Source organism: Canis lupus, chromosome 2, assembly GCF_011100685.1.
Source record: "Canis lupus familiaris isolate Mischka breed German Shepherd chromosome 2, alternate assembly UU_Cfam_GSD_1.0, whole genome shotgun sequence".
NCBI lineage: Eukaryota > Metazoa > Chordata > Mammalia > Carnivora > Canidae > Canis > Canis lupus.
This window is the reverse complement of record NC_049223.1, coordinates 41,426,448-41,570,626: the sequence shown is the minus strand read 5'-3', so window position 1 is coordinate 41,570,626 and position 144,179 is coordinate 41,426,448. Positions and strand designations below refer to the sequence as shown.

Here is a 144,179-nt window from a genome sequence, read left to right as displayed (position 1 = left end):
GTATAATAACTTACACAAGAGGAAGTGCTTCTCAATTGTGTAAAGACCAGGTGACTACCTCTGATTTACATATATCCTTTTTCCAAGCAGTGGTGAAGAGACCCAGTCTCCTTTTATTTTGGGCTTTCTTATATGGCTTAAATTTGCTATGCTCATTTGCATCAAGGTAGTAGGAGAAAGAAAAATATTGTGGGGCACCTGGATGGCTCGGTTAGTTAAGTGTCCAACTCTTGTTTTCGACTCAGGTCATGATATCAGGGTGATGAGATAGAGCCCCATGTTGGGCTCCATGCAGTCTCTTTGAAATTCTCTCTCCCTCTGGACTCCCACTCATTCTCTCTCTCTCTGTCTAAAATAAATAATAAAAATCTTTTTAAAATAAAAGAAAAATATTGTGAAGGGTTCACACGTGATTCTTCACCAACTTGGCTTTAAAGTGAAACATCAATCATCGCTGAGAACTAGTCACATGATTACACTTAAATCCAAGAGGGGTAGAAAAACCAATTTCCTTGTTGAGCTTTCCCTTCCCGGCAATGGTTCTATATTCTATCAGTGGAGTATGAATTTTGTAGATAATTAGTCCCAATGGCTACCAGATAACCATGCATACCTGTTTTCCCACTCTTAGGGCATACACACTTGACTTCTCATAAGAGGCATTCTAAAGTGTTGTCCAATCATTGCAACCAGCAAAAAGTCCTGATTTCTGAGAGGAGCTCTTTATGGAGACCTATACATTGTAAGGTATGCTGCAAGGCCTATCTCCTCTCCTATACTAACACATAATGGAGCTTGAACCGGGTCACCACAATTCAGGCCCCTATTCAGAACACAAGAGTGATGAGATTCACATGCCTCTCATGGCACAGAGCACTGCCCAAATCTGCTTACCTGGACTAGTGAAGTCTCCTGGCCTGGTAGTGGGGCACAGTCTTTGACAACACTCTGATTTTATTACCTAAAGAAATGCCCTCTTCCCTAGTTCTTGGCAGTTTTTGTCTCTGCCCTCTGTTAAGGATCTTATTTGCCTTTCCCCCATCAAGAACCAATCTAAGCCAGGGATGCTTGTATGGCTCAGCTGTTGAGCGACTGCCTTCAGCTCAGGTTGTGATCCCTTGTTTTTGGGATGGAGTCCCACATTGGGTTCACTGTGGGGGGCCTGCTTCTTCCTCTGCCTACGTCTCTGCCTCTCTCTCTGTGTCTCTCATGAATAAATAAATAAAATCTTAAAAAAAAAAAAAGACCAATCTAAGCTAGAGTTTGGAAACACATTTACCCCTGGGGCTACACTACTCTCAAACGTACTTCTCCATGGTCAAGTTCAGAGGCTTAAAGTTTCTTTAAGGGAAGTGATTCTTTTATCTTGGCTTATAGTTTCTCTGGCAATTCAATTTGAAAAAAAGAAAAAAATAGTTTCTTTAGCAATACAAATACTCAAAATTTGGAAGTTTCCTGAACTAATTCCTTTTACTTATTTCCATTTTGGGGAGTACGTTCAAAGTCCTTTACTATAACTGAGGCCTACTTTATGCCTTTTCTTTCTTAATCTCCAGTCTTCAGCTCTAAGTTTAAGGGAGGATAGTTTGTGTCCATCTGAAATAATGAGCTTAGGTGGGAAAGTCTTATCTTTAATATGATCGTGGCAACAAACCTAAATGACTTTTTCAATGGAGAAAATGCACATGGCTTTTGTTACTAAGGGGCTTTCTCAGTCTATTTCTTACCATGAGAGGTCTAGAAACAAAAAGCTTCTTAATTTCCTTGGAAGCCTCACATTTCTGGGTGTTTTATCTGTGCCCTTTAATTTTTACTAGTAAGCCTCCAAATACTTTTCTCAACTCAAGTCTTTCTTATCATATGTTAAAATAAGAAAATAAAAACCGGGGGGCTCCTGAGTGGCTCAGTCAGTTAAGCATCCAACTCTTGGTTTTGTCTGAGGTCATGAACATGCAGCCCCTCATCAGGCTCTGTGTTCAGCACAGGATCTGCCTGAGATTCTCTCTCTCTCCCTCTGCCCCTCTCCCTGCCCATGCTCTCTCTTTCTCTCAAATTATAAATAAATAAAATCTTAAAAAAAAAATCAGAATACACTCTCACTGTGACTCTTTCTGATCCTCTTCCCCAGAATTACAGGCTGAGGAGGCATATGGGGTTGCTCTTGATCCATCATGGTGTGGCAGTGGTAAAACCCAGTCTCAAAGTTGTTCACATTCTTCCCATCAAGCAGTAAGGTCCATAGCCTGTATCCTTCAGCCTGGGCAAGTTTGGGAGTTTGTCAGTCACTAGAGTATGCCAGAAGTGAGGCTGTGCAAGCTCTGAGGATAGGTCATATAAGTCACCACAATGTGTACCTGGCTGTCTTGGAATGCTTAGTCTTGGGATGTTCCTCGTTGGCGTGCACGTTGAATAGATTTGAAGTGTGCCTTTTGTTCAATAAAGTGTTAGGCAAAATGATGCATAAAGAGCCCCCAAAATTAAGGGGCACTTGGGTGATTCAGTTGATTAAGCATCTGCCTTTGACTCAGGTCATGATCCCAGGGTCTGGCATTGAGCCCCATTTTGGGCTCCCTGCTCAGCTGGGAGCCTGCTTCTCTCTGCCCCTCCCTCTGCTCATGTGCTCTCTCTCTCTTTTTCTCTCAGAAAATTAAATAAATCTAAAAAAAAAATAACCCAAAACCTTTTTGATGACATTGAACAACCCTAGACTGAAGGAGACAGGAAGAAATGAAGAGGTCATGTTTTGTGTAATATGGTATAAAACATCAATGGGCAAGAGGCAGCCTCTGAAAACTACTCATCTTTAAACACAGGCCTTTTTTTTGTGGGGTGTGTGTTTTTGATGGGTAAGGGCGAGAAGGTAACACAGAATGAATAACCAAGAGACCAGAGGACAGGACTGAAAACAGAGAATTACTCCCAGGTAGCAGTGTGGGTCTTTATCAAAAACTAGCAACTTGTGCCCAATTAGTGGAGATCTATAATGAAGAAGTGGCACGGTAAAAATTATATTTAGACCAAAAGATTCTGGCTGAGTGCACTGTGCTGATGTGTAATGTTGAATGTTGAATGCATGTGAAAGAGTGGAAGCAGGGATAGTAATTAGAAGATTATTGTAATAATTCAAAAGAAATAAGACAGTGGCTACACTGAGGAATTAACAGGGTGGTGATGAAAAGTGGTTAGCTTTGGGGTATATTTTGAAGATGGAGCCAAAAGACTTTGCTGACGGATCAGATGCTGGGTGTGAGAAAAAGAGTGCAGTCAAGGATGATTATAAGGTTTTTGGCTTAACGACTGGAAAAACTGGAGTTACCATTTTATGAGCTGGTGAGCAATGAGGAAGAAACAATTGTGGAGGGACAGAATGTCAGGAGCTTGGTTTGGGACATGATAATTTTGAGATTTTGATTGGATATTCAAGTAATAGTGCTGAATGGGCTGTGGGATACAAGACTCTGGATTTTGGGGAAGAAGTACAAATTGGGGTACAATCTGCTAGTGGGTGAGATCGCTAAGAGAATAAATATGGGTAAAATCCAGAATGGGTCCAAAGGCTGAGAAGCTGCCATTGCCACTCGAGGAAGGAAATCAGAGAAGCTGAGATGGAGCATCTTGGAAGTGTGATGGGGGAAAAATGTCCTTCCTAGAGGAAGAAGAGTTTAATTGCATGAAATGTTGTTGATATGTCCACGGAAGTGAGGATTAATCAATAATGGAACATTATTCAGTCCTAAAAAGGAAGGAAATCTTGCCATTTCCAATAACACATTATCGATATCATTCTTCATATTGGTCATTCATGTCCTCTCTCTTTTTGTTTTCAGTCAGGTGGACTAGAATTTTCTCAGTTTTATTAATCTTCTCAAAGAACTAGCTTTTGATTTTGTTGCTTTTTCTGTACTGATTTTGTTTTTTTACTTCATTACTTGAAAGTGGAATTTTCAGGAGCAGGAAAGGAGAAGATTTTCAGGAGCAGGAAACATATTCACCACAGGCATGGGGGAGGCACCATCTGCAGGTTGATGGTAGTGAAAGGCTAGCGTGGGTCTTTCAGGATTGCTTCTATTTTCTCAAAGAGGAAGTTCCTGAGAGTGAGGATGTTGAATGAGACACACGTAGTGCTTTCCGACTTGATTTCAGCTTTGTTTAACATTGACCTTGATGACCTCCACTTTATTTCCTTTTCCCCATTTGATGGTTATAGTTTTGACATACTTTGTATTTTTAATTTTTCATTACATCTTTATATTGCTTTTGTAATGTGACTTTTTAACAGTTTTCCTTTTTTTGTACAAGGAAAGATTCTAGTTCTATATTTATTGCAATGATTCCTCTTTTAATTATTTCTAACATCTTAACTATTTGCATTTTGAAAAAATCAGATTTGGTGCATTTTGAAAAAATCAGATTTGGTGCTCTGGTTGTCACAGACAAATGAACTGAGTTTGAATATTTCAGATAGGAGTTGTAGCTGAGACAAAGACTACATTTCAGAACACAAGGATACTTGTGAAAATGTGAGAAAAGTAGAACTGCTGCAATTTTGTCTATTTCTCTATAAAATAAAGTATTCTTATGCACTCACCTTTCTTTATGTATGTCAGTCAAAAAAGCACACACATACACACACACACAAAACCACAGGAAATAAGTGCTGGTGAGGATGTGGAGAAAAAGGAATGGTTGTGCATTGTTGATAGAAATGCAGACTGGTACAGCCACTGTGGAAAACAGTATGGAGTTTCCTCAAAAAAACCCCAAAAAACTAAAAAATAGAACTACCCTATAATACAATAATCATACTACTGGGTATTTACCCCCAAATTGCAAAAACGCTAATTCAAAAGGATACATGCAACCCTATGTTTATTATAGCATTATTTACAAACTACAGAAGCAACCCAAGTGTCCATCAATAGATGAATGGATAAGGAAGATGTGGTATATAGTTACAATGAATATTATTCAGCCATAAAAAAATGAAATTTTGCCATTTGCAACAACGTGAATGGAGCCCGAGAGTATAATGCTAAGTAAAATAAGTCAGTCAGAGAAAAACAAATACCATTTGTTTCACTCATATGTGGAATTTAAAAAACAAAACAAATGAGCAAAGCAAAAAAGAGAGAGACAAACCAAGAAACAGACTCTTAGCTAAAGACAAACGATTGATGGTTACCAGAGGGCAGGTGGGTGGGGGTTGGGTGAAATAGGTGATGAGGATTAAAGAGTACACTTACCATGATAAAAAAAATTAAATTAAAAAGTCTCATTCATTGAGTTGTCTCATTTTGAATCTCAAAATTCTGTGAGATACTCATCAACAGGTAAGGTATTATCTTATTTTACCTATGATATAACCATGTGCAATAACTGACTATCAAGGTTGTAAATAGCTTGATGATAGATACTAAGCATCTAGTATTTCCTAGAATCAGCCCAAAGGGCACTACATTGACACAATATCAGTTTGCAGAATTCTTATGTGGTAGACAAAAATATGTAGTCCCTTAACAAATGTGTTACGAAGATGTATAGATGCTCCCAGGAAGGGTATGATGATTCTCTCCCTTACTCAGGAGTTATTCTGTAAGTGTGAACTCTGCAGAGCTTCACCGAAAAAAAGACACAAAACTTCTGCTTGACTCATTAGGATGCAACCCTGCAATATAGGACTTTTCCTCTCCTAAAACTTAGTCACAATGCTAACAAGTCATAATTTCCCATGGAATGCTGATGTAGGAGGAGGTTGAGTAAATGTATAATCATTGGAGCTAAGTTATTATTACACACACATATGAAAGTCTTGCTTTGATATTATATTCATCTTTCCTTAAGAATAGTCTTCTGAGTCCCTCTCTCAATGCCAGAAACTGGCAAAAGGAAATTGAGCAAGGCCCTGACCACAGCAATGTACACATTCCATTCTTATTTTGGGTCACACGGGTATTTCAACAAAAAAAAGAAAAATTAAGAAGAACTGTTTAGTCATGTCAATGTATAAATACCTTCTATTTGATAGTCCTAGTGGCTCCTAAGATATATTATATCAAAAACTAAATTCCTCTTGATTGCTACTGAATCTGCATCTTTTCCATGTCTTCTTATTTGATTAATAGTATTATGGATGAGGGATAATCTCAGACTTTTATTTGATTTATACCTCTACCTTGTCTTTATATCTGAACATTATTCAGTCACTAAGATGGCATCTTCTTCCTTAGTAATATTTCTAAGAAGGAGGAATCATAAACCATGAAGTTGGCAAAGATCTGATTTCAAAGATCCAATAGTAATCATATAGATGGTGAATATGTCACACAGTGCAGAAAATTCTGAATATATGAGTACTCTATAACTTTTAAATCAATTCCAAATATTTAGTTGCTTTTCCCACTTTCCAATCATTCCTTGATAATTATTTCTGTCATTTTCCGAATCCTGCTAGTAAGGGCACGATCTACTTACAAGCAAGTTTGAGAAAAGTTGAAATCTTCAAAATATAAAGCTGAAATTCTCCATCTACCAAAGGACCGGATAATCTGAGGAAGTTCCTCCTTCCTACTCCTGTTTTTATGCAATTGCCACTGTGATGATGGGAGATGAAACAAGGCAATCTAAGAATGCTTTGCTCCATCTTAGTTTAAAAAATACTGTGAAAATGTTTTAGAACCAAACATCATATTAGCATTTATGACTTCAATGGTGTGGTACAGCTCAGGTGGCTAATTCTTTATTCATTTGTTGAATAAGCACCTACATTATGCCAAGCACTAGACTGGGGATAGGAAATGTAACAATAAACACCGATATGCAATGTCTCCTGCTCCCCTGAAGCTCATGGTCTAGTTATGGAAAAAGAGGTTAGTAAAATTATCCTCGTGATATGTGTTTAATTTTCTGAAATACAGACATTTAGCAGTATGAAAGGTCCAATAAACAGGTCAGATTTAGTTTGGGACTCAGGAAAAACATTCAGAAAGAGAAGGAAGTCTGAGAAAAAGCTTCCTATCTCACACGGGTCCTCCTTTTCCTCCCCATAGCTACAAGCAAAAATACTGTAATCTCCTCTTTTACTTCCCAGATCTAGCTTCCATCCTATAGTTATTTCTTCTGGGAGTTGGACTGTGACTCACACATTTCTGCTTCCTCTGGATACTACCCAAAGGACAATATCAACCCCAGTTTAGCAGCAGGCCCTAAGAGATCCTTCTCCCTCCCAGCTCCTCCTTGAGAGCCTGCCTCTTAGGTGCTATTTTGGGATTGGAAGAATTGGATACCTACAGAATCTGTTCTCTTCAGGTCACTGATCAAACTCTGTTTTGCCTCAAGTGGCACAGTTGCATGCTTATAGAAGATCAATATAATTCCTAAGGGCTGAGAAACATTTTAGTTCTATAAAGCTTGCACCTAGGTACAATTTTCCTGCAAACTCTGTAAGGGCAGTCATTAAACCTTTGCTTGAGTATTCTTAAGACAGGGACTGGACTCCTTTTCAGGGAAGCCCATTCCACTGTTAGATAACACAATTAGACAAATCCTCCTTAATTTTAATTGAGACCTGCCTTCCTGATGATTCAGTTATCCTAATTTCCACCTTGAAGCCACACAGATCACAGTGTGTCTTTCTGTTCCTTCATAGGCTCTTTCCCTCTCTTCCCCTTTCCTTCCTCCTTTCTTCATTCTTTGTTTCGTTCTTTTCTAAACTTATTTCATGCTCTATATAAATATTCTTCTCTACAGGCTAACTATCTGCAGTTTTGCCTTTTATTTTATTTTTAATTTAAAAAAATTTTTAAGACTTTGTTTTTTAAAGTAATCTCTACACACAGCATGGGGCTGGAACTTACAACCCAGAGATCAGAAGTCACATGCTCTACCTACCAAGCCAGCCAGGTGCCCCTGCAGTTTTGCCTTTTAAAAATGGAATATTTTCTAGTACTTTCATTATTTTGATCAAATTTTTCTATACTATTTCCAAATGTTCTGTTTTTCATAAAGTTTCATACCTATGTGTATATACATACAAATATATGTAATATTCCTATATATATAATCTGATATATATTATGAAATATGTAATATTCCAGAAGCTACTTCATCAAAATAGAACTTATCACAGCTATTGGTTTCCTCAGTTCTATTTTGATGAAATAGAAACTGGGGTTGTGAGATGGATCCCCACCTTCAAGCTGCGAGCTGAGCATGGAGCCTGCTTGAGATTCTCTCATCACCCTCTCCCTCTAACCTTCCACCACCACCACCACCCCCATTTGTGTGTGTATGTGTGCGTGCGCACGCGTGCTCGCAAGATCTCTTTCTTTCTCTAAAAAAAAAAAGAAAAAGTCATAAGAAATTAACTTGACTTCTTTGTCTTCTGTCCTGTGAATTATTGCCCTACCTATCATAACCACAACTACTCGGAGCAGAATTTTATTACAGTTTGGGCTCTAATAGTCCTCAGGAAGGACCTCTTTCCAACCATCACAACACCAAATAACCTAGAATTTTTGTAATAACTAAGGATAAATTCATTCTTCAACTTGCTCTCATTCATCATTAATTTGGAAGAATATGTATTTTTAAAATTTTTAAATTCTAATTAATTAACATATAGTGTTATATTAGTTTCAGGTGTACAATACAGAGCTTGAACAATTCCTTACATCACCTGGTGCTCATTGAAATAAAAACCCTCCTTAATCCTCATCAACTGTTAACCCATCCCCCACACCCCTCTCCTCTGGTAATGGTTACCAGTTTGTTCTCCACAGTTAAGAGTTAGTTTCTTAATTTGTCTCCTCCTCTCTCTTTTTTAACCCTTTGCTTGTTTTGTTTCTTAAACTCCACATATAAGTGAAATCATATGGTATTTGTCTTTTTCTGACTTATTTTGCTTAGCATTATACTCTCTAGCTCATCTATGTTGTTGCAAACAGCAAGATTCCATTCTTTCTGATGGCTGAGTAACATTCCATTGAATATATGTACAATATTTTCTTTATCCATTGATCAATCGATGGACACTTAGGCAGCTTCCACAGTTTGGCTATTGTAAACTATGCTGCTATAAACATAGGGGTCCATGTATCCCCTTGAATTAGTGTTTTTGTTTTCTTTGGGTAAATCCTAGTAGTGTAATAGTAAAAAAAAAAGCATGAAGCATAAATAAAAATAAGGTAAGCTATGTAATATTAAAATTAATATTAATCAAAATTTTAGAATATTAGTAAACTAGTAAAACTAGTAAAGTAAAAGAGAAAATATTTCCAACATACATATCCAACAAGTGGCTCACAGAAATACATGAAGAACTCCTACAGATGTTAAGAAAAATACAACTGCCCAATGGAAAACATGTGCAAAATAAAGGAAGAAGTTATCAAAAAACTAATAAATTATGCATCATCTCCATTATCCTTTACATTTCAGTTGTTTACCACTAGTTTTTAAAAAATTTTTTATTGGAGTTCAATTTGCCAACATATAGCATAACACCCAGTGCTCATCCCTCCAAGTGCCCCCCTCAGTGCCCATCACCCAGTCACCCAACCCCCTGCCCACCTCCCCTTCCACCACCCCTTGTTCATTTCCAGAGTTAGGTGTGTCTCATGTTTTGTCACCCTCACTGATATTTTCACTCATTTTCTCTCCTTTCCCTTTATTTCCTTTCACTAATTTTTATATTCTCCAAATGAATGAGACCATATAATATTTGTCCTTTTCCGATTAACTTACTTCACTCAGCATAATACCCTCCAGGTCCCTCCACGTCAAAGCAAATGGTAGGTATTTGTTGTTTCTGATGGCTGAGTAATATTCCATCGTACAGAGAGACCACATCTTCTTTATCTGTTCATCTTTCAATGGACACTGAGGCTCCTTCCACAGATTGGCTATTGTGGACATTGCTGCTAGAAACATTGGGGTGCAGGTGTCGGCGTTTCACTGCATCTGTATCTTTGGGGTAAATCCCCAGCAGTGCAATTGCTGGGTCATAGGGCAGATCTTTTTTTAACTCTTTGAGGAACCTCCACACAGTTTTCCAGAGTGGCTGCACCAGTTCACATTCCCACCAACAGTGCAAGAGGGTTCCCCTTTCTCCACATCCTCTCCAACATTTGTTGTTTCCTGTCTTGTTAATTTTCCCCATTTTCACTGGTGTGAGGTGGCATCTCATTGTACCACTAGTTTTTGATCTAATGTTATAATAAATCCTGTTCTTTTGCTAAGGTGAAGCGCTTAAGAAAAAAATAAATCGGTTCCTTGGATTATATTTACTTTCAAACAGTCTTCATCCTGTTTCTTTCATATAACACGTTGCTCTCCTAAATTTTTTGGCTATTTTAGAGACTAGCATACATTTCAGTTTTCCTATTTTAATTTCAAACTCAAAATGTACAGTTCTAGCCGTACTTCTCTTTGATCTGACATAGAATCAATTTCCCCTAATCATCTGCATACTGTTATTTGCAAGTTTATTGTCTTGCTGTTTGATCTATATATTAAGGGCTTATTTTGTTTCTCTATTCTTTTTTTCTGTGGTGTGAAGTTTGGGATTAAATGGGGATTGCACACATTTAGAATAGAATTTCTTTTTCTATGGCATATTGACCTGCCTATTCATTACTTCTCAATTCAAAAGTAGCATGTGTAGTATGATCCCGTTTTTAGTTCTATCACACTTTTTTAAAAAAGATTTTATTTATTTGACAGAGAGAGAGAGAGAGAGCACAAATAGGCAGAATTGGCAGGCAGAAGAGAGGGAGAAGCAGACAGCCTGATGCAGGCTGAATGTGGAGCTGTCTCCCAGGACCCTGGGATCCCAACCTGAGCCTAAGGGAGCTGCTTAACCAACTGAGCCATCCAGGTGCCCCAGTTCTATCACACTCTTAACCTACATATTTAGTCATTAAGAGAGAAAGAGGAAGTGTTGGAAAGATTTGCATCTAAAATTCAAGACAGTACATATTGGCTGTAATGTTTTGTTTGGTTTTACTTTTTTAAATTAAAATTTCCTCTTCTGTATTTCTGAATTCTTCTTGAAGAGTATATATTACTATTTCAAAGCAAAATCATTTTAAAATACAAATTTAACACTTAAATTAAGGAAAGTGAACCATGGTGTAAGTTGGTCTTGTGGTTTGCATGGTATTTCAATGAACCTCTTTGGCTGCCTACACATACCAGAACTCTCAAGTAATTCCTAATTTGTGTATATATACAAAATATGTATCAGCCATCAGAAAGAATGAAATCTTGCCATTTGCAACAACATAGGTAGAGCTAGAGTGTATAATGATGGATGATCAATTTTTAGTCAAGTCTGTCTCTTTGAGTTGATTAGCTTTCTTTGGGTCAGGAAAAAATGAACTCTGCAGAATTATATGAGTAATATTTAGTCTGTAAGGTAGAAACATTTACCAACTCTCTTATCCAATATGAGACCTGAATAAGAGCTCCGCATGCACTATGTTAGGAGATTTCACCGTCTTGGGGAAGAAAATAGATAAATAACATCAGGAATTGCTGAAATCTCTCTTCACCCCAAACTGTTTCCCTTAAATAGATTCAGAAACAGGAATTCCTATGTAAGGAGTGAAGGAGAGCTCTCTTGCTCCTTCATAAGGCTTTGTTTGCATTTGCTACTCACCTGGACATCCCTATTTAAACTTATCCGGAACGTCACTTCTCCTCAAAATCAGCAGTGTGCTGTTATTTTCATCATTTGAAATGATGAGAAATCTGTAGCTCCTGGAGCGTTAGCAACTTGCCCAAATCACATTGTTGCTATGCGATGAGCGGGCCAAAAAGGCTACGTTATTGGTTTAACCGGCAGTATTTTACTGCCACCTTCTGGGAAAGTAGAGTATGTTACAAGTCCTACAAGAGTTCATGAATGAGGTCAGGCCTTTTAGGCTGTGCTTGCGGCAGATGAAGTAAATGTCTTACAAGTCATGCTAGGATATATGTTTGTATATAACACACAAAAGATAATGGTTTTTAAACAGGTCATGTTTAAAAATGATTTATAGAATTGTCATGTTTATAAATGATTATAGAATAGAGGCAGGATTATGGTTGAGAGACTAGAATGGAAGTAATAGTTAAGAAGAATATAAAAATAACCCACCAAAACATGATGAAGACTTGCATTAAATAAATATTCATGGGTCTAATTTATATCTAGGATGAAATGAGAAATTATATAAAAATTGCATATTGAAATTGAGTTTGAGTGAGAAAAGAGAGACATTGACTTTCATTAAATCAAAACGCATGGAGAAGTCCATTTAGAAAGAAAAATAGGACTTATATTAGCTATATCATTAAAGATTCTAGAAGCCCATGAGATTAAGATGTGTAGTATCTGATACTAAGTCTATGGGTACAGTCTCATTGTGTGAACACTTGAGTTATAAGTATGCAGACAATAGAGCAATTATAGATGTAAGTGGGATTATGAAGCAGAGAAAGATGGGGAAAGAGAAGTTGGCAATGACAGAAGCTTAGGACAGATCAACAATTAGATCATATAGAATAAAGGGATTGTGACAGAGGGAGTTCAAAATTCAAAACAGCTGCTAGACAGAATAAGAGAGCGAGCACAGGCAGTGGCTGCCAGAGTGAGGAATTCTAGGGGCAAAAGTTCTTTTATGTTGGCAGTGAGAGGATATATGCAGCCAAGGTCAGCTCTTAGAGGATGCACTGAAAGGAGGGAAGTCTTACACTTAGATAAACATGCTGCCCTCCTTTCTTTCTTTGGAAATGTCTACTGTCAAATGACAGAAAAATACTATTATTAAAGTCCTTTTTACTGTTGTGAATGGCACCTTTAAGTAAATGCTTTATTATCCACTACAAATTTTTGTATTATTACAGAATGCAAGTCTTATCTTTTGGAAATCTTTTTAAAATATTGATTGAGTTATTTTAGAGAGAGTATGTGCATACACATGAGTGCAAGGAGAGGGAGGAGCAGATGGAGAGGAGAGGCAGAAAGAGTGAGAAAATTTTCTAGCAGATTCCCCACTGCATGTGGAGCCCTATGTGGATCTCAGGTCCTGAGATCATGACCTGAACAAAATCAAGAGTCAGACACTTAACTGACTGAGCCATCCAGATGCTCCAAGAATTCTTTTAAAAAGTAGAATAACAACTACTGAATACATTGACAAAAGTACTCCAGACTTCAGAATATAGTATCAGAGGAAAATCTAAATAAAATGATAAATCTTTCATGATAAAATGACAATAAATAAAATGATTTATCTTTCATGTTTCTAACTTTTTATTAAAACTATATTCTGGATGTCAAGAAAGTTAGAAACATGAAAGATAAATCAAGCTTGTAGAGACAAAAATTAAAATGTTTGAGATGAAAAAAATCTCCTGTATAACATTCATGGCAGTTTAATCATTACAGAAGAAAAAATTCGGAAACATGAACTCAAGGCAAAGTGTTAGAAAACAATCCTCCTTGGAGTCCTGTGTGTTTCTGCGTGGCCCAGGACTCAGAATAGTGGAAAGAGACCTGCTATAAAGATAGAGAATATTTCATTTCCTCAGGGCAATTTGCTTTTCATATTCTAAAGATGATAGACCAATATTATTTTTCCCTTTTTTACTGGAGCCATGTGTCTGCTTAGTAGTTAAGGTCAAAGAACTAATGGAACAGATGAAAACTCTGACCATAGTTTCACAAGAATATTCAGAGGCAGAAGAGATGCTCTTCCCAAGCTAGCAGAGAGCAAGCTGGCTGAAAGGAGAGAGCATATTAGAGTATATTAGCGTGTATATTATTCCATATTAGGAATGCATAGGAATATAGGAAAAATATATATATATAAAACAAGGATGATAGATAAAATAATTTTAAATATAAAACAAGGAAGAAGAAGAATGTCCTGATAGATTTCAGAGGTTAAAATGTGTCAAGAGAATAAAAAAAAAAACAGTGGGATATTCATGGACACTACTGACATAGGCCTCCTATGGAGAAGAGTGGGGCTTGTGGGTTGGGTGTGTGTAAGTGCCAGAGGTGTGTAAATGCCTCTGTCTGAATGCTGAGTCTAAAAGTGAGGTTGTTCAACAGAGAGGTTTGCAGTAAGTGGGCGACACAAATGGCTGGGAAGAGCATGATGCTCCTTAGTTCCTAATAACTGTTTTTTAAGAAATGCCATAGGAATATAGAAGAAATTTCTCTTGTGTTCCTTGGAAAACAACTTGGAGCATTTGTACCATAGATTACTACACTGTTCCCAGTATCAAGAGGCTGATGAATCCCAATATTAGTCTTTGACTTTTGGCTCAAATGTTCATTTTGTTCTACTTTTGAGAATTGAGACACAGATTCTTGGACCAAGGATAAATCAGGCTTTCAGAAAAGTTTGTTTATTAGGGAGGGAAGAGGTCTAAGGAACCTTCAGTTATCTGATACAAGTTCAGCAGGGGCAGGTCTCTGTCACTATCACATGTTAGGAGGGATGAATTGCAAGAGAAGGATTGTCATGATGGAAAGAAAAAAATACTCTCTGGCATCCAAGTCCACTCAGCATTTTCCATCATTTTGAAACCTAATTTTCCCATGAGACTTCCTAAAGGAAAGAATCAGAATCAACATTTCATGAATAAAATGTCAGAACTACAAAAACTCTTTAAAATTATTTTATCTATCATCCTTGTTTTATATTTAAGGAAACTAAGAACCAGAGCATGAAGGAAAGGACGACAAATAAAAGCCAGGCTATTGGATTTCCTGCCCGGTTACCCTTCAATGATTCTAAGATGCTATGGAAGATATTGTGACCTATGCTACAATCTCTTTGAAAATAAATTTTTCAATCAGGTCTGAGAGTGTAATCTATAAGACCCATCAATCCTCATCTTATTCTGTTAACACTCTCATGCTTTGGCCCAATTCCTCATGACTGGGGATGATGTGGGGTTTACACATTCCTGTCATTGCTCCTTTTACAAAATTACAAAATGATTGTTGGGTTGAGGGCTCCAGTCTGATGCCAAGAGGAGAATTTTACTCCCTGTGAGCTGTACTGGCTTACACAGAGATCAATCTGAAGCCATAGTTTTGTGAGATCTCAGTGTCTAATCACTGGTAATCATGTCCTATATGTCCAAAAACCTAAACACCGATTCTTAGCAAAAGGATCCAAACCTGCAGTCACCTCATCCTAGCTCAGTTTCAGGCACATAAGAGATTGAAGGTATCTGGGAGAAGGCAAGCCAGAAGGACCTGAAACAGCACAGAGAACAGGGAGTCTGCTTTCCACCCCAGTGGGCTTTCTATTATTACCACATGCTTCTCTGAGTGGAGACTGATTAGCATCTGTACAAACTAAAACAAATTCCTGGCTTTGAGGCTGATGCACTTGGTAGAAGAGCTACATAGTAACTGCTGTGGACTAAGCTTGTCTTTGTTCTCTTCTTTCTCCCCCAAACAGTACTCACATGCTCTCAATACAGAAGATGCAGGGGTTTTCATAGGTTACAAAATTAGTGCCACAGATGGGTTGATATAAATCAGGGCAGGGGTTCGCTGTTCCAGTGAACCAACTCAAGTCTACTTTCTTATATGGACATTTCACCTGAAATTCAGTTGAAAAAAATAATAATGGTTACAATTGCCCTCACAGACAGGTAGATAACCGCTGGACTTGATTAGGAAAATCTAAACACAGTCAGGATCTTATCACTATCACACAAAGCTCTTACAGCTGCCCCTCCACAAACCAGTGGAGGAAGAACAATTGATGTTCTTCCAACTGACAACCACGATGCCCTTATTGTGAGGACTTCCTGAAAGTAACTGGGCACAGAGGGCTGCTACCCTATGGTGGGAGAAAGAAGAGTGGATAAACAGCATATATTGGGGAATATAGCTTCTTTCTCAATCTCCTTTATTTCCAGAATATTAGACATGGGAATAGTCTTAGGGATTTTCTGTGCCAACTGGGCAAAAAGCCCTGAAAGCCCATAATTGGAAAAGGGGCTTCTCTGAAATCCATATGCTTTGATTTAAAATACTTACCATGTTTTATCCATTTTCAAAATCCCCAAGTCAATTCTTTTCTCAAAGTTGTGAAATGTGAAAGCAGTTAGCATAATGCCTTGACTTTGTAGAGAAAACGAAAAACAAAGAGACATGTCTCATCGGGGACGGGAACCCCTGTCGGCTCATGATGCTGGTGTCAATGGCAGCTTGCAGCAGTGACTCAGGCTTGCTGGAACTTGAGGAGTTCTGGGGGCTCTATGAGTATCTGAGACAGATTGATAACATGCCTCTGATACAAGCTGGGAGGGAGTTTTGGCTGAATGTGTAGAGAAAGAGGGGATCATATTTGAGCTTAGAAACTCTTCTCTTTCTTTCCATATGCAACACCACCAGCATGGCCAGGCCCCATCATCTACCTCTTGTATATCTGTCACCTAATTAATCCCCCCACTTCCTCTGTTCTCCTGGCAATTGTTGGTGCTCAAAAATATATCCTAGGCAGTAGGGAGGGTTCTCTGGTTGTCAAATGATCAAATCTTGGTGTGGTTCTCAGTTTGGACACTCTACTCGGGGCTCTTGTACCTGCAGTGTACCTGCCCGTTCATGTGAGTGGACTCTGTAGAATGCCCCAGATGCCATTCCTGAAATAAGGTTATAACACAGTAATTCTAAAGAAAACTCAGATTAGACTGTCAATCCTGAGAAATAGAGTGGAAGAGTACCTTAACAGTTCCATGTGGTGGCCACCAGTTTCGACGGCCTGAAACTAAGACATAATTGAAAATAGTTGCAGAGTATAATATCTGGTGAATCCTAGCTTGATCTGTTGGCAGAATTAAAGAATTCTAATTTATTACCAAGGAAGCTTGCAATATGAAAACATGGTTTTATCTATACATGCATTCATTTCCTCCCCCGCAAAAATGTGGAATAACTCTTCTACTCCTGATTGGTAATCAGTAAGCAATCACTGCTCTCATAAATGTTGCCAGTCCAGTATACCAAATACGTTTTTGATTAATAGTAGCTAGCTTGGGCTTGAGAGGATTCAGGACCAGTAGTCAAAATGTAAAAAAAAGATTAAGAAATGCTGGAACTTTAAAGAGATCATTAGCCCAATCTCTGTATTTTACAGAGGGAAAAGACTCTTGCTAATGCCCAGGAATTTCTGGTAATACGTGAAAATTCGAGCTCTTCAGTTCTTAAGGCTAGGTATCTTTAAAACTCCCTATAGGACTCTTCTCTAAAAGAGGACAAAAAAGGTAACACCAATTCAAATTCATGGCAAAGTATTTTTAAAAGTTTTGAGTCTTTGAGATGTGCTGTGGACATATTACCAATCACTTTAACATCATACCTCACTGAAGCCCCCAAGCCCTCTGGTCCCCATGAGTTAAGTTTTATAATCTGTACTAATAGATGGGAAACAAAGGCCCTTACACTTAGCTCAGAGTCTTTTCTTGGGACCACACTCCATTGGCTTTCTCTCTATAGATACAGATACATATAGTAAAATGATACTCTTACATAAATAAATAGAAAATAATTCTAAAGCATTCTTTTGGATTACAATATCAATCTTACAAATCAGCCATACATAACTCCCAAAACCAGTCAAATTACTCACCAGAAGATAATGCCCAATGTATCAAGATGAAGAACAAAAGTGAGCAGAATACTGGAAGATACTTGGCCATTTTTCCTCCTGGTGTGTGTATCCTTAGAATGATGCTTTGAGATATTGCCTCAGGATGTTTCCCTCTAGAACAATCACTAGAGCAAAGTAATCAAGATATAAAGATGATCTGTGAAGTGAATATCCACCTTTAGCCTTCCCACTGTAGCCACTGTATACCACGCCTGGAAAGCCTATCATTTCACCCTTCCCCAAGAAGAAATGTTCAGAAAAGCTTAACTTGGTTAGTCATAAATAAAAATATAGAACTCAATGATCGATCTGTGACTACTTAGAAGACAGAAGTAAATCAGAGGTTACTCTTTGGACAGAATTATATTATTTTAGTGTGGAGGTGTTTTAAGTGTCTTGAAAAGGTGACCCCTTACCTGAAGATTCACCCCAATTTTCTCCTTTAAGGAGATACGAAGAAAATGATAAGGCCATTAGAGGCTTCTAGATAGTAAGACTTTCTCAACAGAGGAAGCAGGTCTGTACTAGCTCATGAAGCAGAGACTACCCCTTTGCAGTAGGACAAAGATAATATTTTAGGCATAAGTGGCTGTGCTGAGAATCTTCTGACATGGAATGCTTATCTTTTTTGGAGCACTCTGACAGAGTACATAGGGAGAAATGCTGTTCCATCTCATGGGGGCCCCAAAGTTATTTTCATCTAGACATCCAGCAAGGGAGAAGTCAGTGAGCAAGTTGTCCTGTGGGATCGCCTTCCCTTGTAGCAGACTTTCCAATCCTAGAGAATGGTATAGGACAGTTCTAGGCCTGACCAAGGGACCACCTTGAACTCCCCTATTTCCTAATCCTACAAAAGTGACCTGGTCCTCCCTATGTGCTCTGGTGGACTTTATCGCTGCGCTGTAGCATATATAAATAGGCATCTGACATAAACTCTTTCCCAGAGACTACGGTGTGATCTGTGATATCTGAGACACAATAAAGTCTCCAGGGTATTCTACTTCCCAAGGTGGTTGGAGGTTCTTGGCACAGGCTCTGGAGCTATCCTGCATGCTCCTGGGACAATCTAGGACATGTTTTTGCTAAGCATACACATCTCTTCCTGACATCGTTCCTGGATTCCTGCAGGAACGGAGCAGCAATAGTGGACGATCTAGCTGTACTACAGCAGGATGCCAGATGCCTGCTTCCCTGCACATATATCCCCTTTGACCCACCTCAGAAAGAAGAGAAAAGGAAGAGAGATGTAACATGTTCTTTTGTGGCTCGTGCCTCTTTTGAGAAGCAGGTAGGAGGGCTTCAGGAGTGGGTAGGGTAGCTATGTAGGAGAGAGAAAGCACTGAGGCATTGTGTGCTGGGAGGAGCAGGCCCCGGAGGCCCAATATTCAGGGTAAATCAGAGTCAAACCTCAGCAGGAGTCATTGGGAAAGGAAGCACAGAGCTGCCTAGAAGCCTTGGGGGTAGGAATGGATCACTGGACACTGGACAGGGCAGCCCTTGACAGGCAATCCAAACAGGCAATGGCATGAGGAAAGAGCATAGCAGAAAAAGCAGAGTATGTTCCACAATAAGAATGATACCTGTGACCAGCGTGAAAAATACAGAAATAGCTGCATAAGAAAGGAGGCTGGTGATGCATGAGGGCTCTGGACGCCATTTGCATTTGGTCCAGCCTTTCTCTTGAATTGATCCAGAGCCTTTGCAACTTTGTAACCTGGAAGATTTGTGGTCATGGCTGAGTTTCCTCTTGCTGTCTGAACTTCCTGCCTCCATCTTCCTTCCTGTAAAGAATAGTTGTTCTTATACCAAGGAAATAAGTGAACTTGAGAAAACTGGAAAAATGGGAATTAAAAAAAAGAAATAAAAAGACGTGAAATCTCAAAACCCAGAGATAACTGTTAAACATGTATTGGATATTATGGTTCCATTTTTAAAAAATCAAAATTTTGTAGTACTGTATATTGTTTTCTGCCTTTTCCACTTAGAAATGTACTGTGACATTTTCTTGATTTTTAAGTGTAGTCATACAGTATATGAATTTAGGTGCCTGGTGCCATATGCTGTCACATATATGGGTTTTTATATATTAATATTCTCCCATTGTTGCTCAATTAGATTGATTCCAGTTTTCATTATTATTAGCATTGCTAGAATAAATAAATTTTTATTTACTTCGGTTAATTTATTTCTTATTAACTTTAATAAATGTGCTTAAAAACAAACTGACTGGAAAATTCCAGAAAGGACCTGACTAACCTAGAATATGAAAGAGGTGTTTTTCACCCAATCTGTGGACTCCATGCTTATAATCTAATGTGGAGCATTTTGAAAATACAATGCCACCTTACTAAGTGAATCATCTGTCATCCAGTTCAGAGAGAGAGAGGGACTCCATTGCATAAAAAACATTACAGAAGAAAAAGTAAAACATCAAAGGAAAGGAATGAGGCTAAAATATCTATAGCTTTTCCAAACTCCCACAAATTCCAGTTGAATAATATTGGGTGAGGAGAATATATAAGATTAAGGAATCACATCTCTCTCAGAGAATCCTTAGTCTATGACTTCCTCATCATCTATTATACCCAGGGCTTAATTCTAAAAGCTATAACGTGGAGCTTTTTCCTGGGTGGCAGTCTCCTCTTCCTAGCTATGAAATGATTTGATTTGTGGTCATGGTTGAGTTTCCTCCTGTTACCTGAACTTTCCGCCTCCATCTTTCTTTTCATTTTCAAAAACCCACACCTTACTGTACAATCCAAAGCAGGTGCTTATTACCTTTCAAGGATACCAAAATCTTCTACAGGATTTAACATACAGCTCCAGTGTTCTCTGCAGAAAGGAAAGTTTTAGCTCCACTGCTCAAATTACAGAGCTTTCTTGTCTAGCCCATTCTGTTAACCAATTATCTTACTACCAGAGCACTGAGCTGCTTTCCTGTACGTCCCAATAGCTGTCCTTCCCTCACAGAATAGCCACCACACAAATGTCAGTCCAGGCTATAGGATAAAGCCTTTTTCTTCTCAAGGATTTTTTGGAAGCCATAGGACAGCATTAGCCAGACTCACATAATCTCCTGCTCTGGTCTTGAGCATTGATTTGGGTAACAGAATTCCTGACCTGTTCTTTTGGCCTCAATAACCGTCACATTCCTCTCACCCTAACAAACATTTAGACAGGCTTCTAACTGATCATTTACTTTAGAAATCTTATCGTTATAAATTCTTTCTCTGGTGCCTCGAGATGTAATTCTTTTTGGAAGCCCCTGGCCAGTTTTACAACCCAGAAAGGTCTTTCTTGAGGACCCAGGAAGGATCCCTTTGAAATGCAGCCATCACGAAAGACTGCAGATTCTCTCCTAGTTTCCCTGAAAGGGCAGAACCTAACTTCTTGTGGACACTTTGCTCTAAGTTGCAAAAGCTATTTCTGTCATAAAGATATGAGAAGTTTATATTTCCTTCAGATAAAGCCAATGAGCTAACATAGCATGCCTATGATTTTCCTCTGATCTCTTGTGTTGCTTTCTCACTAACTCACCCAGACCTTAAGAATCCTCCTCCTTTTTTTTTTTTTTTTTTTTCCCTCCAACAGCACTAAGCTCATTCTGAGCTCAGGCTTCTCTTACCTATTCCAACAGCACTAGACATGCCTTCCTTACCTATTTAATTTTGTCTGATGCAATCTTCATTTTAACAGGAGCATCCCACATGCCCAATAAGTCAAATTTTCTTGTCTCTTTTCTTTGGACTGAATCACTGTTTTGTTGCAATATCCTAGATTTCTTTTTAAGACCAATTCTCAACCTCATATACAAGTGTCAGCCTTCCTATCTTGCGTACCTGCAATTCTAGCATAAAACGGAAGCACTTACTTCTCATTAGTCTTACTTCTTTCTTTCATTGCCCATTTGTTTGCTTTTTAGCATTCAGAGGTCCTCCCTGAACTACCCACTCACTGGCCTGCTGTTCCCTGTTGGTAACTTCTGATTGCTACTGCCTGTCCCCTAGGATTAACCAAGAAGTGGAATTGAGACAGGTCAAGGTTCCCTTTTATTGTCTGCATCCTTTGTTCTCCCTAAAACTCCCACCCTTGGCTATACAGATATACATGAATTTGTGTTCGAAAAGGATGGAGAAAAGAAAATCTTTGAAGGGAATTACCGAGAAGGGGAGAGAAGGTAAAAAGCTTGTAAGATAGAGATGAGTTTCTTCAAAGAGGAGAAGGAAAATGAGAAATCCTTAAGGCGAGGCTCTGATGGTGAGCTCACCTAGTGTCTGATCTGATTCCTCTTCCCTTAGGCTTCTATTTCTTTTCAAAGACTGATTTGCTTTTCTTCATTTCATTTTGGGGCAGCAAATCCTCTCCACAATCTCTTATGGGAAGTCTGGAGGAGAGGCTCTGGCCATCTAAATTGTGAGGGCCCAGCTTAAGTGTGGGCACTTTGAGTCAACTCTTTGCGGTGTTCTGATCAGTGTGAGTTGAAGACATCCCACTTTCTTTTCAGGGTTGTTCCTGAGAAACACACATAGACAGACACACACTCACACTTCTGCTTGCCAAAATTAAACATTAATCCTCAGATGGTACAAGTTTTCAAATTATATATTGTGACCCTTCAGTGGGTTGTGAAATTTATTTTGTTACCACCACTATTTTAAAATAAAATATAGTAAAATGGAATGAATAGAGTAGAATAACATACAAATTACAATGTAACTTCAACAGTGTGTTTGTTTTTCTAGGTGGTGAAGTAGATTATATTTTTTCCCCTGTGAGTCACATTCAATAAAGTTTAAAAACCCCAAGAATAAATCTACAAGGAAATAAAAATTTGCTATCTGAAAGCTCTGTACCTTTGTACCTCTGTATCTGCTATCTGTGTCTCTTATAAGAAGAAAATAAGGGTGTGTTGGTTTTGTTTTTTTTTTACGTTTCCTGCCAAAAGCCAGATAGAGTGCTTTGTTCTTAGCAATTCAACAAGCATTTCTATGTCCCTACTTGAAACCCTTCTGTCTTCCCCTTCATAGTTACTAGAACATCAGAGGCACTTAATAAGCTTGTTTCTTGAATGACTTAATGAAAACTTCCTCCAGTTGCAACATACCATACTATCCCCAAGAATCAAACTAACTGTACCAGCATTTGGGAAAAGCAAAGTGTTGTGGTAAGTGTTTCAAATGACACATTGATGTTATGAAAAGTCTAAGCCCTCAGGTGTTGTATAGTCTAAGGGGGTTGGCATAGAGGAAAAAAGCAGATGAGAAATTGTAATTCAAAATGTACCATGAAAATAGGTTTTCAAATCAAGTAGTAGCATTATTAATGCTGGATAAATGTGGATATATATTTGTTTTAAGGCATAGGATGTGCTCTATCTTAATAATTTTCCCCTAATATTGATATACAGTAATATACATTTTACAAGAAGCACTGCATTGAGAGGATTCCACAAATTATAGTACTCTTGTTTCTTTTCATTTAGCTCAAAATACTTTTAGTTTCTCATTTGATTTCTTCTTTGACTGAGGGTTTATTTATTGCTGTGATATATACTTTCCAAATATTGAGGATTTTCCAGAGATTTTTTCTTTTCTTTTTTTTTTTTTAATTTTTTATTTATTTGTGATAGTCACACACAGAGAGAGAGAGAGGCAGAGACACAGGCAGAGGGAGAAGCAGGCTCCATTCACCTGGAGCCCGACGTGGGATTCGATCCCAGGTCTCCAGGATCGCGCCCTGGGCCAAAGGCAGGCGCCAAACCACTGCGCCACCCAGGGATCCCAGAGATTTTTTTTTCTTATTCAATATGGTTGTGGTCAGAGGACATATGCCATATGACTTGAATTCTTTTAAATTTATTGATATTTGTTTTATGGCCAAGAAAGTGGTCTATCTTAGTAAATATTTCATGTGTACTTAAGAAAAATGTTTACACTGCTGTTGTTGAGAGGAGTGTTCTCAGGTCATGTGGTTGATATTATTGTTCAATTCTGCTACACGATTGTTAATACTCTTATTAATTTTTGAGAGATGGATATTGAAATAACTGGCATGATCATGGATTTGTTTATTTTTCCTTGCACTTAGATTCATTTTTTTATTTGCAAATCTTGAAGTTCTGAAGTTCTGTATTGAGGTTCATAAACATTTAAGATTTTTATATCTCTTTACTTGACAACTTTATCATTATAAAATTTACTTCTCATCCTTTGAATTATTCTTTGGTCTAAAATTTATTTTGCTCATATTAACATTGCCATTCCCGCTTTCTTTTGGCTAATATTAACATGGTAAACCTTATCTTTTTTTTTTTTAATTTTTATTTATTTTTGATAGTCAGAGAGAGAGAGAGGCAGAGACATAGGCAGAGGGAGAAGCAGGCTCCATGTACCGGGAGCCCGACGTGGGATTCGATCCCCGGTCTCCAGGATCGCGCCCTGGGCCAAAGGCAGGCACTAAACTGCTGCGCCACCCAGGGATCCCCTGGTAAACCTTATCTTATCCTTTTATTTGTATCCTATTTGTGCTTTTAATTTATTGATTAATTAATTTATAAGGATTTTGTCTGAAAGTAATCGCTACACCCAACATGGGGTTTGAACTCACAACCCTGAGATGAAGAGTTGTGTGCTCTATTGACTGAGCCAGCTGGGCACCCCTGTACCTTTTTTTAAAAGTGTATTTCTTGTAAACACACTTGCTTTTTTTTTTAAATCTAGCCTTGCTTTTTAAAAAATTCTGTCTAGCAATCTCTTCCTTTAATTGGAATGTTTAGACCATTCATATTTAATATGATGACTGATATACTTAATGTCAGGGTTAATTTTATATGTCAACTTGGCTTGTGCCCAGACATTTGGTCAGACACAAGCTGAGATGTTACTATGAAGATATTTTTCGGATACAGTCAACATTTAAATTAGTAGATCTCGTTATTATTGTTTGTAATTAAATTATTTATTACTTAAGGTCAACATCCATGTACCCACCATTCTAGTGATGAGTTGGAATGGCTATCATCCTAAAAGGCTCCCCCATGTTATTGCCTGCTATACACTGAATATTTGTGTCCCCATCTAATTCTTATGTTGAAGCCTAGTTGCCAATGTGTTGGTATTATGAGGTAGGACTTTTGGGTGGTGATTAGGTCATGAAGGCAGAGTCCAGAGAGCTCCCTTTCCCCTTCTGCCATGTGAGGACACAGCAAGAAGACAGTTCTCACCAGACACTGAATCTTCTGGTACCTTGATCTTGGACTTGCCAGACTCTAGAACTACGAGAAATAAATGTTTGCTCTTTAAGCCTCCCAGTTAATGGTATTTTTGTTACAACAGCCCAAATAGACTAAGGCACTGCCTTAGTCACAGACTCTATTCTGATTTATATGTTAATCGCTCACATGAATATTTAATAGTTTTACTACCTATAAATGTCTCCTTAAAAAAGATATTTTAGCTTTTAGGATTTCCTTTTTGGGACTGAAAATTCTGCTTCTTGACTGCCTTCAGACTTGAGCGGCAACATCAATACTCCCCTCAGTCTCCAGCCTGCTGAACTACTTACCAGGTTCCATAATCACATGAGCCAATTAAAGTAAATCTTTTCCTTTTTCTCTTTTCTCTGTCTCTTTCTCTCTCTACATCCACATGCACATGCACACAAAACACATAATTTGGTTTTCCTGAAGAACCCTAACTAACACAATGATGTTGAGTCTACCATTTTGCCACTTGCTTTTTTATCTTTCCAATCTGTTTTTCCCCTCAACCTCCTTTCTTTGTCTTCTTGTGCACACATGAATATAAGTAGCTTCTCATAGTGTACCTTTAAGTAATATTATACCATTTAACTAAGCACAGAATCTTAGAATATTTTCATTTGTCTCTTCTATTGTCACATTGTCATGCATTTTATTTTCACATATGAAAAATAAAAATAAAGTTCTGGCAATTTAGCTACTATGGATGAAATTATGTCCCCTCCAAATATGAATGTGAAAACACTAACCCCCATTGTGACTGTTTTTGGAGATAGGGCTTTAGGCAGCAATTTAGGTTAAATGAGATCATAAGATTCAGGTCTTCCTTCAGTTCTTATTGTACCTTTAACAATTCTTGATTTTATAGTCTTTTATATTGTATAGTAATCAACTCTTCAAAAGAGTGTCTCTGACTAGTCTACAAACTCCTTAATGGCATGGATTCTTTGCCCATTTGCATTGCCTTTTTCTACACAACACATTGCTTGACCTATAGTGATCTTTCTATGTGTGTTGTTAGAAAAGACACACAACTCTCTACAAAATAGCAGGCAAGCATTTGGCCAATCTTTACTAAAAAAGCATCATGCTTAGAGAACCTGGATGGCTCAGTCAGTTAAGCATCCAACTCTTGATTTTGGCTCAGGTCATGATCTTCAGATCTTGAGATTGAGCCCTGCATTGGGCTCTGTGCTCAGCAGGGAGTCTGCTTGAGGTTCTCCCTGTCTCCCCGCGCCCCCCCCCCCCCCCCGCATGCATGCTGTCTCTCTCCCTCTCAAATGAACAATAAATCTTTAAAAAAAAAAAGAGCATTGTGCTTTGGACAGATGAACTTATAGGGCATAACTTTGTTCCTATTTAAAGACTTAGTGTTAGAAAATTCTCTTTACCAAGGAAAAATATCTCTCTTTGAATGTTACATTAATGACATGACTCTCCCTATGGAACACCAGAAATGAGAAAGCTCTGATCTCTATCTTATGATAATCCTGCATATGCCCTCATCTTTCCTAGCTACCTTGAACTTTCCTTGGGCATTTTAGTGACTTCAACAATTTAATCAGATTATATGGTTCTTAATATCTCCCCAACGTGATCAACAAAATGCCTTCCTTTGTGGTTGCCATTTGTGACTGAGTCCTCTTTAAATAGATATCTAATGTCTAAATACATTCCTAGTTGATAGTATTATGGATTCTTACTCTTTCTCCAAAGCTGAATTATACACTTTTTTATTATTGTTGCTAAAGGTACTAATATAAGACTTGTGGTCAGATCCATCCCTTGACCCATGTTTGCTTAAAAATCATGAGATTTTTTTTTTTTTAAATGGGATTCTAAGAGTAGATTCTTCTCTCACCAGTGTGCATACAATCTTCCAGTTCTCAAACTGAGTAAAAATAGAGGAAATCTTTCTGTGTAACCCACTGAGGGAAATGACCATAGACATTCTGCTTAACAGACAGTCACATCCAGAGACAAACTTGAAAGATTTCTGCTAAGAATCTTTTATTGAAGAATCAAATCCACATATTTGCCCCCATAACCATTTAAAGAGATTGGTTCTCTACATGGAATCTGCCAAAGGGAACTTGGGATCCAAATCTCAGCACTCTCCATGCTTGGCCAAAAAGATTGTACCACGACTCTTCCTACAAGAAAAATCATTTTTTTTTTTAAAAGGAAAGTTTTAGAGATCTTAAACTTAAATTGAAATTTTAATATTCTTAGATCAAGCCAGCCAAATGAGCACAGAGCATGAAAGGTGAATAATTATTAGCTGAACTCCAGCATGGTGGAAAAAGGAATTTAATGTAGTCAAATCCAGTATCAGAACCCCCCAAAAAATCTATAAATATCTCTGTTACCTGCCATTTAATAATATTATGATGTTGATCAAGTCTCCTTTTCCAGCTTCAGTTCCTTTCTACCACTTTCTTTCTCTTGCCCTCTCTCTCTCTTTCTCACTTTTTACTTCTTTTTGTAAAATATTATAATTATCGGGCAGCCTGGGTGGCTCAGCAGTTTAGTGCCACCTTCAGCCCAGGGCCTGATCCTGGAGACCCAGGATTGAGTCCTGTGTCGGGCTCCCTGCATGGAGCTTGCTTCTCCCTCTGCCTCTCTCTCTCTCTCTCTCTCTCTCTGTGTGTGTGTGTCTCTCATGAATAAATAAATAAAATCTTAAAAAATATTATAATTATCAGTGAACCATGTGACTGTTAACACTTTGTAGGAGCATCTCACTTAATTAGGTAGCTATGATGGTTTCTGGCTCTGCAGGAAAGGCTGTTTTTGCAAATAGTACATTAAATTCAGAACTTACACAACAGCATTGCAAAACGAACATTTGTTGGAATAGTTTTTTCCATCAGATCCACAGAGAGGTCTGTAATCCATGGTACACATATCAGAATATTCGGTGCACTCAATATCCTTCAGTCCAAAAAAAAAAAAAAAGGAAAAAAAGAAAGAACAATCTCAGATTATTAAATCATAGAAAATAAACTGTTTTAAGGCCTATGAGAAGTCACTTAGCCCTCAATCCCATATGCAAAAAGACATATCTTCTTTAATTTCCAAAATCTGACCCAGTAATGGTGACAATCTTGTCACAGTAAGAGATAGCTTAGCTTGAGGTTAGGGCTTCCCTCCCAACTCATTCTCCACAGGGAACTGGTAAATAGAGTACATCCAGTGGATTTTATCTTGTACTTAATTTCCAAACCAGTCCTCTCCTTGTCACACTGTTATCCACTTTATTTAGGCCCTCCTATGTCTTGCCTGCATAGTTGCAGATGTCCGCCAGTTTGCTGCCCAGTGTCTATGCTTAGCTAAGATTTCAGTCACCTGCCACATTGATGTCAGAGTGATTCTTTAAAAACCAATTTGTTGTTTATTATCAGATCTTGTTTTTTGATTAGTTAATTAATTCCCCATCTACAGAACATCCCCTCATAAGCTGTGCTTACCTCTCTCATCTGCTTGACCTGTAACTCCAACTAAATTTGAATTCTCAGAGTGTTTCCTGCTCTCCTAAACATCCCTGTGCCTTCGCTTAGGCTGTTTTTCTGTCTCACCTGACCTTACCCACTGTGTCCAACACAACAACTCCTAAGACTCCTAGTCCTCCTTAGAAGTCAGTTTAACTCTTTTTATAACAGTTTCTTGACAACATTTATCTCTCTTACCCATCAAATTGAGTCAGATGTCACTCCTTAAAATGAACTGTCTTTAGTACCACAGCACCATATTTTTATTTCTCTTGTCACATTTCAAACTGTATTAAAATTATTGACATCCACTCACATAGTTCTTTACTCCTGAATTGTCTTTATAGTTGTTCTTGAAATTTTTTTTCTGTTTTTTAAAAAATAACTTCCTTTATTGTTATGAGAGTGTCCTTAAGTCCCTAGTGTCCTCTTCTTAATCTGCTAATTAGCTGCAGCATTAGAAAACAACCACATCTATACCAAACTGCCCCAGTTAAGGGGCTATGAGTAAAATTTGTGGAGTCTTCTTCTGGAGAAGTAAGTTAACTATGCTCATGTCTTTTGTTTGGCTGGCCTTATAACTTATCTATGACTATACATACTCATAGATAATTTCTAGAATGTCTATTTTAAAACTTTCATAAAGTGAGGAATTATTGTAACCCTTCATATTAGGAATAAATGAAACTTCCTTGTATACTTACACATGCAGTATCCTGAAGTTTCCTGACTTCAAATTTTTTGTTTCTGAAAGAAGATTTTATTAAATAGGTAATTCATTACTTGGCATTTTACAATCTACAGAGTAAAATACAATCATATGTCATTTTGTGTTGCCTGTTTTGTACTGAGAATGAGGCGCTCTGGTTAATATTCTACCCGGGTTGATGAATATTGACCATTAACACCTTCATGTATGATCATTTTGTAAACAAATAAAAATATAAGAAAGTAAGATCAACTCTAAGAGGAGATTGGGCATTTAAAAAATTAGTTCATAAATATTCAGATGAAAATTAAAGGCATAGTATAGTGTGAAAACATTTTTGCAGTTAAGAAAAAAATATATTCAAATTCATCTCTGGCACTTATAGTCTGTGTAATTTTGTTACAGTCACTTCTAAGATTTCTGTCTTCTAAAAGGAGGCTATGAGATGATAAAATCAGTAAGCTCTCATCAGTCTTTAGTCTCTTGCATTTTTATTAGTACCCGAGTTTGCATATCCTGAGAGACTTTATTCTGAATAACACTTGTTGTTACACTTGACTATAAATTTTCAGAAGGGTTAGAAAAGAAGGAGAAAATGATGAGAAGGAAGAAGAGCTCATTTCTGTAAATATTCAGTCTGTATTAGCTGTATAGCTAAGATTTGATGTGTTTTATTACAGTGAATCCTAAACACTATTAAATTTCTATATTATAGATGAGGATACTGAAGCATGTAGCAAATTGGTTTTTCTTTTTTGCCTAGTGTCATACAACCTCTAAGTGTAATCTGGATTCTAGACCAGATACGTGACAACAAAGCCCATGATTTTGATGTTACACATACAGTCATAAAGTAATGAATTCAAATTCCTGGAATGGCTGGTAATAACTATTCTTTCATTTTCCTAGAAGCTGAGATGTTTACAGTTAGCAACTCATAATTTGTGGGGCTGCTGGTGGTAGGGGTCTCAACTATCCATTTGTACTCTCAATCTCCTCCCTAGAATTTTCCAGATAATTGTAAGAAGCAACATGGATTTTCTCTGGGGTATGAAAGATAATCAAAGTCTTGTAAAGTACCTGTGGCAATTATTCAATAGGAAAGACACAACAGAAAATTATGGAATTTTGACCAAGATACATTTTCTGCCTGAGACTCAGCTTCCTCAAATGTAATGTGAGAATAAAAATGTCTATAGGTAACGCTAATGGCTGAGGAACAGTACATAATGTGAATGAGAATTTGGCTGGATAGCAAAGAAATATCTAGCTAAATTAATTAATTAATTAATTTTTAACAAAGTAATGTCCAAAGGGTATTGGAAGAGCATGACAAAAGGTAGGATTTATCAAACCACCTTGTTGGAAACCAAGCAGGTTTTGGCCAATGTGGACTTTGTGATCTTAAAAAAAAAAAGAAAAGAGGGGATACAAACTGAGTATGATACTTACAGAGTTAGCGCGCAAAACATGCATTCATTACTGTAAGTCTTATGATCTGTGCCACATATTGGTTGCAGGTGCCTTGGGCATGCAATCTGAGAGCCTTTTCCTTTGTAGTTGGAGCAGTCCACCTATAATTGGAACAAAAAACAATGGCCCACATTGTCTTCCTTCCATTCTATAGTCTTTCTCGTATCAAGTTGGTCAGAGAGAAAAGAGTGGAAAGAGTACTAGCTTCTTCAACTTTTTAGCAAACAACTAGAAGACCTTACATGGATCAGATGCTGTGCTACACAACTAGATCAGACATGAAACATTAGAGGTAGCTGTTTAAGAAGAAAATGTTAGTCTCTCCTTTTCGAGTTACAGTGAAAATACAATGGAATACTGAAAGTGAAAAATACTCAGAAAAGTTTAAAATGCCACCTAAAGGTAACAGTTTACTTTATCTGCTGTTCACCTTTTGCAAAGAGATTCCTTTGCGACCTTCAAAGAAAGAAACACCACCAGGAAAAGTGGAGTAGCAACGGTTTTACCTCCCTAGGAATTATTTCCATTCACAGTGAGCCAGTTTATCTCCTTTCACAGCTCCATTTACACATCAGCTCTGGTATCATTTTTACCAAGACCCCACAGAGAAGTTTACACTCACCTCTCTTCCTATTGCTTGATCATCAAAAGAGAGTGGCATGCGGTGCATTTGAATAGAAGGAATCAGAGAAAGAACAAATTTCATAGTTAGAGGTGCAAGATTGAATTCATTGTTCACAGTGACTAAAACCTATTTCTGACATCCTTTGCCCAGGCCAGACCTAAGAGAGTTCACTTCTTTAGTCAGGACCAATTCAGGATGAAGCCAGAAATGTATGTGACTCTGATTAAAACAAAACAAAACAAAAACAAAACACAAAAACACAACACAACACCAGGGAAATTCCTGGTCTTTGGAGAAAGGGCTGTCATAGGTATCCAGGAATTTCTGTGAGCATGTCCAGGATAGGGTTGGGTTAAGGTCTCAAAGCTGCATAAGTTCTTTCTGAAAGGCAAGTCATAAGCCTGATGTCTTGATCAGGAACTGAGCAGGTTTCCCACAGTTCTTTTATTCTTTCTTTTTTATTATTATTAACTATAGCCAAGGCAGTATGTTACATTAGTTTCAGGTGAACAACATAGTGATTTGACAAGTCTACACTACTGACTATATTCCCTATGCTGTACCTTTTATTCCCATGACAATCTTTTTATTCTTCTTCTCAGTCTCTCTTCCTCTTCTACGAGGTCTGACTACCACCCTCTCTTTGCTAATCAGGCCAATTCAGTTAATTTCTCAATTTTCTTCTGACTTTAACATTCTATTATTATTGAAGATTGAACAAACTGCAGTTAACATAAAGTCATTATCATTGAAAGGAATCCTAACTTACCAGGTGGAGGGCCAGCCCATGCGGTGGCTACAAGAGCAAAGATGGCAAAAACAGTGAGACTCTTCATAGTGATGATAAGTGAAGGTGGCAGGGACATGCTGCTCTGAGGCACACATACACGTATATATACATATATGCACAATGGGAGGGTCTCATCTTCATCAAGACTGACCTGTACAATGATGACTGGTTGTTAATCCAAGCTAGAGTGTTAATTTCATTCGTCAAGGAAAGCTTCCTTATTTCCTTGATTTATGGGCAGCTGAAATAGTTGTACCCTGAACTCACCTACCAGAACTGTCTTGCATAATAATCCTCTGGTTTCTTAGCAAATACAACAGCATGTCTATATTTGAGAACCAGTAAAATCATAGGTGGGGTAAAGAGACATTATATGAAATGCACAAAAGTTGAAATAGAAAATAGGAGCAATGAGAACATTTCATGAAAATGCACAGTAGTACACAATATGAATACTAAGTACTGTAATACCTTTTCTGGAGTTTGAAGATAATTTATAGTGTTTTATGAAGGCTTGTTGAGTGACTAAAAGAAACTTGTGAAATATGCAGACCAGTATTATTGCTACTTAGCAGATGGGACAACAAACACAGAAAGTTTAAGAGTTTTCTATTTAGTCAGAGTTAACAGTTGGAAAAGCCAGTTCTCCAGAATCCTAGACCTATACTTCTCTCATAATTTTTTTTTTTTACTGAGATAGGCTACATTCAGTAACAACAACCAATATTTATACTTAAAATCCAATTTTTAGCATAGTGTCTCATGCTTCTTAAGATCATAACCATGATATTTTCTGTTTAACACATTCTCCTGTGCCCATATCTATATATGTACGTACGTCCACCCCACCCACATAACTGACATTTTTTCAATAATGCAGGCCTGGCCTAATGATTTCTAATTACTTAGCACTTTCATCTCCATTACCTCATGTGAAGACATCAGCTCTCCAGAAGATAGAGTTAATGTGGATTTAAGATACAGTTAATTCCCAAAGGTCTAACTCAAAGATTGGAGGAGTTAAGCAAATTGCCCAAAGCAGACAGCAAGTAAGTGATAGAATCTTGACCCAAACCAGATTTTCCAATTTCAGAACTTATGACCTTCCAGTAACTGGTTGTATTTGTTTCTAATTTTTTAAGTTGTGTCCCTCTCATTCATACTTTCCATTCTCCAATACCACCTCTTTTTCTCAGAAATAATTCTATAATTTTGGTTTATGCTATTGTGAAATTTGAATACTTCTACTGTATCCATATTTCAGTGCTTCTTCAGCATTTGAAATATGTATACTACAATGAGATGTGCTCCAGAAACTTTTCTTAATGAGATAAATGATCTTCTTCCCAAGTCATAGTGGAGCACCTGCTTAGAGAGATCAAATTCTGAGTAGATAACAGAAATGAGAAAAATGGCTCAGTCATGGTAAAGCTGGAAATGTCAGGAGCAAGCACCTGGGTCTGTGCCTTTCAAACTTTTCATTATTGTTATTTAATTAAGAAATGGAACTTTCCCCCCTTCCTGAATGTAATTTTGTGAGGCAAGCAAGAAATGAAACAATCTTTTAAAAAGGCAGAAACTAAATAGAAACAAGACAGAATTAAAGAGTCCCTACGTTTCCACCAGACAAATCCATGCAAATCTATTTGGAAACTGATCTAGAACACACACACGACAGGAAGTGAGGCCCTGGGAGGGAGAGTATCTTGTCCACTCAATGGACACTCAGTGAAACAGATCCCCAGACCACTCAGTGAAACAGATCCCCAGATTCTAGTACAAGATTTGCTCTGTTATGCCATATCTTCTCACACCATTACACCGCCTTATGTCAACATGGGATTTCTGCTCCTACTTGCTTTCCCAGAGAACATGAGGAACAATCTGCCACCTGGGTCCTAGACTCCATTCTCTACTGCTTACTAGATATCCTCTTCCTGATATCCCATACCATAGGATCTTCCAGTTCAACATGTTCCTAGAAGGCCTTGTTGCTAAATCTCATTTTTAATGGTTCTCTCCAGTTTCACTTTGTTAATATCTATCAGTAGCAACTCAATCCAGGAAAATTTCGGAATCTTCATTTCATCTCTGATTTTCACACTCACATCCAATCTCTAACCAACTAAGTTTTAATTTGTATCTGTATCTTCCTCTCCAGGAAGAATATAAGTGTTTTTTCTTAGTTTGTTTGCTTTATTATTATTTTTTAAATTCAGAGTTCAAGAATAATAGCTTATAAATCTACCTCCAAAAAAAAAAATCTACCTCTCACGTTTCTTCCTTTTGGGATGACTGAAAAATTAACCCTGTCAACAAATTCTAAGAAGACTGCATTTTTCTTTCCTCCTTTTGCTACCTTACTCAATAACTATCTAAGGACAATGCTCAACATCACTCAGCATCAGGGAAATACAAATCAAAACCACAATGAGATACCACCTCACACAGGTCAGAATGGCTAAATTTTACAACAGGAACAACAGATGTTGGCAAGGATGTGGAGAATGAGGAACCCATTTACACTGTTGGTGGGAATGCAAACTTGTAGCCGCTCTGGAAAATAGTATGAAGATTCTTCAAAAAGTTAAAAATTGAACTACCCTATGACCCAGCAATTTCATTACTAGATTTTTATCCAAAGGATACAAACATAGTGATTCAAAGGGGCACATGCACCCTAAAGTTTATAGCAGCAATGTGCACAACAGCCAAACTATGGAAAAAGCCCAGATGTCCATCAACAGATGAATGGATAAAGATGTGAGATATATATATACTATATATGTATATATAAATATACATACATATATGTATGTATACATATACATATACATATATATAATAGAGTGTTACTCAGTCATCAAAAAGGAATGAAATCTTGCCATTTGCAACAATGTGGATGGAACTAGAGAGTATCGTGCCAAGTGAAAGAAGTCAGAGAAAGACAAATACCATATGATTTCACTCATATGTGAAATATAAGAAACAAAACAGATGAACATCATAGGGGAAAGGAAGGAAAAATAAAAAAAAAACAGAGAGGGAGACAAATAATAAGAGACTCTTAACTATAGGAAACAAACAGAGTTGTTGTAGGGGAGGCAGGTTGGGGCATGGGGTAACTGGGTGATGGGCATTAAGAAGGGCATTTGATGGAATAAGCACTGGGTGTTATATGCAACTGATGAATCACTAAATTCTACCTCTGAAACTAATAATACACTATATAGTAATTAAATTGAATTCAAATAAAAATAAATTTAAAAAATGTGTAGGATTATGTAAACTCAATACCATCACAACACATTGTCCAGATCAAAAGTTACTTTAAAGTGACTTCAAATCCATTCCTATTTCCAGTTCCTTAACAGGTTTAAGGTTTTATTTCAGAAAAAGCGTTGGTTGTGATTCTAGGGTAGCCAGTCCTAGGGGTGGATGTGCTCTGTGCATGAATTCTTAACAATCTCCAATATGATCTGACGCCTAGTAGGGATGAGTTTTGATCAATAAATGTAGATATAAAAAAAATAAATAAATAAATGTAGATATACAACATTATCTATTTCCTCTTTTTCTCTAAAATTATGTCTAATTCCAAATCTTCTGTTCTGTCAGGTTTTGGGGACATTTGGTCTCATTCATTATTGAGATTGGTGAGGATCTGAGATGGTTACACAGTGCACAAGAACATGAGGAGAGACCCTCTAATCTCTGGACAGTCATGGCTGCTGCCTGCATCCTGATGGTCCAAGCCAGATATAAATGGTTCCCGTCCCTGAGGGAGTTCCCTGATTCTGTGCCACCTATGGGAGGGGGTGATTTTTGGTTGAGATTGAGAACTCTTGAATCCAGGGTTCAGCAGATACCTTTTATAGTCATACACTCAAGTCTTCTGCCTTTTGAGGATGCTACCAAGCAGCAGTGTTGGTCAGTGTTAGAACTTTGTCCCTTTCATTTCTCTTGAAAATTTTATTGCTTCTACTTTGGTTACTTTCCAAAGCACACAAGCCATTAAGAATAATTTCTTGCCTATTATTTATGCTTTTGTCAGTTTTACTCAGATATCCTCTAAGGCAAAAGTACACACTGTTTTCTTTTAGCTTTGTGTTAAGGGGGAAGGAAAGATACAGGGAAAACTAGTTAATAGCTTTTTAACCATTACTTTTATTGTTGATGTGTTATTATTTCTTGTTTGACATATTGACATTAAAATGACTATCAACATTCCATTCCTCTTTAGAATATTATTCTTGTGCTTTTAAGTAAATGCTAATCTGGGGTCATGCAGCTCCACTAGCAATCCTCCAGTGGGCACTTATAATTGGAACTCCTTCAATTGTCTACTCCTCTTTTGAGTGCATAGGAACAGCCCCTGGGTAGAGAACGATGTGGCATTTCCTGCATGATTTAGCCATGCCTGTCCTGTGACCAAAGGTTGGGACTTAAGCAAATATCCTCTGTGAACACAACTTGTCCATAACTCATTTTTAGAGACCTTGGCAACAGGAGTTCTGGCAACTTTGTCACTTAAAATTCTAGGAGCAAAATGGATCCAGAGCTAAGAATATGATAGTTGAAAACTTTTCACTTTATTACTGCTCCTAAGACTTCTTTCATGTTTCATGTTTAAGTCAAGCCATTGGAATTCACTTTTCATTATTAATCCCATTTCTATATGTTAAAAAAATCAGCATGCGTACTTTCTTCTGCCACATGTTCCATAGATCTGGAATTGAATTATTCCACAAATAAACAGAAGTGACCGTTTCTGTAGATAATGAGCAATTTTCTGGATCACTAGACGCAAAATCTATTTCTCTGTCTGAAAACATATCGGATAGATAATATTTTATGAAGATGGAACTGGGGTTCATGAAGCCAGAGGGAATGGTGTAAGGAACACAAGATTAAAAAACACTTGAATTTGTATTTCTGATTTAGACCCACTTGGGTAAGCTCAGAAAATCACTTTCCCTCTCCAAGCTTCAGATTTCCATCTATGAAACATGCTGGATAAATCATATCTAATTTTTCTCTAGCTCTGTCAATTTGGGATATTATCAACCTGAAATAAAATGATCTTTTCCTGATTGCAATCTTATCAGGACATGTTACATATTTAGCTGATAAAAATCAATTAATTAGCTGAAAGTACAATGTCAATCACAACAGTCCACTTCACAGTGTATTTTTCTGGGGTCATGCTACTCCTTGCATTTCTCTTTAGCTGCAGCTTTTGCTAGTTTCTGAGAAAAGACCTCATGAATTTAGCCTTCTAGGCCGGGAGGAGAAGGGGAGATACATCTTATAAGATCATATTTTCATATAACTTGTTTGTTTACAGCTATTAGTGTCAGAAATATTTTATTTGTACCAGGAAGGGAATGCAGTTCCTTCTCTTAAGTTCCTCGAAAAATAATGGTCCTCTTCTATTCTTGTAGGCTTTATGCCATTGACCAGAACTGAGAGTTTCCATCCAATATTCCCTTTTAAAATTCTTATCTTAAGGGTCTGGTTTTACTCAACAACTTTTAATAAGCAATTGCTCCATGCCAGGCATTGATTGTACTAGGCACTGGGGATATAAACATGGACATTAAATGGTGTCTTCTCTTTAAAAAGTCAGTCTAGTGAGAGAGATGGACTTCTAAATAAGCAAGTACACAACAGTGACAGTAGGCCATGCAGGTATGAGGACAGGATGTTATGGGAGCATATCAAAAGAATAACTAATTTTTATTCTTTTATTTAAAATATTTATTTTCAGAGAAAGAGAGAGAGAGAGTATGCACAAGTAGGGGTGGGAGGGAGGAGCAGAGGCAGAGGGAAAGAGAAAAACTTAAGCAGGCTCCACAGCCAGCAGATCATGACCTAGGCCGAAATCAAGAGTCAGATGCTTTACCGGCTTTACCGATGGAGCCACCCAGGTGCTCCTAACTAATTTGTATTCTAAGGGGAAAGGGGTCATGTAAGGTTTCCAGAAAAAAGCTGTACCTTCAATGAGCAATAGCAAATTAGAATTTGGAGGGATGGACCTTGTGAGTTGGAAGGAAAACTGGGAGAAGGACCAGGGGTGGATAAAAAGAAGATGTTAGGAAGGGACATTTAGGAGAAGTTCAAGAAAATTATTCAAGGTAGAAGGGAGAGAGGACAATGTAAGAGTGGAGGCTAGAGAGATGAACGGAGGCCTTGTATGTTAGAAAGAGTGTGGAGTTCACCTTGGGACACCTTGGGAGCTAGAGAAACCACTTACAGGTTTTAAAAATAATGCCATCAGATCTGGACTTCAGAGCATTATTCTGCCCACAATAAAGAATGCAGTGGAAGGGAGAAGACAGAGGCAAGAAGATCATTTATAACGGTGCTGTGTTCAATCATCAAGTGATGATGATGGCTTGAACCAGACTTATCCATGGTGACTGACTCTATGGGGGATAAAAAGGGTGGGGATAGACAGAAGCCAATGCCTAGACAGGTTTGTCTCACTTTGCTTTCTTCTAGTACAGTGTGGTTACTTAGTAGGAGTGTTCAAAAATTCAAACTGGGGAATTAAATATATCAGTGTTTTGAAGAGGTCATTTGAAGTTTTTTTTAAAAATAGAGAGCTGTAAAGGATGGAGACAAGTCTGTTCAGAGGTCATTAGAAAAGTCCATTAGAGAGAAAAAGAGCGTCTAAAATTCAAAGCGTCAAATATTACAAGTACTGTAATAGATTAGAATGGTAAAAGCACACTTTATTTTCTGATAGCTTTGTGACAGAGGGCAAGGAAAAATACAAGGAAAACTAGTTAGTAGCAAAGAATCATCTAGAGGAAGACAGCACATCATCCCTCAAAATAATATGGAAGGAGCTCTATGGTCATATGAATTTCCATCAAGGATGACAAATATTTATTTTGACTTTTTTCCTGGGACTAATCCTCATTTGACAAAGTCTTCCTCTCTGTTCTCTCCTCATGCTCAAAGAATGAGTTATAGTCACAGGTTATTTAGATAGAACTTTCATTTCAATGCTGGAAAGAAAAAGGCACCTGTGTGCCATAATGGCATCAGAGAAAGAACAAGAATATCTTGCTATGTCTTTTTTCCAGGAGGTAAACAGATAGCAGTCATCACTGTAAAGGCCTCAGGACATATCCACTTCATTTACCATCATCTCTCTGTATAACACATGAGACTGGCCTTGATCAAAGTCAACCAAGAAGGCCACAAAGAATATTGGATTGGGGTACAAATCTGAGTCTTACTGTGTGCCTTGTTCAGCTTCAAGCACATATTAAATGTTTAGAAATGTCCATATTTATTATTTTCTATTATTCTATTTTCTTCTAGTTCTATTTTTTTTATTTTTTATTTTTATTTATGATAGGCACACAGTGAGAGAGAGAGAGGCAGAGACACAGGCAGAGGGAGAAGCAGGCTCCATGTACCGGGAGCCCGACGTGGGATTCGATCCCGGATCTCCAGGATCACGCCCTGGGCCAAAGGCAGGCGCCAAACCGCTGCGCCACCCAGGGATCCCTCTATTTTTATTCTCTATTATCATGGAGTGAGAAATGTGTTTGGTGCTTAACAGCATAAAAGAGGGCCAAGAGACCAGTAAGTTACAAAGAAGGACAAGAGACAGATTCTTACCCACTACTGAGTTAGAGCCCACAGGTCAAACCTGGCCCACCACCTGTTTTTATAAATATACTTCTACTGGACCACAGCCATGTATATTTATTTACATAATTTAAATTCATTATTTATGCAACAGCATCATTGAGTGGTTTGTGACAGAGGTCTTATATCCCACAAAGCCTATGATATTTATACTTTGGCTGTTTACAGAGAAAGTTTGCCTACCTGTAGCCTAGACAAGTGCTCTCCTGGGGTGTTTCTGAAGCCTTGAGAGAGGAAAATTTCAGGGGAGTTCCTTACATGAGAAAATAAGGAGTTTGATACTGTTAGATCTCTGAAAACCCATATTCTGAATATAGAATCTGAAACAGCATCAGTTATAGAGAAATGTGTAAGTCTGTGATTGTAACCAATAAAATGTGTTAAAGTTTTGCCTTTTCACTTCTAACTCAGGATCATTTATCACTTCCAGGGCTAGAATTTTAGGGCTGGTTTGTGACGTAGGTCTGGTTTTCATTTGCCTCCCATCCACTGAACCAATAACTCAAGAAGCAAGTAAAAAATTAGTTCACTTGAAAAAAAATTAGTTTACTTGATATTTAATGCAGCTTTTTTGTTGTGACCATTTTGACACAGATGACATTTTATATTCACCTCTACTTTAGGTGAAATAAACTTCCACATTCACATTCAACTCCAATCCTTGTACCCCCATTCCAGCATCTAGTTTTCTTGGTCCCCATCCCATTCCTGATGTCTGCACCTCCCCACTCTTCCCCTGAGCATCCCTGAGTCACTGGGTCTTTCTCCATCCCCATGTCTCATCCCATTCCAGACCATCCTATCCTCTACCTCACCCTATTCCTAACCCACACTTTCTCTGGTGCTCAGAATGATTATCAAGGATTGTTTAAGTCTTAAGTGTGAGATAACAAAAATCTTCTGTGCATATTACCTAATAATCATAACCATCATAAAAATACTAATGAAAGAATGTAAAGGGTTTGTTTATAACTCAGTAAAATGTTCAAAATGACACGAAAAAGCAACTACTTATCAAAAAATAGTAGGTCTTAGCCATGATAACAGAGTTTCTGGATTTCCTAGAACTACCCAGGAAGGAGATACAATCTCATGTTGCAGATTCTCTAAACCCTTCCCTTACATCCTGGAATTGCCAAAGAAAATAGCAACAATGTTTTCTCACTTTTTTTTTTTTTCGGAAATGACAGTATTTTCATGCTTGAAAAATGATTTACAAGACTTCTTTTTTTCTGTTTTTTTTTTTTAAGGATAACATAGAGAAAAACCCAGTGTAGAATTGATTTTTCAGTTACAAAGGACAAAGATCACAAAATCCTACTATAATTACCCTAGAGACAACTTCTCTAAAAGAAAAGGGCAGAAGTAAAAAATACAAAATCAACTTCCCAAATCCAAGTAGACCTGTCATTCTGGGTATAGTTCTTCTATAGCTGAGAACAACTTTAACTGTGATAGAATCTATATAGATTTCTCCTGCTAGGATGTGTTCAGCACCAACTCAATATCTGTAAGTGAACAACGTAACTGGGTATGGTCATAGGAGGCCAATATCAAGATGCTGAGTGTGACAGAGTTTCAGCCCTGAGGCAGGGGCTTACAAGCCATCCCACCCTATCCCTACCTGCTGCTTGTATTCCCTGGCTGATTTCTCATGTGCATGAGCTCACTGTCTGGTTTAGTGGCCTCTAGCTATATGTAGATAGGTATTAAGCAGTTGAAATGCAGTTGGTCAAAACAGATATGCTGTAAATATAAAATACATATACTAATATATCAAAGACCTGGTTAAAAGAAAAGTTTATATTGATTCTATTTTGAAATGATAATAGTTTTGAGATATTGAGCTACATACAATTTTTATTAAAGTTGATTTTACCCATTTTCTTTTGTATCTACTAGAAAATAGGAGGTGACACGTGATTTGAATTCTATTTCTCATGGACAGTACTGCTCTAGAGACAATTGACACACTGGTAATTCTCATTTCCTTTGTCTTGCCCCAGACCATGGGTCCAAGGCCCTGTTAGAGGAGATAGTCAAGAGGCAACATGATTGAATATGAGAAACTACTGGTTTGTGTCTTTGGATTGTATCTGCAGCAGTAGTTACTCTCTGTGGAAGTACACAAGCTGGACAGGAGAGCTGGTAAGGTGACAGATACTGAAGGTGATTCATAGCTGGTTTGACCTTAAACAGCTCTTGAATACTGGGGAGCCCATACCTCCCTCTTCTAGACACTTCTTCCCAACTATGACAGCAAATTGAATCTGAAAAAAAAAGTGAGCATTCTGTGTCCACCAATAGCTTAGCAAGACAAAAGGGTAGAGTTTTTTGGCTTCTGTAAAAAACAAAAATAAAACAAAACAAAAAACGAAAAACCCCACAACATTCCTATTATCCAGGCAGTGAGAAGGAATCCCAGAAATGGTGTTCTGCTGGGTTTACGTTTATTGAACAAGTAGTTGAACAGACAGCATTGTGATCAGGAGATTTTCACGCACAGACAGATGGAGATGTCTCTATGCCCTCAGATCACAGAATCTAGGAGGAAAGAGGATGGGAAAGACTGCAAGTCAGTGAGTTCATTCCCCCAACAGCTTTGTATTATTTTCTATAGTAAATAAGACAAGCTCTGAAGAATTCTTTGTCTATACAGATGGTGAGGGTTAGGCGAGTCAGAATTGGGCATATATTTTCCCTCATGGCTTTCACCAATTCTTCTATCATTTGTCCTAGAAGAGAAGATGGATAGGTTAGGTGCTAGAAACTGAATATTACAGAAATGTGGGCTACATATTTATAGGTATACTGTAATCAAAGAAATCCATAGATCCCTGCAGTCTGCCAAGAACTCACCACTTACCATCACTTTCACATTTTATTCAATTGATTCAATGAGTCCTGAGCAACTAGTATACATTACCTGTGGAGGGAGATACAAATACTAACTCTGCCTTTGATCATGTGTGATCCTCATGGTAATGAAAAGATGTAGGTGTCAGTAACATACCACAGAGGAGGGAACAGAGCTCCAGAGAAGGTCAGTGGCTTGCCAAGGTCTCACACTGGGTCAGAACTTAAATCTAATTCCTCCAACACTAATGCTTTACTACTATAGTTTGTTTTAGGCCATTAGAATTTAATCATCTACCTTCCTTGCCTGAATCATCCAATATTCATACACTCTTGAAAATCAACATCTAAAGTTTTTTTTTAGGGATCCCTGGGTGGCGCAGCGGTTTGGCGCCTGCCTTTGGCCCAGGGTGCGATCCTGGAGACCCGGGATCGAATCCCACGTTGGGCTCCCAGTGCATGGAGCCTGCTTCTCCCTCTGCCTGTGTCTCTGCCTCTCTCTCTCTCTCTCTCTCTCTCTCTGTATGACTATCATAGATAAATTAAAAAATTAAAAAAATAAAAAATAAAAATAAAGTTTTTTTTAAAAAGAAGGTAAGGGCCTCGGGAAGTTTTTATCCATATAACTGCACATTGTCAGCCAGTACAACTGGAGCATCAGTAGCACTATCATTCCAAACTCAGACTTCCATTTAGTTCTTACTTCCACCCTAGGAGATTTCCTTTGATTTGAGATTCACAATCTATGGTCTTGTTATATCTCTGAAAATCTTTGTCACGGAATTGAGAATAGTCATTTATTATTTCACAGAATGATATTGGTATTTTCCTTAACATAGAAATTTCCTTAAAAAATAAAGATAAAAAATAAAAATAAATTTCCTTTCATGCTAGCTAATTTTTATTTAATTGAGATATATACTCCCTCTTCTAGAGTCCCTGGTTTTCAGAACTTCCTGACAACTCAGGGATGGTGGCAGAGCATAAGCTTGAAGCCAGAAGATCTGCACCAGACCCAAAACATAAGGTTGAATAATTTTGATAATTGCAGGATCTCCCACAGGCTGATTTTCTGTGAAATGAGAAAGATAATAATCCTTGTCCTAATCACAGGTCTACATGAGGGTGCACACAGGAAAGAGCACATAAAATTCTGAGTTACATCAATCTTAGCAGTACTGAGTAATAGAAAATACTTCTTAGATACTAAGCATCATTACGCCATTCTAGGATCTTCAGTCTATTTTTCCAGGAAAGTTGTGACTGTCTGGCCTTTTTTAAAATTCATTCTTCAGATTCCAGACTCTCTTAGAGAACATTTCAATACAGAAGCAAAGTTCAGGCAATTGGTTTCAACCTCAAGGATATGCATGCATAATAGTCATTAGAGCAATGCTGGGCCATGACCCACTTGGACCACCTTGGTGTATCGAAGATCATACCACTGAATCATACAGAGGGAACTGAACCCATGCTAAGGACACCTTTTGTTCTAATGATTTATTCCATCATCTAATACCATAAATAAGTCCTGTCTGCTACATCATTCTAGTGAAAAGAAAACATCCAAAAATGAAAAGAAGAATGAAACCCTTTTACAAAATCTTTTATGCTTAGCCCTGTCAAGATTCTTCTTTATTTTAATTAATACATCTTATCAGTATTATCCTATGACAAATTTCTCATAAAGTAGTTTTTGTCAAGTTGTCTACATGGGATTACAGCAAGATGTAGTCTAAAGTGTGATCTTTAGGATTCACATAAAGGTTATTTTCAGTCCTGAGTTATATGTAATCAGGTATATTTGTGAGATGGGAGAGATACTATATTCTGTTAATAAAATAAGGAACAAACCACTAAGATTTTATATGGTCTTCTGCTTTCACCCCCATACTCTGCTTACTTCACCTGGCCTTTTAGCAGCTAATGTAAAACCAAAAACACTTAGTTTACATCTCTTGTTTTTCCAGTTTCCCATATCAAGACTCACTGAGTAGTTCTTTTGAATGTGGCTCATCTAGTATTGCTTAGGAGCCCTAAATCTGGCAATTCCCTTATTGCCAGAGCTTTTTGTAGCAGTGGAATGGAATGAAACCAGTTGTGAATAATAATAAATATTTACTTAGTAAATGTACTCTATTACAATATTTTATTTTTATTGAATATAAATATATTTTAACATCAAATATAAAGTTATTAAGCTATAACTCACTATAATTATTAAAAATACATAAGCACTGTGCCAGGTCTGTTTCTCTAAGTTTACACTATGGACTCTTCTTTTTGTCTAAGTTCATACTTTGGTCTCTTTGGCATAAGAATAATAGTGATAATAATAACAAATGCCATTAGTTTGTAGACACTGTGTCAAATGCTTAAAAGTTAATATTTATTGAGGATTTTCAATAACTTAGTGAGACCTTTGGTCTAGATCTTTGATTTGCCGAAGGTCTCATATATGAGGAATATACAAAACTGGAATTTAAACCCATATTTACCTGGAAACAAATATTTTCTCTTGTTTGAAAATGCCTATATTTCTCCCCAAGTTATATACCATCTTGCCTGGGGAAGAGCATCCTCAAATGTAATCAAGAGGGAGAATGGCAAACCTGATAATATTTGTCAAAACATCCTTCTGGGATTTAAATGAAAAGGCCAGATTTTCATGTTGGGAAACAGTTGAATGCAGTGTGAAGCGCAAGAATATGGGAGTTACACAGAAATAGTTGAAATTCGGTTCTGTCACTCTGTGACCTCTTGCAATCTTTTCTTATCTTTTTATGGTAAATCACATACTTTGCCAAAGTGTTATGTTAGGAACATTGCTCATAAACAATCTATTAATGATCCCAGTTAACAGTAAACATTTAAAAATATTAACTATTACAATTTTATTCCCACATATTGCAGTGATTACTTATCTTCACAATGAAGGATGTGACCAATTCTGGGGTTACCTGACCCAGTATCACTTCCCTAGCCAGAGAAATGTCCATCATTTGGTGGCAGACACAGAAACAGAACCAACTCACTCTGGCAGTATCATCATAAATGCAGTGTACTTACAGATGCTGGAACAGGGAGCGATGTTGTTTCTGGAATGTTCTCTTCACACTTCCCTTCACTGCGTATGTGTGTATTAGTTTGACGTATTCTGAAACAGAACAGAGGAAATTAAAAAGATGGGAAAATTCACAGTTACAATGAGAAAAAACAAACAAACAAGGATCAACGTGGGTGAAATCTGGGCATTAAATCAGAACTGAAATGAAAGGTAAGACCCAGGATCTGAATTCAACTACTTTCCAGTAGGGATCACCCAGGTTTTGTCTCTCTCTTCATATTCAGTTCCAGATTCTTTCCTCAGTGCTGGATTCATTCCATCACATTTTATTCACCTCTATACTCATGAAATCGTTCAATGTTAGAAAAAACTTGGGGACCATCTATTCCAAAAGCCATCATTTTACAAATAGAAAAACTGGATCCCTTTGAGAAGCTTCACTGTACTGATATCGATAATGTGGGATTACAAAATACAATACATATGTATAATAAAATATATAAAATATATATAGAATATGGATTATATAAAATACAATAAAACATCATCATATGGTATGAATTTTATAGCTGGAAAAAGTCTTAAAAGGTATGCATTTTTTAAAGATTTTATTTATTCATGAGAGACACAGAGAGAAAAAGGGACCTAGGCAGAGAGAGAAGCAGGCTCCTTGAGGGGAGCTCAATGTGAGACTCAATCCCAGGACCCTGGGATCACACCCTGAGCTGAAGGTAGATGCTCAACCACTGAGCCACCAAGGCATCCCAAAAAGTATGCATTTTAATGCTTCTCTCTTAAGAAATATTGCATATCAAACATCTGCTTGTTTGCTTCTGGTATTGGGAAACTCACTGTCTATCAAGGTAGTTTGACTTGTCTTTGGACACTGCTCGAGTTGAAATGACTTCCCTCAAAGACCACAGAAATCAATACTATTTCCCCTTGCCAGGGATAGTCTGGATTTCCCCACCATAAAATATACTACCAGTTCCTTTAGCTAAAAAATCCGTCCTGAGGCATGATTTATTAATATTTTTGCCATTGAAGTTTCTGACTCTAAAGTTCCCTTGACTAGAGTATCACTTGATATGGGTTTCCACAGTTAATGGAATGCTTAAAGAACACTGGATGGATAATTTAGGCCCTGACACTTACAATAAAGGGAAGTTGGAGAATTTCTGGGCTGAAGATAAGGCATATATAGTAACAAATTCCTGAATGGTTCCATACATATACTAAATGGAGATTTCTTAATTTTTAAAACTCTTAAGATCCATGGATGGATTTAAAGAGGTTTGTGTGCCCATAAATATTATGCGCACAAATTGTTAATGTTGCTTCATTTTCTTTTCTTTTTCTTTCTTTTTTCTTTTCTTTTCTTTTCTTCTTTTCTTTTCTTTTCTTTTCTTTTCTTTTCTTTTTTCTTTTCTTTTCTTTTCTTTTCTTTTCTTTTCTTTTCTTTTCTTTTCTTCTTTTCTTTTCTTTTCTTTTTTTTTCTTTTCTGGAAAGAGGTAGCTTTCTCCATACCATCAAAGAAATTTTAAGCCCTCAAATGTTTAAACAACTACTGTCTTGGATATAAGAGTAGTGCAGTGGAGAGAAAAGAGAACTGTAGTTAGATCCCATCTGATCTACTTTCTAGCTCTGTGACTTTAAACAAATTACTTGGACTCTCTGAGGCTCAGATTAGTTCTCTGTACAATGAAAATAATACCATGTCAAGAGAATTCAGTGAGAGGGAACGTGCAAGTGTCTTAACTACAGATGTCAGAACACACAGGGCACTCATATTTAGATGTTATTCTAAGTATATGAACTGTAGAGTGTTCCATCCTCATATCCTGGGCTTTGCTTATGGTGTCCTCAGAAGCCAAGAACGGCATGGACTATAATGTAAATCTGGGTGGGGTGGAGTGGGGTGGAGGTGGGATGGAAAAGTCAAGATTTGTCACCACGCTTTCACTTGAAGCTGGTCAAACATAAGGCATGTCAATGGAGGTGAGGGTAAGACAGTATGTAAACAGAAAAGTACCAACCAAAGCTAAAACCTATAATGATAGTATTAAAACAAATCCCTTATATTTAATCTCCAATAAAAATGGCAATTCTTCTCAAAAACCCAGTGAAGTCAGCTGGCCCAGAGAATGGTCTGTACTTGTCCAATGGAAAAAATGAATCTGAGAATGATGAAATAATATGCCCACAGATGCACAGACAATAATAAATCTGAGCACCCACTCCAAGTCCACCATTTGTTCCAGGATGCTTTATCTTGAATGATACTACTTCTGCTTCAAGAAGAAGACTTGGAGAGGATGGGAAATTTGTGACTATCAGGTAGTCATAAGGCCCACTAGAAATTATAGGCTGGGCTGACTCAACATAGCAATGATTCTCAACTTTTTTTCTCTTTCTTTCTTTCTTTCTTTCTTTCTTTCTTTCTTTCTTTCTTTCTTTCTTTCTTCTTTCTTCTTCTTTCTTTCTTCATGAGACACACAGAGAGAGAGAGAGAGAGAGGCAGAGACACAGGCAGAGGGAGAAGCAGGCTCCATGCAGGGAGCCCGACACAGGACTCGATCCCAGGTCTCCAGGATCACACCCTGGGCTGAAGGCGGTGCTAAACTGCTGAGCCACCCAGGCTGCCCCTTTTTTCTTTTTACATCATGAATGGACAATGTTCACATTCACGTGAGTGTATATGGGCTAATAGACACTTTCTCTAATTGTTTTAACCTCACCATTTTCTTTTCCACTCAGTAAAGTATATAAGCAATTTAATCAAAAGGATAATCTCTCTATTTTATATTTGAATAAGATCATCCACAAAATTTGAATTTTTAGCTGCTAGGATTAGTAAATTGGTGCAACACACCTCAAATCGATATGAGTGTAGATCTGTGGGGCATCGCCATAGTCAAGAACTCTACACTTGAAGATATAATAGTGCAACTTATATACTTACAGGTTTTCATGACAGAGCATGCAGGGATTGTTGTATGTCTGGCCATCATCACCACAGACAGGCTGTAAATTTTTTGGGCAAAGATAACCCATCTTTGGCAATACTCGGTAGTGTTTGCACATCTCAGAATCCTGAAGAAGTAAAACATAAATCAGATTTATTCAATGGCACTCAAGAGAGATGGGCTTGGAAAAAATCTTTTGATTTCCTCAATCACATCTGAAACATTAGTAAGAGAACTGTAGCACAGATCATAGAAACTCACTATTTAAAAATCAACAACACACATAAATAATTCATGACTCAAAGTGATCATAATGGAATGTAGAAAGGTTTTAAATTGAATGGTAATGAAAATATAAACTATCAAATCACAGCAGCTAATGCAGTGATTTGAGGGAAAGTTATAACTAAATACATAATTGGCAAAGAAGAAAGTTTTCAGATCAATGATCTAAACTTCCATGTCAAGAAGCTAGTAAATAATAAACAAATTAAGCTCAAAGAAAACAGAAGACAATAATAATACAGAATAGAAATTTTTGAAATAGAAAACAGAACAAAGCCAAACACTGGTTGTTTAAAAAGATTAATAAACTTATAAGCCATTTGCAAAACTGATTGAAAGGCAAGAAATATACATTACCAATATGAAAAATAAAAAGAGGGTTTCACTATATGGAGACCATTAAAATGATAATGTGGAAATGTTATAGCTATATGCCAATAAACTTGGTAACTTAGATGAAATTTAAAAATTCCTTGAGGGGCACCTGGGTGGCTCAGTGGTTGAGCATCTGCCTTTGGTTCAGGTTGTGATCCCGGGGTCCTGGGGTCAAGTCCCACATCAGGTTCCCCACAGGGAGCCTGCTTCTCCCTCTTCCTATGTCTCTACCTCTCTGCATCTCTCATGAATAAATAAGAATCTTTAAAAAAATTTTTTTACATTCCTTGAAAATCACTTTTTTGAAACAGAAGAAATAGAAAATTTAATAGTACCATATCTGTAGGCATTCATTCCAGAGGCATAAAGAAGTACCTGTTTGCTAGTTTATTTGTTTTGATAAATAATTCAAACATCCAGGGGTGCCTGGGTGGCTCAGTTCATTGAGTGGCTGACTATTGCTTTCTGCTCAGGTCAGGATCTCAGGGTCATGAGATGGATCCCCACTTTAGGCTCCACGCTCAGTGTGGAGTCTGCTTGTCCCTATTCTTCCCCTTCTACCCCGTCCCCATTATTTCTCTTATGAGAGAGAGAGAGGGGGAGAGAGACAGAGAGAGAGAGAGAGAGAGAGAGAGAGATTGAGCACATGCACTTATGCACATGCATGCAATTGGGGACAGGAGCAGAGGGGGAGAGCGAGGGACTTTGACAGGTGGATAGATCCAGGGTCTGCTCTGAAGGTGGAGTCAACCATAAATGGTTCAGAGTTGGTATATTACATAAGAAAATACTAAAGATCCCCCTCTCTCTAAAATAAAATAGATAACATCTTAAAAAAATAATTCAAACATCCAATGGAGTGCTTTAGATTATGGTGAGTTCCATACTGATAGATATTCAGGGAGAATTTAGACAAACACCTTTTATGCATCGCTGGCAAAGGTAGGACTAAACCAGATATATCCTTAATATTATTTCAGGTATATGCTGCTACAAGGTTCAAAACTACATTACAAAGAAGCAACAACAACAGGCTACTTCTCCTTTTTTCTTACACGGTACAACAACTCTGAAACAATTATGGTTGATTCCACCTTCAGAGCAGACTCAGGATCCAACCACCTCTCATTACTTCTACCATTACTACCATGTATAAACTGGCATCATCTCTCCATTGATTATTGCTATGACTAACTCACTGTCCAGATTTTGCTCTTGCCTCCCTGTAGTGTATTTTCAACATACCAGGCAGAGTTATTCTTTTTAAAAATAAATCAGATCACATCACTCCTCTTCTTAAAATCTTCATTCAGAATAAAAAGTCAGTATCTTTAATAAAGTCTACAAAATCCTGTATAATATGGCCTTCTGTTACTCTAATGACTTCCTCTTCTATGGCTCTCTCTGAGGTCACTCTAGTTAAACTACACTGGATTCCTTGATGTCCTTTGACTCCTTCCTTGGGGCTCTGCTATTCTTTTCTTGGAATCCTGTCCTCTTACTTAACACATATGGCATCAATCCCTTTAGACCTTGGTATAAATGTTGCCTCAGAGTGCTTTTCTACATAGACTACTTAAAATTGTAGCCCCCTCACCCTGATCCTAGTATTTATTATATCATTATTTTATTTCATTTTCACCTTGGAGTTATATCTTATTTGTTCACACATTATCTAGTATCAATATTCTTCAAATACAAACTCCATGAATGTAGAGAGTTCTGTTTGCTTTGCTTCTGTTCTCATACACATGAATAATGCTTGGAAAACAGTAGGTGTTCAATAAACATTCATAGCATGAATGAATGGATGACAAAATGAATAATGAATATGGTTCTCTTCTTCAAGAGAAAGCTCAGCTCAAAAGCAGATGGTACATTAGGAAGAACCTTGAGGCCTCTGGTCTGCTGGCAGTATCTTATTTCTTGACCTAGGTGCTAATAACACAAGTGTGGGCACTTTGTGATATTGCATTTAGCCTCATGATATTGCATTTACACTCATGATAAGCATACTTCTTCTATATGACTATTATACTTCAGTAGAATGTTTTTTTAAAGATGAACAGATTTTATTATTTCTAATAGTCAAGATATGGAAACGACCTAAATGCCCATCACTGGATAAGTGGATAAAGAATATATGTCACCTTCCCCCCTCACCCATACACACACACAGACACTCCACTGAAATATTATTCAACGAGAATAATTATTCTTTCACTGAATATTATTCAATGAGAAAGATGGAAACCCTGTCATTTATAACAATTTAGATGAATCTTTAGGACATTATGCTAAATGAGGTAAGTCAGAGAAAGACAAATACTGTATGATACCTCTTACATGTGGAATCTAAAAATGCAAAGTATAGAATGGTGGTTACCAGGGAATGGGATTTGGGGAAATGGGAGATGTTGGTCAAAGGGTACAAACTTTCACTTACTAGATGAATAAGTTCTGGGGTGTAATACATGGTGATTATAACTAATGATACTGTATTATATCCTTAAAAGTGGTAAGTCTTAATATCAAATGTTCTCACCACATACACAAAAATGATAATTATGTAAGGTGATGGCACTGTTCACTAACACTACAGTGGTATCATTTTGCAACATAAAAGTGTACTAAATTGGGGCACCTGGGTGGTTCAATAGGTTAAGCATCTACATTCAACTCAGGTCATGATTCCAGAGTCCTAGGATCAAGCCCTACATTGGGCTCCCTGCTCACCAGGGAGTCTGCTTCTCCCTTTCCCATTGCCTCTCTCCACCAACTTGTGTGAACTCTCTCTCGCTCTCAAATAAATAAATAAAATCTTTTTTTAAAAAAGTGTACTAAATCAACACACTGTACATTTTAAATTTATACAATGTTATATTTCAATTATGTCTCAATAAAGCTAGAGGAAAAAAAGAACAGATTTTGTGAATATTTTCTCTTCATGTTTATGGGACTCCTAGGGTAGCATCTAATTTTCTAGAAATATGTAATTAATATGTAGTTCACTAGTGCAACTCATCTACTATCCTGCTTAAATTGGGCAAATAATAAGATAAAATTTATGTTTGACACTTTTCTTTCTCTTTTTTCTGGGTCATCAGACTAGCTGCTAAAGTTTTACTTTTAGAGGCCAATTTGATATTGTACTTTATGAATATTCCTCATGCTCTCCTATTCCCTTTCTTTCTTCTATTCCTGACCTTGGCAAAGCTCTAAAAAAGCAAACCTGTTAGGCTAATTTACACTAAGGTGTATGTTACTGATGGCCATGAGCTTGCATTTTGAATAAATGAGCTTTAACCACTGTGAATTGCTGATTGGTGGAATTTCACCAGTGTGAACATGCCCCACACACCCCTCTAGGCTATGGGGAAGAGGGTTGGTTTGGGGAGAGGGAGAGAGAGGGGGCTGAGTGAAGAGTTTTTTTGGCCTGATGAAATTCACAATCGAGGCTCCTAACTATTAATATGACCATATGTGCAATAAATCACATTCATGACACACCTATATTTTAAATTTTCAATAATGTACTATATTGGCTTGGAACAGGGCTAATAACCTAAAAGAGCACAGAATAATGCACTGATGAGTAATCCCAGAACTCTCACTGAGCATGAAATACATAAAAAGGGTTTGGAGCTATACTGTATTACTCTTTCCTTTTTTTTTCTTTATAAAAAGATTTTATTTATTTATGAAACACACAGAGAGAGAGAGAGAGAGAGAGAGAGGCAGAGACATAGGCAGAGGGAGAAGCAGACTCCATGCAGGAAGCCTGATGTGGGACTCGATCCCTGGACTCCAGGATCATGCCCTGAGCCAAAGGCAGACGCTCAACCACTGAGCCACCCAAGAGTCCCTGTATTATACTTTCCAAAGACTTTCTATGGAAATGAAGCTCATGGAAGGCGAGTGGCAATAGACTCCAAACATAAATGCATTAATAACTGGCTTTTCAGGAGTAGTCATTCTTACCAGAGAAGAACTGGAGGAAGTTGGGCTGTTTTCCTCCATAAATCTAACGTGGGACGGCTTTTCTCTATATCTTGCCCTTTCCAAAGCTTCTTTTTGACTACAGAAGAAGATAAAAAGTAATTTAAAGTTATAGCCACAAAGACTATCACCTACAACTTCCAGTGGGAAGCTAAGCAATCCTAAATAAAGTATGATAGAAACCAGAACATCAACCAGAGGACAATGATGTAAAGAAAAGTACACAATGGGGAACTGCTTTAGGGCACTCATCACTTAATAGATCTATGACTTTGAACAGGTTGCTTAAATTCCTTGAGCTTAGCTTTTCTGGAACATAAAATGAAGGTAGTATTGGTAATTGCTGTTTCTAGGAACATACTACAAAGAGCTAAAAAAATACTGATGATTTTGATTGTGTTTACAGTGTTTTCATAACCACCATCATCAGTATCTATCATGTCCATTGGTCCCCAAATATGGTTATTTATCAAAGTAACTTAGAAACCCCTTCTAAACAACAAATTCCTTAGCCTCGAATTTTATGCCAAATACATTTTTGATGTAAGAATTTGTATCTCTGAAAAAGACTTCCCTGTTGAGTCTGATCTAGTTATGAAACAAAGATTTGGAAGAATTTCTTGTAGCTATGATCCTGAGAGTTGAAAAAAAATTTTTTTCCGGTGACACAGCTAGTAAATATCTGGGTTAGAATTCATATCTGGATTTCCTGTCTCCTATATCAGGTGTTCTCAACTTAAGGGCCTTGAATCTAAAGGTTTATTTTAAGGATACCATGGATTCATGAGCATACACGTTAATCCGCAGCTCCTAAAGATGCAGTTCCCATGGGTCCTGTTCCCATGCTTTAATGAAAACAACCTTTACACCGAAAAATAAAAATTGAAAAATTAAAAAAATAACAATGCAATTCCCCCACTAGCTGGAGGGGTAACAGAGTCCTCTTACTCACATGACAGCTCTGCACATGTGGCACTTGTTTTTGTATACTTCTCCATCAGCACCACTCACGGGGTCATTCTCTCGAGTGCATATGAGCTGGCCATTCCTCACGTACTGCCGAAAGTTACTGCACTTGTCCTAGAAAATGAGAAAGGGAAAGTGAACAGGATTCTTCCCCTCTCTCTAAAAAAAAAAAAAGAAACCCATAGTTTTAGAAAGTCCTTTCTTAGCTCTGAGTTCAGCATCATTGCACTTATCTTGGCAGTGGAGGCCAAGGAATGCCCAGATTTTAAACTTTCCATTCCCCACTTCATTCCAAACCTCTCTGCCTGGGTCCTGGAAATGCAGAGGGGAACACTCGATGGAGCTTGTGTCCTTCCTCCTTTCCTTCCTTGCTTCCTTTCCCTCATTTTCCACATGAGCTGTACTCTTGACCAAAGGACAGTATTATAGGAATCTAATGCTACAAATATGATTATCACTGCAAAGTACTGAATGAAGATGTCTTCTTTGCAGCCTTGAAAAGTAAATAGAAAAGGCAAATCACGCATGCACATTATCAACTGGTTGATGCTAAGAAAACTATCTGGAGGAAATAGAAAAGACATCAAGGAGAGAAGCTAAAGGGAAGGATTTGAAATTAGCTTATATTACCTGAATTGTAAAAATCAGTGTCAACCAGCTACCTGAAGCCTCATTACACATTTCGTGTCAGAGGAAAACACGCAATTGGGTGGTAAGGAATTTTGCACACTATTTTTCTTTTTTTTTTTAAAGAAGATTTTATTTATTCATGAGAGACACACACACACACACACACACAGACACACACACACACACAGAGACAGAGAGAGAGACAGAGACAGAGACGCAGGCAGAGGGAGAAGCAGGCTCCACACAGGGAGCCCGACGTAGGACTCGATCCCGGGTCTCCAGGATCAGGCCCTGGGCTGAAAGTGGCGCTAAACCGCTGAGCCACCCGGGCTGTCCTACACACTATTTTTCAATCTGTATTTCTCCCAAAGAGAGAATAGAGCAACAATTGACACACAGTGTGGGCAAATCCTCTACAAAACTGAGAAAAATATTAAACCTTAAAGCCAGATAAAAATGTTGTTATAACCAAAATGAAATACTAGCAAAGTCTATTTTCTTTGAAGCAAAACATTGGTATTTTTATTATCCAAAAACTGGAGGAGAATGTCAGATTCTGAGGATGAAAGGGAAGGCAGTTATCTTCGCATCTTTTAAGAAATGACCTTTGCATCGTCTGAGGGCTTGGCACTTGATTTTTCTTCGTCATTCTTTTTTCTTTCGCTCGCTTCTCGCTGGCTAAAGAATTAAAAAGGATAGGATTTTTTTTAATAGGGTTCTTACTGAATTTTTTTTTTTTACTGAGCTTTTTAAATGAAGTATTTCTTCAATTCTAAACCTTAGCAAATCTAACACTGTTTTCTCATATCTCAAAAAAATATATCTGAAATATTTTTTTTAAACTAGTGATTCTTAATTCTTGAAATTTTCATAGTGCATTTATGGCAATGCTATCAACTTTCATAAATTCAGCTACCACACTGTCATCCAGAATCTTATGCTCCTAGAAGGCCATTGCATTTTTTTCCTTAATAAAATATTTGTATGGTTCTCATACAGAGTTGCTTCATCTCTCCTTTCTCTTTTTCATATTAAATTAAAACTGAACTCTCCAATATTTTCTTTATGTAGTTATATTGCTTTAAAGTTTATAAATGTTAAAAAATATAATCTTCTTAAATCCTTGAGAAAAGTCTATTATGTAGAAATTGTTTCCTATACATACAAGAGGAAGTGAGGTACTGCAAAGCGAACTGGCATGTCTCCCATTAGTCACCTGATGTACTTCCTCTTTGAAAGCCAGGGACTTTGACACTATACAATAGCTATCTCCCTGTCTCAGATATTCCAGGTATGATTATGCTTCCTATCATAATAATAAAAATTTCTTGTGAGATTGTTTTGGAAGCTCACTATCCTCTTCTAAAGTGAAGGCCTCGTATGTTTTTAATGTGCAATGACCAGGGCCTAAAGTTTCAAATTAAAAAGATCTGTCTCTTCACAAATAAGCACAAAATATCAAACTGATTGATAAGCCTCTTCACGTACAAGATGCTCTGACACATAGCACACTTGTTGACGTGCATCTTGCCATCTGGACCTCGAACAGGGTTATTTTCTCTGGTGCAGATAAGCTTCCCCTCTCTCACCATACTCCGGAATTCGTGGCACTGATCCTGCCAAGAGGAACAGAAAAAAGATGTTGCCATGATAGTTTGATCTCTAAAACTTAGAACATAATTTGTAAGATGTAAACTCATAATATTTGAGGAGGGAAATAAAATCTAGAGAAAACAAAATTTTAGAGATGGAGTGTATGTCAAGGCATTTTATTCAATATCTGCTTAGGAAGTTAGAATCTTCTCAAAAGCATCCCCCTCAAATAATTACCCTGTCCCAGTGGAATTTCACTACTGCCTCAGGCAGCCTGTACTGTGGAAATACAATTCTTAGCAGGCTGAGCCCCAAACCTGTCTCCCTGAAGCTGTATTCATTACTCCACGCTTAAAAAGCCCTAGAATGAACCAACAGGTGCTCTTTTGGCAAGACATGTATCTATGTTCCTCAAGAACAAAATAATTTTTTAAAAAATCAAGTCTCCATTATTATATGCCAGGCATTTTGTTGCATGCTTTAATGAACTTCCTTTGCTTGTCACAAAAAACCTAGAAGATAAATACTCATTATCCTCATTTTGTAGACAAGAAAATAAGGCTCAGAGAGATTAAGTAAGTCAATGTTGGAACTGTGATCAGAAATCTGCTAACAAACTTTCTTATTTTCTGAGCTTTCACCTGGCAGAGAATAAAACTACTAAACACTTGTAAGAAGATAAAGCTGCCTTTTATAGTCATTGAAAAATAAGAACTTTAAAAAGAGGACAATGGAACTGAATCCACAGGATCTGGTCTCTGATGAAATTTTTAGACATCAGTAGAGATTTGTCATAAACTACCTGCAAGCTCAAAGAGCCAAAGGAGAGAGATATGGGAAGATTATCTTGAAAAAATACTGCTCGTAACCTAGATGGCAGTTTCCTTCCTTTCTTTCTTTCTTCCTTCCTTTCTTTTTCTTTCTTTCTTTCTTTCTTTCTTTCTTTCTTTCTTTCTTTCTTTCTTTCTTTCTTTCTTTCTTTCTTCCCTTCCTTCCTTCCTTCCTTCCTTCCTTCCTTCCTTCCTTCCTTCCTTCCTTCCTTTCTTTCTTTCTTTCTTTGATTTTATCTATTTATTTTGGACAGAGAGAAAGAGAGAGAGAGGGAGCATGGGGTGGGGGAAGGAGCAGAGGGAGAGGGACAAGAAGACTCCAAGTTGAGCACAGAGCCCGACATGGAGCTCAACTCCATCACCATGAGATCATGACCTGAGCTGAAATCAAGAGTCAGACGCTCAACCAACTGAACCTTCCAGGTGCCCCTTTCCTTTCTTTAAATCATGATACCCATGAACAACTCCATACCTACTTTTACCTGCAGCATTAAAAAATGTTCTCTGGAATTGAAAACTTGATCAAAATATTAAATGTCTACAGCCATCCTTTTGGAAGTTGTTAGTATCAGTTCCTTTTCCAGCTACACAAAATACTATGTATATATGTGTATGTGTGTGTGTGTGTGTGTTTATGATAGCACCCATCTGCCCATACTGCATTCTTTGCTCTATAAGTGCAATCTCCAGCTCTTATTACCTGTGTGTAGTTAATTTCTCTGAGTTTTTCTCAACTGAAAAACTGCAACAATATCACCTGCTGCATAGATTTAGGGAGGGCTTATTTATCTTTTTACTGAAGTGTAACTGACATACAATATTATATAAGTTTTAGGTATATAGCATAGTGATTTGACATTTGCACATTTTGCAAAATGGTCACCCCAATAAATTTAGTTACTGTTACCATACAACGTTAATACAATGTTACTGACTATATTCTGCATTTGTATATCTCCATGACATTTATTCTAGAACTGAAAGTTTGTACTGGGAAGGTGTTCTATATGGATAAATGTTTTTATGACTTGTCCTGCATAGTCAACTATTTGGACTTGTGTGTACATAGGCAAGCTAAGGAATGAATATTGTTTGTGAGCCTCATGCTGTGTGAATAATCTTGGGAGCCTCATTGTTTAGAATATATTATCTGGTCTCCACGTCAGAACTGGACCTTCTGTTCTAGATGCCAGGAGTTATAAATCTTGTCTCATACCCCTTCCTGTTCCAGACTGGGCTGGCCCCTCTGGCATGGAATCCAGGAGGGGAGGCAGATAGACATAGCCGAGGCTCCTTGAAAATACAGAAACATGGTAACATAGAAATGCAGCTCACTGAAAACTGCAGGTAGGTACACAAATGTTTAATTTCAAACCCTACAATATGCCCTGTACATATGGCCCTTATGGGGATGGTCTCCCCAGGCCTCTCAGTTGGGACTCCAGCCTGGCTGTTATCCACAGGGCTTCCCCAGCTAATGAAGTTGGATGTTGTAAGTACCCGATTTGATGTAACTTTGCCTTATTTTCATTTATTGCCTACTATTACCTTCATCTATGTATATAATCCTTTCCTCTTTTGTTCCTGTTAGGTTTCTATAATAATAATAATAATTAATAATAATAATAATAAAAAAGTTTTCTTTCCTTTTTGAAACTGAAACATGACTATTGTAAATCTTTTGTTCAAAACAGAGGTTAAAATATGATGATGTATGTGCTTTGTAAAAAGTTTTACTATGCATATGTAGGTAAGACCATAGCTCTCTTTTTGCCACACAAACACACAAAATGTCTGGATATTTTTCATACATGAATAGAGTATTTTTTGTTCAAAATTTCTCAAATAGATATTAAAAAAGAAAAATATTGACCAAGATTATAAGTAGAATAGACAGCCTGTAGAGATCATTTGAAGTGGTATAACAGAATCCTTTCTCAAGGCCATTCATTTACCAAAAAGCATAACAGATATTCCCAACATATTTTTTAAAAAGGAAAATTACTATTAATGGTTCATTTTGTAAGGCAATATAGACCTACTGAAAAATTCCCTCATTAATGGGAAAATTTCCTGGGGAAACTTTATGATTTCTCTTTTCTTTCTTTCTCTCACTTTTTTAAAAGTGGAATAGCTTATTTATTTGTTTATGTTATTTTAAAAATAATTTCAGAGGTAGAATTTGTGATTCATCAGTTGCATACAACACAGAGTGCTCATTACATCAAGTGCCCTCCTTAATGCCAATCACCCAATTACCCCTTCCCTCTATCTACCTCTCCTCCAGCAACCTTCAGTTTGTTTCCTAGAGTTCAGTGTCTCATGGTTTGCCTCTTTCTCAATTTTCATCTTATTTTATGTTTTCTTCCCTTCCCCTATGATTTTCTCTTCTCTAACTGGAGTCCCCAGATGGATTAGAAGAGATTGTGCTGTGCCATATTCTATATGTTAGTGTTGTAAAGCATTAAACATTATTTTTAAAGCCCATATTGAATACAAGATGATACTGGAATACCTAGTCAGGAATTTATCATCTGGAGCTCCAAGTTTTTGATATTTGTTATTTTGTTTGTAATTTTGGTATCTATTTGCTTAATTATTTGTTATAAAACTTAAGAGAAGAGGGGTGCCCAGGTAGCTCAGCCACTTAAGTGTCCAACTCTTGGTTTTGGTTTGGGTCAAGATCTCATGGATTGGGAGACTGAGCCCCACACCAAGTTCCATGCTCAGTGAGGAGCCTGCTTGAAGATTCCATCCTTATGCCCCTCCCACCACCCATATGCACGTGCTCTCTTTTGCTCAAATAAGTAAATAAATAAATAAATCTTTTTTAAAAAATAAAGAAGAAATCCACTTAATAATTGCAATAAGTTGATGACTGTCATTGGTCCTGTAAACAGGTGGTAAGTGCATCAGAGTTGCTTTCCGGACATTGAATAGAACGCTATTTCTTTGCAAGACCTGGCCATGCTTTGTTGTTCATCATCAAACACACAATGTGTAGGACACAGCAGACATTCCATAAATAGTTGCTGAATGAATTAACCTTACAACCAAGCATCCAGCTTTTAAGTATTAGTTGTCTAACACACACTACCTGGTTTTCATTACTCTTTTCTCCTGTGTTTCTCAAGTTGTCCTCCTCTTTCTTTTTTCTTTCAGCTGCTTCCCTTTCCCTTGAAGAAAAAAATGCAAAAATACCATTTCAGCCAAAGTGAACAAACACCTCATTAATAATTAGATCTGTTTTTAAAAAGAAGTCATTTTCTCAAACTGATGAGAAATTATTATTATACTTCAATATTCGCAATTAAAGTCCCATTTTTGAAAATACTCACAGTTTGTCCTTACACATAGCACACTTATTGCCATGTGTCTTGCCATCTGGACCCCGGACAGGGTCACTTTCTCGGGTGCAGATAAGTTTTCCATTTTTCATTTGGCTTCTAAACTCATCACACGTGTCCTAAAAAGAAGAAAAGATTACAATGTAAATGACTGATTTCACACAGTATTAGGGCTTGAAAATTTGAAGATTTTGATTCAAGAGTCAGGCAGCCACTTAACCTTGCTGGGAGGCAGTATAATGATCTACAAACACGTCAACATTCTAATTCCTGGAACCTGTAAGTATGTAGCCTTACATGGTAAGGAAATATTAAGGTTGAAGATAGAATTAAGATTGCTAATTAGACCTTAAAATGGAAGGATTATCCTGAATTATCTGGGTAGCTAGTGTAATCACAAAGTTTCTCATGAGTGAAAGAGGAAGGCAGAAAAGTCAGTATCAGAGTGATGCAGCCTGAAAACAATTCAACTGGCCACTGAGGATTTTAAAGGTGGCCACAAGGCAAAGAATGCAGGCAGCCTCTAGAAGTTAGAAAAGGCAATGAAACAGATCGTCCTTAGAGCCTTCACAAAGAAACACAGCCTTACTGATGCCTTGGTTTTAATACAATGAGACCCATTTAGGGCTTCCGAACTCCAGAAATGCATGATAATAAATTTGTGTTGGTTTAGCCACTGTTGATAGGAATTTGTTACAGCAGCTGAGCCTCATTCTCCCCATCTACAATATAAAGTTAAAAAATGTATTTGACCAGGTGGTTGTGACAATAAAACAGACTACTATTTATAAAAGTGCTTTGCAATATATTAGACTGAAAGATTTCCATTTGGCATTAAATTTCTACATTGAACAAGTTACTAGCAATATTGACATTTATGATGGCTTCTAACCTTCTTAGGGCAAAGATCTTGGTTGGCAACAGTGACACTCTCTTTCCATATTTTTGATTGCCAAGTATTGACTTACAGAAAGACCATTCTTGTCAAAATCTAGTTAATGACTTACCTTTTCTGATGCTGATTCAGTCTCATTTGATCTGTAGCCAGAATGCTTATTTTTTTCCTCTGCTTCTCTTTCCCTGAAAGAGAAAAGAGTCAATAGTTATCCTGCTAGCCCAAACTCAGGTTTGGAAGTAGCCTTAGAGTTTGGGTACCCTAAACCATCTCCTTCCCAGAGAATCTCTGTGCATCCATAAGGCAGACAGCCGCTCTGTTATTAGTAAGGAGGCTTCCTCATCACAGGGTACATAAGGTAGATATTATAAGAAAGTCAGCTCAAGTAATTCCAAAGTTCCCTTTATTTGTGTCCAGATTTATCTCTGTCTAACTTCTGCCCTCCAGTCTTACTTCACAATTCCAGGACAACACAGAACAAGTTTGCTGAATCCATTACATCTTCTCAATATTAAACCCATCAGATATTTAGAGGCAAGTTTCAGGTCTTAAGCCCAGTGTTCATCCATTCATTATAAGTTGTGGCTTTTCATTCTTCACCAACTCACCATTCTAGTGACTTGATGAGTAAGGCAATACATTAGAATATTATTTCTTACAGCATGGAGCCCAAGAGAGAGAAAAGACAAGTAATCTAGAAAGTACCTTAGGATCATGTTGTTGTTGTTGTTTTTAATCTCTTACTTTTCTGGTAAAATATTTATGTCTGTGGCACCCTAAGTTTTTGTGGCTTTAAGAAACACCTGTGAGATTCTTTAAAATTCAGATCCACTGACCATCCCAACAGGTTTACTGTCAATTTCTAGACTGGGACTCTGTAGACTGATTTTTAACAAGCTACATCATTCTGATGCAGTTGGCCCAGGATCCAAATACTGCAAAATTCTAATACACTTATTCCTCTTTCAAAGTTTCACTTGGTTTTGTACACAAAACAAACATGTGTATGAATGTACATAACATGAATACATATGTTTTTTTAGAGAGTTCCCTTTTGTGTAGTAAAATGGTAGTAAAATATATCCTGAAAATTCAAACATATATAAAATCATGACATTTTAAATAAGTACCGTTAGAAAAAAAGGGCACTGGAATGCTTCAGTTTAATGGAATGCTAGTAATAATCATGGCTCTGATCAAAAGCCTCCAGTAACTTCTAATCACAGATAGAATAAAATCCAATGTCCTTCTCTTGGCCTAAAATAACCTTATTTGATCTCCCCAAATTCATTTTCTGCAATTTTCCATGCAATAATTTTAAGACATGATGACCTCCTCTCTGTGTCTTGAGCTTGGTAATTTTATATCTTCAGAAGCTTGCATTGATTCTTGCTCTGTCTGAAACTTTCTTCCTCCAGATGTCTAGATGTTTCACTTCACTCACTTTTTACAGGTGTCCCTCACATGTTAGGCCTTCCCTGAACACCATAAACAAAGCAAAAACTTCAATCTCTCTCTGTTGACTTACTTTTCTTTATTTTTATTACTATCTGGCCTTGTGCTATGTAGTTATTTGCTTATTTATTCATTATCTGTCTTTTCTATATTACGGTTCCACAGCAGGAAGTTTGTCTTGTTCATGTGAAGAATGCTTGTCCGTGAGTAGTGCCAATTACATAGCAGACAGTTAAAAATCATTTATTATCAGATGAATGATTTCCAAAGATTGCTAGGTATATTCCAGTTGTGTTGTGTTTTGTTAAATACTCCAGCTATGTGTCTTATAGATGAAACTGATTGTATCAGCAAAAATGTTATCTTCACAATTTCTGCATTTCAGGATCATCATTTGTTCCTGAATAAAATTATCTACTCTTAATATGTGATGCAAAAAGAAACAAATTCATAAGTGAAAAGCTATCTCAATTATATTAATCATATTTGCAAAGTGGAAGTTTGCAAAAGAACAACACAGTATAGCATAAGAGATCACAACAGTTATTATTTATTACTATCCATGCTGATATGTACTACTTACTGAACACTAATGATGGTATTAATGTGACAGTTCACATTTATTGCATGCTTACTTTGTGCAAGGCACTGTATTAAGAGTTTTACATGGTAATTCTTATTTAGCTTTCAGAAGAAACATTATTTGGCTACGATATTATTGTTGCCTCTACCCCCATTATAAATAGGAAACTAAGAAAGTGAAATAACCTATTCCAGATGAAGCTAAATTCATCTGATGCTAAAACCCTAGCACTGCTCTATTCTATTCCCCTGCTTCTATTAAAGAATTTTCAAAATGTGAATAAACTTTAGGCTGGTTTTCAGAGGAACCGGATTCTAGTTTCAGCTCTGAAGTTCACTCCCCTATGAGACCTTAACTTAAATTTTTTTTCAGTTTTTCTTATCTGTAAAATCCATCATTTCATTTAATTAAATTTTCTCACATGGCCTATGCTATCACAAGATTGTAATTTCTTTTTAAGGAAAAAGGTGTTTGTGTGGAGAAGCATTACATATTATTAAATAGATATCAATTAAATGCCATAATAGCATTGTGATGTATGCATAAAATTTTAGAACTATGAGTACCCATCAAGGTCACCTGGAAAACTACCTTAATATACAGCAGTGGTTATGTTGTAACACTTGCCTCAGTAACATAAATCAAGCTTGGCTGAGTTGGATTAAAAAGCACTTCAATTCAGTACCATTCACCATGGGAAAATAGAAGAAACATACCCTAGATTATACAATAAATGTGCAGCACCCATATAAGAAACAACCTTCTTGAACTATGCTGCCCAGCTATCCCAAATGACCTTCACAAATTCTGCATAGGATTTAGGTATTATATGTGCTAAAGCACAATTTTCTACCATGATGTACTTATAGGTCACAGAATTATGACAGAAAATGGAGTAGGAATCAGACATTGAGTAGCTGCCATTGCTAGGCCTTGTTGTTCCTCAGAGGATGTAAGGGAAAGAGACATATTTGGGAATTAACAGAAAGAGCAATTTTCCTGGAGGAAGCTGTAAGTAAATGAGAAATAGCCAGTCATTCAGTGGAAGTGGTGACTATCCTTTAGACTGCCAGTTGAAAGAAGTACTTACAGTATCTCTTTACACATGGTACACTTATTGTTGTAAGACTTGCCATCAGCATCACGCACAGGATCACGCTCCCGAGTACAGCTGAGTTTTCCATTTTGCAATTTGTCCCGAAACTCTGCACACTGGTCCTGAAAAAGGAGAGGAGGGTAGGTCTCCAGATTACCTGGGCTATTGCATTACTGTTAACTTTGTTCAACAATTTGAGTAAGGAAAGTTCTTATTTACCTCCTCTTATATATAACTTCTAGCACTGCTTTCTACAGAGAGGGGACTGGAATCACCCATATTCTAAGACGTCAGTTGTCACGGATAATAATGTTGCTTTTAAGGCTTTACACAGGGAAATTATAAAGCAGGACTGGGACTTAATCGTATAGATGAAGGGTCAGCAAACTAGAGCCTACAGGACTAATTTGTCCTGTTGTCTGTTTTTATATATGGGACTTTATAAATAAAACGTGAAATGCCCTCACTCATTCAGGTATATCTACGGCTGTTTTCTGACAACAGTGGCAGAACTGAATGGAAGCAACACAGACTATACAACTCAGAATGCCTAAAATGTTTGCTATTTGGTCTTTACAGGAAAAAAAAATCTGACCTCTGGGGTAGGTAGAAGGGAGAAAGGAATGCTGGAGGAAAGTATAAAGTTATGCAAACGCCAAAGAAGACAGGCTCCAGCGAACTCTGAAGATTGACAAAGGGCCTTACCAGCTCTACCCCATTGAGAGTGAGGATGTCGCCTCCTTAGGAGACAGAGAAAAACAGAACAGCCCGAATTTATCAAAGACATATGTTGAGCCTGTGTCAGATCTGGAAGCAAACAGTCTTGATATCCCAAGGTCATAAGAGGAGAGATCAAGCAGCTGTAATCTTACGCAGTGGTGTCCCCGTGCCCAAGGAATTGCTGTCATTCTGATCCTTAAAAGCGTCTCAGAAAATGTGCTAAAAATTTGCCGAAACTATTTTATTCTCTCCTTATAAGAGTACTGTTGAATAAGGGGAGCTAGAGTTCAGTGAGATGAAGTAATTTAGTCCATGCTGCACAAGTCCTACAGGCAGGGGCAGGGCCGTACCACAAACCATCTGCCTCGGAAAACCATGCTGTTTTATGCTGTCTTGGATCAACAGAAAATACGCCTCTGAAAAGTGGCTCCACTGAGGGAAAGAGAGAATAAGAGAAAATGAAGAGCATGTGATGCTGATGTGGCACATCTCCATGTTTTTTTTTTTTTTAAAGTTTTTTTTTTTTTTTTTTTTTTTTTATGATAGTCACAGAGAGAGAGAGAGAAGCAGAGACATAGGCAGAGGGAGAAGCAGGCTCCATGCACCGGGAGCCCGATGTGGGATTCGATCTTGGGTCTCCAGGATCACGCCCTGAGCCAAAGGCAGGTGCCAAACCGCTGCGCCACCCAGGGATCCCCATCTCCATGTTTATACCACTTTCTCTCCTGTGATCAATTATTGGCATGAGAGCCACATTATGTAAAAAGCAGTCCGGTACTGGGATGAGGTCATTATGTTAATTCTTTTCGGGTTTAAAGATGTCAAAATGATGCCCAGAGGGATGAAAAATTGCTGAGTTATCACCCTCCAGGTTGGGGGGAAACTCCCCTGTTCTTCCAAGGACATTTTCAAACCAGCAAGATGTACGTTCCACTTTACCATAGGCTCCTCATGGCACCAACGTCCACGGCCACCTGGATTGGGGACATTAAAGGTCCTCTCACCTGAGCTTTTCCTTCTCCACCACTGCCGCCACCACCGTGGGAACTGTGCCCAGCAGCATTTCTCTGATCTTCCTCTTCTTTTCTCTTTCTTTCTTCATCTTCTTTCTGGCTGGAAATTAGAAAGGGGGAGGTAGGAATAATAGATTACAGAGAGTGGAGAGCATTTCTGTGAATTCCTCATCCTCTGACCAAATTAGATGTGTATAGAATTCACCAGCATTTACTGAACATCTACCATGTTGCAGGCCCTCCCCTGAAAACAGAAAGACGAATTATGTGGCGACTTTCTGCCTGGAAGAGCTCTCACCGATGTTGAGGAAAACCAACATGTATATAAACATAAGCAAGACCACAGGAGTGATTTACTAGCACTTCATAAATGCTCACTGTGACTCTCCAGCTGGATTCTTCTCAAACACCTCAGAGTCAAGAGATCCAGCAATAATTACCTTCTCCACCAAATGTGCCCTGGCTCCTGGAATCTCTACCTTTCATGGAGAATGAAACATCAGAGCTGTCTCTGCTCCCTACCTCTCAGCTCCCACAGCTGTTGCCGCCACAACACTGATTTCACATCTCACCTTCTCTCCTATTAATATCTGTCACTCTGGTTACTGCTTCCAGACTCCTGCAACCCCCCACCCCCACCCCTCCACCTGTAGCATTTGGAATCTTAGTCCCTTCCTTCCCTTTTTTCTCTTTTTTACTGCTCACATATGAATCTTCCCAAAGGAACCATATTTATGCCACTTACTCTCCCACCTGAAAAACTTTAGCATCTTCCCACAATATATAGAATCGACTTCAAAATCCTCAATCTGGCATCCAAACTCAGCTAAGTTGTACCTAAACTAAATGACTTGGTCTTTACTGTTCATACTGTTTTCTTAATTTTAGAGCTTTACCTATGCTTTTTCTTTCTTCTCTCATCTGTTCCTGGACTATTCACATCTTATCCAAATCATAAAGTACAATTCTACTACCCTATAAAATTTCCTATTAACTCTCCCTTCTCTAAAGTACCACAACACATTGTATACATCATTTATCATTTAGAAATTTCTCCTTCATATTTTTAAAAGATGTATTTATTTATTTTAGAGAAAGAATGGGAGGAAGAGTAGAGGGGAGGGAGAGAAGCAGACTCCTCAGAGTACAGAGCCCGATGTGGGGCTTGATCCCAGGATCCTAAGATCATGACCTGAGCCTAAACCAAGAGTTGGATGCTGAACTGACTGAGTCATCTGGGTGCCATTCCTCCTTCATATTTTATTAACTTGTACCCATGTCTAATCCTTAGTCAACTCTATGGTTTCTGAGAAGACTATTTATGTCATGCATTTGTGTACAATCATTATTCAGATTGTACATTGTAGATGTTCAGTAAATGGATATTGAATGACAGAAATATTATGTGTACTTCTGAGATTTGCATGAAAAACTATTTTTCATTTTGTGAAAAATGTGCTATTTTCAAAAATGTAGGTAGAAAAGTTAGACCGATAGTAAAATATGTTTATTATCTTCCCAGAAGTAATTAAAAGATAATCTAGAGAAGGGATCCATCAGATAGCAAAGGACTTAAAATTTTGTCAAGAAGATATTGTGATCTATTAATAGATAGCCTCTACTTCAGAATTGATTGAGCATGTAATACCCTAGTCATAAATTGTCTATTTCTAGAATTGTGAATCTTGGCTTTTATAAGGAAAGATTTGACTGAAAATACTCTACAGGTAATCATTTCCTCCTTTCATATGTAAAGAAAAGACAAACACAATAGGTATTATCTTCCTGGCTCTCTGCATCCCTAACTCTGCCAACCCACAGCAGGAACTTCATTTGTGCACTCACAAGACAGCTTTACACATGGCACACTTGTTGCCATGGGTCTTGCCATCTGGGCCACGCACGGGATCATTTTCTCGTGTGCAGAAAAGATTTCCATTTTGTACAAGACTCCGAAATTCACTGCATGTGTCCTAAAGGAGGAAAAAAAGGCAAAAGCATTAGTATTTTCTTATAAATACTTTATTGGGTTCCTTCCAAGTGCTTTCTAGAAAGAACAGAAAATGACCTATGGATATTTTTCTTCCTGGTAATTGTCTCATCTCATTCAATTCCTACTAAACATGCATGGCTTAAAAAGAAGTTTCTCGTTTTTTTCCCTTGAGATCTAGCCCCTAAATCCAAACTGAATCTGCACTCACATGTAAGTAAGAATCCCTTAATAAACTGGGTTCTTTGAGAACTTGGCCACTCATCTTTGTTGGGGGTTAGCAAATGACCACAAACCTGAAAAAAACTACTTAGAATAAGTCTTTTCAAAACCAAGAAAATACTATCCCAGATAACTCACGTGCGCAATGTATTATTTTCCCAAAATTCTGGTACCAGAAATAATTAAAGATAGAGGAAGGAACACAACTGATGTGACCAAATGTGGCCATCCAAAACTACATAGTGGGTTAGGAATAATGCTTGATTTGGCATCTGGTAGTCTATATTTGAATGCTTTTGTTTCCATTTTTCAACTGTGAGAACTTTGAAATAGGAAAATGTGGATTCTGATGTCAATAATCCCACTGCCTTTGTTTTTGTTTCTTTTTTAAAATCTTATTTATTTATTCATGAGAGACATAGAGAGAGAGAGAGAGAGAGAGGCAGAGACACAGGCAGAGGGAGAAGCAGGCTCCATGCAGGTTGCCCGACGTGGGACTTGATCCAGGGACTCCAGGATCATGCCTGGGGCCAAAGGCGGTGCCAAACCACTGAACCACCCGGGCTGCCTTCCCACTGCCTTTGTAAGCAAGTTCTTCCTCTCTCAGGATTTTAAATCTTCATTTAAAAATATGAGAATGAAAAAAAAAAAAGAAAAAAGAAAAAAAAATATGAGAATGAAGTAAATCAAATGTGTGCAAGCTATGGCCTGAAAGCAAAATCTGGCCCATCACCTAGTTTTGCAAATGAAGTCTTATTGGAACACAGTCATGCCCATTTATCTGCATATTATCTACGGCTGCTTTATAGCTACAACAGCAGAGTTGTGACAGAGACTGAATGGCCACAACCTAGAATGTATACTATCTGGTCCTTTAAGAAAATTTTATCAATTCCTAGACTAGATGAACCTTGAATTCTCTTACATAGGCTTTCAGTAATTCTATGTTGTTGTGGTTGTTTTATTTTTTTATTTTTATTTTTTTATATACTATTTTTAAAAAAGATTTTATTCATTTATTCATGAGACACACACAGAGAGAGGCAGAGACACAGGCAGAGGGAGAAGCAGGCTCCATGCAGGGAGCCCACGCGGGACCCGATCGCAGGTCTCCAGGATCAGGCCCTGGGCTGAAAGCGGCGCTAAACCACTGAGCCACCCGGGCTGCCCTGTTGTGGTTGTTTTATAGAGAAACTGCAAAACCTCATCATTCAGTGTGGTATTAATCTTCCAGGATAACTACCTTTTCAGCTTCTCTCTTAGCTCTTGTTCTGGATTCAGCTTCTTCTTTTTCTTTTGCTTCTTGCTGGCTGTAAGAGGCAGGAAGGAGGAGAATCACTCCTAGCACCCAATACATATTATCCATATTATCCTAAAGGGGAAATCTCTCTAGATAGAAATATCCCATTACTTCCATACCTCTACCAACTGAACTTGGGAATAGGAAGGTAAATGCACACCTCTCCATATTGTTTTTTGTTTTTAATGTTGCTTAAAGAATAAGACACATGTGTCATGGCAAACCAGTAAACAAATTTTTAGCACTACTTTTTTTCTGGAAAATAAAGATATTGTCCTTCTCCCCAGAAAGCAGTGAGGGTGCTTGAAAATATTGACTAGATGTTAGCAAAGGTTCAATGTGTTAGCTCCTAACGATCACATCTTTGGATTATTCGTGGTAGTATATACACAGAGAACAGGTATCCCAGGTCTTGTAAGCCATTAACTCAGAGGAATTTGCCCTGAGCATATGGAGCAATTCATGTATGTTTTAGAAAATGGAGAATACCTCAAAGACATGCACCAAGTATATGGCTTTATAATCATAATTCCTTGTACTCCATGCAGAGATAGCTTCCATATCTACTTCCTGGAGAAAACCTTCAGTCTGACCTCCCTTGCCTGTGCCAGGCCCATCTCCTCCCACATGCAGCAGCAGTGGATGCTGTTCTACTCACAAGAAGGCCTCACACATAGAGCACGTGTTGCCATGCATTTTCCCATCTGGGCCTTCAATGGGGTCATTCTCTCTGGTGCAGGGCAGGCGTCCGTTTCTCACATAGTTACGGTATTCACTGCACAGCTCCTGCCAAATGGGCATGGATTTAAGAATTGGGTAATGAAATACTGGAGACCACCTCCACTTACCCCTCTGAAAACTATACTAGAATGCCCCCCAAACATAGTGAATACATCAAAATGGTGATGTAGAAGGTCAACCGTAAGTCAAGATTCTTTTCAGAGGCCTAGCTCACACATTTCTGGAATGTAAAATTACTGCTACCGATCTCTAGAAAACCTGCAAGCCAACTCAAATATGATTCTGGGCTAGATACTGTGAGATATATAAAGATGAATTATCTACTGTTCCTTCTAGGGAAAAAAAAGCGGGATTGGCAGAATAATAGCTTCTACTCCCCAAATTGTCCAAGTCCTAATACTCAGGCCCTGTGAATATATTATCTTACAGGGCAAAAGAGCCTTCACAGATGTAATTAGTTAAGAACTTTGAGATGGGGAGATCCTCCTGGATTATCCTAGTGTCTCCAGTGTAACTGCAGGGGTCAGTTCTTACGATTGGAAGAGTCAGACAGGAGAGAATGAGAGGGAGTTACAACTACAGAAGAACAGTCAGAGATGTGATATTGTTGGCTTTAAAGATGATGGAAGTGGTCCAAGAGCTAAGAAGCATACGTGGCTTCCAGAAGGGAGAAAAAGCAAAGAGACAAAGTCTCCCCTAGAGATTCCAGAAAGGAACTCAGCCCACCAACCCTTAGATTTTGTTCAGTCAGATCCAGGTCAGACTTCTAATGTAAAGGGCCAAAGATAATAAGTTTGTGTTACTTTAGACCAGCATGTTTGTGGCAATCTGTTAGAGTAATCATAAAAACCAAATATAGAGTATTTAGAGTCTTTGGAGCAAATGTATAGAAGCATCGATCAGTTAGAATAAAACAAATTATATAATTGAGAAATAAAGGAAAATGGCTGGCATAATAGATGGTAGAACTATTAAGTATATTGTATAAATGGGGGAAACATTTGGAGAGCAGCAAATACTTATTCTGAGCCATGAAAAGTGGCCAAATTTTGACATATAGAAGAAAGGGATAGTCATGTCTGAGTATGGGCCATACAGAAAGGAAAGTTCATTGTATGTATAATTTTGAAGACTTAAGACATGTGAAGGACTATGTTGATATACATGGATAAGTTCCTTGGGACTTCTTAAAAATAATACACTTAATAAGATTTTATTATTTTATAAGTGAAGAAACGAAGACACAAAACTATCTGCCTTTCTGGTTGGAAGACACAGGCAGTATTTGAGCCTTGGCAGTTTAAGTCCAGAATTAAGGTTTTTAACTGTAATGTGACTGAGTCTACAAGATGGGACACCTTGAATCAATGCTTGGCATGTCGAAGAAGCAACAAGGTGGCCAGTATAGCTGGCACAAGGGTGGCAAGGGGTAGAAAGTAGGAAATGCTGTCTGAGAGGTGGCAGGGGTCTGGTCATGCATGGCACTGTAGGCCACTGGAAGGACCTTGGTGCTTACTCTAAGATGAGAAGCCATGGGTGGCATAACCTGCCTTATGTTTTTAAATAATTACTTTGGTTTCTGAGTTGAGGGTAGATTGTAGGGAACAAAGGTAAGAGCAGAGAGAACAGTAAGAAGTCAGGTCTTTCAAATTATAAAGGGATACAGGAGAGGAGAAATGAAGACCTGAGGCATATCCTGCAGGAATCTTGCAAATGGTGACAGGGTGCAAATTCTTAAGGTGCATGATGGGCATTATAGCCAGAACTTGTGTTCCAGTTGCTAGCTTTCAAGTTATGAACTATATGTATTTCCTAACTTCTTATCTGAGTCTCTGAGTCCTCTTCTATAAAATACACACAATAATACACACCTTGACCTGTTACTACAAAGATCAGTCCTAAAATTGCTATACCACATGGCTTATAGCTGCAGCTGAATAATTAATAGCCACCACCACCATCATCACCATCATCACCATCATCATCATGTGAGAATGCAAACCCGAGGCTCATATATGCTGTTAAGTAACTTTCCCCAAACCTCACAGAGAATTAATTGGGATTAAAACTTAGGGTTGCTTGCTTTGTTTTGTTTTCTTTTGTTTGTTTTGAACGAAGCATCCTTATATAAAAAGATAGAGAGAAAAATCTGAAATCTGCCTCTATTGGTTTATATTCATATAACAAGATATAGCCATCCATATATACTTCTTTTCTGGCATAATACAATTTACATAATCAGTGGACAAAATAGTGACTCACCTCTCCTCAAATGCACAAGCAACTAAATCAGATTTGGTATTCTAAACTGAATGGGAAGAAGGAATCTCCTTATACATGAGGATCCAGATACATGTTCTTAGTCTGTGAAGTAACTAAGGACACTGGGATAAGGAGACGGGAGCGGGAGGCCTGCACAAGGGAATGGAAGAGTTACGTGGTTCTAATGTCTGAAACGACTACCTGTACTGCTTCTCTCTTCGACTTCTCAGCCTTTACTTTCTCCTTTCCTTCCTTGCCATTATTTTTCTTCTCTTCTTCTTCAAGTTTGCTACAATTAAAAACAAAGATACAGCTAAGTACAATTTCCTATTCTCTTTGATAATGTATTTATAAAGGTATGAAGATCTTCCACACAAGGTCAGATTTACTCTTCTTTACAAATTTATCTAGTCTAAGAGGTGATACCCCTGTGCCCAGTAATGCAGATAATAAACAATATAATAATAAAATATAAACTCTCTTTAAAAAAAATAAAACTAGCATGTTTTTATCAGTGTGTGACCCTCAAGTAGTCTTTATCCCACCAGCCAGTGACTTCAATGATCTGAAAGAAACCACAAATGCCTTGATGTTTAAAAACTGTGCAACTTTTCCTATGTAAATAACAACCATATCAGTGACAAAAGCCAGAGGTGCTACCAAGGCAGATGATGGGTCAAAATAATGTTTCATTATAAAATTAAAATTTTAGATATTATTTTAAGGGAATTAATGTTCAAGTTGAAGTTCAAGTTTTACAATAATGATCCAAATCCAGGAAGATTCAACAATTAATATTTTGATGTTGATCATGAGCCTAAGCTTCTGGCTTCCTTGCCATTTTCTATTGATCTGTAGCTTATCAAAGCTAGAAAATCTGTAGCATTGACTACACCACATCCAGTTATCACCATGGACCAGCATGGACCAGTGGAGCAAGTGAGAGAAGAACTTTGATTTCCTGAATCTCAGACCACTTTGTACACTACTGGCCTAGTCTGTCAATTTCTCCTTTAAGGAACTATGAGCATATATACCTGAGATGGGACAAGGACATGTGAAAGTTAAGTTTTAACACCAACTTTGCACCTTTTACAACAGGTATTATTTAAATATTTTTCTTAACATTTACTTTAGCGTGAGACTCTGTAGAGGATTAGGAATCTAAGAAGGAGGAGAAGCAGAGGAAGAAATCATCAATTTCTCCTATACTGTCTCACACAATGGAGCTCTGGTCCCACTCACCAAAACAATGGCCTACAAGTCCCTGGATTTGCCTTTCAAAGAAGATATTTCAATAAACATCTCTTGCATGGGCTTGCCCCTTAGGGGTTTTACTCTCTAACTAAACCACTTATCAAAGTATTTATTCCACTTGTGCATGGTAATATCTCTGAAAATAAATGCAATCCTCTCCGTTCCATTTCTCATTCTGGTTATTTTAACCTTGCCTACTGGCCTCATAAACTTCTGTCTGACTGGTTTTCCCATAGTCAATAGCTGAATATATTCACAGAATCATAAAATATCAGGGGTGAGAGACAAAGATATTACTGCATTCAGATAATCAAATTTCCCTTCTCAGTTATGGATGATGATTATCAAGTATTAAAAACATAATAGCGCTAAATTAAGACTTTCCCATGACTTAACTAGAGGATAGAAGGATAACTGAATAGAGAATCACTGTGTGTTTTAGTATTACTTCATGTCTTATCCATGTGCTTTTAAACTTGTAGCATACAAGCCATGGTATATATTCTACAGATTTCTGAGGAAGCTGAGACTCAGATGTGAGCAATGATGAAGAGATTCAGTGGGACAGGTGAGGGTAGGTACTCACAATACACTTGCACACATGGCACACTTGTTTCCATGCATTTTGCCATCAGGGCCACGGACAGGGTCATTCTCCCTGGTGCATATAAGCATTCCATTTCTCACTTGCTTCCGAAATTCACTGCAGAGCTCCTGGAAAATATTTTCTCAGAATGACCATCTACCCTTCCTACACCTTTGCCTCTTCTGAGGAGTACGTGATGCAGAGTAAGAAGAAAAGCAAAAAATGTTGACAGGTAGCAGTTAATTGGCAAGTATTTACAAAGCTTCTGCCATGGACTCAAACTTGTCCTTGCACTACAGTAGATCTGAAAATATTCATCATCATTGTTCTGAGGCTGCTTATACTCCAGGTGCAGAAGAAGGCTGACAAAATTAGCAGAGAACAATATACACCTTTGTGTTATGTTACATATCACAGTCTATAAAAACTATGAAAGATCACAGGTGAAGGGGTTCCATGGACCTAGAACAGGAGGCTTCCTGGAGGGACTGAGAAGATTACTGAGCCTCCATGAGAAAGAAGGGCATCCTGCCATTTGCAACTACTTGGATAAAACTAGATGATACTCTGCTAAGTAAAATAAATGAGACAAAAAATACTGTATGATCTCACTCATGAGGAATCTGAGAAAGCTGAGCTCATAGAAACAGAAAGTAGAGTGGTATTTGCCAGGGTCTCGGGGTTGGTGGGGGAAATACGGAGATGCTGGTCAAATGGGCTAAATTTCCAGTTATAAGATGAATTAAGTTCTGGAGATCTGCTGTAGAGCATGGGAACTATAGTTAACAATACAACAGTATTATACAGTATGCTTGAAAGTTGCTAAGAGAGTAAATCCTAAATGTTCTCACCACAAAAAAGAAATGTATTTATGTAATTATGTGATGTGATGGAGGTGTTAGGTAAGACTATGGAAGTATCATTTTACAACATATAGGTGTATCAAATCAACACAATATATACCTTAAACTTACATGGTTTTGTATGTTAATTATATTTCAATAAAGCAGTAAAAAATTAAAAGAAGAATATGTGCAAAATAATTGGTGAATCTCATTTTCTTTAGAAGGCTGAGAAAGAAAAGAAAAACATGCTCAAACTATGAAATAAAGATATATTTGAAATAAAGATATGGAAGAGAGAACAAGTATGGTCCTTGGAGAAACTGATACCTTTCTGGGAGCTCTTTGATGAAGTAGAGGGATAGGAGGTATAGATTTCAAACAGGAGAGGTACAAGGGGAGTAGAGAGAAGGAGAAATGTGTTAAGACTAATTGGAAAATCTAAGATGATTTGGCAGCTGATCGGATATTATGGATAAAACAAGTGTTCAACTCTAAATTACCAATAAAAAGATGGTGTAACTAACAGAAAGTTAATGAGAAAATGAGTCAGTTTAAGGGTTGACTTTCAAACTGTGTCAACTCTTCCCAAATAAATATTAGGCTTATGTTTTGCATTTGTTAGGAAGTAAAGAACATAAAGATAATTCTTGTTTATGGCCATTATATGAGAGTAATCCAACATCCCCTACAGACAGATTCTGTTGTGCTACTTGTACCAACAGAAATCTAAGAAAGGCCAATTATGGAGAGTATACCTCACAAAGTAAGTTAGCCCTCTACTTTTTATAAAATGAAACTCAAAATCTGAATTATCATGCAATAAAATTGGTGCTCTAGAAACTTCTAATCTAGGCCCTTTTTCAGGTGAAAGGCTTTTTGTTTTTATTCATTTCAGGCATGACAATTGAAAAGGAAAACATTTCTGCTAGTGAGATATCTAGGATACTTTAAAGCAAAAAAAAAAAAAAATTGTCAAGGCATAGTATTAGCAGTCCTGAGAAAAATTACCTTTGTAGCTTCTCTTTTAGCCTTTGCTTTTGCTCTTTCTTCTTGCTGACTATTAGGATCAGGAGAAGAAAAAGAGAGAAAAAGAAGAAATGAGTCTTAGTAGAGTAGATTATTAATATTTATAGGTTGATCATTCGTTACTTTGACAATTTTCAAATTGTCACTCACAAAGATCCACTCACAGCAGTTTGTAATTCTATTGGCTAATAAACTGAATTCACTTCACCTCAAGAGAATAGTATGCAATAAAAAGTCCCTTAATAAGTAAACCCATATAGCTCCCTCGGCAAGTACACTGCAGTAATACCTTCCTATTGCTGATTCTTTTGCATCTGCAACGGCTCTCTATAAAGTGGCAATATTTGGCTTCTGGGAGGTAGTATAGCATGGTGGTTAACAGGACAGAGTCTAGAGCCAAACTGCATAAGGAACACAAGAAATGTCTAAACCTCTCTGAATCTTCCTCATCTTTAAATGGGAAAGGGAGAGCGGGGTAATTCTTCTCCTAGGATTTTCATGAGCGTTAAATGAATTGATACATGTAAAGCAACCAGGGTAAATAACTGGCACATAATGAAATGACTGACAGAGTGATATAAGGGATTGGTATCATCATCATTGTAATTATTAAAAGTGAGACACTCCAAAAAAAAAAGGCATATGATGGAAACGGAGCAAGGGTGATAGCTCTTAACCATTTTAGGTAACTAACAGTATTGCAAATGAACTTTCCATAATTGGATCTCTAATATAAACAATTTAATCCTGTTGTATAGGCATAAAAAACCTAAACATGTAAAAGTTTTCATTTTAAAATGTAAAAATGTTTAATATGTAAAAATGTAGTATTTCAATCAACCTAAGACTTGCTCATTGATCAAATGAAAATATTTTTTAAAAGGTGAAAAGGCGGGGTGTCTGGGTGGCTCAGTCAGTTAAGCATCTGCCTTTAGCTCAGGTCATGACCTGAAGGTCCTGGCATTGAGCCCCAAGTCCCACATCCTACTCAGCAGAGTCTGCTTCTCCTTCTCCCTCTGCCCTTTCCCCCAACTTGTGCACTCTTTCTAATAGCTAAGTAAAATATTTTTAAAAAGATGAAAAGACAGTTGCATATCATATGAGAGTGTGCAAGAAAAGACTATGAAGAGAAAAATGATTCTTAAAAAAGCCAATAGCTTTTGCTAACATACCCATAAAATATGACGTAATAAAACTTTCTTTTTGACAAGGAATTTTTATAGTGATGGGAGGAAATTACTAAAATAGCTCCAAAACTGTGAGGTTTCTCATACTTCTTTATATGGAAACTGCTCTATCCTTTACCATGAGTCTAAGTTGATTAAAAGATTTAACAAGTGTTTTCTTTCCATACTGGGAAATTATCAGAGGAAGCAGCAGAGCTGACCACTAGGTGGCAGGATTACTTCCTTGCCACGGAAAGATTATTGTAGAGGGTGAAGAAATCCAGACAGAAACAAGCCTAAATACAGGCAAATAAAATGAAATGCCATAATTTATAATGGCATTGCTAAGTGGTTATATTGTGTCTACAGCATACAGTGGAAAACATCACTTTCTTCATTTTTTTTTCCTGCACTGATATTTCTGATATTTCTATCATTCTCAACTTCTCAGGGCCTTTATTTTGTCATCTGTTACTTGTGATAATACAATAAAGACCTACTTCATATATTTGTTGCAAAGATTAAATGAGATTAGGTAGAAACGCATTTAGCAAGTATATGCCAATTACTTGCATTCAGCAAATTTTGGCTATGCGGATTTGGATTTTAGCACTTCCATGTGCAAACACTATGCAACAAATCTTCAGGATCTCTCCACCAGGGAAGACTGAATGACTGAATCCTTTCAGAGATACTGAGTATATAGAAAATCAACTGGAGTATCCCTTGGGACAAAGATAAAAAACCTTAAGGAATATTGTAGACTTTTGTTTGAGAGGACACATCGTGACACTTATTCTACGGCTTATATTTTACTCCCCTGTACGTGAGCATCCAACTTTTACCATTTCTAAAGCAGACTTTACCTACTTCAACTATTACAAAGTTCATCTTGATGTTGCACCCATATCTATGTCCCTATGGCTGTCATTTGTTTTAATTCTACTCATTGAGATCACACAGAATGAATAAGAAGAAAGGTAGTAAATTAAAACAAACAAAAAATTTCTCCTAAAATTGTCCATGTACCATAATGACATTTTATCTGTAATCTCATCCATTTACTATTTTAGCTTAATAATCCTTCAGCAAACTAAAAGCAATTAGTATGGTTATCATAGAGTATTCTCTCCTGTGAATAAAACGTCTGGAGTTACCTCTAAAATGTCCTGAAAGAAATTATTATGGATCTCTTTAGATCACAATAATTGTCATCTGAAAGCTCTTCACTTGCTTTTTGGCTTTGTGTTTTCCTGTGTATGTTTTTTTTTTTTAATTTAGTTTAAATGTGACACCCTAAAATGACCAATTGTTTAAAAGCTTCCCTCAGTTCCTTCTGTCTCCCCTTCAGGAGTCCTGAGCTCTACTCACAAGAAGGCCTCACACATGGAGCATGTGTTGCCATGCATTTTCCCATCTGGGCCTTTGATGGGGTCATTCTCTCGTGTGCAGAGAAGCTGTCCATTCCTCCTTACTTTTCGGTATTCAGAGCACAATTCCTGTGAAATTGAGGAAGGAAGTTTGAGGTTTTGAACACAGGTTGGATCCGCCTGGAAAAATAGCTGCAGTTTAGACTTTTTTTCTTAAATGGGGATCTGCAGTGGGCTTATTTTAGAATAGTTCTTAACTGGGAAGACATGACTATTTTTAAATGGTAAAAGTTATAAACTCTCAACCTAGAAATAGTCACATATGCGCATGAGTATATGCTCACATATAAATAAACACAAAGTGTTTGTAGAAATGTTTCCTACAATTTCAGGGGATTTATGAGTTTCCTGAATGCCATCTGTGGAGCCCAGGTCCACATGCCTCTGACTTTTGAGGAGTTCCCCTCACCTCAAAGGAAGCTGTGTTCTCAGATTGTCTCTTATTTCTTGACTCACTTTCCTTCTTTTTCTTTTCTTCCTCTTCTGCTTGGCTAAAAAAAGAATGATTAAAAGAGATCGGTAAGGATCATATAGAATGTCCAGACTGAAAGTGACCTCAAATATCATTTAATCATTACAGTTAATACTTATTAAATTCTGGGGCTCCTGGGTGGCTCAGTCAGTTAAGTGTCTGCCTTCGGCTCAGGTCATGATCCCAGGGTCCTGGGATTGAGTCCCAGCCCCAGGTTGTCAGGCTCCCTGCTGAGCAGGGAGTCTGCTTCTCCCTCTCCTTTTGTTCCTCCCCACGATTCATATTCTCTTTCTCTTAAATAAATAAATAATTAATTAAATCTAAAGTAACAATAACAACAACCTTATTAAATTTTTACTATGTGCCTAGCCTGGGGGTCATTCCATGAAATCTTCCCAACTGTATGTTACAAAACTACTATTATAACCCTACATACAGATGACAAGAAAACTGACAGAATGGATTGCTTTCCCAAGGACACAGAACTAATGTACAGTACAGATTTAAACCTAATCCAGGGGAAGTTTTTTGATCTTCCACTACTCACAACTTCTAATACTCAATATTTCTGATTACTATCTAGCTTTGCTTTAATCTGCCAGTAACTTCTCTACCTATATCATCCTTGAAACCCCACTAGGTCATTCTACCCTTGAAGTCCTCAAACTGTTTGGAAGTTGCTTCTGGCACTGAGCCAGACCCTTTCCAGAGCTTTTACTCATTGTTCCCACTTTCAACCACAGAGACAACTTCAAAGCAGTGTTGATCCCACATTTAAAAACAAAAGCTACTTGGGTATTTCATGACCATGACACCCCCTTGCTAACTGTCCCAAGCCTTAACAGTCTTCAAAGGGCATGGTTTTTATTCATTTCTTCTAAATATGTTTTTGTTTTCCTACTGAAGTGGTCTTCTCATAATGGAACAAAGAAATGGAACAGAAAGTTAATCTGAACTCACTGCTTGCATTTTCTAGAATCCCTCCCATAATAACAACAGTTGTCTGGTAGAAGAGAGATGTTGAACATGTAGTCACATGTCAATTTACCTGTGCTTAGTGCTATGAAGCAAAGTCCTGATCACCCTGAGGGAGAAACTGTGGGGTTAGGGATGCAGCTATTCAAGCTGGTGAGACACATGGGAGACCAGATTCTCATGATTCCTATTCCAAGTCATTCCCCCAGATCCTGTGTATGAACTAATGTACCATTTTGTGTATTGATTATGTTTGCTTTGTGATTGTGATTGTGTGATTTCAGATGACTTCACAGCCTGCTCTGCAAGGGTAAGATCCTTGTTTTACATCCTGTACACTTTAACAGGGACTCAACCAGGGATTGATATGCAGGAATTATTCTTTGGAGTTGATTAGGAGTGACAACACCATGATGGCAAGATATGTGGTTCCTAACTTCCCTTCCCCTCACAAGAACAACTAACCTCTATTCAAAAGCATGACATGCCTGAGAAAATCCTAGAACACAGGGGCGAGGTGGCAGTACCCACTGTACCTCAGAGACCAAGACAGACTGCATTAGAAGGGTAAGAGAAGCAGCCTCATGTGGACCTCATTGCCCCTCTCTCAGATCAGAGCAGGCATTATTCTCTGATCCTTACTTATGACGTTGTGCAAAAATGCCATTGACAAGAAACAAATATAACTAAAGAAATAAAATATAACAAAGTTAAAATTCAAAAATAAAAAATGAAGCAGAAAGGACAAAACTCTCCCTCATTTGCCCAGGTGCAGCACTACTCACAAGAACACCTCACACATGGAGCACGTGTTGCCATACATCTTCCCGTCTGGGCCCTGGATGGGGTCGTTCTCTCTAGTGCAGGGGAGTCTCCCATTCCTCACGAGCTTGCGGTATTCATTGCACAGCTCCTGCCAAGAAAGAGAAAGCAAGGTGGGGATACATTTTATTCCTATTCCAAGCAGAAGATTGGAACATAACCATTGGCAGAAACTAATATTATGCTTCTCTGACACGAGAATTTTAGTTGTGTTTCTTTCAAATGTAAAATTTAACTCAACAAACAGAACTCATCACTTGATAAGAGATGAGAACAAGTGAGACACAACAGAATGTCACAATGTAATAAAAGAGGTAGACAAACTCCACTATAATCTAAACAGAATAAAATAAGTGCGGGGGGTGCATGGGTGGCTCAATCCATTAATGGTCTGCCTTTGGCTCAGGGCATGATCCCAGGGTCCTGGGATTGAGCCCCATGTAGAGCTTCCTGCTCAGTGAGGGGTTGCTTCTCCCTTTGCCCCTCCACCTGCTCATTCTCTCTCTCTCACATAAATAAAATCTTAAAAAAAATTTTTAAGAATAAAATAAGAGCAAACATACAGGTACAAGAAAATCTGAGAACATAGAGGTTGGGACCATGAGATACGATTGTGAAAACTGGGGAAGATATCATGTAACAACAAGAATAATTTGAGTGAGACTAAAGAGTAAACAGGATTTTCATGGGTAAGAAGGGGATTGGGGAATATGCATATGAGACTGTAAAATTAGGAAACAAAGTAGGAAACCACATGAGCATAGCAGAACATGAATTTCCAAATGAAGGCAAGCGAAGTAAGAAGGAAGATATGGAGATTGAGGTATATCCTGTAGTTGATGATGAGCCATTTGTGGCTTTTAAGCAGAGCTGTATTGTGATCTGATTATTAATATTTGAAGCTTTACTCTAGCTATGTTAGGGTGGATAGTTGGATAAAGGAAAGAATAGCATCTAGAAGGAAAAGTAGGCAATAATGACTTATAGAAGCCTATGAGAACAAATAATGTAACATTTCAGAGGTAAAAAAAATATCAGGCTTTCTGTGTGCAGAATGAAGGTATTTTTATCCCAATTCAGATGTGAAATTTAAAAAATTCACATGTAGAAAATATACATATAGAATCTTTAGAAAGTGGTTTGCAAAAGCTAGCATAATCTGTAAGTGATGAAACCAGGACTAGAACCTAGTTTTTTCAGACTTCAAATAAGTTATTTTTACTCTACAGGGTTTGTCTTAGAAGCAGCAAGAATTGATCAAGATCCCATGGCATTCATCTCAATGCCATTCCAGATTAAAGGGTTATTCCCGGCAGTTTTTGCTGGATGATATTCCACCCTTTATTTGGCTCTGAAATATGTTCAAATTAGAGTGTCAAGTAGGACTCAGTGGGTAGATTCCACTCACTGCATATAAGGGTGTTTTTTCAGATTCTCTTTTACTTCTTTCTTCCACTTCAGCCTTTTTCTTTTCTTCAGCTTCTGCTTGGCTAAATGAGAGAGAAAATGAGAAGAATCCATTGGACCAAACACAGGCAATTATTAGTCCACATTCTTGCATTGCTAATCTGTCCTCCCTCCTTAGGAAGAGCAATTTTGTCCTTTTATCACTATATACCAAAGAGAGGCAACAAAACAGCCTCTAGTATGGTAAGATACCATAACTTCTTCATTGTTTTTGCTTAATACTGAAAGAGTGATTGTAGATCTGGAAAGCTTGCTTTCTACAAAATACCTTTCTTGCCTGTGGTCAGAAAAGAAATACTATCAATGTCCATCAAGGAGATATTGAAACTAGTGCCATCATGAAATAGAGAAAGTGGCCTTTACAAAGCATATCAACTGGTTCCCTCATTTCACAGAGAGAAGGTGAGGCAGAGAGGGCTTTGGCTATACTCTTAGGACACGACTACCGCTAACCAAGGTCTTTCCTCTCAAGTCTATTGTCTATTACATCATGCACACCCTAGCTTTGTTAATTCACTATTCATGGCTATGTTATCTAAAGACAAAATACAGTATAGGTGGGAAAAAGGCCAGTAATTTCCATACACTGATAAACCAAATGAACCTATATCTGCTTTGCACAATAGAATTATATTGCATGTACAGTTAACTGATGCCATTTCAACCACACAAAACAAAAGGCCACAGATTAGAAGTGTAAACCAATGACTTAATCTGAGTTCAATCAAATAAACTGGGAGCAGTTCCAAATTTTGAAAGTCAACTGTCAATTCTAACTTACTGAGAAATGTCACATTACATAAAGTAATATGTACTTTAATTTTATAAGAGTTCATGATTGTTTCATGGGCAACATTAACTCTAATAATCAGTATCTGCATTAAGTGCTTATGTTGGGCCCTAACCTCTCTGGAAGATGAGATACCTGTGAATTTGTACCACAGGTTCACCTATGAAGCTTCCACAGTAGGGAGAATGTGGTATTTGCACAAGCTCATGGCTGTTGGGATGTTCCACTGGGATGTTCGCTTTAAGAGAGCAAGTGTCAGGGAAGCAGACATATAGGAGTAAAGAGCTCTAGGTGCTTACTCCCAGAGCCATTGCTAACATTCTCAATGTAAGTATTCAACTCCCTCCCCTACTTCAAACCACGGGTTCCCCATTTACAAAAGCAGTTAGTTATATTAGACTCTTTGTAAGGTCTCTTCTCTCTTTGGCATTCTTTAGACACTCTGACATTCTATACTCACTAGAAGGCTTGACACATGGAACACAAGTTTCCATGCATTTTCCCATCTGGGCCACGGACAGGGTCATTTTCTCTGGTACAGAAAAGCATTCCATTCTTTGCATGATCCTGATATTCACTGCAGAGCTTCTAAATAATGAAAATGAGACAGTTTAGATATAGTTCTCTATTCTGATTATATATTTTTTAAAAGATTTTATTTATTTATTTGAGAGAGAGAGTGTGTGTGTGTGAGAGAGAGAGTGAGCAGGGGGGAGGGGCAGAGGGAGAGGGAGAGTGAGAATCTCCATGTTGAGCATGGAGCCTGACACGAGACTCGATCTCATGACCCTGAGGTCATGACCTAAGCCAAAGTCAAGAGTCAGATACTTTACCAACTGAGCCACCCACATGCCTTCTGTTTATACATTTTAGATGCTGCTAATTAAAGATATCAGAGAAGAGGAACTAAAGAAAAAAATAAAACTTTCAGGATTTAGGATCATCCTGAAATTTTGTGATACTTCCCTTGGTGTAATATTCACCCATTTAAGTATTCAACAAATGTATTAAGGGGGTATAAATATAAATGTGATTTCTACTCCAGTGGGAATGACAAGGAACGGCAAAAAGCTAAGAGATATGACACAGGTCTGAGTTAAATGGATACAACACAAAGGGAGAAGTGACTCATGGAAGTACAGAGAAGGGTTTATAGCTGAGTTATATAACTCTAGGATGTGTCCAGGTAAACCGTGTGGCAAATAGGTCCTCCAAGACCAATTATGACATATATGCAAAGATAGAGGGCCATAAAAAACTACGTTATCTTGAGATAATCTATTATTGCCCAGAATAAAGAATCAGCTGGGTAAAGAGAGGAAGGTTTGGGAAGTGGTTAAAAAGGAGACCATGAAGATAAGTCAAAACTAGATCACTGAACTTTGAAAGGGATTTGGACTCTATTCTTAGGAAATTAGAAAATGATAAATATATATAGAGAATATATAGAGAAGAGAAGATCATAAGCAAATCTGTATTTTAGAAAGACCACCCAGACAGATTTGTGAGGATTTGAGTGATTGGAGACTGAAGTTTGAGAAACTATAGAAAAAATATGGAAAGGGAGGGAGGAAGGGAGATAGGGAGGTAGAAGCAAGGGAAGAGAAGAAGAGAGACAAAGAGGAAGGAAGAAACTGGAAAGATAAAAGGATTGTTTTGATTTGAGAACTAAAATTAAAGGATTGAGGGAAAAAAATCAGTTGAAAGTGAGGCTTAGACAATAGGATGCAATCACATGAAAGTAGAAGGGGGAACTAATGAAGTAGGCTGTTTTATGAAACTGTGAACTCCATACTACAGAAGGTGGGCTAACTCACTGTAAAAAATAAGTTAAATAGGGTTTATTCATAGAATGAAATGGTCCAAATATCCTCTAGGATACCTTCAAATGTTAGCTTTTCATATGGCCACTGAGTTGTGGAAATATTTCCCACTCTATAAAAGCAATGTGGAAAGTGAATTGAATCTTGAGGATTGAGGAAGATGTTGGCGCAAGGCATAGAGACCAGGCAGGATGCTAACGCATCAGTGCAAAGGAAATCTAGTAGATACATAAACTAAATGGGTAGTAGGAGAGAAAAAGACAAATGAATAGTTAAGAGATGCTTAGAAAGTAGAATATGGTATGATTTTAAAGGAAGCAGACTAAAATGTTACATTGAAGACCTCCAAAACAACTACCACACAAATTAAACTTCGAATTCAGATAATGCTTTGATATGTTATCTTCATTTAAAAACAATTCTAATAATGGTTAGCTCCAAATACAGCTATTTGGAGCTAGAAATTGTAGTGTTATAATTATTCATCTAAATCTTATGAAATAATAATGATAAATAACTTTCCAGAAAATCCATCAATAATGGAGGAAAAACAAACCAATACTGAAAATGCATGTTAGAGTAAAATGCACACATACACCACAAAAGTCAGAACTAAATTGATCAAACTAGTCTTCACCTCAATTTCTCTCTTAACCTTGACTTTTTCTTCAGTCTTTTTCAGATTTTCATGTGCTTTATTTTTTTCTTCTGAAAAAAGCTGTTTACTGGGAAAAAAAAAACAAAAATAAATACATGAATACAGATGCTTCAAATCCTCACGTTATAAAATAGTCATTTAGGTGCAGGTGGAAGAATAAGAATAGCCACGTATTCTTGAGTTCTAGAATAAACACGTTCCAATCATCTTATGGCTCCTTATTAGGTTGAAATCTTCACTCTTTCTCCAAAGAATCCCTTTTATTTTGTCTTCATGTTTGCCCTTCCTCTCACCGCAATGACTTTTTTTGTCATCTTGTCTTCTTTTAAATCTCCTCAGCTTAAATTCTACCTTCTTTAAGAAGACATTCTAGACCTCAAAGTGGAAGAGAACTATATATCTGTTATTGTACTTTCATACCTGAATATTTTCTTAAGGGATAGTTCTCACTCTATCTTGTAATGTGTGTGCGTGTGTGTGTCTCTGTGTGTGTGTGTGTCCATGGCTTATTTCTGCTATTTAACTTTAAGCTTCTTGAGAGGAAGGATCTTCATTCATACATTTACTCAACATTTGGCTTGTAACTACTTTTTGTCAAGTGTTGGCCTGGTGCTATAGTGGCATATAAAACAGACCCATATCCTATGTTCTCAGAACTCAGAAGCTAGTCAACAAATAGTCATAGAAATAAATACATTATTACCAGCTGTGATGATTGCTATGAAATAAAATGATTAAGAGTTATAAAAATCTATTTCAATTAGGAATTTCAGGAGATCTTATCCAAAAGAAGGGTAATTTTGAAATGCCACAGTAGAGACATTAGCTGGCCAAGAGTGAGACAAACTGGCAGTAGGCCAGTTTAAAGGAAAGGGCTTAGAGAGTTCAAGGATCTGAAAAAAGGATGGGACCTTGTCTGAGACATCTTCATAAATGCCATAATTTATATGCTGTGGGATTTGCCCTTCTTCTCCCCACCCCCCCCACCTCCTTCAGATGCCTGAGATGAAAAGATAAAGTTAATCCAAGTCACATATAAACATGAAGTTTTTGTGGGCATCGACATCTATTCTGTCACACTGGGATAATTACTACAGGAAAACGGCCAAAGTCTTGGTACCTGCTTTCACCCTCATTCTGTATAGACTGTCTTGTAAAAAGGCTTACAGAGGTGTTGGGAGGAAATATTAAGAAGTATGCTGAAATCCAGTCTTCTCACTGGAAAATAGAATCCATCTGTAAACTAATATTCAATAAAGGAGGAAAGACTATCCATTGGAAGAAAGACAGTCTCTTCAATAAATGGTGCTGGGAAAATTGGACATCCACATGCAGAAGAATGAAACTAGACCACTCTCTTTCACCATACACAAAGATAAACTCAAAATGGATGAAAGATCTAAATGTGAGACAAGATTCCATCAAAATCCTAGAGAAGAACACAGGCAACACCCTTTTTGAACTCGGCCACAGTAACTTCTTGCAAGATACATCCACGAAGGCAAAAGAAACAAAAGCAAAAATGAACTATTGGGACTTCATCAAGATAAGAAGCTTTTGCACAGCAAAGGACACAGTCAACAAAACTCAAAGACAACCTACAGAATGGGAGAAGATATTTGCAAATGACATATCAGATAAAGGGCTAGTTTCCAAGATCTATAAAGAACTTATTAAACTCAACACCAAAGAAACAAACAATCCAATCATGAAATGGGCAAAAGACATGAAGAGAAATCTCACAGAGGAAGACATAGACATGGCCAACATGCATATGAGAAAATGCTCTGCATCGCTTGTCATCAGGGAAATACAAATCAAAACCACAATGAGATACCACCTCACACCAGTGAGAATGGGGCAAATTAACAAGGCAGGAAACAACAAATGTTGGAGGGGATGCGGAGAAAAGGGAACCCTCTTACACTGTTGGTAGGAATGTGAACTGGTGCAGCCACTCTGGAAAACTGTGTGGAGGTTCCTCAAAGTGTTAAAAATAGACCTGCCCTACGACCCAGCAATTGCACTATTGGGGATTTATCCCCAAAGATACAGATGCAGTGAAACGCCGAGACACCTGCACCCCGATGTTTATAGCAGCAATGGCCACGATAGCCAAACTGTGGAAGGAGCCTCGGTGTCCAACGAAAGATGAATGGATAAAGAAGATGTGGTTTATGTATACAATGGAATATTACTCAGCTATTAGAAATGACAAATACCCACCATTTGCTTCAACGTGGATGGAACTGGAGGGTATTATGCTGAGTGAAGTAAGTCAGTCAGAGAAGGACAAACATTATATGTTCTCATTCATTTGGGGAATATAAATAATAGTGAAGGGGAATATAAGGGAAGGGAGAAGAAGTGTGTGGGAAATATCAGAAAGGGAGACAGAACGTAAAGACTGCTAACTCTGGGAAACGAACTAGGGGTGGTGGAAGGGGAGGAGGGCGGGGGGTGGGAGTGAATGGGTGACGGGCACTGGGGGTTATTCTGTATGTTAGTAAATTGAACACCAATAAAAAATCAAAAAAAAAAAAAAGAATCCATCTGTACTCAGAAACAGACACACATCACTAGGATCTACTTACTAAGTGATATCATGATTTTAGAGGACAGCAAATTGCTCAAAAATTTTCAACAACAAAGCTGCATCTCAACATTGTTCTTATTCGTCATTCCCATCAAGCTCCACTTTACCCATCCAATTACTCCAAAGAAAACCACATCTATACTCACAAAATTTCAGCACACAAGGCGCATTTATTGCCATGCATCCTGCCATCAGGGCCACGAATTGGGTCACTCTCCCGTGTACAGTAAAGTCTTCCATTCCTCACTTGGGTTTCATATTCTTTACAAAAATCCTGCAAAATGATAAGTAATTACATTTAGCACTTTTCTACTCTTTAACATAGAAAATGCATGTCATGGATTTATAGTCAAAGAATGTTGTGTCTAGAAGGTATGGGTAAACATATAACATATTAATGAGAATTAATAAGAAATAGTAATTATGTTATGAAATTACTTGGTACATGTTTCTACTATGTGGTATATTTATTAAAAGAAAAAAGAGCAGTGAGGCACCTGGGTGGCTCAGTCAGTTAAGTCACTGACTCTTGGTTTGGCTCAGGTCATGATGTCAGTATCTTGAAATGGAGCCTCTACTGGGCTCTGCACTCAGCAGGGAGTCTGCTTCTCTCCCTTCCTCTCCCTCTACCCCTCCCCCTGCTCCTGCATACTCTGTCTCATAAATAAATAAATAAATAAATAAATAAATAAATAAATAAGCTTTTTTTTTTTTTAAGGGTAGAAGAACCTTATAAAGAATAAGACTAAGCAAATATCTCCTAAAACTAGATAGCTCTTAACTTCCAAATTTATGAATAAAGGATTATAAAAAAAATAAAAGGTCTTTCAGGAGAGAGATAACAAAATGGAGCTGCCAAGACAAAATAAAAAAGTTGCCAACAAAGCAGAATAGGGGATCTATAAGATGAGATGCTTAAATATTATTTAATGTGGGTCAAATCAAGAATAATCCTATCTGGTTTGCAAGGAAAGTTAATAAGGTGGCATCCATCGTCCTCTCTGTGAATGTATGGCCTCCTGTACTGATGTTCATTTTTATGTGCTCTGCCTCATTTATGGATTTCCATTTCTAACATAGTAGGTAGGAAGCACAGAGAGAGTCTAATTTTCCTTTACTCCCCACTGGAGAAAGGTCAAATACCAAGACTAAAATTGAAATTTAAATTTAAAAGGCTGTGACTTTCCCAAATAACCCAAGAAAGGTTTGTACCCAGATTTCCCAATGCTTTGATTCAGTACTTTCAGGTTTTTCTCTGTTTGGAAAATTCTTCTATTTGAATTGAAGGCTATACTTCATATTTACATCCATATTTATATCTATATCTATCCCAAATTACTCTAAATTTAGGAATCTCTATGTCAAGAAACATGTTTTGTGATAGCTTATATTACTACATAACATACAAAACAAAGCCTACAAAAAAATGCTTCTCTAAGCCTTTTTCAACTTCCCATTTCAGCCAAGAAAAAAAAAAAAAAGCATAAAGAGTATGGTTTGAGGGATGCTTAGGTGGCTCAGTGGTTAAGTGTCTGCCTTCAGCTCAGGGTGTGATCCTGGAGTTCCAGGATCGAGTCCCACATCGGGCTCCCTGCATGCAGCCTTCTTCTCCCTCTGCCTGTGTCTCTGTCTCTCATGAATAAATAAATAAAATCTTAAAAAAAAAAAAAAAAGAGTATGCTTTGAAGCTGGAAGAGCTGAGCAGCTAAACGTTGCCTCTAACTCCCTGGGAGGTCACAGCAAAGGCCCATCACCTTAGAGACCTCAGTCTTATCACCTATACAATGAAGTTTTTGTATAGATGCTCTTTAGGGCCTTTTCTAGAAAGATGTCGTATTCTCAATTTTTTAAATAATAACTGATAGTTCATTAGGACACTTTTAAAAAGAATCCTAATAAGACTCCTAATAGGAAGATATTTGTTTTTGGAGGAAGCAATGGGTGTGCTCCAAACTTCCTGGTTGTAATAATCTAGGAATAAAGACACAGAAGACAATCCCTGATAATCATAGCATGGTAATAAAATTACTGTTCAATGGTTCCCATAAAAGAAACAATGATAATGTCAGTTTATAAGTTGTGATTCATGCAAGGAGATTCTGAAGAAAAGCTTTTGTGAGCAAGACAAAGACAGGTTAATTATGGGGCAGATATTGAGCCATCATCACTATAAAGCAGTCGTGTTCAACACAGTCCTGTCCAGCAATCCCACCAAAACAATGACCCTAGCCACAGAGAAAAAGAGGGAAAAATAAATAAGATCTGATGATAGATAATGGAAAAGAACTGTCTGTGTTTATAGAGTAGTAAGATGCTTAATATTACAAAATGATGCCAAAGTTTTGGACTGAAGTTGAACCTCCAAAAGAATTGCTTTCCAAATCTTAGTTATTGTTGAACAAATTAGTGATGCCTGAATGCTCCATGTTTCTTCATTCAAACTCCGTTGGACTCCCTATTTAGGGTGGGAAATTTGCTTGATTGAATAGCATTATGAAGTAGAAGTTCAGTCCTTGACTATCAAAAACTGGACCTGTGTCTCTCCTTAGGAAAACATATGCCCATCATCCACAAAAATAGTATACTTGTTGTAGAGTTTCTCCCAACGGAATAGGGGTCCCCAAATGTGAGGCATTCTGGATCGAGTGGGGGCTGGTGGTGCAGGCAGTGAAAGAAGGCAGAACAAAAGAAAAGTTTGGCGAATACACCACAAAGAAGGGTAGGAAGGATAGCAAAGGAAAGGCTGTCTGCTATGAGGCAGTGGGTGGGGGCTGTATTTAAAGGGGGAAGGTAAGTAGGCATGGGAATGTATGGAATTCTCCTTTTTGGTATGTATGTCTGGGTATAAGGAGCCCTTTGGTTAGTTAGGGCTGATGGATCTTTTGAGGTGACCACCTATGGGCCTGTTCATATTCAGCCAGGGGATTACTGTGGGTCCTTTTGCCTTGATCAAGTTTCTGTTTTTCAAGCCCATTGCCCAAAAGAGTCCTCTACACTTGTATTATTAGCACAAGAGGGTACAGCGTGTGGACTCACGTTTCAACAAGAAAGTAAAATTGAGATCGTTTATCCAACCTTCTTAATTTGGGACAAAGAAATTGAGGCCCAGAAAGAAGAGATGATTTGGTCAGTTTCACACAACCAGAGCATAACAAAACTATGGGTAAAACTAAGTTGCTCTGACTTCTCAACAAAAAGCTAGTCATTTAGCAAAGTAACTGCTATCACTTTCAGTGAAAGTAGGGTTGGTGATTTAGGAAATCCAAGCTGTATGACCTGCAATGTTTATTCAATCACCTAAAGGAATAATTTTTTATACTAAACAATTAAATTGCATAACAATTTGAAAAAACTTCATTTTAAGGGTACTTTGAAAACCAATCTCAATATCTGTTTTGATATTTTTGTTTAAACAGAAGCAAGATCTTTATAAATGCAAGCATCACTGAATGCAATAACCGTAATGGAAAAATGAATTACTCCATTTTGTATCAATGGGATCAGACATAAAATGCACCAGTGGATACATTGTTTAAAAGACTCTAGAATTATTTTAAAGTTATTCATGTCTAATTTTTTAATGTTACATTAAAAAATATTCAAAGCAAAATTAATCTACACTAAGCCAGAGAAATCCGGTGGAAATTAAGCAGAATTAAATTTGCATATTTCCTGATTTACATTTTCTTTCCTTTTTTCTTAAAAATAGCATATTTTGAGCTTTAGTTAGGAAATGTAATTTTATATTTAAATCTAATGATTAGTATACCTGAAATAGTCAACCTGGAAAGTTTGAAATTGAGGGAAACAATTTATCGTAAAAATTAAGGACAATGACATTATTGAATTCCTCAAAGATTCAAGCCTAATTTTGTTAACGCTTTGGCCACAAGACCAAAATATGTCGGTGAGTAATTTACGTTTTTGGCACTTCTTCGAATTCTGGCTTCACTTGCTCTCTTGGCATTTTCTTGAGCTTCTTTTAAGCTGTTAAGAAAGAGAACAGCTGGTCAGTTTATGGCTCAATCATATTTTTGGTGTCCAATTCTGTGCTAGGCACTTTCCTATCCTTGGCCATAACTTGTGAAACCAATCGATTTACATGACACAGCCTTTTCCCTGTCTTGAATTCTAGCCAGAAAATTGCCAAAGATAAGGAAGGGTGTGAAACTGACTCACTGACAGTCAATTAGAAGCTTTGTACTCTAAGAGTAGATGGGTGTGACTCCTTGATTGACAAACAGAAGATTGTCCGGAAAATTCCCTTTAACTGGCAGAACCAAGAGCTTTTTAACACAACGCTGTGACAAGGGTGAAACCAAACTGAGCATTTGAGGTATTGCCGTCCACACCCTTATGCAAACCTTTTCTATACCTTATAAAGTGTTTGTTTGCCTTCATGTAAAATCACCGCTGTTAAAATAATAAAAAAAAAGCCACATTGAACTGAGCTTCTAAATCCTCTCATATCTGTTACCTAATTACATTCTCATCCCAGAGACAGGCATTATTAGTTCTACAGAGGATGAAACCAAGAGTTAAACCAAGAGGTCAAATTCTCTTTTTTAGCTAGTGCATGAAAACAAACAGAAAGTCACAGAACTGGGGCAGGTTGGAACACTATAGGCACATGTCTTCTAGATAAGAAAGTAGAAATTAGGCTTATTTCCTGTCTGGAAACCAGATATAATCACTGTTTTGTAAACCTGATAGGATCTGCCCTTGAATTCTCTAACCAGCACACTGTAATTTTCAAAGGCAGGTGTGAAATTTATTGATCTGTTAAATCTTTCTCTGTCTTGATTTTAAAAATCCATGGATATAACTGGAGCACTTTAAAGCCTGCTGACATACAGATTAGAGAGTCTATACCTTGTTTAACTGCCAGAATATTAAAGACTCATTGGATCTTCTCCACATTGCAGCCTCAGTACTCAAGATGACAGGCACTCAGAGAAAGTTAACCCTATTCTTCCCTTTCCTAAAGTTCCACCTTTTATATTCATTTTTTTCACCTTTTATATTCATAATGAAGGCAGCCACATGACACTATTGTTATTATTATTAATTTAAATTAGACTGTCTCTTTTAGTAAGAATCTCTATACACATTCAAATGAAGCAATGCACATCAAAAGACCAAACTAGATTATTCTAGGAAAGTGTTTTCTAAATTTTAAAATACTGTACCTTATAAAACACCATGCATTGTCCTATCATTGTAATTAAGCATATTAAGCGTTTTGAATTTAATAATTAACATAATCACCTTATCTATGCCTTTTAAGAAATTCTAGCAAATGAAAGAACTAAAAAGAAGCCACTCAGAAAGCAAGGACTATTTCAACTTGTGAAGACAAAGAATTGTATGTTTCATGAAAAGGACTGTATCTCTCTGTGGAGCAGTTCTCAGGATATCACCAAGTGCATCCTCATCAAGTCCACCTACTTGGTCTGCTTGGGGATGATAATACTTACAAAAGCTCGGCACACATGGCACACTTATTGCCATGTGTTTTTCCATCAGAGCCAAGGACTGGATCATTTTCCCTAGTGCATACAAGTCTTCCATCCTTCACATAAGGTCGAAAAGCACTACATACATCCTGAGGAACAGGGAAAAGAACTTAACATTCACCATCCTGATTGTAGTGCTTTCCACACTGTTTTCAGAAATTTTATAGTACTCAATGCTTCTCTGCCCAATGCACATTACCCACCTAGAGCAGTGACAGATGCCTAGAGGTAGCTTATTAAGTATTGCATAATTCAAGTGGTTTTGTATGGTGCTCATTTACTTATTCATTTATTAGTAAACAGAGATACCCTAATATGTGCTAGAACTAAGGCAGAACACAGTCCTTGCATTCAATTTGCTCACAATGTACTTGATGACACAAAGAGACTTAAAATATGATGTGCTAACTCTCCTGGTAGGTGCTCTAGGAGCATAGAAAGGGCACCAAACTTTGACGTAGGAGAACATTCAGCTAGAAAAAATCAAGTGTGACATTTTTTTTTTCCTATCATCACAGGGGCACAGAATGTTAGCATAGGAAAAAGCTATTTAATTCAAATTTCATTTTTAGATATGGAAACCCTGGTACAGTATGGGTAAGTAATTTGCCCAAGGTCTCCCGACAGCAAGTGACAGTGCTAGGGTTTCAATTCAGATTAAGCGACTGAAGCGTAATGCCCTTTCTTCTACAAGTGTAGTTTCCTTTTGATTGATTGATTGACTTATTTCTTTTTTTCATTGAAAGCAGAAATAGAGCTGAGAAGTCTAACTACCAAAGTAACCTGCTCCAGTTTCAGGAACTATCAACTGCTTTTCATCTAAACAAGCAGTGACCCATTTCAAATAGAGCAAGAGTTGTTTCCTTCCTAACACTCCACCAAAGAAGGAAGAGGGGGGTACCTTCTTTCTCTCTAAAGTCAGCCGCCCAAGGTCTCCCACTATTTTGACACTTGTCCTCACCTGCTCTGGATTATTGGTCTCACATTCCCCTTCACTTTTTATGCCAACTTGAGACCTGGATTTACTGGAATTGAAAGTAAGTAGACACAGTTTAGTATCACAGAACTTCTTACCATTCAAAAAATAATTTGTTTTCATTGTGTTATGATTGTCCTTTGCCCTTGAAAACAGGTGTCACCTTGCATTCTTTTTTTTTTTTTACTTACTGTTTCTAATGAGAGCCTATGTTTATAACTTGGAGTTGAAGAAATAGAATCACGTTGGAGGGTTAACAAGAGTCAGACCTGTAAAAATTTTTTCTACAATTTTCTTTCCTGCATCTAGGGAGGATCCGTATAAGAGAAGGAAAAAGTACACCTTGTAACCAGATATCAGATGTCCCCAAAGAACTATCCTGTTGATGATGTTATTTCAAATATATGAATTCAAGTTTATAGGACCTAACATCCCACTAAACTATTCTTTGTTTGGGCTATGCTGACTGATATATTTTAGTTGTCATGGAAAGTACCTAAAGTCCTAAGAATTAAGTTTATTCAGTCTAATTGAGCTTTATCTCTATCTGAAAACAGAACCATAATACACTTCCTACTTTTTAAAAGGTAAGGCAGCTTAAAACCACAGTCTTTGTATAACATTAAAAAAAAAGGAAAATGAAGTCACTAAGAGTGATATGAAAAAATTTATATCAAAAGATATCATCTGAAGGAAACAAAAAAAATTGAATCCCAATGTTACTGCAGTATCTCCTAGTAGACAAAGTTAAGGAAGAAACACAATGTGCAGTATGTTTCTCACTACATAATGAAAGAAATACACCAGAAATTAGGGTGAGAAACTTAGACCTGAAGAGATTTAAAGAATCTATCACAGGATCCCCCACATAAAACATAGTAGTAATTACATGTTCAATGTGTTCATAATAATATTACAAAATACTATCTAATAAAACCTATCTGTTCTTCCTATGTTTATTTGTGCTTTCCATTTATGTTGATCACTGGTGAGAGGTAAAGGCATAATTTCAGAGTGAATCTCTGAAAATGCAATAATACAAGGCATCAGAATGATTTAATTCAGTTGTGTTTTGGTAAAGATAGTTATTACAAGGAGAGATAAAGTTTGTAGAACCTTGAAGACTGAATATTTATAACATCTTTTATCAGCTTTAAGCACTGGTTGTATTTATATTTGCAAAAACTGAAGAGCAGACTATTCAAGACTGATGCCACAAGCCAGAATCTGTGAAGCAGGTATGCTATCTTGCTGATAGAAGACCGCTGACAACCAAACTTAGCTTTGAAGGTGGAGAAAGAATCAAATGGGGACAAAATATTGGACAGTGAGATGCTTTAGCCATGTGACAGAGGTCAGATAAATGGAAAGAAGCTCAATATTAAAAGTTCCAATATCTACTCTACTATTATAAATTATCAGGCACTTAGTAAAAAAATCATTTGATGATTAAACAATTATCTGTGAAAAAAGATATACTCCTAGATAGATAGACAGAAATAGATGTCTGTATGCGTATGGATGTATGTGTGTATAAGTGAGTATATATACATAGATGTGTGCTTATTGTGCATGTAGATAGATATATAGATTTAGATATATCAGATGTATGTCTACTTCACAGAGACACTGACAACTATCTGATAAACTGCCCACAGAAGTGCTTTGTAAAATATAAAGTAAGGCATTACCCATTTTTTCCTTAAGAATTATAAAAGGAGTGGTCCTAATAATTTACTAATGGCTCATTCCCACAAAATGAATTGATATTCCAAAGCCTGTAGGGGCACCTGCATGACTCAGTTGGTTAAGTGTCTGCCTTTGGCTCAGGTGGTGATCTCAGGGTCCTGGGGTCTAGCCCCGCCATCCACCTCCCCTGCTCAGCAGGGAGCCTGCTTCTCCCTCTCCATTTGCCCCTTCCCCTGCTCATACTCTCTCTCTCAAATAAATAAATAAATAATCTTAAAATATTAGACTGTAAGAAAAAAATGTGTCATGTAATTATACAGAGAGCATGCTTTGGGGAGAAAGCCCGCTGCAGATACTCACGCATTCTCAGCACACAGTGCACATTTGTTGCTATACGTTTTCCCATCTGTGCCACAAACGGCTGCATTTTCGAAAGTACAGATAAAATCTCCATTTCTCTCTCCTTTCCTGAAATCATCGCAATTCAACTGCAAGAGATATTACCAAGGAACATCAAAATATAAGAGATAAAATATTCCTTAGATACTTAAATAGGTTAATATTTTAAACCTACAACAATATAACTTACTGAGAACAAAACAGATTGAGGAGACTGTAGTGCACGAATAACATCATTAATAATAAAACATAGCCCAAGAACAGAGATACAATTAGATTTTAGGAGAAAGAATTTCTACTTGATTTTGGTCACTTGTTATCTGGATGAGGTAGGCCAAGTCACCTTTCTGAAACTCAGCATACTGTTTGTCAAATCCTGCCTGCCTTCTCTGCAGAGTGGTAATGAGGTCCCGTAGATAATGGGTATGAAAGCTCTTGGTAAAAAATAAGCTGCAATCGAGTTTTTATTATTATGGATTAGGGTACTGATCAGGAGCCAGATTGAATTGTTCATAATTCTAACTCTGTCACATACTGGCTGTGTGATGTGGGAGTTTCTTAACCCCTCTGTTTTGGTGTCCTTATTTGCAAAATGTGTACAATATTACTAACCTCTCAGCATTTTAAAGAGGTCTCAGGGTACGAATACATGCACAGCATTTAGAATAGCATATCATAACCATTTATAGCTATTATTGTTGCTGTTCTTATTTAAACATTTTCCTCACTAACAAGCCAATAAAATGAAACATGTTTTGAGGATGACGGAAAATCCCCAACTCTCAGTTCTAATAATATGACACATACTCAGAAACATACCAGTATGGTGAGGAAAACAACTACACTCAGTGGTAACTGGAGACTAGGGTTTGATTCTCCTATCTGCCACCCACTCACTCCACCTCTTTGAACCCCACTTTCAATATCTGACAAATGGAAATTTACATCCCATCTATACTAGTGATTTGTGCTGAGGATCAAATGAATACTTTTGAACCCTTATTTGGCAACACTATTGTGACATGAGCTAACTAAAGAAGTCCTAGACTTAACTTGAATTTAATTACTACCTAAAAGCAAAGAATGAAAATGGAGAATTATTTAGTTATTATATCACATGACAAAATAAAATTTTGATGTTATTGTCCTAACAAAAATATTTTAAATATAGATATGGAACGCTTAGAATAGAGACCAGTGGCCTAGTATGTCAAACAATACAAAGAATAAAAGAACAATCGATACAAGTATATAATGAGTTTGTGAACCAAAAGTTTACATTGAGGAGTACTTCCAAAAGACAAAAAAGGAAAAAGAATTTAAAAGAGAAAAAGAAAAGCGATGGAGCATATACCACTATTCATCTCATATGTTTGGGAAGAAGTTAAAATAGAGTGAAAACAGGATTAAGTAATGGCTATGTGTGTGATTTCATTTGTTCGGTTGTTCATTTGTTTCTCAAAATCCACTATATATTTTACAAGGCTCTGGGCTTCTACTAGACTAAGACTCTGCCACAGCAAAAACCAACAAACAAAAAAAGGAATATATGCTTTAAGGAACTTACATTCTAATAAGAAGATAAAGGCCATAAATATGATAATTTTAAAGTATAATAAATGCTATTTAAAATATTGAACGATAACTAGAAGGGTGGCTATTTAAATACAGTATCAAGAAAGATCTCTCTGTAAAGGTAACATTTGAGGTGAAATGTGATTAATGAGGAGAAGTCAGCCACTAAAGATCTGAAGAAAGGACATTACAGGCATAGAGAACTGCAATTGCAAAGGACTTGGTTTTTTGTGTGTTTTGTTTCTTTGTTTGTTTTCTAAAGATTTACTTATCCATTCATGAGAGACACAGAGAGAGAGGCAGAGGGAAAAGCAGGCTCCACGCAGGGAGCCTGACGTGGGACTTGATCCCAGGACTCCAGGATCATGACCTGGCGGAAGGCAGGCTCCAAGAAGGCAGGCGCCAAACCGCTGAGCCACCCAGGGATCCCCAGTTGCAAAGGATTTGTGACAAGAACTAGATTATCCTGTTTAAGGTGTTTAAGGGGGCACAAAGAAGTGTGGCTGAAGCATAAGGAAAAAGCAGGAGAGCTGCTGGTTTTCTCTCTAAGGTCATTTCTGGAGAAACTACAGAGGCATGGGTGATATGGATTGATTTTATTACCTTGGGACATCACTGCTATCCCCCTTCACCAGCAAAAGCAACAGCAGCTTACTAGGGCACAGGTGTTGGCAGGACGATGACAGGCCAGGTCAAAAGCCAGCTGTGAGGTGATGACTACAGGTGTGGGTATTTACTACTCCACCTCCTCCTCCCTCTACACTCCAAGGCTGGTAGGTCACAAGCTACAGAAAACACCTCTTCTTAATGCTAGCAGTTTCTGAGAGCTTACAGCTGGATTCCCCACCTGGTGGAGTGGCAATGAACTGGAGGCACAACACTGGCTCCAGTTCTGATCTAGGCTTTATCCCTTTTCCTGTCCTTACACTAACCAGGAGAGGCAGAGCCTTAAATACCATCTCACTCACTGTAGCAGAAAAAAATAACTAAAGCTATTATGGAATCTTGGGTAGAAATATCTGTATATGTGAGGAACACAACAACATAAAAGAAATATGGTAATGTAATATTCAGTATCGGTTGAAGCAGAATTATAAGAATGCATAGAAAAATAATTTTTCAAGAGTGTAACTATGCTTTAGGGAGAGAAAAAAAACGGCAATATGAAACAACAGAAAAAGATATAATGGGAAAAAAGTGGAAGTTTTAGACATGGAAAATATTTAAATGGTAATAAATAAAACAATATAAAGAATGAAAGTAGCATAGGTACAAATACCTAATGAATTTGTGAACCAGAAGATTAGATCCAGAAACTCCCAGAGAAGGCAATGATAAAGGAAAATGCATTTAAAATAGAAGAGAAAATTTAAAGAACCTGGTGAATAGAATCAGAGGTCCCAAGGAGACAAATATATATAGGAAAAATATTTGAAGAAATAGGGTACATTTCTAGAATTAATAAAAAACAAGAGAAATCAAGAAATACCCATAATAACTCAAATCCGGTCAATAACAAATTGAAGGAGTTTAGGGAATTTTAACCAAATGAGAGCAGGTTAACATATATTAGGGGAGAAGATATAGATATTAGCAATAAACAAAGACATTAGCAATAATGATGATAAATAATTATAAATATAGATATTTGGTTAAGGGTACTCATAATAAGAGCAAAAATAGATATGCAACCTTTAACTCCTCATCAGAGAAAATCTGGAAAGAAGAAACTACTTTTAAAATAATTTTTTAAAAGTCTGATATCTGAAAATATGAAAAATTAGAAGAACCAAGTCACAGTACAACAGAAATAAATTGTAAATGGACTAAACACATAAATTAAAATACAATTTGTGGCTGGATTTTAAACAGAATCAAACCAGGTATGGATGATAAAAGTTAAAATTAAAAACCACACAGATATTAAAACAATAGGATAAGATACAAGGTAAAAATGAGTAAGAAGGCAGATGTAGTAATATTAATACTCAAATTATAGAATTCAGTCCAAAATGCATCATAAGTGACAAAGGACACTATTTAAAGTAAAAGGAAAAACAGAACATGAAGGCATAATAATCACTGAGCATTATTCACTTAATAATACAGGCTCTACCTCTGTCAGACTACAACCAAAAAAAGTGATAGAATTATATAAATCAGTAACTGGACTTACAGATTTTAGCACATACTTCTCAGAAATTGATAGATCAAGTAGAAAAAATTAAGATGCCTTTAGATTTTTACATCAAACTACCACCATCAAGAAATGGCAAATAACCATTTTTTTCCAAGGCATAGGAAACATTTGGGAAATTCCAAAGGATTGATGTATGGTCTATGTTCTCTGCCCAAAATTCAATAAAAATAAAATTAATTTAAAATAGACAAAATAATTATATTTTAAAATCAAAGAATGTATTACTTGGAATGGAGGAAAATTAAGGAATGTTTGGCAAAGAGTAACAATTGGAAATACTTCAAGCGCAAATCTTGGGATAGATGATCATTAATATCTACACATCCCCTTGTCATGGAATCTTAAAAGTTAAAATTTTTAAATGAAGTATTTCTCAATCTGTTATAAAATGTGCATCAGAACAAACATAAACAGGAATAAGACACGGATAACAAAACAATAGAAGATTAACAAAAAAGCTGATATTCAGATTTCTATGATTATTGATAAGAGAGAAGATGGAAATAAAAATACATGCAATGATCATTGAAAATAACTGTACAAACATTGAGATATACATACAATAAGGATGTATTATGAGTATCCAGATGCTGAAACATCTGAAAACCAAAATGGGGATGTGTCTACCAGAAAAAAGTGTAAAATACCTACAGTGGCTTAATAAGAAAAGCTGAACAGACCAATAAGCATTAGTCTAATTGATATACTGGTCTGAGATATTCCCTTCCCAAAATGCCCAAGTCCTAATAGCTTTAAAATCCATTTTTCTAAACTGTTAAGAAAAAAGGAAAACTTGTATTGAGTAATGATAATTTACAAGTTATTCCAAAAATGGAAAAAGTACATGATCTGAAAAACAATTGCAGACAGTTCTATTGGGGTTTTACTTACATACCATAAAATTCACAAATTTTAAGTGTACAATTCAATGATTTTTTGGGTAAATTTATGGCGTTTTACAACCATGACCATAACCCAGTTTTAGAATATTTCCATCACCCTAAGAGTTTTCCCAGTTCCCAGCGCTAGCCTTGGGTAACTACAGAATTTTCTGACTATAAATTTACCTTTTCTGGATACTTCTTATAAATGGAATCATAAATATGCAGTTGTTTGATTTTGGTTTCTTTCACTTTGCATAATGTTTCTGAGGTTCATCCATGTCATTCACAGTATCAGTGGTACTTTCCTTTTATTTATTTATTTGTTTATTTATTTATTTATGATAGTCACACAGAGAGAGAGAGAGAGAGAGAGGCAGAGACATAGGCAGAGGGAGAAGCAGGCTCCATGCACCGGGAGCCCGACGTGGGATTCGATCCCGGGTCTCCAGGATTGCGCCCTGGGCCAAAGGCAGGCGCCAAACCGCTGCGCCATCCAGGGATCCCGCTTTCCTTTTATTTCTGAATAATACTTCATTCTATAAATGTAGTTCATTTTGTTTATTCATCACCAATGGAATTCAGACATTTAGATTATTTCATTTTGGATTATGAAAAGATTGCTGTTATGAATATATTCACATGCATGGCTTTGTATAGACATTATGTTTTCATTTCAATGAGGTTGATTCCTAGGACCAAATTTGCTAGGTCATATAGTAAATTTATGTTTCACTTCTTAAGAAGTAGCCAAACTGTCTTCCAACTTAGTTATACTCTTAAGTGAACCTTCCTGCCATCTGTGTTTCCAGTTTGTCCACAACCGTAACGACATTTTGTATTTTCTGTCTTTATCATTACAGCCATTCTTGTGGATGTGTAATGGCACCTCACTGTGATTTTTTTTTAAGATTTTATTTATTTATTCATAGAGACAGAGAGAGAGGCAGAGAGAGAAGCAGGCATCATACAGAGAGCCTGATGTCGGACTCGATCCAGGGCCTCCAGGATCACGCCCTGGGCTGCAGGCAGCACTAAACCGCTGCCCTGGGCTGCCCGTCACTGTGATTTTAATATGCATTTTCCTACATAATAATAATGTAAAACATCTTTTTAAGTGCTCACTAGCCATTTAAGATGCTTTTAGTGCAATAGCTGGAGTTGTTTGTTAATGGAGTTGTTTTCTTACAATTTAGTTGTGAGAGTTCCTTATACATTGTTGATAGAAGAGTTTCACCTCCTCTATGACTATGTTCTCCCCGTCCATACTTGCTTTTCTATTGTCTCAATGATTTCATTTCAAGTCAAAATGTTTGTGCAGGCACACTTTGGAGACATTGCAGTTTGGTTCCAGACCACCACAACAGGCAAATATTGCAATAAGGCAAGTCAAATGAATTTTTTAGTTTTCTAGCACATGCAAAAGTTAAGTTTACACTATACTGTATTCTATTTTTTTTTAAAGATTTTATTTATTTATTCATGAGAGACACAGAGAGAAAGGCAGAGACACAGGCAGAGGGAGAGGCAGGCTCCCTGCAGCAAGCCTGATGCAGGACTTGATCTAGAACTCCAGGAGCATGACCTGAGCCAAAGGCAGACGCTCAACCACTGAGCCACCCAGGTGCCCCTATGCTGTGGTCTATTAAGGGTGCAATAGCATTATGTCTAGAAAACACAATGTACACACTTTAATTAAAAGATACTTTTTTTTTTTTTGCTGGTCAAAGGTCTTGTCTTGATGTTGATGGCTGCTCACTGATCAGGGTGGTGGTAGCTGAATGCTGGCGTGGCTATTGCAATTTCTTAAAGCAAGTCAACAATGAAGCGCGCCGCAGCATTGAACTCTTCCTTTTATAAATGACTTCCCTGTGGTATGTAATGCCGTTTGACTGCATTTTATGCACACCAGAACTTCCTTCAAAATTGGAGTCAATCTTCTTAAATCCTGCCACTACTTTATCAAATAAGTTATGGAATACTCTAAATCTTTGGTTGTCATTTCAACAATCTTCACAGCATGTTCACCAGAAATAGATTCCAGCTCAAGAGACCACTTTCTTTGCTTGCATAAAAAGTGACACATTGGGGTGCCTAGGTGGTTCAGTTGGTTAAGTGCCTGACTCTTGGTTCTGGCTCAGGTCATGATCTCAGGCTTATGGGATGGAGCCTCGTGTCGGCCTCCACATCTCCCTCTGCACCTCCTCACCACACTCTTTCACTCTCTCCAATAAATGAATAATTTTTTTTAAAGTGACTCCTCATACCTTCAAGTATTATCATGAGATTGCAGCAATTGAGTCACACTCATATCCCAATTTTAGTTCTAGTTCTCTTAATATTTCCACCACACCTGCAGTTGCTTCCTCTGCTGAAGTCCTAAATCCCTCAAAGTCATCCATGAAGGTTGGAATCAACTTCTAAACTCCTGTTTATATTGATGCTATATCTTGACCTTTTCCTATGAATCATGAATGTTCATAATAACATCTAGAACAGTGAATCCTTTCTGGAGGTTTTCGATTTACTTTGCCTAAAGCCATCAGAGAAATTGCTGTCTATAGCAGCTAGAGCCTAACACAGTATAATTCTTAAACAATAAGACTTAAAAGTCAAAATTACTCCTTGATCCATGGGCTGCAGAATGGATGTTGCAATAGCAGCCACAAAAACACTAATCTCATTGTACTTTCCCATTGAAGATCACTGATCACAGATAACCACAACAAATTTATAATAATGAAATTTTGAAATATTATGAGAATTACCACAACGTGACACAGAGACATGAAGTGAGCAACTGCTATTGGAAAAATGGTATCAATAGACTTGTTTGACGCAGGACTGCCACAAATTTTCAATTTGTGAAACACATCTGAGAAGCACAATAAAGCAAAGTGCAATAAAATGAAGTATGCTTGTAATTTTGATGAAGTGCAACTTGTTAATTTTGTGTTTATGGATCATGCTTCTGGTTTCATATCTAAAAACTCTAATTCAAATTCATTAATTTATTCTGTTATGTTTTAGTCCAGAAAGGTTATAGCTATGGCTCTTAATAATCCATTCTGAGTTAATTTTTGTGTATGATAGAAGAATCTAAGTTTATTTTTATGGATATTAAATTTTCCAAGCATTTGTTTATCTTGGCACGTCTGTCAAATATTTGACCATAAATCTAAAGAATATCAATTCTATTCCACTGCACTGATTTTTATGCCTGTCCTTGCACTAATAACACACTGCACCATGTGTTATAAACACATTTTGAAGTCAGTTACTGTTAGGTGTCCCATCATTCCTATATAAATATTAAAATCAGCTTGTCAATTTCTACTGGAAAAAGTCTGCCAGGATTTTTGTGGGACTATGTTGAGTTTATAGATTATTTTGGGAGAATTGCCATCTTGATAATAATTTTTGGATTGTTCAGGGATGCCTGGGTGGCTCAGTGGTTGAGCGTCTGCCTTTGGCCCAGGACATGATACTAGAGTCCCGGGATTCAGTCCCACATCAGGCTCCCTGCATGGAGCCTGCTTCTCTCTCTGCCTCTCTCTCTCTGTGTCTCTCATGAATAAATAAATAAAATCTTTAAAAAAATTTTTTTGGGTTGTTCATTGCTAGTATACAGAAATACAACTGAGTCTGCATTATTGGTTTGTATACTGAAATCTTACTGAACTCATCTATTAGTTCTAGTTTCTTTTCATGGATAATTAGGATTTTCTATACATAGTATCTTGTCCCTGCAATGAAAAGCAATTACTTTCCTTCCAAGCAGAATGTCTTTAATTAATTAAGAAATTTTGCCTTATTATATTGGCTAACCCTCCAGTTCAAGGTTGCATAGAAGTGGTGTATTGGATAAAAGTGGTGAGAGCAATCATCTTTGCTTTCTTCCCAATCTTAAGGTAAAAATATTCACTCCCCAACCATTAAGTATGATGTTCGCTATAGCTTTATCATAGATGTCCTTTATCAGCTGAGAAAGTTTTATCTATTGGTAGTTTTGTGCATTTGCGTGTGTGTGTGTGTGTGTGTGTGACAGAGAGAGAGAGAGAGAGAGAGAGAGAGAGAAAGAGAAAAAGAAAGAGAAAGAGAGGCAGAGAGCGTTTTTATACTGAATGAGTGTTGGATTTTGTTAAATGCCTTTTCTGCATCTATTGAAATAATGATGTAGTTTTACCCTTTATCAGTATGGTGTATTGGATTTTCTATTGTTAAACCAACCTTTCTTTCCTAGAATAATTCCCACTTGGTCATGGTTTTATCTTTTTTTGTTGTTGTTGTGCATTCTGTTTGCTAATATTTTGTTAACCATTTTTCTATATGTTTAGAGTAATATTTGTCAGTAGTCTTCTGTTGTGGTATCTTCCTTTGCATTTTGTATCAAAATAATACTGCCTGGTAACTGTTACTTCTATTTCCTGAATGAGTCTATAAAAGATTAATATTATTTCTTCTTTCAATATTTGGTGGGGAGTCTTTCTTTGACTTAATCATGGATTGAATTTGTTTACTTGCTATACATCTATTTTGATTTTCTATTTCTTCTGGGTCATTTTTTAGTAATTCATGTATTTCTAGGAATTTTTCCATTTCATGTCAGTTATTAACTTTTTTTGTCACAAATTTATTCATAATATTCTACTATAATCCTTATAATTTCTCTAGGGTATACACTAATATTTTATATTTCATTCCCTATTTTGGTAATTTTTGTCTTTGCTCTCTCACTTTTTTTTAAGGTCAATTTGTCTAAAGGTTTGTCAGCTTTGTTAATCTTCTGAAAGAACCAATATTTGGTTTATTAACTTTCCGTTGTCTTAATGTTTTGTATTTTATTGATTTCTGCCTGTAATCTTTATTATGCTCCTCCTGCTTGTCTTTTTCTAAGTTTCTTAACGTAGAAGTTATGATTATTAATTTGTGACCTTTCTTCTTCTCTGACTTAGGCATTTAAAGCACTATGCGATGCTTTATTTATTTTTTTTAAATTTTTATTTATTTATGATAGTCACAGAGAGAGAGAGAGAGAGGCAGAGACATAGGCAGAGGGAGAAGCAGGCTCCATGCACTGAGAGCCTGACGTGGGATTCGATCCCGGATCTCCAAGATCGCGCCCTGGGCCAAAGGCAGGCGCCAAACCGCTGCGCCACCCAGGGATCCCTATGCGATGCTTTAGCTAAACTCATTTCTTGAATTGTGTTTTGTGTTTTTATTCAGTTCAAATTATATTCTGATTTCTCTCAAGATTATTTCTTTTATCCATCAGTTATTTAGAAGTATGCTGTTTACTGTCCAAATATTTGGGTATTTCCTTAATTTCTTCCTCTTGTTGATTTTCTATTCAATTCTATTTTTCAAATTTTAATTCTTTTAATTTATTAAAATATATTTTATATCCTAATATTTAGTTATTTTGTAGAATGTTTCATTGTTCCTTAAAAATAATGTCATTGGGGAAACATTTTATATTTCAGTCAGTTCCTAGTGTTATTCAAGTATTCTATATCTTTGATGATATTTTGTCTAGTTGTCCTGTCAATTTTTAAAAGCAGAGTATTAAAATTTCTAACTATTATTGTTGAATTATCTATTTCTTCATTTAATTATAGCATATCTAGTCTCATATATTTTGAGCCTCTGTTAGAAGGAGCATATATATTTATGATTGTTATATCTCCTGATGTATTAATACTTTTAAATTATAAAAATGTCCCTATTTGTCTCCAGTAATATTATTTGTCTTAATATCTATTTTGTCAGATGGTAATGTAGCAAATCCTCCTCTCTCATTTTATATTTGGCATGGTAGTATCATTTATCATTTCATACTCCTTGTGTCTTTGGATTTAAGGAGGATCTATTGGAGATTGGAGATAGTTTAGAATTGCTTTGTTTATCTTACAACAATCTCCACTTTTTGATTGGAATGTGTAAATCATTTACATTTAGTATAATTATTGATATAGTTATATTTAGATTTGCTATGTTTCTGTTTTCAATGTGCTCTTATCCTTTTTTACTTCTTTATTCCTCCACCGCTGCCTTCTTTTTGGTTAAATATTTCTAGTGTGTCTTTTTAATTCTTCTGTTGATTTTATATATTTATTATATATGTCATTTTCTTGCCAGTTACTCTAGCAATTGCAATATGCCTCCTAATTTATCACAAGCTATTACAGATTAATATCCAATTCTGGTAAAATATAGAAGCTTTGCCCCAACACAGCTCTATTTCCTTTATTCCCCTTTGTGCTACAGTTATCTTGCTTTATATAATATTATATATTTAAAAGAAACTAGGTGAGGGGCACCTGGCTGGCCCAGTCAGTAGAGCATGTGACTCTTGATCTTGGAGTCATGATTTCAAGCCCCATGTCAGGTGTAGAGATTACTTGAAAAGTAAATCTTTAAAAAGTTTTTTTTTTAAAAATGAAAGAAACGAGGTGAAAATAAGGGAAATATATAAAGTAGTTCATATTAACACATATATTTACCATTTCTAATGCTTTTCATTTCTTTCTGTAAATCCAAGTTACCAGCCAGAAGTAATTTCCTTTCCACTAAAGGACTACTCTTACTATTACTTGTAAGACAGGTCTGAAGGCAAAAAATTTTCTCATTTTTCATTGATTTGGAAATATCTTTATTCAACTTAACTTTATAGATTAATTTTGGTGGATATAGAATATTGATAAACATTTTTTTTTCTTTCAGTACTTTAAGCATGCCTTTCCATTGTCTTCTGGCCTTCATTATTTTTTTTAAATTTTTATTTATCTATGATAGTCACACAGAGAGAGAGAGAGAGAGAGGCAGAGACACAGGCAGAGGGAGAAGCAGGCTCCATGCACCGGGAGCCCGACTTGGGACTAGATCCCGGGTCTCCAGGATCGCGCCCTGGGCCAAAGGCAGGCGCCAAACCACTGCGTCACCCAGGGATCCCTGGCCTTCATTATTTTAGATGAGAAGCCAGTCATTAATTGTAACCGTTATATAGAATGTGTCATTTTACTTTTTTTTTTCCTCTTGATTTCAACATTTTGACTGTGATAGGCCTAAGTTTTGATCTCTTTATATTTACCCTGTTTGGGACTTGCTGAAATTCTTGAATATAATGAGTAATTTTTTAAAATCAAATGATACATTTAGGCCATTATTTCTTGAAAGAGTTTTTCTGTCTATTTTTTCTCTCCTTTATTTTTGGTATTTCTATTGCATATGTTTTGGCATGCTTGCCACCTCAGAGACCTGACTCCATTTTTCATCAATATTTTTTCTCTACTTCTATTGTTAATGTTTATTGATCTTTCTACAAATTTACTAATTCTTGCTTATGCAACCCCAAAGCTACTTTTGAACGTCTCTAATGAATTTTTTATTTGAGTTATGCTTGTCAACTCCAGAATTTCTATTTGAAATATATATCTTTGTCTATGTCCATCTCTATTTACTGAAAATTTCTATTTGTTTACTCATTGTTATTATACTTTCCTTTAATGATTCAAATATGGTTTTCTTTCATATTTGAACATTTTTAAAACAGCTGCTTCAAGTCTGTGAAATCTAACATCCAGAGGCACTTAGATAGTTTCCATTGACTTTTCTTTCCCTCTGAGTATGGGTTATACCTTCCATTGACTTTTCATGTTTCATAATTTTTGTTGAAGGTTGGTTGGAAATTTTGGATAATGATTTCACTAAACAAATTTTTTTTGCTTATTTGCTTACTTATTTTATTGCTTACTTGCATCTTTGGCTGGGCTAACTCTCTGATATCTTGCTATCCCATAGTGTGCAGCTATCAGTGTTGTCTGCTATGGAAATATTTATAGCACTTGGCCAACAATTAGACACAGTTTTTGCTCAAACACCTCAGGCTAGTAAAGCTTCCACTGCCTGCAGTTAGGCCTGTATATACTGGGTAGGGCACTCAAAATTCTGGATATATTTACATCTAGCCCAGCATTTACTTTCCACTGGGATTGTTTTCATTTGTGCTTGCTTTTCAAAAAAGGGTGATTTTATTAAAGCACGAGGACAGGACCTATGGGCAGAAAGAGATGCTTCATGTGTGTTTTCTAAGTGCTTGTGCACAGTCTTATGGTCAGCTAAAACTTTGTGAATTGCTTGGTCCCTCTTTGCTCTCTGCTGCCCATGTATGAAGACTCAGCCAGAAATATGCTTGCCTCAACCATGCTACAAATTCAGGCCACTGTCTTTATTCTTAGTGAATGAAGATCATGGCATCCAATGAAAACATCTCTGGATATGATTGTTGCCCACTACTCTAAATTACTTTAATAAGGACGGTGCAGTTGCTGACCCTCAGAGTAGCCTGCCCTATGAAAGCAGACCCTCCATACCAATCAAACAACAGGAGTAAGATGGCAATATCCCTAAATAAGAACATCACAGGCCCTCACCACCACCATTGTTTCAATTCAAAATTTAGCATTTTTCAAACATAAATGCTAGTCAAATTGACATAGACTATTTGTCAATTTCCAGAGTGCTATAACAGTTGTTTTGGTCAGTTTTGTCTCAATTTATAGTTGTTTTCTGGATAAAGGATTTGCTGATCTCCTTATTCAGCCACAGCCTTAGGTGCTACTTCTCAGGGTAATTTTATATTGATTTCAAAGCCAGACAAAAATAATTAAAAAGAGAAAAGTATACACTCATTTTACTTATGAAAATAGTTTCAAATTTTCTAAATAAAATACTAACTATTCAAATTAAAGAGTGTATTAAAAATGTATTATGGTTAGGTATGATTTACCCTAAGAAAACATTAATAGTTTAACATTAGCAAATTTATCAAGAAATTTATTACATTAATAGACTTAAAAAGAAAAAATCAGAAAATTATTTCAACAGCTATAGAAGACATTTGATTTTCATTAAAACAGATTCAGGAGATTAAGAATAGAAAGGAATTTTCTAAACCTGCTAAAGTTTATTTAAAAATACCTACAGTAAACATACTTAATGGAGAAACCCTAGATATATATTCCTTCTTAATATATGAAGATAAGGCAATCTGATGTTCATTATTATCATTATTATTATTATTGTTTAACTATGGAATTCTAGATTCTGGCCAATGATATAAGAAAAGGAGAAGATATAATGGAGTGATAAAATGGAAAAGGAAGTTATAAAACACCTATTATCTCCTATTATGCAGATAATGTGATCAACTACCAAGAAAAAATGATGAGTTAATGATAAACTATCAGAATTAACAGAAGATATCATAAAGCTATTCAATGTAAGATCAACCTGTAGAAACCAATAGAATTTCTCTATACCAACAATAACCAGATAGAAATACCATAAACAACAAAAAAAACAAGCAAAATATCAGTAAAATTACAAATTTTCTAGGTATTAGCAAAAAGTATAAAAATCTGTGGAAAACGCTTAATAGATTTCATAAAGTACACAGAAATTATTATGAATAATATTAATGATAAGGTATTCTGTGCTCTTGAATTGGGCAAGTTAATATTAAAAAGTCAATTTTGCTCAAATTTATTTATAAATTCTTTGTACCCCTAATCACTTCAGGTTTCCAAACTCAAGTTGGATTTTTCATAAACTCAATAAACTTTTTATTTCTAATATACAAGTAAATATACATCTATGTATAGGTAGGTCAACTTGGAGAAAGATGATTTAAGAAAGGTGACCTGCTTAATTAGTTATTAAAGGAATGAGCTCATCTGAATAAGGAGCTCAGAAATTCACATATACACACATATGAACATAATATCGTACACAGTTGGCAACCTAACTCAATGAGAAACATTGAATAAATGAGTCAATTAAAAAATGAAAGTCCCTAGATGGACCAAATACATTAAAGATTGTGAGGAATTGAACTATGGGTGATAGAAATGAAAATGGTGAAAAGAAGTCATATTTGAGATACACTTTGGAGACAATACCAATGAGAGTTGTTGATGGATTGGATATTAGAGTTGGAAAGTTAAAAAAATGACACGTTAGTGAAGAAGAAATTGATGATGCAAGAGAGAAAGGATCTCTATAGTAGGAGGAAAATTCTTGAACAAAAAGAGCACCTTATCCTGAAAGTGAGCCTCAGGGTTGATTTTTGGGGAGGAATCTAAGCAGAGAAAGTGGGTAGATTTTTCTCTCTCATGGTGAAGAGAAAGTAACAACAAAAACAGTTTAATTACATGAGTGCATTCAAACACAAACAAGTAAAAACCTAAGCAGAAATTACGCGAAAGGCCCACAGTCAAATGTGAACAACCTTAATTTATAAATATTTTCCTCGGTAGCAAAACAAGTAACCATAAGAACTTAAGAGGTAAAAATCATAATATAGGCATGAAATGATAACAGAAAGGTATAAAGGTTCAGAATTCCAAAATTTTCTTCCTTAAAAATCTTATTTGATCAAATTTAGTAAATGTGTGTCTACACGTGAAAACATCTGACTAGCAAATTTAGAAATACTTTTGTTAGAATTGGTATGGGTGTGTATTTCATTTTTTTGTTTGTCATTTGCTTGTATTTTATACCTTAAAACATCATGATCAGTTTTTCTTGAAGGAGAAAGATGGGGAGGAGAGGATGGAGAAGGAGAATAGATCTTAGTGAATGAGTCCGTCTCTAAATGTGACAAAGCAGAATTGGAATTTACCAGGATACTTTTCTGACCTCCACAGATTTTGTAAAAGACAGAAGCTGCTTGCTTTTGCTCAGATAAAGGATTTGCAGTGATAGGCCAATTGAGGGGTGACTGTGTTACTCTTTTAAAAGTGAGACTGGTTGAGTTAAAGCAAAGAATTTGGTTGAGTAGATTTACTGTGGAAACTGAGATTCTCAGACATTCCTGAGTAACGTTTACAGGGAAAAATTTTAGCGTGGTTAATCCAGGGATGTTATGGTAATTTGGGTGTGCCTCCCCTGACTGATCACTTTAATTATGTGTCAGGGAGAGGAGAGGAGGAAGAGAAAGAAGATATGGGAGAAGAAGCTACCTGGGAGATTGGAGAGATATGAGTAGTTGTGAGGATTCCTAGTGATAACCCCCAGCTTTGTCAACAGTTTACTGTGACAGAGTGTAAGCTAGAAATGTCCCTCAATCTGGGTCTAGCATTTTAATTTTTTTGTAGAAATAAAAAAATTGTATAAATTAAGAAAATTACAAAGTAAAATCATTGGGTGGTGGCTTGCATCTGTACAGTTTCTTTCATTTTATTCCCTTTTTATTAAAAAATTTAATAAATTTATTAATAACATTTTTTTAACCACAGAATACTCTTCTGAAACATATATTAGCCTGTATTCCAATCTGCAAAATAGATGTAAACAAGCAACTTTAGGTGAGTTAGGGAAACTCTCTAGGTGTCAGAAAGAACATGCAGGAGAATGTGAAGGAAAAAAAGAAAAAATAAAATGAATCAGAAATCAGACACCTGCTAACATATGTTAAATACTGTATCTGGCTTTTAAGAGTTAGTTTCTCATTTGATCCATATTCCGTCTCACAGATGAAAAAATTGAGACCCAGAGAGAGAGACATAAATTGTCCCAGTGACACAGAGTGTAAGAATTCTGACATTTGAACTTAGTTCTGAAGTTCCATGACGGCTTTTGTTGAAGCTGAGGCAGGCCAGGAGGGATGAGAAATGGCCATGGAAGGCAGATCTCACACTCCCTTACTCCACCTCCTAGTGTCTGTCAGTGCCCAAAGTGGTTTCTGAGAGTCGGGTCATGGGTTGGGCATATGGACAAGCTGTACCAGATATTTAGCCCACCCCTGGACTAAGCCATGTTCCCTCCCTTCTAAGTAGTTGGCTTCACAACAGGTATGACCTAGTAATTAGGAAACAAACAAACAGTTCTAAGTAGAGTCAGACATAATCTTGAAAGCAGATATGACAAGTTGACTTCAGATAATCTCACCTTGTCTGAGGCAATGGCCCGGGAGGCTCTCGTTAAATAGCTGGCTCTTTTCTGGGATTTTGCTTCTTTCTCCCTGAAAGAGAGTGGGAAGTAGCATAGCTTAGACATGCTTTCCCAATTTCAAGGATAATAATATACATGTCAAACTTAATTTTGACTCTTATCCTCAGCTAACTCTAGTATATCAGAAGTAGAGGTAGATATGTGCAGAAATGACCTAAGTTACCATAAACTCTCCTCAGTGCTGAAAAAAATCTCAGACATGGCTCTACAGAAAGCAGGAATCTCTTCTTTTAACTGCACAACCGACAGACTAGTCCTCCACCCATTTAACTGCTTCCAACATCCCGGTGGTCACCAACTCTAAAAGCCATCTCTACCATCATTGGAATAGTCTCTTTGAAGGACTATATTCATACTGAACCGAAATCTATCTGCCTGTTTTGGTTCTGGTTCTAAACTCTAAGGTCCCACAGAGCAAATTCAGACATTTGAAGATAGTTTTTATGCCCTGTACATCTCCTTTCCAGTATTAGAAACCAAGTTTACTCCAACATAATTTAAATAGGTAACAAAAATAATAATTGAGTGATTTCAAAGAGATAAGCTACCTTGTATGTTTCAAGACATTTTATTTTTGTTTTAAATTATTTTTCAGTAAATATACTATATTCATATTCATAGCTTTAGTCTCCTATCAGGGCATCCTATATAACAAGAAGGAAGTTTTATAATAAATAATATATCTGCTGGTTTACATTCAGCTTTCAAGAGAATAAGAGAATTGCTCAGCTTGCCCTGGGTCTCCCCCATCCCCATCCCCTAAGTCTTGCCCTTTTCTTCCAACCTCCACAATTTCTTCACTAGGTGCAGCATGATGATTACAGCTTCATTATCCCAAACTTATACACTATGTCAAATTAAATCCCCTGAGACATACCACTTGGCATTTAAAAAGCTAATTATAACATAATTATCTTAAATGGATAAGCTTAGTATTGGCTTGGTATCAGTGTTGAAGTTTTGATAGTGGTCAGAAAACAAAGATGACCTCCTTGTTCAAAAACAAACTAGAACACTTTGAGTTGAGGATTTTTGGTTGATGCCAAGCCTTCTTCCACCTTTGGGTGTCCCTGAAGAGAAGGAAACCAAACTAAGAAGCATTGCATACATGTCGGTGAACTTTCAGGACACTCACCCTTCCGGAGCTGCAGGGAGGTGGAAGCTAAAATCAATTCTTTAGACCATCTTATCCTAGTGTAATCCTAGATGTCTAGAGAAACTGGCAGCTCACAGGGTCAGGGTGTGTCCTGCTTAAATCCTTCTACTGGTTGGCTGCCATAAGGAGAGTTTGATATCATTCCTAGGGAGCTTTTCTCAGGCCTGAGTATACAACAGAGTCAGGGCTTAAGAGACCCAAGAATTCTTTTTTCCCAGAGTTAGGAAACTCAAAGTGGAACTACATCTTCAAAAGACTATTAAGTGTTACAGAAGGTATTAACTCTGGATCCTCTGGAATGTTTTGGAATGCCATTTGAGTGATTATTAAAATTTTTTCAAGTAGGTGGCATTTATCCAACTTCACCTGATAGCAGGTGTCAGACTGATCTGCTAAGCATTTTTATTTAACCTTTCAGATTCAGAAAAATATATTTGACAGAATATAAAAAAAATACATTCACTAGTCCAGAGGATAGCTGGTAACTCAAACACTTAAAGAGAGATTTTACTCACAACATCATTTTGCAGGTGGCACATCTATTGATGAATGCTATTCCATCGGGGCTTTGAAAAAGTTTTTTATCTTGGGAACAAAATAATTTTCCATTTTTCATCAATGCCCGATATTCATTACATGTTTCCTAAGGAAAAGATGAAAAAAAGCGTGTTTACTGAAATCTCATCAAAGCAAGACTTTACCTTCTAAGAACTTCCTTGAGCAATATTATTTAATGACCAATACTTGCTTTGTAGAGAAGCCATTCACTCAATTGACACAAATATCACAATCAAAAACAATGACTGGATCATCTGTTGGAGACTGCAAATCTACTTAAAAAGCATTCATCCAAAAACAATTAGTGAAATGGAAAGACCTGACCTTTATTCCAGGGTTGTCTTTTACAAGCCCAATAGCCTTAGCGAATTATCTTCTCAATGGCTAACTTACCCTGTCTGTAAAAATAGAGGATATAATTTCAGATGTTCTGTATGTATTATGAGGATTAAGTATTGTAAGCATGTAAAACTTTCAAAGTGCTTGATACATAGTAATCAATATTTTACATTATCCTCCTCCCCCTTTCTTTCTCCTTTATTATTGTTGTTGTTATTATTATTGGAATATGACACATATAAAATACCTAGCACACAGTAGGTCAATACTAATTGCTGTCAAAAGGAACATGAAAAGATTGCTGAAAAGGTTAATTCAATATATTTCATGGAAGGCTTGCTATATGTCACTCTTTTCTAGGAACTTAAAACCAATGGTGCATTTGCATTAGCTCTCAAAGTACTGATTTAATGATATATTTCCTATTAGTTTAGAAAATCCACTGGGTCTTTAAAGCAAGCCTTTGGAATCTAAGTTTTGTGAGTTTTTTGGTTTTATTTTGATTTTGCAAAAAAAAAAAAAATACTGCTTCAAGGTGTTTGCATCAGGAAAAAAGAAATTAGGGTGTCGGGGTGGCTCAGTTGGTTAAGCAGCTGCCTTTGGCTCAAATCATGATCCCAGGGTCTTGGGAATTGAGTCCTGCACTGGGCTCCCTGCTCAGTGGCAAGTTTGCTTCTCCCTCTGCCCCTCCACCCACATGTTTTTTTTTTTTCTCTCTCTCTCTCCTCCCTCTCTCCCTCAAATAAATACATAAATAAAAATATTTTTAAAAATAGAAAAGAAGCAAGAAATTATTATTATTTTGAAAAGAAAAAAGAAATTAAATCAAGCCTTTGCTCTAAATCTGACAAATACAACCTCTTTTAAAGAACTGATTATAGAATTCTGTCCAGCCTCAAAATTAATAAGTTAGGAAACAACAAGTGTTGGTGGGAATGTGGAAAAAGGGGAAACCTAGTACACTACTGGTGGGAATGCAAGCTGGTGCAACCACTCTGGAAAACAGTACAGAGGTTCCTCAAAAAGTTAAAAGTAGAGCTACCCTACAATGCAGCAGTTACACTACTAGGTATATATCCCTAAGATATGAATGCAGTGATAGGAAGGGGCACCTATCCCTCAGTGTTTATAGCAGCAGTATGCACAACAGCCAAACTACGGAAAGAGCCCAGATGTCCATCAACAGATGAATGGATAAAGATATCTATCTATCTATCTATCTATCTATCTATCTATCTATCTATCTATCTATCCATCCATCCACAACAGAATATTACTCAGCCATCAAAAAATGAAATCTTGTCATTTGCGATGGAGCTAGAGTGTATTATGCTAAGCGAAATAAGTCAATCAGAGAAAAACAATTATCATATAATTTCACTCATGTGTAGAATTTAAGAAATAAAACAGGAGCACAGAGGAAGGGAGGGAAAAAATAAGTTGTAATCAGAGAGGGAGACAAACATAAAAGACTGCTAACCATAGGAAACAAACAGAGGGGTGCTGGAGGGAAGGAGTTAGGGGATGAAATAACTGCATGATGGGCATTACGGAGAGCACATCACATGATGTAATGAGCACTGCGTGTTAACAAACCACTGAACTCTACCCATGAAACAATAATATACTACATGTTAATTGAATTAAAAAAAAGAATTCTGTCCAGCTTCCTATATCTTTATAATAATCATTCAATCAGCCAACAAAAACTCATTATGATATTAATTTACTTTGTTAGGTGCCACGGGTATAGCTAGGTGCATGGATATGGCACTAAGGCAGAAGCATTCTTGCCTAAACTGTGCTTACTGTCGAATGGATTATGATGTACTTCACCTCGCCTCTTAAACATGGGATGCAGTTGGTAGCACTTGCAGAATGATTAATGGTGAAGAAGAAGAAATAAATAATATCAGAGACCAGCCCTGGGAAATTTTGCTCATGGTGACCTACTAAAATATCTCTAATACTTTTATCACCACCCAGTGATCTTATCTGAGTAGCACAGCAATAATTTTGGGCAACAGCCTGACGACTGGGCCTCTTGTGTCTCAGTCTCTGATTTTACAGTATTTTTTAAAGATTTTATTTATTTATTCATGAGAGACACAGAGAGAGAGAGGCAGAGACATAGGCAGAGGGAGAAGCAGGCTCCATGCAGGGAGCCTGAAGCGGGACTCGATCCCAGGACCTGGGGATCATGCCCTGAGCTGAAGGCAGACACTAAACCACTGAGCCACCCACATGTCCCTCTGATTCTACGGTATCTTATGCCAACATTGCAAGTTACTGCTCAGCTCACCAGATATAACTGATTCTATAAAGTCTAGATAAAACTTTGTCATAGAATCAGAGAAGAGTCTGGTGTTTTTTTGTGATAGAATAATATCCCTTGCGAGGCAGGTCTTAAAGAAAGTATTGAAAACAAAGATTTATGAAGCATTAGAATGAAGCTTTTAAAAGGTTTTAGTGGTCAGTTGAAAAAGAACATTACTAATTAGGATAATTCCTGCATTGGACTTCTCCAGTGTCACAATGAGATGAATGCCTAATTCCTAGAAAGACCCACTTTGTTTTTTTTTTAACAGATGGACAACCAAGACCCAGAGAGAAGGTCAAGATTAATTAGTTTAAGTAGTTAAGATAGAATACAATGCTGTTTTTCTGAGTTACAAAATAATCCAACGTATTCTCTTGGCAAAAACAGGAAAAGGCCATACAAATTGAAAGCAGGAGGTGGGTTTTCTCTCAGGAGGTGGATTTTCTCTCGGAAACAATGTCCTCTCAATTACTGACAAGGGAGGGTTGAAACAGGAACAGATCTACACCAAAACAGCATCCTGAGGTAGGGGGATGACTTTTTAGCAAGTGTTTACTTGCAGTCCACCTTCCAGTCTTTGGCTTATTTCCATTTTGTTTTGTTATTGTTGCTGTTGCTTGTGTTTTCTCCCGGTGTCTCAGAACAACTCAAGCCCTCCAGGGCCCAACTCCTTCCTTCACTGGCCGGGATGTACCCATTGTCCTCTACTGTCCCTCCTCCAATAGCACAATAAAATCCCCCAGGAGCTGGCATCAACCGCACTCTGTGTTAGAGCACTAACAAGGTCCTTTTGGCTTTATAATAACCCTTCTGTGATGACAAATTCACGTATATGGTAAAGATCCTTGGAGATCACCACAGTACTTTTCCATGCTGTGCTGGCTCATGATTATATCATTCAACATGGTTTTCTGGCACCAGTAAGAACTCAATCTACTGAATTTGGAAAATAAAAATTCCAGCACTGTAAGAAAGACTAAATCAATACTTTTAACTTCTGACAAAATTTACATAGACGGTTGTAAGAAATATTTCCAGACACATAGTTATTTCTTTGTGTTCTTGTTCATACCAACATCAAGGGTGGCTACATTTATTTTAAAAATATTTTCCAGTGAAATAGATTTTAATGGTATAAAAAGTCACAGTTGCAAAATTAGAAATATCCACCAGAATCACCACCCATTATCAAAGACTCTGAAAAAGAAGATTATGGTTTCCTGCACAATAAGATTTACACAATACTCTTCTTTTGCTAGTAAGCAACTAACATGCTAGTAAGCATGTTCTTTGATTCCCCCAAATCCAACTTTTTTTCTACTCTACTCTACTACCCTACTTATCCCATAGTATTCTATATTCCCATAGTAGTTCTTGAGCCTCTCCTTACACAGCAAATTTAGATGAAATAATATAAGCTATGATGAAATTTCCTAGAACATTCCTGAAATGTTTCTTTAAAAAAGTTGTTACAGAAAAATATAGCAAGAGAGTATTTTAACAATAGTTCTATGAGTTTCATTATAGAAAAGGGTTGTTTTATTGTTTTATCATTTTAATGTTCACAGCTTTTAAGAGACATAGCCCATATTTGCTATATATCTAGCACTGTTTAAGTGCTGTATTAATGGCATAGGTGTGTGTGTGTGTGTGTGTGTGTGTGTGTTTGGCTCTGGACTTATTTTTTCCAAATTGATAAAAAATAACTTCTATAGGAAATTATTCTTTTATTGCTTAAACCAAAGATTTCTAAGTGTTGGCTAAGCACCCTCCTGAATCAAGGCCTCTACCATTCCAGGTTCTTCTATCTTCAGGACTTACTCCCTTCAGATCCTTGTTCTAATACTATCTTTTCAGAGCAAACTTACTTGACTATCCTAAGAAGAACTGATACCACCTCCATCCTCAGAAATTCCTATCTTCCTTCCTCCTTCATTTTCCTCTTAGCACTAATCATTATTTAATGTGCTATATATTTTACTAATTTCTTTATTAACTTATCTGTTTTCCTCCACTAAGGTGTAAGTTCCCCAAGGACAGGATTCTTGTCTATTTTCCTTATTTTCCAATATCCCCAGCAACTCAAACAGGGTCTGACTGATAGATGACAGATGCTCACTAAATATTTAGTGAATGAAATATATACACTGACTATATACAAGGTCCAGACAACCCCTTTATCCACAATGGCCACAAGAACACTTATTTCTGCTTTCTATGTCTGTCATGACTTGTCAGTTGTTAAATCGAATAATACTAATTCACTGGTTTGTTTTTGGAATTTTAGAGCACTCCTTTAGCAGGACAGATTGCCTCTTGCAGACATCCACCATCATTAATCCATGGATAGATGTGTGTGTGTTTGCATGTCCGTGAGTGATTCATGTCTTCCTTCATAAAGACCTGTTTCTGTGTTTTTAACAAAAGCTATTAGTACCTATCAGTATAATATGTATGCATTATTAATGCGAAGGTGTTGGCCACAGGCCATTTTACTTTAGAGATCTTGGAATGGATTCAATGAACAGAAAAAGCAGGACTAACCTGATTTTCATCCTCACTGGCAGCATCTGGGACAAAAATACAGAAACTAAAGTTAAGGGAATGTAAAATATTCAACAAATAAACAATTCACTCAGTGCAGTGCCTGCTTATTTTAATGGCGGCACGTTATAAAACCACAAATTATTTTTGAACACATTAAAATTTACCTTGGCAAACAAAATGAGGGCACTGCACCAGGAAACCAGTACATATGTTCACAGAGGTCTAGTCACTCATAGAGGTCTAATTACTTTGGAAAATAATACTCGTACTTTTTTACCCTCTCAAAATATTTAATTTCAAAGAGATCCTTTCACAGCAAAGTAAAAAGACTTCTTTTAAAATTATAATATAACAAATATCGAATATAGCATATCAATTATAATTTAAAAGTATAATTAATGTAGCATAAAGTTATATTATATATACTCATAAAATGAAATATTTTGAAATCTGTCAACTCTGTCTCCTTATTACCGCTACAAAAATTAGAGATCTGACAAAAATTAAGATTCATTAAAATCATAGGCTATTATACTGTTTCATTAACAGACTGCTTTTTGTATGTACACACTTATCTTAGGAAAGTGAGCATCATTTACGTATAATGATCTTCTGACTCTGAGACCTTCCTTTAAAAAATACAAATGCTTCAGAGCAAGACTGAGTCTGGGCAACTCATGTTCCCTTCAAATTCAAACAGCAGCTGCAAAAACCTACCTTCTACTTCCCACAAAAGTCTCTTAGCCTTTAGGAGAAATGCTTTCAACCCATTTAGGATTTGATAACACAAAATAAAATATTGCTGGAAGGTACTACTACTTTAAAATAAGAATAGATGATTGAAGTTGACTTTTTAATAGCTAGTTTATAAATATAGTATTATTCTTTATAAAATATACATCTAAGTTTTAAATATCTATTATATATGTAATTCTTGTCAGTATGAATTGATATGCTCGGTGAGGAGAAGATGGAGAAGAATCTATTAGCTTTTCAGAACTAATATAGATTTAATAGAAAGAATTCTCATGGATAAAAATTCAGATTACATCAAACTACTTGCCACTTTTAAAGATAACAACATACTTATTAAGCCACATATATAATTCTTCAAAACTCTGTGTCTGGCAAGATATTTCAAGATTATACACACACACGTACATATATACATACAAACATATTAAGAGTAAGGGGAAGGAGACAAGTCCTTGACCAGGACTTTGCCATGTGTGGCAAGAGGCTTAGATTATATGCAAATTGCTCACCTTGTATGAGACAAAGAGCCAGGGTCAGAAGCATTGGCACTTTGGCTATCTTCATGTTGAAGATGATGTAAGTCGGTTACAAGTCTGATCCTTGCATTGCTCACCAGCTGGTGCTCTAAGACTGAACCCATGGAGATGCAGCTCACTTTTTATATACTGGCAAATACTGGTGACACCCACAACAACAACCAACATTACAAAACCAGTTGTTCTGGGTCATGCTACACTTAATATACTACATCAATTTAGTTTCCATCCTTCAGTATCCTGTCAAGGAGGCAGATTTGAACAGATAGTGTCTATTTCCACAGTTCTAATACGTTTTCATGATACCTCTCCCAAAAGGCAATAGATTAAGCCCAAGAACTTTATTAATGTTTAAAACTCCATACCTCTATGTAAAAACTGAATTTTTCACCAGAACCAGACATATAACTTTGCAGACAAACATGTTTCTAACTGGACTCCTTTCATAAATGGGTGGGGAGGGACGAAGGCAGATGGGCTATCCTACTAGTCAGGTAGAGACTTACAGATTCTCACATCTGGAGAGAGTTACTTAGAGTAAGAGAAGCTAAAATTCTAGTTGCTTCCATCTGCAAGTGTTTTGAAGTGTCTCAATCCAGTGCCACAGATAATGTACAAGTTAGAGTTAACAAGCCAAAGAGATAACCCAGCAAGATTTTAATTTTGAGTACAGGGGGAGACCAAAATTCAGAGAAGGAACAATGACTTTTCCAAGAGCACACAGTTTAGATGGAAGAGGCAGGGGTGGTACTTTTAACTCCATATACTGCTTCCATCACATATTAGTAAAGGTAGAAACTATGTGAAATCAAAACTTATACATAACACTTAAAGATTCTTTTTTTAAAAAAAGACTTTTATTTATTTATGAGAGACACACAGAGAGAGAAAGGCAAGGACATGGGCGGAGGGAGAAGCAGGCTCCCTGCAGGCAGCCCGATGTGGGACTTGATCCTGGGACTCTTGGATCATTCCCTGACCCAAAGGCAGACGCTCAACTTTTGAGCCACCCAGGCGTCCTAATACTTAAAAATTCTTTTTTTTTCAGAAATATTACTTGATATTTTATATGTAATTGATAATTCAAGTTTCTTTTTTTTTGTAAATTTATTTTTTATTGGTGTTCAATTAACCAACATATAGAATAACACCCAGTGCTCATCCCATCAAGTGCCCCCCTCAGTGCCCATCACCCAGTCACCCCCCCCCCCCCCCGCCCACCTCCCCTTCCACCACCCCTAGTTCGTTTCCCAGAGTTAGGAGTCTCTCATGTTTCTGTCTCCCTTTCTGATATTTCCCACTCATTTTTTCACCTTTCCCCTTCCAATACTTAAAAATTCTTAATCTGTAGGACATTTTCTATTCTAAAGTCTTATCTTTTGGTGTAATCAAACATGGTAATCATAAGCATTAGAGACTCAAGCTTTAACTTCCCACAGCCCATCACTCCCCAAACTATATTTTGAAAAATTTGGCTTCATCAGTTTTCCCCTAAATTAAGTTTACTCCTGTATTGACTCACTGTTTAGTCTCCTATGAGGGAAAGAAAGAATAAAATATTTTAAAATACAAATATATCAATGTAACATTTTTCCAGTGAAAGTATCTTCTCCTTAGTTCCTTCTTCCATTTTACAAGTAATGCCTTTTGTCTACCAGCTTATTCTGTTCTAATAGCTCATGAAAGCACCTGAATAATTATGCAAAAATGACCGAAGCCAGAGCCAAATGGTTTGACTCCAGTACTCCAAAGGGTATCCACATCCACAGTGGGGAAAGTCAGGGACTTTATGGGATCAATGTCCTTTGAAAGATTCTTCCAGAAAACTAATCTAAGGCTACCTAATTTGGGGATGATATTAATATTCTGAATACCATCAAAGCCAGAGTATATCCTTTTCTCTTTTTGTGTGAAATAACTTATTTCCTATAGAAGTGTAATCATTGGTTTCAAGGTCTGTGCTTTGTTTCTTTCCAATGGTTTAGTAAAATGAATGTCTATGGAAAGCAAGCTCAAACTACGTTACTGTTACAGATTAGAAAATTAATATCCATCATAGCTTAATAGAAAGAGAATGGAATAAGGAGTCAGGAAATTTGTTTCTATTCCTGTCTTTGCAACTGCACAGCGTAATGGAAATGACCTTGGCTTTGGCGCATGGTACACGTAGTGAACAAATCTTGACTCACAGGTTACTAGCTATGTTGCCTTGGGCAAGTCATTTATTTTTTCTCCGCCTCAGTTTCCCAATATGCTAAATAGGAGTAATGAAATTACATTGTATAATTGTTGTAAGAGTTAGAGGTAATTCGTGTGTGTGTCTGTGTGTGTAAGGCTCAGGCCAATTTTGAATATAGTGATAAGTTTTACTGTTAATGCATGCTGGTTTTGAATTTTTATGTCATTACAATGATGTAGTTGTATTATTGGGTAATTTCTAAGATACCAAGAAAAGTCAACATGTCTTGGACATTGACCTCATCAACGGATTTTAAGCTTCCTCAGCAAGCAATAACACTCCCAACACATTCTGAAGTGAAATTAAAAGTCAAAGTTCTCTTTTTCGTTTTGTTATTCTGTTCTAAACTACAATACCTAAACCAAACCAAAGCATTTGCTGTTTAAAATGTATCAAAGTTATCGCAAGATTTCAATCACCATTGATTAGCTTAGCTTTCTCTGTAAAAGTGTCTTCTGAGTATTGACACACTGGTCCTAATTTTTAATTTTTTATCTGCTCTGTCAGATTATATGAAAAGAGTCCCAAGAATACACTCTATCATTGGTAGTAAGAAAGTTTAGCGCCTTACCATAGAATTGGTGAGCTGTGAAATATGCTCAGATGAACCCTAAACCTAGCCCAATGGATAGTATTCCCACGAGTGGAAGTGGTGTGGGGGTAAAACAAAAGAACCAAGCAATTACTGTAGCTCTAAAGAATCTCTGCTATGAGGAAAGGTTGAGGAGTTGGTCTCCTTACTGGAAAAGTGCTCCTCACCAACACCCAGTATATCCTGAAATGATGAATAAGAGGTCTGGAGCTGAGAGCCATTTCTATGAGGAAAGGGAGCCAAAAGAAGATTCAGTGAGCACCTCCAATATTGGAAGGACAGCTAGCTGTCTCTTGGTATGAGGACTCTTTCTTCATTTCCTTTCAGGAATGTTTTAAATCCAGAGGTGATTCATTACATACTCTGCTAATCACTCCATGTTTCTGAAAACCACAAAATGTAAATTCAGATGAATGGGATTGAGGTTTTAGGAAACTGAGGTTTGGGTTATCAGAGTACTTTTATTGTGTGTGGTTCTGAAAACGGTTTCTTCTTTATTGTTATTTTACAATGTACCATGAACATCTCTTTCATGCACAGGAGGGACAATGTCCTACTAACAGAGAATACTGTAGCTGGATCAAAAGGCTGCTGTTAGCAATAGTGACATCTAAAGCAAGTATCAACTTAAGGTTAAAGCACAGCGCCTGGCAAATAAATGCCTGTCAGGGAAAGCAAGGCCAGCAATATTCTCATCAAAGAAATCAGAGTTGCATGACAAAGGCAATAAGATAATGGGATATTGTGTAAGCCCTTTAGGCCCCTACCACAATTCCTGACTTCCCTGACCCCTGTTGTCCCTTGAGGAGAATGGATCCTGTACATCTCACTGTATCCAATGCAAACTACCCATTTTCTGTTTTCTCCTTAGCTCTTCCTGAGCCCTTGACATATCTCCACATTCTCTCATCATCTCCTCACTGTCCAAGTGCCTTTCCTTTTTTTTTTTTTTTTGTTTGAAGTCTTTATTTAAATTCTAATTAGTTGGGGCACCTGGATGGTTTAATAAGTTAAGTGTATCTGCCTTCAGCTCAGGTCATGATCTCAGGGTCCTGGGATTGAGCCCCAAGTCTGGTTCCCTGATCAGCTGGGACTCTGCTTCTCCCTCTCACTCTCCCTTTGTGCTCTCCCTCCCCCTCTCTCCCTCTCTCAAATGAATAAATAAAATATTTAAAAAAATAAATTATAATTAATTAATATTGACTTCAGGAGTAGGATTGACTCATCATTTACATATAATACCCAGTGCTCATTCCAAACAAGTGCCCTTAGGAAAAAAAAAAAGAAAGAAAACCAAACAAGTACCCTTCTTAATACCCATTGCCCATTTAGCCCATTCCCCACTTACCTCCCTTCTAGTAACCCTCAGTTTGTTCTCTATAGTTAAGAGTCTCTTATGGTTTGTTTCCCACTCTCTCTTTGTTCCCCCTCCCCTATCCCTATGATCATCTATTTTATTCTTAAATTCCACATGTGAGTGAAATCATATGGTATTTGTCTTTCTGTGACTGACTTATTTCACTTAGCATAATACTCTCTAGCCCCATCCACATCCTTGCAAATGGCAAGACTTCATCCTTTTTGATGGCTGAGTAATATTCCATTGTGTATATATACCACACCTCTTTTATACATTCATCACTTGACAGCCATTTGGACTCTTTCTATAATTTGGCTATTGTTCATAATGCCACTATAAACATCAGGATGCATGTGTCCCTTTGAATCAGTATTTTTGTATCCGAAGTGCCTTTCCTGTAAGTCGTCCTGCTAGTCCTTGGGGGAATCCAGGAGGTACCCCGGTCCATTTTCTTTTTGCTTCCCTAGGCATATAATCCCCCACCAGGTGGTTTTCTGCAGCCCACTCATGGCTTTCAGACTTCACCCAGGATCCTGGCTTGTTCTCATAGTTTCCCTTCATTTTCAGACTTGCCCTGCTTTTCTTGCTTTACCTCATCTTCTGGATGTCCCTCATCATCTACCTTCCTTCGTACTGGAGCCCTCCCTCATGCCCTGATTTCCCCTCCCCTTTCAACTTTCCTTCCTCACCCAATTTTCCTTCATCTTCAGGCTCTACTTCATATTTTGGCTTAGCCTCACTTTTCTTTTTGGATTGTCTTCCTTTTCATTGTAGAATTTTTTCTATGTTGAGATTTCCCCTTCTTTTCCTGTCTTGCAGGAATTGTGGACTGGTTTTCACCTTCCCCTCTAGCCTTGCTAGCTGGGGACTGAAGCCAGAGCTGTAGGTCCAGACAGGCACCAAGTTCTAGGGCTCAGGAAGTCTGTGCGCCTCCCCCTCCAACCGCGTCCCTCCTCCCCACCCCCCTGCAGCGCAGACCCAACAGCCAGGCAGGCATACTTTTCCTTAAATTCCAAATGCCTTCTTTTTTTCTTCACTTCTTTTTAATTATTCATCAAACATATAGAGCCTTTTTTCGTCTCATCACAAAGGAGTGGAACTAGATTTTAAGAAATACAAACTTTACAATTCAGAACATGTATCAAGTGGCCCAGAATCTAAATTCATATCAAGGATATTGACACAGAGGGAAGCGATGAGAAAATTATAAAAGTAAACAAGATAAGGTAACCAGTAGTGCTACTGAAGGCAAAGGTTATTTCCCATATCCGAAGTTATCAGACTGCTGTTCAAATCTCTTTTTCTATGTAGGTATCCTTGATGATCACAATAGTTTAATAAATAACTATATTATAGATAAAATCACATTGTGCATCTTTCAAAACAAACTGCCATTATTAGCTCTCTTGATTTGTTTATGCAATGATGTGAGGTAGTAGGTGTTTTCCTTTTCTTACATGCCCCAAATGGTACATGAATGAGCCCCAGAGCAGGAACTAGCATGGAAAGTAATCTTGGCCTTGCTACTTTCTCACCTTGTACACCCAATGTGGCTAACCCAGGGAGTTCAGAGAGAATCCAGACAAATGGTGCTATAAACTAGGGAGAGCATGCTATTGTTAAAGTAGTTCATTCTTCGAATTCCTGCTCTCACACACTTATACAAATTCACACACACACACACACACACACACACACCCATAATGACTAGGGCAAAAACAAGTGTGTTGTGATCATGATTGAAAAGTATATGTTGGGCAGCCCCGGTGGCTCAGCGGTTTAGCGCCGCAATCGGCCCAGGTCATGATCCTGGAGACCCGGAATCAAGTCCCACATCGGCCTCCCTGCATGGAGCCCACTTCTCCTTCTGCCTGTGTCTCTGGCTCTCTCTCTCTCTCTCTCTCTCTCTCTCTCTTTCTCTCTCTGTGTGTCTCTAATAAAATAAATAAAATCTTAAAAAAAAAATGAAAGAAAAGTATATGTCCTAACACATATGAGAAGATGAAATAATTTATTTCTTCTTTTCTTTTCTTTTTTTTTTTTAAAGATTTTATTTATTTATTCACGAAAGACATAGAGAGAGGCAGAGACATAGGCAGAGGGAGAAGCAGGCTCCCTGCGGGGAGTCCGATGTGGGACTCAATCCCAGGACCCCAGGATGACGACCTGAGCTGAAGGCAGATGCTCAACCACTGGCCACCTAGGCATCCCTATTTCTTATTTTCTTAATTCTTGATTTCTTTTCCTATAAGTCTCATATTTTCCCCCATTAATTTAGCAGGTCTATAGTCTCTTTTTTGAAAGACACTAATTAGAAAATCAGCCTTTACCCATCCTCTTATCTTGCACTGTTCTGTTAACAGCTAACTTCACTCCCTCTGTGAGAATTCATTTCTGTTTGTCTACAAAAGCCAAGAAACTATAGAGATAAGCATCTCTTTTTATCTAAGAACAAGATGGGATTGGCACTGTTTGATCATAGACCCTGCTATTTATAGATATAATTGTTGCTTTTATTAGATTAGTATTAAGAAAACAAGAAAGTTTCAATATCTATTTTTTAACCGGATTTTTACGTTTTGGTTTATATTTGGTTCTTAAATACAATATCCCTACAGTTGATGCTATTGGAACCTCTGTTACATGACTCCAAGCTGCTCATCACCTGGAAATTCAGTACATTCCAAAGTCTCCTACGATTCATTCTGACTATAGAAAGACAGAGTTCATGGAGCTACAGTCCTTTGAAAAAAACCACAGTGAATTAACCTTGAAGTAGCTACTAGAAGGAATTTTGGTGAAAGAATACTGCATATTTTATTTCTGAAAAATTTATATGTGTCTGTGCATACAGTAAGCAATAATTAAATTGTTATATTTATAAGCAAAATTTGGAAAAGATAATTTATGTGGTTTTTATTCATATATCTTTATAAAATTATTTGCAAAGAAATACAAAACTTGCTAAGCATTTATTGTACACTTAACTGACAGGTATAACAATAAACCTAAAGCTTAATTATTTCATTCCTTTTTTAAGGTAAAGAGCTTGAAGTTTGGTGAAATTCTGTAACTTCCCCAAAGTCATACAGCCTGTAAGCAGTAGTCTTTGCAACTGATAACAGTCGTTGCAAATAAAGGCAGTCAAACTTCAAAGCCCATGCCCTTAAATACCACACACTATAGAGACCCCATTACCTACACCTGTAATTAACTTAGCTCAGACCCTGAACTGTTGTGGTCTCAGCTGTGTCCCTCCAGAATTCATGTTTTGAAGCCTTAACTCTAGTACCTCAAAATGTGACTGTATTTGGAAATAGGTCCTTTAAAGACATGATTACATTAAAATAAGACCATAAAATAAAATAAGGCCCTGACCCAAACTGTGTCCTTATAAGAAGAAGAAATTTGGACACACAGAGAAATACCAGTGAGATGTGTGCACAGTGACTTATGCCAAGCCACCTGGCTTGTAGGTGGTTAAGCTGAGAGTCATATCTAGGTCTTAAGACTTAAAATTTCATTCAATCAAGTAACACATTGATTGTGTCATGACCCAATCTTGGTTCATTAGACAGGAAAAGGCAATAAAGGAATGAATAGTAAGCATGAAATCAGAGAGTTCTCAGGTAAGGGACCAAATTCCTAAAATGTGATTTAAAAGTTAAAAATATAAGTAAAAAATGAGGTGTTTAATGGTCTTCCAGTAGACTTCATAATACTCCCTACGTGAGTACAACAAATGTTGACTAAATGCCTATATGTGCCTAGCACTATTTGAGAGCCTCATTCAATATTTGTGAAAAAAAAAGACATGATGTCTGATCTTTAAGAGATTATAATCCAGTGGAAGAGGTAGAAAATAATCATAGAAATCATTGTTCAATCAAATCTGTGAAAGTGCTTTTATTTTTTAAAGATTTTATTTATTTACTGTAGAGAGAGAGAGAACATTGAGTGGGGGCTAAGGCAGGGGGGAAGGTAAAGGTAAAGGGAGAGAGAATCTGAAGAAGATTCTGTGCTGAGCTTGGAGCCTGATGCAGGGCTTGATCTCACCACCGCAAGATCATGACCTGAGCCCAAACCAAGAGTCAGATGCTTAACTGAGCCCCCCAGGTGACCCGGTGTGAAAGTGGTTTTTAAAAAGATACCCATCGAGTAAAGCTAAGATATAACACAGGTTTTACCCTTGGAGGGGGACTCCTAATCAGGCTCAATTTTAAAAAATGAACTGGGATTAAAAAGGTGTATAAACTCACCTATCTGAAAAATTCAGGTAGTCAGAATGAATCATTCCTTAAATAATTATGAGAATCAAAGTTTGGCTCTGGTAATTTCTTCTATCTGACATTTTTAGTTTTTACTCTATCACTAGTTAGTTAACTAGCCCAGAGGCAGGAGTTGAAATTAAGATTGAATATGGGAATGCTTTTTAATTTAGTGGGCTTTTTTGTTTATTTTGAGTGCTAACTCCTACATGATATTAATACATTCCAAATCCTTCCTAAAAATTGATTTAGTTAATAAAATATTTTTCCTTAGAAGTAATTTTAATATTTTTGAGCAAGGAGCTACAACTCCTTGTAAATAGTGAACATTTATTTGCCAACCACATAAACAATCCTGGAAAATGCAATAACTAGCTTTAGCCTACAGTATAAAATAGGGGTAGTCTTTTCTCTCCAATAAAAATTCCACTTATGCTTCTTTAGCTCCTTTGGTCTCCCCAACTCTCAGCCATGTATTTGTATTTCAGGGAAACTGGTAACCTCTGCCTGTATTTTTCTCTAGGTGTAGCTTACTTCTCATTTGTTCTCTCTGCTAGGATCACTGATCTGTACTACTTGATGTCTAATGTCAGAAAACCATGTCATTTTTCCATTTTCTTTTTCATTATTTCGGGGGGAGGGCATATCCTTTCCTTGTTACTCCATTGTAACCAGAAGCATAAAGCTTATTTTGTTTTTAAGTGATATGTATTTTTCTCTTCCAATGCATTTGATGTCCTTCAATTTTCTTTATTTCTCTCTGAATACATGCTTTTCTTTTGTACTCTCAATGCTGTTTGTTACTCAAGGATAGAAAAGAAGGACAGCGGTGCCAGACTGGCTCTGTCAGTAGAGCATGTGATTCTTGACTTTGGGGTTATGAGTTCAAGCCCTATGTTGAGCATAGAGATTACTTAAAAATAAAAAAAAAATTAAAAAAAGAAAAGAAAAGTAGAAAGTACTGAGAGTACAAAAGATTCCAGCCAAAATGAAATACAATATTTCAGGACTTTCCTGAACCATTTCTTACAGGTGGAGCCAGACAATGTCTGGGTAGAGAAAATCAGTTCTTCAAATTGCCCCATAGAAGACCAGTGATTTTTTTGGAAATGTGAGACTTGCTGGCATTTTGACCTCAGGCAAACCATGATAAGAGTATCATTCACTTGACAGTATTGTTGAGCAGATTGAGATGATTACATGAAAAAGCTACAGCTACTATTATATTGGCTACAGTCCAAATCATATAGTGAAGACTACTTGAGAGCCAGGACATAAAACTTTGAAGTTGTGTTTAGCTTTGTAGTGATACTACTTGGGTTCAGAAACTGGCTTTTTTGATGTGTGACCAGGGATAATTTACCTAAATTCTCTGCATCAATTACTTCACTGCTAAACTGAGAATTCTAATTGTGATTGCCATGAGGATTACATGATGTAATTTATGTAAAGTCTTTAGATGATGGGATATGGAGAGTGCACAATGTTAGATGTTATTAGAAATGTCTTCTTGTTAGCCTCTTGACAATACTGAATTATGGATCACAGTGGGGAAATCCAATTCTGGATTGGATAAAAATATTGAATATTTTATGGGAAGTGCCAGAAAACAGTGCCTAATTTTAGAGGCACAAATGAATAGTTTCCAGGGTGGAAGACTCATTTCTTCATTAGCACCCCTTCCTTTGGGCAGCTTATTGTATTCCAGGTGGTGAGGCCTGTGTGAAGAATTGGGTCATCCTCAATGAACAATAGCCACATGTGGTTGGATGACTGACAGGTTATCTGACACATGAAAAAGTGACACCTTTTCAAATAGGTCAGAAAACCAAACAGCTTATTCTAAGCTCTTGAATTTTCAAATATTTTCCCCCTTTAAAAGAGAGGAAATGTCTTATTACCCATCTAGGAATTGGAGTGGGGGAACTGCCTTTTCCTATTGTTATGAGTCCCTCTTAGACCTCTAACTCATTAGCAAGTTCGTGAATATAGTTAAATAGTATTTAATGTAGAACTTGGGAGGCTGAATTTTAATTACTGTCCTCACTTTTAGCTGAAGTGACACTGTGAACATGGATTAAATCCCTAAATTACTGATGAGGTGTGAGGCACACTGGAAAATGGACAATGGGGATAAAAAGAAGGCAGACCAATTAAATTTAACCCTAAAGTCGGGCACCGGGGTGGCTCAGTAGGGTAAGCATCCGACTCTTGATTTTGGCTCAGGTCATCATCTAGGGTGGTGGGATTGAGCCCTGCATCAGGCTCCGTGCTCAGTGGGGAGTCGGTTTGGGATTCTCTCTCCCTCTCCATCTCCTCCTGCCCCTCCCCTTGCCCATGCTCTCTTAATCACTTGCAAATAAATAAATGAATAAATAAATATTTTTTTAAAAAAGTAAACCCTAAAATAAACGATGGACTCTGGGTGATAATGATGTGTCAAGATAGATTTATCAATTGTAATGAATGCATCACTCTGGTGGGGGTGTTGATAATGAGGGAGGCCCTGCATGTGTGGGGGCAGGAGGTATATGGGAAATCTCTGTACCTTCCACTCAGTTTTGCTCTGAATCTAAAGTATCTCTGAAAAATAAAACGTATTACATAAAAAAATTTTTTAAAACATTGTCTTCAAAGGCAGCAATACCTGGAACAAGCAGCATTCTGTAGATAGTGAATTAACTGATGACCCTTTTTTTTTTATTTTTATTTTTTTGATGACCCTTTTGATCAAAACATTCTGTTATTAAGTCACTTATGGAACAGCTATGAAAAAAAAAGCATGAGATTTAGAGTAAAAAAAACTGGGTCTCCTAACTTATCCATGTGATTTTAAACATGTTTATTTACATCTTTAAGTCCATTTTCTCATTTAAAACATACAAATAGTATTGCCATCTACAAATTAGTTTTGTCATGAAGTTAAAATTAAGTAAGACTGGAAGTACTTCATGAACTATAAGGTGCTAAGCAAAAGCTCATTGTTGTTCTTGATCCATACTGGCCTCAATGCGTATCTTGATCATATTCACTTATAAGGCTAACTCATTACATCTCAAAATCTTTTAAAAAGGGGAGTGAGGGATGCCTGGGTGGCTCAACAGTTGAGCGTCTGCCTTTGGGTCAGGGAGTGATCCAGGAGTCCCAGGATCAAGTCCCCACATCGGGCTCCCTGTAGGGGGTCTGCTTCTCCCTCTGCCTATGTCTCTGCCTCTCTCCCTGTATCTCTCATGAATAAATAAATAAAATCTTTTAAAAAATAAAAATAAAAAAATAAAGAAGGGGAGTGAGAAATAAGGAAGGAAGAGCTAACACTTTTTTTTTGCCCTTAAATTTATTAATATATGCAATTCTAACTAAAGTTAGCTCTTAAAAAATACAATTTGTTGTCATCTAGGTGTGGTTGTATTGTAAGATGCCACTGCTCTGAGGGTGGCTAGCAGTGGCACCAGGCCAAATCCATTGTGGGTGTGGAGACATCTAGAATAATAAAGTATCACTCCACCCAGCTGTCTGTCACCTAATTAACTGGTGTGCTCTGAAAACAACTCTTGGGAGTCACAGTAATCTCTCATCTTAAAGTTGTGATGCAATGGAAAATGGCAGCCTACTTATGGCGGAAATGCAGAATATACTCCAACGTTTGTTTTCTGGTAAGTGAGGCAAACGGGAGACAACTGGGCTTTGTAATTTCTGTGGAAGTTCACCCTTGATTCCTTGCCCACATGGATTACATTTCTGAGCTCAGCAGTAAGTGCTTACATAACTAAAACTGCTTAGCCCTAGGCTTCCTCTCTAGAAAGAAAAAAAAAACGAATATTGCAAGGCAAAAGATATACCTTTGCCAGACCACAATTTTCCTTCCATTTATCATAGAATTAAACAGTGAGGGTAGATATAGCAATGAGCTCTGTTAGAAAAAAAAAAAAAAAAGAAGGAAAGAAAGAGGGGAAACCTGTCGGGTTAGTCCCTGACAAGAAAACACACTCAGCCCTCTTGAGCGAGTGTACAGTCTGAGAGAATTCAGTATCCAAAGAACTGATGGGTTTTGGCATATTCTAGTATATTCAGATATCTTCATTTTATCAGTGTAAGGCCGATGAGGGGAAGCCATAGATTCAAGGACAGACATCTAGTGAGTGGCAAAGCCAGAACTCATTCTACATCTCCTGACTTCCAGCCCCATGTGCTTTCTTCCACATCACGTTTTCAATCACCTGCTCATGCTTGATTTTGGAATTGACTCTTCTTTCATCACCCTGTATTTTGAGAATAAACCAAGACTCATCTCATATACAGAATTCTGTGTAATGGGTTTGAATTCTAGGTTATATTTTTATTAGCTTTACTCTATCTTAACTGGAGGCCATTTTGTCTCCCTAACCTCCCCCAACCCCCCCGCCCCACCGCCCTTGCAACCTGGGGACATTTTGCAATGTCTGGAGACATTTTTACTTGTTACAATTAGGGGTGTTCTATGGCACTAGTGAATAGTGGCCAGGGATGTTGTTAAACATACTGCAATGCACAGGACAGCACCTCCCGCGCCCAAGAAAGAACAACCCAATCCAAAATGCCAATAGAGATGTTCAGAAACCCTGCTCTATGCTTCTTAACCAGAATTAATCTCAAAGTTTCATTAATTGTCCTGGCGATTAGGCAGTTGCTTCTGGAACAAGAGATTATGCTATGACACACAGAGGGTATAAGGATACCAACAGAAAAGCCAAATAATGTTTATTTTTTAATGATTTACTAGCTTAGCCAGTTTTTTGTTGTTGTTGTTGTTGTTTGTTTGTTTTGTTTTGTTTTGTTTTTACCTCTGATCCTAAAATTCGTATCTTCACTTGGGTGTAGAATGCGCACAATCCTGAATCCATCAGTAACCTGTCTTGGCCAGAGATACACTTTCAACAGAAGATATAGAATACTGGATATTTTACTTTGGCCTTCTTTCTATCCCTTTCCTCCATGTTTTCCAATCATTATTTTGTCATTAGCATCTTTGCAGCCAAACTCCTCTGAGATCTACCTTCCAAGGACCTTCTTTGGCTTCTTACTTTTGCTGAAATTTCACCTAATTATTCAAAGTTGGTCACATTCTAAAAGTTTGTTCATTTTCTGATTCTCTTCACTGTTACAGCCATGGCCTATCTCAAATTGGTACCCCAAAAGCCACTTCCCTAACTTCCTCTCTCCTTTCTCCTTTAGAACTTTCCTAGAAGTCTTCAGTGCTTTCTCTGGTGTTTACATTGTTTCTGTTTTGGCTATAATGAATTCAGTGCTTAAACAATAAAATTTGTTCAAATAAGATCATGAATGTGAGCATAACATACATAACAAATAAAAGAGTTTTGTTTTCAAGCAGTAAGGGAGGGAACTGTGTGTCTCACACCCAGTTTCCACTTCATTACAGAGAGGATAACTTTCTAATTTTTTAAGTTTTTATTTAAATTACAGTATAGCTAAGATACAGTGTAATATTAGTTTCAAGAGTACAACATAAAAAAAAAAAAAGAGTACAACATAGCACTTCCATACATCACCCAGTGCTCATCACAGTAAGGGCACAGAGAGGATAACTTTCTAAGTCATCAGTGTATATATCCAGTATCTAGTAGAGGGAGTACATGTAAAGAAGTTATATACATATTTATTGATCAAAATGAGAGAGAGAAAAGATATAAACAGTTTGAAAATCACAGTGATGCCAAGTGTAGACTTTTCTCCCTGCTACATTTCCCACATCTCAGTTGTTCTTAGTATGTTGAATCTTGTATTAGTTGAATATTCCTCATATTATGAACAGTTGTATCTTTTCCTACTGATCATGTTACTCAGACTTGCTACCCTCTTTCTTCATTTCTAAAGTTCACTTCTCATTTTCCATTATCTCTAGTAAGACAATTCATTCATTTGCTCACTTTAGTAACACATAAACTAAAATTATTAATTCGTTGATGAATATTAATTCATTCATTGATGAATGATTCACCGAATCATTACTTATCATCAACTTCAAAGTCTGTGGAAGTTACTAAAGATGAATCAGCTATAAACCTTTCCTTCAAGGGTCTTCTAATCTAATAGGATAGATAAGGCTAATCCCCAGTATAGCTCTACTTGGAAATAAACAGGGATAACTGACAAAAGATAAAGTGCCATGGGAGTTTGGACTAGGAAAATTTACTATCAGCTGAAACATCTTGAGTCTCATTCTGCTGTATTTCTCATGGCTTTTTCTACCAGATATTTTTAAATAGCAAATATTTTAACAGGAATTCTGTGTGCTGGGTTAATATTCTATTAAAATAAACATCTTGATTAACTATTTTGCTCCTTTTATTTTTTATTTTTAAAAGATTTTATTTATTTTTTGAGAGAGAGAAAGCACAAGCAGGAGAAGGGGCAGAGGGAGAGGGAGGAGCAGACTCCCCACTGAGTGTCCCAACTATTCTGCTTTAAATATTTGCTGAGTATACATAAATAGTGACATGCAAATTGAACAGTAATCTTATATATCTTTATAAGTTAGAAAATGTAATCAGTATAAATGGTTATCACTTATATATAATCAGTAAAAAAATATAAAAACTTGACCAAAGACAAGGCATCTGGGTGGCTCAGTTGGTTAAGTGGCCACCTTGGGCTTCTTGTCAGGATCCCAAGACTCTGATCCAGCCCTAAGTAGTTATCTTAATCCTGGGGCTCCCTGCTGAGCGAGGAGCCTGCTTCTCCCTCTCCCTTTGTCCCTTCCCCCTCCTCACTATCCCCCACCAATCAACCCTAACCTTCCCCCTCTCCTCTCCACCATAAAATGAAAATTATTAGTTATTTCAAAAGAACACTGCATGTTTGTGGTTTTTAAATGTACCTGTATAGTTATGTATCTCTATTGACTTGTACCTGTCACTATCCAAACATTCAGCAGTGATAACATCTACTATGACGAATGCAGTAACAGATTTATACTGCTAAGAAAAAGTTGCCACATGCTAGTTTTCTTTAACAATGCTGATTATCACAATGATAATACCTAGTATAGGAGAAACATTGGAAGTGGAAATCTAGAGACATGAACCACAACCTTGGCTACTAATTACAAGTCATCTGGCCTTAGGCAAGTTGCATTGTCCTCTTAGAAAAGAGATTACTCATTTATGCCATATTGAGTATAGACCAAAAACTCCTAATTTCAAATAATGACAATAATAGTAATTTTGTCTTGCATGATGCCAGAAATGTCTACAAAAAATTGCCCCATCCAATTTCTTTGAGGAAAAAGAAGCTCTAGGCTATTCTTTCAGAACAGGGAGGCATGGCTACTATCAGGGTGGACATGTGGTCCAAGGGTAGCCAATTCATAGGCTGGGTATTCTCTGCACAAGGACTTTGGCACAATAGGGGCACTGGGTATTATTTTAGCTAACTAATCGCCCTGCTGGAATTTGAGTAGTGTAATATGGAGAGAATCAACATACTGCTAAATGGAAAAAGAAATAAGATACAGAAAAGTAGCTGAGGCCAGGACAGTGGTGTCAGAAGAACTAGTGAAAGGGATGGCAAGAAAATCCATTGCTCCCAGAGATGAAGGCAGGTGTTCTAAGCATTGCAAATATACTGACACATTTCTCTACAAAGTATGGAATTTAGAATTGTAAAATTACCTAACTACCAAAGCATGTGCAATCCCTTTATGACTATGCACTGACTAAATGAAATATCAAACCTTAAAAAAATTCTGGCACCTTGTCTTTGAAGGTCCCTGAAGCACTTTCTCAGGCTTTCCTATTGGATCGTTTATTTGAACTGCTTTTGGTTGTGAACCAAAGCTTTTCCAGGCTCCCTCCTTCTTTCTTCTTTCTTTCTTTGATTGTGATAGAAACTATATAATATGAGGTTTACCATCTTAAAACATCTTTAAGACTACAGTATTGTTAACTATAAGCACAATGTTGTATGGCAGATCTCTAGGACTTTTCCATCTTGCAAGACTAAAACTCTGTATCCACTGAACAACTCCCTGTCCCCCCACCCCACCCCCTGGCACCCATCATTCTACTTTCTGTTTCTGTGAATTTCATCATCTTAGACTCCTCATATAAGTGGAAACATGCAGCATTTATCCTTCTGTGACTGTCCTGTTTCACTTAGCACAATGTCTTCAAGTTTCATCTATGTTATAGAATGTGACAGGATTTCCTTCTTGGGATGAACCAATATTCCATTGTATGTATACGCCACATTTTTCCCTCAAAAAGACTCAAAAACTTATGAGGGATTATTATCTCCATTTTAAAATTTGAAACTGAGGTTCAGATTCTTATCTCAAATTACAAAATTAGACAGTGACATAGACTGCCTTCAAACCTAGAAATGTGTGACCACAGAGCCCAGGCTATTGTGCTGTCTTCCAAATGTAAAATTGCAACAGGTTGTTATCCCACACCTCTACTGAAAATATTAAAGTGATATTTTTCAAAATACTTCCATATCTTTAGCCAGTACCTTCATATTTTTGTTCCAATGTGGGAGATAAATGAGAAAGGTATTATCATTTCCATTTTGCCGATACAGAAACCTAGGATCCCACCCAATCTGGAGACCATATAAAGCAAACCATTGCAGAGGAAAGGACACATGCTTGTCTCTTCCACTTACCAGGTATATGAACTTCTGCACTTTACTAATAAGGAGTTCCTATGTCAATAATGATATTGATCTCATAGAATAGTGCAAGGATTAAAATTAAATGAAATCTAGCTCTATAACTGACAAATAAAAGATGTTCAATAGATGATCATTCTTTTCTTTTTTTCATTTCCAGATCCCACCCACCCTTTTAAAGAATTAAATCACACTCTGTTTAATATCCATCAAATTCTCCAAGGTCAAAGTATAATGTGAAATGCATGAACTATGATTCATCATATAGTATTTCCTTAGATTTAAAGAGTGTCATTTTATCCAGGACTACTCATGTCTATTTCTGCTCACTTGCTAATTTATTTCCACCCCACCTTCTTCTACAAAGCATTTAAGGCATAGAACTCAACTCAGATCAAAGTGCCAGGATATAATCAGTGACATAAACATGAGGAATCATTCTTTCAGTGGTTTCCTAACTTAAAAACTCCTTGTAGAAAAGGAAAAGAAGGACTAATCTGAAAGCCAGATACATTTAGAATTGAGGACAATTTCATCATCCAAAAAGCTGGATTTCATGAAAATTGCCTTCTCTGAGTCTCAGTTTCCACTTCTGTGAATTGAGCAGGATTAGTTGATTTTTCATTTTTCTCCCAACTTCTATGATGCGATGTTTTTATGGGAGTAGAACATCCATTAGGGAATCTAGCCGCTACCTTAAAACCAAAGTGGAGAGGAGTTCCAGCTGTTGCAAGACTTCCTGTCCACCTGGGAACACTCCCTCCCTGGCCTCCTCTAGCATATTGACTTGATCACCCATTTGACGCATTATTTTAATGATTAAATTATGAGTTGGTTTTTGTTTTTATAGGTGTGTAGTTAACAGAGAAAACACATAGTTAACAGAGCCTTATACATGTTCATAACTACAATATCTAATAGAGTAAGACAGTGAATACTTACTTGCTGATAAGGGAAATTTCTTTTTGTATTCTTTCAGATTTAAAACTTTAAATAGTTTAAGTCTGTTTACAATTGCACATTCTCTGGTTCACACAAAATAGTTTCTGTCATTAATGTTGTCTCTAGACACTGTAAAACCTTTTCACCTTAACTATTATGTTTGATGCCTCCAATAGTCTCAAATCTTGCACAGTGATCTACAATCTACTACTGATCTACGTTCCTATAACATTTATAAGCAGGGAAGAATTGCAAGTGAAAAAATATGGGCTTTAAAATTAAATCAGGTTCTTGATCCAGAATTCACTATTACCAGCCATTAAAGCAACAAAAAATTATTAAAATTTCTGACTCTTGGCTGAGATTAAACTATTCTATAGTTATCATGAGGGTTGATTAGAGAGTATCTGAAAATTTCTAGGCTATAATAGGTACTCAATAGATGGTAACTATTATTCATTCCACAAAATATTAAGGTATGTAGATTAGGAAAAAATCTTTTCACAGATATGACTTTCTATGTAGAAAATACAAATAAACAGACCAAAAAAAAAAAAAAACCCGTCTTAGAACCAATAAGTGATTATGGCAGAGGTGCAGGATACAAGATTAATACGCAAAAGCCAAACACTTTTCTATATTCCAGAAATGAATAAATGGAATTTTAAATTAAAAACTCAACACTATTTATATTAGCACCCAGAGAAATGAAATACTTAGGTCTAACTATAACAAAATATGTACAAGACCTATACGAGGAAAACTACAAAACTATGGTGAATGAAATTAAAAAATTAAATAAAAAGATATCTCATGTTCATGAATAGGAAGACTCAATATTATCAAGATGTCAGTTCTTCCCATCTGGTCTACAGATTCAATGCAATCCAAATCAAAATTCCAGTAAACTATTTGTGGATATTAACAAAGTGATTCAAAAGTTTATATGAAGAAGAAGACCTAGAATAGCAAATACACTGTTGAAGAAGTAAAACAAAGTGAAAAAAAAAAAACAAGTTGAAGGAGTGATGCTACCTGACTTCAAAGCCTACTATCAAGCTACAGTAGTCAAAACAATGTGGTACAGTAATCAAAACAAAAGAACAAATAGATCAATGGAACAAATGGGGAGCCTAGAAATAGACCCATGTAAGTATGGGCAATGGATCTCTGACAAAGGAGCAGTGGCAATACAAGGAAGCAAAGATAATCTTTTAAATAAGTGATGCTACAGGAGTGTCTGGGTAGCTCAGTTGGTTGGGCTTCTCACTCTTGATTTCAGCTCAGGTCATGATTTCAGAGTCTTGAGATCAAGCCCCATGTCGGGTTCTGTGCTGAGCACAGATTCTCTCTCTCCCTCTGCTCCTCTCATTGGCTCATGCAATCAATCAATCAATCAATCAATCAAATAATTTAAATAAATGATGCTGAAAGAACTGAATATCCACAAGCCAAAAATAAAAACAAAAAAACAAACAAAAAAAAAAACGAAAGAAAAAGAACCAGCCCAAACATCTTAATATAGGCTTTATACTCTCACAAAGATTAACTCACACTAGATTACAGATATAAATGTAAAATGATGCAAAACTTTATATAAAACTCCTAGAAAGTAACAGCAAAAAACCTAGATGACTTTGAGTATGGGGATGACTTTTCATTTTTATTTTTTTAAGATTTATTTATTTATTTTAGAGAGAGAGCAGGGGAAGGGGTAGATGGAGAGGGAGGGAATCCTCAAGTAGACACCCTGCTGAGCACGGAGCCAGACTCAGGGCTCATTCATGAGATCATGATCTGAACTGAAATCAAGATTTGATGCTCAGCTGACTGAGCCACCCAGATGCCCCTGGAGATGACTTTTAGATACAGCAGCAATGTCATGATTCATGAAAGAAAGAGTTGATAGGCTGGAGTTCATTAAATTAAAAATTCATGCTCTAGAAAAACAAGAGAGAGAGAAAAGACAGGCTACAGACTAGGAGACGTATTTGCAAAACATGTCTGATAAAGAACTGTTATTCAAAATATACAAAGAACTCTTAAAATTCAACAATAAGAAACAATACGATTTTGGGATGCATCGGTGGCTCAGGTGGTTAAGCATCCAACTCTTGGTTTCAGCTCAGGTCAAGATCTCAGGGTCATAAGATAGAGCCCTGTGACCTGAGCTCAACACAGAGTCTGCTTGGGATTCCTTCCCTCTCCTTCTCTCTCTCCTCCTCACCCCTCTCGCACTCGCACACATGCTCTCTTCCTCTCTCTAATGAACAAATAAATAATATCTTAAAAAAAAGAAACAATCTGATTTTTAAATGGACCAAAGACCTTAACAGACATCCCACCAAGGAATATATATAGAAAACAAACAAACATATAAAATGATGCTCCATATCATATTACATTGGGGAAATGTAAATTAAAACACCAAAGCACGTAACTATTAGAAGTGTCAAATTCTAGAATGCTGACACAACACCGAATGATGCTAGGATATAAGCAATGAAAACTCTCATTCATTGCTGGTGGGAGTGTGAAATGGTACAGTCATTTTGGAAGACAGTTTAGCAGTTTCTTACAAAACTAAAAACACCCTTATCATATAATACCTCCTTTGTATCTACCCAAAAGAGCTGAAAACTTATATTCACACAAAAACATGGACATGTATATTTATAACAGCTTGCCAAAATTTGGAAGCCACCAAGATGTCCTTCAGTAGGTGAATGGATAAATAAACTGATATATCCAGAAAATGAAGTATTATTTAGTCTAAAAAGAAATTGGATATTAAGCTATGAGTAGATATCAAGAAATTTTAAATACATATTACTAAGTGAAAGCAGTCAATTTGAAAAGGGTAGGTACCGGGATCCCTGGGTGGTGCAGCGGTTTAACGCCTGCCTTTGGCCCAGGGCGTGATCCTGGAGACCCGGGATCGAATCCCACGTTGGGCTCCCGGTGCATGGAGCCTGCATCTCCCTCTGCCTGCGTCTCTGCCTCTCTCTCTCTCTCTGTGTCCCTGTGTGACTATCATAAATAAATAAAAATTAAAAAAAAAAAAAGGGTAGGTACCGCCAGATTCAATTGTATGAAATTCTGGAAAAGTGAAAATATGGATACAGTCAAAAGATACAGTGTCTGCCAGGGGTAGGGGTGGGGTTAGAGATGAATAATTAGAGCACAGAAGATTTTTAGGGAAGTGAAAATACTTTGTATGATACCATAATGATGGATACATGTCATTACACATTTCTGAAGACTCATAGGATGCTCACAATATAAAGAGTGAACCATAATGTAAACTATGGGCTTTGGGTGATGATATCTTATGCTTATCAACTGTAACAAATGTTCCACTCTGGTAGGGGTACTATGCATGTGGAAGTTGGCAGGGGTTATATGGGAAATCTCTATACCTTTCCCTAACTTTGCTGTGAACCTAAAACTGATCTACAAAATAAAGTCTTGATTTTTAAATCTTACCTTTTGATTTCATCCACAAAAATCTTCTGGTGACTTCTCTCAGCCTCAGAATCAAGATCTTCCCATTCATCTTTGTTTTTCAAAGACCATATAATTTGTGTGTGGCTTACCTGTTGGAATATATGGGAAAATGAGTCCTTTGACCTTGCCAACCTCGCTTTTGAATACATCTTCTCCCTCCATTTGTCACCATAGGAAGATTGAAGATTTTAAAACTAGTCACTGACAGAAAAACTGAGATTGAATACAGACTCTCTTATTTTATACCTCTAGGATCTTATGGATTTCACTTAACCTAGCTCCATCTGTGGAAAGGTGATGGTAATGTAAAGATTGCTGCTAATACCTATATTGTTTATAACTCAGGGCCTGGCACATGGTAGA

The 144,179-nt window shown here is 37.0% G+C and overlaps 3 protein-coding genes across 6 annotated transcripts; all 3 read right to left on the bottom strand.

Annotated features, from left to right (window-relative positions):
- Window positions 1–14,382: 14,382 nt before the first annotated feature.
- On the bottom strand, window positions 14,383–22,169 carry SPINK14 (serine peptidase inhibitor Kazal type 14 (putative)). 4 transcript variants are annotated; one of them, XM_038529620.1, is made up of 7 exons: window positions 21,931–22,169; window positions 19,244–19,444; window positions 17,643–17,788; window positions 16,738–16,838; window positions 15,472–15,608; window positions 15,179–15,256; window positions 14,383–14,600 (listed from the first exon to the last, which is right to left on the bottom strand). In XM_038529620.1, exons 2-6 carry the CDS (start codon window positions 19,324–19,326, stop codon window positions 15,190–15,192), a joined length of 534 nt encoding a protein of 177 aa, XP_038385548.1. In that variant the 5' UTR covers window positions 19,327–19,444; window positions 21,931–22,169; the 3' UTR covers window positions 14,383–14,600; window positions 15,179–15,189. The 4 variants fall into 4 exon arrangements, 3 of the variants coding, with proteins under 3 accessions (XP_038385548.1, XP_038385549.1, XP_038385550.1); XR_005354989.1 differs by lacking the exons at window positions 19,244–19,444; window positions 21,931–22,169 and adding an exon at window positions 18,881–18,969; XM_038529621.1 differs by lacking the exon at window positions 15,179–15,256.
- Window positions 22,170–26,906: 4,737 nt separating this feature from the next.
- LOC111092171 (double-headed protease inhibitor, submandibular gland) lies at window positions 26,907–32,136 on the bottom strand. Its single transcript, XM_038530578.1, has 6 exons — window positions 31,989–32,136; window positions 31,217–31,230; window positions 30,574–30,695; window positions 29,117–29,159; window positions 27,746–27,855; window positions 26,907–27,074 (listed from the first exon to the last, which is right to left on the bottom strand). Exons 1-6 carry the CDS (start codon window positions 32,083–32,085, stop codon window positions 27,029–27,031), a joined length of 432 nt encoding a protein of 143 aa, XP_038386506.1. The 5' UTR covers window positions 32,086–32,136; the 3' UTR covers window positions 26,907–27,028.
- Window positions 32,137–42,159: 10,023 nt separating this feature from the next.
- SPINK5 (serine peptidase inhibitor Kazal type 5) lies at window positions 42,160–122,271 on the bottom strand. Its single transcript, NM_001025397.1, is given in 33 exon segments — window positions 42,160–42,412; window positions 45,603–45,690; window positions 48,563–48,693; window positions 53,208–53,304; window positions 54,178–54,305; window positions 55,427–55,499; window positions 56,310–56,437; window positions 60,342–60,420; window positions 60,583–60,710; window positions 61,599–61,671; window positions 64,615–64,742; window positions 66,345–66,453; window positions 68,199–68,326; window positions 69,809–69,875; window positions 70,524–70,651; window positions 73,070–73,157; window positions 74,712–74,839; window positions 76,565–76,613; window positions 79,120–79,247; window positions 79,588–79,669; window positions 81,411–81,538; window positions 82,856–82,937; window positions 84,165–84,292; window positions 86,165–86,252; window positions 88,928–89,055; window positions 92,702–92,768; window positions 94,259–94,386; window positions 95,259–95,322; window positions 97,323–97,450; window positions 113,967–114,039; window positions 115,701–115,828; window positions 120,947–120,972; window positions 122,215–122,271. Coding segments are annotated over 33 exon segments (3,192 nt in total). The 5' UTR covers window positions 122,270–122,271; the 3' UTR covers window positions 42,160–42,403.
- Between the last annotated feature and the right edge of the window lie 21,908 nt (window positions 122,272–144,179).

Excerpts from the sequence above, each read along its gene's own strand:
- LOC111092171 (XM_038530578.1), bottom strand. The coding sequence starts at position 32,085 with ATGTCCCTGCCACCTTCACTTATCATCACTATGAAGAGTCTCACTGTT. Across the intron at positions 29,160-30,573 it reads ATGTTTTGCGCGCTAACTCT|AAACAAAAAATTTGAAGTCA; the intron begins GTAAGTATCATA and ends ATCTTCTTTCAG. Across the intron at positions 27,075-27,745 it reads TCGTTTTGCAATGCTGTTGT|GAAGAGTCGTGGTACAATCT; the intron begins GTAAGTTCTGAA and ends TTTTTCTTGTAG.
- SPINK14 (XM_038529620.1), bottom strand. The coding sequence starts at position 19,326 with ATGCAAATGGCGTCCAGAGCCCTCATGCATCACCAGCCTCCTTTCTTA. Across the intron at positions 16,839-17,642 it reads ACATTGGGCATTATCTTCTG|ATCAAGCTAGGATTCACCAG; the intron begins GTGAGTAATTTG and ends TTCTGCCAACAG. Across the intron at positions 15,609-16,737 it reads CACCACATGGAACTGTTAAG|GTGAAATGTCCATATAAGAA; the intron begins GTACTCTTCCAC and ends ACTGAATTTCAG.